Source organism: Bos taurus, chromosome 19, assembly GCF_002263795.3.
Source record: "Bos taurus isolate L1 Dominette 01449 registration number 42190680 breed Hereford chromosome 19, ARS-UCD2.0, whole genome shotgun sequence".
Taxonomy (NCBI): Eukaryota; Metazoa; Chordata; class Mammalia; order Artiodactyla; family Bovidae; genus Bos; species Bos taurus.
The window spans coordinates 41,211,522-41,353,774 of NC_037346.1; the positions used below are offsets into that span (position 1 = coordinate 41,211,522).

Here is a 142,253-nt window from a genome sequence, read left to right on the forward strand (position 1 = left end):
TCAATGATTCCACCATGAGAGCTCTCATTCTGCTGGGGTAAATCTTGGGCAGCATGATGAGCTGCTGTTCAAGTTTAGGTAGGCATTTCACTTTCTCTAAGAAGAAACACACGAACAAAAATTCACAAAGCGATATTTGCTAGGTAAGAATGAAGTTTATTGTTGAATAGTCAAAATGGTTCATTTCCAAAGAATAGTGATATAATCTAAAAGACAGAAAGAAGGTCTCCAATTCTATCCAAAAGAAGAAAGAATCAAGAAGTTGGGCAAATGCATGAAAACACTGCCCAGGCTATTGGGATTGATTTAATTTGATGTAGGTAGTAGTGGGTGTTGAAGGCCAGATGATGCATTTGGACTTGAGCAGCACATCACTGAACCTGTGCAAAGATGTGGCTGCTTAACAGCGGGGCTCGCAGACATTGTCACAGCCAGGCTGAACGAAGGTTGTCAGGTTGATCCCACTCAGTCCAGGAGTGGGGTGGGAAGAGTTGAGCAGCCAGCAAGTTGGCACATAGGTGTCAGGCACACAGCAGGGTGGGGGGCAGTTGTCACAGCAAGTGGGCTGGAGGAGGCTGATCTCGTGTGGGCAGGTGCTGGGCAGGCAGACTCCACACCGACAGAATTTGTCAGAGGAGCAGATGGTGGTGGCAGGACCAGTGGGGACGCTGCAGCAGTAGGGAGCACAGCAAGCCATGGTGTCAGGAGCTGGGTTTTTGTTGGGTTGATGAGAGAAGTCTCTTGGTGTCTCGATGCTTCTGTCTTCTCCACTGGCTCTTATATACCCACCTCCCAGGGCGTCAGCCTATTACAGAGATTTTTCCCCCATGTTTCAGTTTATAGTTATCTCCATAAAAGCATCTAATTACTTAAGTGTTTATTACTTAAGGCATACTTCTCATCTCATAAAAGGGGTTTAGATTGTTTTGTTGTCAAATCAGGACTCTTAACATTGGCTGTTTGTCACTGCATGGACATTTCATTTCAGTCTTCAAAGGTACTGAGTTATTATCTTCTAATCATTATACATCACTAATAATGACTTGCCATGCTAGGTATCTGCAGATTGTTTTCACATTTTCTTGTCTACTTTTCAGATGGAGAGAGAGCTAAGCTTTTCAATTGCTGTTCTACCAGAAACCAAAGATTCTTTATGATGATTAAGCCCTCTGGCTGAAAAAGTGATACTATTTTAAGATTTCACGTGGCTCCAAGAGACTGCGTGAACAGATGGAATCAACAGGGAAAGAGATTCTGGTTCTGTGTTAATGAGCACTTTTTTTTTTTAACAGAGCTGTAACAAATTATTTGCTCTCCATTCCCTTCATTTGTGCTTTGAATGAAAACTTGTCAGGGGTGTGTAGGTGAGAGTTCAGATCTCCACGGGCGACAGTGATGGAGGCCCTTTAAAATTCTATCCAAACATGTTATGAATTAATATTATTTATGGGGATTTCTTTGGAAGGAATGATGCTAAAGCTGAAACTCCAGTACTTTGGCCACCTCATGCGAAGAGTTGACTCATTGGAAAAGACTCTGATGCTGGGAGGGATTGGGGGCAGGAGGAGAAGGGGACGACAGAGGATGAGATGGCTGGATGGCATCACTGACTCGATGGACGTGAGTCTCAGTGAACTCCGGGGGTTGGTGATGGACAGGGAGGCCTGGCGTGCTGCGATTCATGGGGTCGCAAAGAGTCGGACACAACTGAGCGACTGATCTGATCTGATGGCCCCCAAACTAATCATATTAGGCCATTTAGAGGCTAAATGGTGCAGTAGTTCCTAAAATAAGTTTCATGAACACTTGTTTCAAAGAACACTAAAGTGTTCTCTGGTAAATAAGTTTGGGAAATACTGAATTCTTTGCTGTATTGACTTTTCAGAGCCTTTAATATGCTAAAGTGCTTTGTGACTTTTCTTTCCTGCTTTTATTTAAATTTATTTGGCTGTGCCAGGTTTTAGTTGTGGCATGTGGGATCTAGCTTCCTGACTAGAGTTGGAGCCAAGGCCCCCTGCATTGGAGGGCAGAGTCTTTACCACTGGGCCACCAGGGAAGTCCCATGGCTTTTCAATAAAGAGATATAGCATGTAGTTTTCTCCAAACTTATTTGATCATAGAATCATTTTTATTTGTTAGTTTTCATAGATTAGTGTTCTATGGAGTACACGTGGGGAGATCCCCCAGTTACATTTAAATCACTAGAATCTTAAAAATAAAATTATTTAAATAAGTAAAGGCATGAAACTTAGAATGATATTTTAGCATTCCTTTAAAGGAGGAAAAATATTAAAGTGGTAAATCTTTAGAAATATTTTCCTTTGAAATCTTTTTAAAAATATATTTTCTTGACTCATCTTCAAGCAAAATGACTCAGCCTCTAAAATGAAGTAGAAAATTGTACAACATAGAGGAGTCAGAAGCTTAAAGAGATGCAGATTAATACAATGAAGGATCCAAAAGCTACTCAACACGAAAACTACTTTTATTTTAGCCATCTTCTTACTAGAATGATTTTATGATTTTGGATCACTCTGCTAGAATTGTTTGCTGTCCACACGACTTCCGTAGGTATCAGTCAAATACTCATTGCTTGAGCACCTCTGCTGTAAGTCAGGGATTATGCAAAAAAGATGCAAATATTTTCCTGCCATTGAGGAGGCCATAGAAGAGGTCACAGAGAAGTAAACTGACAAAGGACAGACAACACAAGTTGTGCATCCGGGTTTTCTAGATAAGATGTGGGAGTTTAGAGGTTGGAGCCCCTGCCTTTCCCTGGAAGATCTGGGGAGCCTTTGGTGAAAATGGAGCATTTATGTGGGTCTTGAAGAATGAACAGGAACTTTACAAGTAAAAAGGAATAGGAAGAGAATTTCAGCAAGTAAAGTAGAGAAACAAAATGCCGTGGTGTTTTCTTGGGATGGCAAAAAGTGTTAGTTGGTTAAAGCACAGATTTTGAATCTCCTGTAGGGAGGCACTGGAGGGGAATAATGAGATATAAAGCTGCAAAGGTGGCTTATCACCACAGTAGGAAGAATTTGCACTGTGCTTAAGTGTCCTAAACTTAGGATTCTTAATTTCATCTTGTTGACAACGGACATTAAAAGTTTTTGAACATGTATATGGCATGATTGGATTTGTGTTTTAGAAGGATGAGTAGTTTCTGGTGTAGGCTTAATATCATCATCATCATCGTTGCTAAGTGTCAAGCTTTGTGGTTTACACATACTCGATGATTCTCACCAAAGCTTATGACACATGCAGTGTTACTCTCCTTGCCATTTGCAGATGAGGACTCCAGGGCATGGAGAGGCTAAGTAACTAGTAAGTGAGTAAGTGAAGGAGCTGGCCTTTGAAGCCAAGCAGTCTGGCTCTAATTGCCGTGCTCTTAATCACTATGCCATATTCCCTCTCACTGTGGGCGTCTTGTTCTAACGAGAGTGAAGAATGCCCTCAAGGTTAGTTGCGTGGAAGAACGGTGGGAGGACGGGACCAGGTTATTTCAGTTCTTGAGACCGTAAGATTTTAGAACCTATTTTCTTAACCAACATACTATGCTGTAGAAAGGAGACAATTTTGAAAGTAGAGATGGTAGGTCAAACTGATCAAGGATGGGTTTTTGATGAAGACAGTTTCACTAGGCGCCACAGAACATCCTTACTACTACTATCAGATTTTCGCGCCAGGTCGATGTTTTACAGTCTCAGGTTTTTCGTGCGTAGTGAGGAGGGCACTGAACTATAAAAGCTTGACAGTCTTCTAGTATAGAGGGAGGGTCTGTGTGGAATGAAACTACCGAGATAGTGGAACTTGCAGTAGTTGGAGTACAACTGCCGGGCCTAAAGTTTGGAAGCTCCAGTACAGAGATGAAATACGTGCTTGCCACCAACTTCCTGGACTGTGTTAAAAGATCAGTATTATGTGTGTTAGTCACAGTTTGTTGTGAGTCTGTGTGTACCTTACTAGCATCCACCTCCCAACAACCCGGTGCATTTCTGGGTTGCTGTCGGGAAACCCCTCCCAAGACAGTACCTCCTGTAGGCAGGGATGTCAGCGGTGGGAGGGTTCACACTTCATGGCAACCCGATTTTCTTGACGCCCAATGAAGTGCTTCATCCCTTCGCAAAAGCAAGATATAGATATCTTTCCAATTTGTCATCCTAATAAAAATGCTTGCAAGTAAAAACACTTGGTCTTTACTTCCTGAATTGCAAGATCTTGAAAATTTCTGGAAACTCCTTTATGACATGGCTTGGAAGAAAGAATGACTGGCATCAGGACTGCCGTTGATGTCAATCTTTTAAAACATTGCAGAAAGTGCACTGTAGGAAAAAAGCAGATTAGCCAAGATGGCACGGTCAGGCTCTCATGCCTCATGGCCTCTCGCTCTTGCCCTACATTTGGTAAATAATGATTGTGTAGGAGCTGAGCTCACTTGCAGCGCTGCGCATGCGCGTCATGAGGCTTGTGTAACAGCTGAGCTCACTTATAGGACTGCGCATGTACACCAGGTACTCGTTTCGACTTGGGTTACTTCGTGTGGGACACCTGGAGCCCTGGCTGCTGCTACACCGGGGCCACATTGGAGTGACACCACGATTATGTTAGATGAGGTTGTGTTAGAGCTCCGCTATGGCTGTGCTTAGTTGTTCAGTCGTGTCCAACTCTTGCGACCCCATAGACTGTAGCCTGCCAGGTTCCTCTGTCCATGGGATTCTCTAGGCAAGAATACTGGAGTGGGTTGTCATTTCCTTGGCCAGGAGATCTTCCCAACCCAGGAATCGAACCCAGGTCTCCTGTATCACAGGCAGATTCTTTACTGATTGAGCTACAGGGGAAGCCCCTCAGCCGTTATGGCTATGTTATGGTTATATTGTGGCTACTGCTATGGCTGCTGCATCAGCCAGGAGAGAGACTGTTATGGCTGCTGTGTCAGCCAGGGGAGATTAAACTGTGTCTGCAGTTCCTACGGCTCCTTGAGTCTCCTTCCAGCCTCTGAGCTGGCGCCTTGCCTACCCTGGGTTCAGCGAACAGTGCAGACAGTGTGAACAGCAAGACAATTGGCATAGTTGGCAGCATACCCAGCAGGTAGGGGAGCCTGAGGCTCCACCGGATGGAGGAAGCCAGTGGCTATGAAATAGCATGTGGTCCCATGTGGCTGCGATCCTCTCCATGTGGGCTCCAGTGTAAGACTGGGAGGTGGTAGGCAAGTCACCAGATAGCAGTGAAAAATCGTTAGAGGTGGTGAGTTCCCATTTGCCAAACAAGGTGACATGGACTGCTGCTGGAACCATGGGGTGGATTTCCCTGGCTGCCCTGAAGGTGAATATGGATAGTGCTCTCCATGATGCCATGCCGGTGCTCAATGTGCAGAGATGCTTGGAAGAACTAGAGCAACATATATTTGCATCAGAGCAGAACCCCGTGGCCCTGAAGAACCCAGCATCTCTGACAGTGAAGCAGTAACTGAAGGTGACAATGGACATTATGAGACTGTGGGTCCCTGCTTGGCAGTGAGGCCTGTTGTGCAGCAGAGAGTGAAGGATGAGCAGTCTATGGCCTAGGGGAGACATCCTCAAGAAACCCCCAATGTGACCGAGCATGACATATCAACCACATAGTCTGGCAGAGTTGGTAGACTTGGGTATGCAATTTTGGCAAAAGCAAGGGGAACCCTTGGCAGCATGGCTCTTGAAACTTTGGGACACAGAGGTGGACAGTATCATATGTGTTGGGAATGAAATAGAACGGTTGGCATATATAACCACTCACTCCTCATTGAGACAAAAGTTTCAGAATGCTAGGTGGCTCATGCAGGGTGTGCCTAAACCAAATGCACATCCTCATGGAATGGATCCCCTGGTGGCTCAAATGGTAAAGAATCTGCCTGAAATGTGGGAGGCCTGGGTTTGATCGCCGGGGTGGGAAAATATCCTAGAGGAGGGCAAGGCAACCCATTCCAGTATTCTTGCCTGGAGAATCCCTATGGACAGAGGATCCTGACAGGCTACAGTCCATAGTGTTGCAAAGAGTCAGACATGACTGAGAGACCGAGAACAGCAGATGGAATGGATTAACGCTGCCATCCATATCGTGTGGTCGAACACAAGAGAGCTCCTGGATATACTGTGAGTACGTGGCATACCTATGCCAAGTTGACCCAAGTGGTGAGAGAACTGGGCATGAAGCAGTAAATATTTAACCCAAATACCCGAGGCCCATATGACAAATGTTTTACTGGTGGCATTTGAGGCACTAATTTGAACAATGCCCTGTCTACCATTTTCAGATCCCTGACTGCTATTCTTGTGCCCTTTGTGGGGCACCCTATCTATAAAGTGACCTCGATGGTGGCTATCCTGGGAGAAATAGAGGGAAGGCAGTGGGCAAAGGGGATTAGATGTGTGAAGACCCCAAAGGGGGCCTGGACTGGTGGGGGCCCCACCTGGGTAATGAGAATGCAAACGGGCTGATTTGCTGGCAGCAGAAGTTGACAGAAGTAAAATGGGTAGATAGCCCAATGCTCTGCTTCTGGAGCTGTGGGGGCAACTGAGACCAGAGCAGCAGTTTGCTAAGTCTGAGAGGCACCCACAGTGGGAGATGTGGGTGGTTCGGCTGGAGGATTGAATGGCGCCCGAGGGTGTTCCTCTGGATGACACCCTTTTCTGCTTTGAGTGGAGCTTGGACCAGGGTGCCGTTCTCGGGGGCCCGAGCAGGGACCAGAGGCCCCATGTGGAGCTTTCAGTTCACTGGTTGCTGGGTAGTGTGTGGAGAGTGGTGGCCTGGTTTACACCGGTGCTGAATGCAGCCTTGTTTGTGGCAGGCCAGAGCAGTTTCCTGATCCTAGGGCGTGCACTGATGGCTGTGATGGCCAAATGGTCAAGATAAAGGCTGTGTCATGTGATACAGGTTTGGAGCAGGGTGCTGTGAGGGCTGTGTCCTGTGGTGTGCTGCCGACTTCTGGGTCTCTTGCAGATTTGGAGCGGTGTGAAGGCATTTGGAGTCTTGTGGGTAGGCTCTGAATGCCACAGGAATCCCCTTTTTTTGGGGGGTGGGCCCAGAACCTATGGGGCTGTTTTGCGGGTCCTTCGTGGAAACCTGCAGGAATAGAGTTGCCCCTGTGGAGGCTTTCCTGCGGTTTCACAAGGACAAACGGTGGACTGAACTTGCCATGGAAGATAAAGGCCCTCCAATGCACTGGGTGGCTCTTCTAGAGAGCCTGAAGAGGTGGAGTGTAGGGAAAAGAGCAAATTAACCAAGATGGCATGGTCAGGCTCTCTGGCCCCCTGGCCTCTCGCTCCTGCCCCATGCTCTGTAAATAATTATTGTGTGGCAGCTGAGATCACTTGTAAGACTACACATGTGCATCACAAGATGCTCGCTTGGACATGGGTTACTTTGTGCGGTGCGCCTGTATGAGCTTCACCATGAACCCCGGCTGCTGCTACATTGGGGCAGCACCATGATTATGTTATATGATGAGATTATGCTACGGCTCTGTTATGGCTATGTTTTGGTTATGTTGTGGCTGCTGCTACTGCTGCTGCATCAGTCAGGAGAGAGCTGTGTTATGGCTCCCATGTCAGCCAAGAGAGAATTAACGTGTCTGCAGTTCCTATGGTTCCTCAAGTCTCCTTCCAGCCTCTTAGCTGGCACCTTGCCTACCCTGAGTTCAGCGAACAGTGTGGACAGCGTAAACAGCGAGACAGTTGGCCCTATGAGCAGGATCAGCAAGACAGTCCACTTTGCTCTTTGATGAGCATGTAGGCAAAGAATTCTGGGTTTGGGTTAAATGGTGGGCTATAAGGGGCCTTTTTCAGTTGAATAAGAAGATAATTTTTAGCGTGTGACTATAGTCAATCTGGAGTGACTCAGATGGTTAAGTGTCTGCCTGCAATGCGGGGGACCTGGGTTAGATCCCTGGGTCGGGAAGATCCCTTGGAGAAAGAAATGGCGACCCACTCCAGTACTCTTGCCTGGAAAATCCCATGGATGGAGAAGCTTGTTAGACTACAGTTCCTGGGGTCGCAAAGAGTCGGACACGACTGAGCGACTTCCTTATTCTCTATAGTCAAGACTTGATAACTGTACTGAGAATTATCTCATTACATCTGACATATATCCAGCAGATGGTTGGAAATGATAGCTTCTCGTATTCTGCTACTTTTGTTTCCTCAGCATTAGATATATTCAGAAATACAAAGGAAAAACATCATTTTTATTTTAAAGGCCATGCATTATGCTAATTTCTAACTCTCCCTGTGGAAGAGGCAATCTGATAAGTAATTTTGTTATAGAAAAGGAAGAAAGTATATAAACAAGTCACACATTATGCAACCGTCAATCCCATAAATTATTTTGTATTATGTAATGATACACTGATTTTGTATAAAATTAAAGACAAGTAATGTTGTCAATAGCTTTACGATGAAAAGGATTGTCAAAGATTTTCACATTTACTTTCTGGGGAATCTGGGACACATTATAAAATGCATCTTCTATGGAGAGCTTTGGAAAAAAGAAAAGAAAAAGACTGGTATAATTCTTTCGAGATTTTTAACCTGCACTGAAAATTATTCTCAAATTGATTTCATTCAAATGGAAACAATGTGGTTTTGCCACTTGAAGACAGATGATATTGGCTATATTTGTGTATGTATATATGACCTAACCTGGAGGAGAGCATGGCAACCCATTCCAGTATTCTTGTCTGGAGAACCCCATGGACAGAGCAGCCTGGCAGGTTACAGTCTATAGGGTTGCACAGAGTTGGACATGACCAAAGTGACTTACCTCACATGCATATGACCTAAAGGAGGTGGATCTTCTGCCCTGTCTCACGTGGACACATAAGTTCCCATTGCAACATGCCAGAGTGGCTCTCACAGCACTCACCCAGCATGGGCCAGCTTCTGTTGGAAGTGTTGCCTATTTTTCTTGGGGATCTTAGGTTTTCAGTTTAATTCTCATGTATTACTGTAAGATGTGGTGTTGGAGAAGACTCTTGCAGGTCCCTTGGACTGCAAGGAGATCCAACCAGTCCATTCTAAAGGCGATCAGCCCTGGGATTTCTTTGGAAGGAATGATGCTGAAGCTGAAACTCCAGTACTTTGGCCACCTCATGCGAAGAGTTGACTCATTGGAAAAGACTCTGATGCTGGGAGGGATTGGGGGCAGGAGGAGAAGGGGACGACAAAGGATGAGATGGCTGGATGGCATCACTGACTCGATGGACGTGAGTCTGAGTGAACTCAGGGAGTTGTTGATGGACAGGGAGGCCTGGCGTGCTGCGATTCATGGGGTTTCAAAGAGTCAGACACGACTGAGCGACTGATCTGATCTGATCTGATCTGATAGTACGCAGGTAGTAACAAAGAATTGTATTTATTTAAGTAAAGCCTAAATATATTTGCTAACTAACATTAACCTCACAGTTAATGGGGTCACAAAGAGTCAGACATGACTGAGAGGCTGAACTGAACTGAACATTAACCTGACTCAGAAAAAGAATGTTCAATGAAACTTGAATGCCTAATATATGCCAGGCATTGGGAAAATAAAAATTCCATGCTACTGTGAACAAAACTTACTATAACAAACATAACAAAACTACTCTAACAAAAATTACTATGTCAGCTATTGAAATATTTAAACTTATAATCACTCTATAGTAAACCTTAGACTTTTTTTGCCCTTGGAATTATTTGCTAATAACAGTTGTATCTTATGATTTTATTTTGAATCAGAGATGTTTTTGTTCATTGGTTAGACAAATTTTAATACGGAATTGAATGAAATAACCACTCGTTTTCCAAAGAGCTCCTACAGTACTTGAAAAAAATTTTAATTAAGAGAATTAATTATGTATTTAAATATTAGTAGACATTATGACTTTAAAATATATTTTGAACCATTATCTGAGTTTGCTAAATATACAACTGGTTTTTATAATATCAGCAAACACTTAGGTAGCTTTACTATATAACAGATACAGTTCTAAGTGCTTTACATACATTATGTCACTTAATTCTTACGACAACCCTATGAGGTTGATATTAAAGCTATCCTCTGTTTTATAGATAAGTAAAACTGAGACAAAGAGAAGTTAAATTGCCTAAGTTTAATAAGTGGTCGGAGAAGACAATGGCACCCCACTCCAGTACTCTTGCCTGGAAAATCCCATGGACAGAGGAGCCTGGTAGGTTGCAGTCCATGGGGTCGCTAAGAGTCGGACACGACTGAAGTGACTTAGCAGCAGCAGCAATAAGTGGTAAATAGTGGAACTGGGATCTGAACCAAGGCTGTCTGGCTTCAAAGTCTGTATTCTTAATTGCCATACACTAATATACAGTCTCTCCATTATTGATTGTTATATTTTCAAGATTAAATTAATAATTTTATTTATTTCAGCCAATCATTGTTAAGCATCTGCTATTTGCCTTGCACTGTGCTAGGAGATTTGGGGCATTCAAGGTTGAGCAGGAGATAAGTGTACTCTCAGGTAATTTAGATTATATAGGGGTTTGTTGGAGAAGGCAATGGCACCCCACTTCACTACTTTTGCCTGGAGAATCCCATGGACAGAGGAGCCTGGTGGGCTGCAGTTCATGGGGTCGCTAGAGTCGGACACGACTGAGCAACTTCACTTTCACTTTTCCCTTTCATGCATTGGAGAAGGAAATGGCAACCCACTCCAGTGTTCTTGCCTGGAGAATCCCAGGGACGGGAAGCCTGGTTGGCTGCCATCTATGGGGTGGCACAGAGTCGGACACGACTGAAGTGACGCAGCAGCAGCAGCAGTTGGACACATAGGACTGGAACACAAGGCAGTGCGGTTATTCCATCTGTAGTGAATAGCAGCAGTAAATGCACAGAAATGGAAGAGAAAAAACTGAAAACAAGAGGCAATGAGTAGTACAGTGCTTCTAGAAAATAATTATGTGAAATAAAAGCTAAACACAGAAAGTCTTGACTCCTGGGATGAGGAGTTTGAACTTAATTAGGTAGATTATTGAAAGACACTGGTAATTGTTTTCTAAAGCAGGTAAGTAGTTTTATTAATCCCCTCATATGTAAAATATGGCCATCACATTAAAATATTTAACAGTGTCTGGAACATAGTAAGTGCTCCAATGGTTCTTATAGGTGTGGTACTTATTAAGTAAGCTGAGGGAAGCTGGAGCTCTTTTCTCATTTTAGGTATTCTCTCCATCCACTGGTGAAGTGATCTGGAGCTAAATCTGGAAATAGAGCTTTCTACTCTCTTATGTCTGAAAAATCTTCTGCCTGTTCATAGTCTTCACTATGATTTTGTAACAAGTAGCAACTCTACCACCACAAAGGAAGGACTAGTGGCTTGTTGTTATGGGACCGTAAGAAACTCTTGGGAGGCAGTGTCTGCTTCTCAAGTACCTTTTGCCATGTTGCCCTTCTGTGGATTCAATCATCCCAAATCCCTAGTAAGATTTACTACTTACAGTGACCAGTGCAAAATCTCTGTTAGCTTGAGTATCGAATTTGTCCCATTCTCTATTTCTCATTAATATCTGTGATTTTTGTGAAGGGGTGATATTCATATTTAAATCTGGTTAAACACTTTAGCTAGGGAATAAGATGTGTTGGGATAGCTTGTAATCATAGTTGGTCAGTGTTCTTCAGTAGAAATTTGGCTTTTTGATCAGTTGGGAAGAAGTGTTTGAAAAAAGAAAAGTACAGTTTTTACTTTGGAACAGATACAGTTCTAAGTGTTTTTTATATATTATGCCATTTAATTCTTATTACAATGCAGATTGCAGCCATGAAATTAAAAGACGCTTACTCCTTGGAAGGAAAGTTATGATCAACCTAAATAGCATATTCCAAAGCAGAGACATTACTTTGCCAACAAAGGTCCATCTAGTCAAGGCTATGGTTTTTCCAGTGGTCATATATGGATGTGAGAGTTGGACTGTGAAGGAAGCTGAGTGCAGAAGAATTGATGCTTTTGAACTGTGGTGTTGGAGAAGACTCTTGAGAGTCCCTTGGACTGCAAGGAGATCCAACCAGTCTGTTCTAAAGGAGATCAGTCCTGGGTGTTCTTTGGAAGGAATGATGCTAAAGCTGAAACTCCAGTACTTTGGCCACCTTATGCGAAGAGTTGACTCATTGGAAAAGACTCTGATGCTGGGAGGGATTGGGGGCAGGAGGAGAAGGGGACGACAGAGGATGAGATGGCTGGATGGCATCACCAATTTGATGGATCTGAGTTTGAGTGAACTCCGGGAGTTGGTGATGGACAGGGAGGCCTGGCGTGCTGCAATTCATGGGGTCGCAAAGAGTTGGACACGACTGAGTGACTGAACTGGACTGAACTGAACTGACAATGCAGATGAGTTGGATAAAGAAGGACCAACCAACCAAGTGGAGTAAAATATCATCCTGTAAAATCATTGAGTTTTCTCAGCCTTTTCCCCACACATGAGTATTTGGATATTGATGCTACAGTCCATGGGGTTGCAAAGAGTCCAACGTGACTGAACTGAACTGAATTGATCCTTCCAATAGTCAGTAGGATTTTTTTGTTTCTAAGGACGTACACTGAAATCAAGAAGAGGAAGAGGGAAAAAAAACCTCATTTCTTGAGCACTTGCCATGTGCCGGGCATATTACTATTGATAAACTTATTTGACACTCATAGGCACACTATGAGATATTAGAATGCTCATCTGGAAGACAAGATAAAACAGTACTTCTGAGAAGCTACAAGATATGTCTAAGGTCACAGTCAGTAAGTGGGTAGATTTGGGATTTTCAATTCCAGTCTTCTGATTCCTTTTCTCATCTTGCTCTCTGTCCTTCCCTACAGTTAAAAGTATCTTTATGCTATGCTAAGTCACTTCAGTCGTGTCCGACTCTGTACGACCCCATAGACGTCTGGCAGCCCACCAGGCTCCCCCGTCCCTAGGATTCTCCAGGCAAGAACACTAGAGTGGGTTTCCATTTCCTTCTCCAATGCATGCAAGTGAAAAGTGAAAGTGAAGTCACTCAATCGTGTCCGACTCTTCATGACCTCTTGGACTGCAGCCTACCAGGCTCCTCTGAACATGGGATTTTCCAGGCAAGAGTACTGGAGTGGGTTGCCATTGCCTTCTCCAAAAGTATCTTTAGAGTAATCAATATGTAGAAAATACACTTGAATAGCACAAGTTTTTTTTTTTTGGCTTAGTTCATGTTAACACACAAAACAACATATTGGTTAATATTACTCCTAGTCTCAGCAGCTGATTCACACCAACTTCTGTTCCCAACTTTGTGTGACTCTCCTTTTTGTCTTTCCTGTTCAGTAAAACAGTAAGTGATGGGGTGAAGTTTCAAAATACTAACCTCAGAGTTTCCTCAGCTCTCTCCTTAGGTGTCTTACATTGCCTCTCTCCTCTCCCCACTCACCACCCTGGAGGAGAACCATGAATTCCTCCTACTTTTAGCTCTTTTGTGACTAAATTTCTGTCATCTTTGACTCTTCTCACACTTCTTCAAGTTTCCTGATCTCAGTTTCTCTGAAAATCCTGAGTTCTTTCACCTTTTCTTCCCACAGTGTCATAAACATAGGATCCTTATTTTTTTCCTTCTAGATTTAGAGGCCTCATCTTTTGAAGAAATGAGTACTATCTTGCATGCATCCTCAGTCACTCAGTTGTGTCTGACTCTTTGCAACCCCAAGACTGTAGCCCACTGGTATCCTCTGTCCATGGGATTTCCCAGCCAATAATATTGGAGTGGGATGCGATTTCCTCCTCCAGGGGAATCTTCCCAACCCAGGGATCAAACCTATGTCTCCTACGTCTCCTGCATTGGCAGGCAGGTTCTTAACCACTGAGCCACCTGGGAAGCCTGAGTACTATCTTACAGATGACATAATTGAATTATTTTGCTCTGGCCATATCCAGACCAAGAAACCTCTTATCCTTCTGGTAAAAGATCTGATTTGTCTCCTTTACCTAAAATAAATACAATATTAAAAAACCAAGAGACCAAAGGTCTTGAAATGTTATGTATTAAATATTAGCCATTTAAAAGCCAGAAATTTTGATTTTTGGGATCAGGTAGTATATCAATCCTGTTTCTCAGTTTCATATTTATAGTGCAGAAACAAAGAAGGAAAAAAAGGAATGTGCTAGAAATGAGAAGATTCAATATGGACTAATACTTGGGGCTTTGAATGAGTCTCTCTCAACCTCACAAAAACTTACTTAACACTGAAATCCCCAGTCTTATCCAAATCTCATATGCTTCGGTTGATGTGATGATTCAACATTTTCTCCCTTGCAGCTTCTCAAAATCCCTTTCTGTCCTTGGGCTTTTAAAACCGATTTTGCTTATTGTCACTTAATAGGATAATCATGATGGAAAGCAGATTTCATAGGTCAGAGTTACGGTTTTGGAGATAAGTCTGTAATTAAAAAAGGGCAAAGTTTATTTTACATGAAGGATTTAGGTGAAACTTACTTATCTACAGAACTAACTGGCACTAAGTAATCTTTCTAGTTCCTCCACTGGATTCTCTCAGGCTTGAAATGCTGTAATTCTCTGGCTGTCACCTCCAAAGCTCAGAGACTAATTTTTTCCGTAAGTGTCTACTATGATTAAAGAAAGGGAGTAGGTGAAAAGTCTGAACAAATGGTTCACTAAATAATCTGAAAATTTAAAGGCATTATGAATATAACAGGGTCCAGTCTGGAGACAAGAACAAGATTTATTATTTGAATTGAGTGCATTTTGTATGAAAAGTTTCATTTTATTTTTAAAATTGTTATTGGAGTTTAGTTGATTTATGATGTGTTAGCTTAAGGTATACAGCAAAGTGAATCAGTTATATATATATATATCTCCACTCTTTTTCAGATTTTTTTCCCATATAGGTCCTTATTAGTTATCTATTTTATATATAGTAGTGTGTATATGTTGGTCTTAATCTTTCAATTTATCCCTTCTCTTCTTACCCTCTGATAACCCTAAGTTTTCTTAAACTAAGTTGTTAGGTAGCTAAAAGAATAAAACAGAGACATTGAGATAGTATAAATGTAAGAAATTCAGAAATCCGTAGGAATATTTTCTTTGAAAGGAAAAGGGAAGGAATTAAAACTTAGAAATTTAGAGAGGAGGTCATCCTGTAGAGCTGAAACAAGGCATTTTAGGGACCTGACTGGTGCTGATGATTCTAAACTGCAAACCAAATTTAGGTGCTGCAATGGAAAACATCTGTTGATACTGGAGTGAAGAGAAGTTACTGGGGTCATAATCCTCAGAACCACTAGCATAGAGGAAGCCCCAGTTAAGTAGAAGAAAGCAGAAAGAAAGGAATCATCCCCTCTTCCTCCAGCTTTGCAGTTTTCCTCTGTCACCCTCTAGTGGCAAAGCCTGACACAGAGCAGCTGGTGAAGTCATAATGAAACTGGCAGAGCCCTATCACAGCATGGCAAAGCTGAGTATTGAAGGGAGGGTGTGAAGCTGAGAGATAACAACTTCACAGCTGGCACAGAGAACCCCACAGCTCCCACAACAGCCATCTTTAAATCAGTTGAATCTCCCTACACCGGCTTCTTAATTTCATTGTCTCTTCATGAGCTTTAGAGTCAGAGTTTGGTTCATAGTTCAGATTTTATGTATGAGCTGTGTGACTATAAGTAAGCTATTTAAACCTCATTTATTTGTTCGATAAAAAACACTTTATTAAGATACAATTGACATACAAAAGCTATATATATCTAATATACATAGCAAAGCTATAAATATATCCATTCCAAAAATATCCTTCTGTACTTTTTTTGTGATAACAAAACTTAATATCTTTCCTTTCACTGAGTCTATAAGTATAGAGTACAGTATTGTTAACTATAGATCCTGTAGTGCACAGTGGGTCTCTAAGAATAAATGAAACTTCAAATAAAGAAGTTCATTCATTTTGCATAAGTGAAACTTTTGCCGCTTCACCATCATCTCCCCAATTCACCCACCACGACTGGTAACAAGCATTCTACTCTTTACTTCTATGAGTTTTGATTCATCGTATATGTGCAATCATCTGGTATTTGCTCTTCTATGTCTGGCTTATTTATCATAATGTCCTACAGGTTCATTCATGTTGTAAGTCACATGATTTCCTTCTTTTTAAAGGCTGGATAATATTCCATTGTATATAAACACCACATCTTCTTTCTCCATCTGTTGATGGACATTTACGTTATGTCCCTGTCATGGATACTGTGAATAATGCTACAAGGAAAGTGGGAAGTATAAATCTCTGAGATACTAAACCACATCTTAATAAAATAACCAGTAGGTCTCTGAAGACATCAAAGAGAAAGTAAAATTCACCTGGAGAAAAATGAAAATGGAAAGACAGTGATCCAAAATCTAAGTCACACAGCAAAAGCAGTACTAAAAGTGAAGTTTATAGTGATATAAACTGACCTCAGGAAACAGGAAAAAAATTCAAATAAACAACCTCCCCATATACTTAAAAGAACTAGAAAAAGAACAAACAAAACCCAAAGTTAGTAGAAGGAAAGGAAAAATAACTAGAGTGGAAAGAAATGAAATAGACACTAAGAGAAGAATAGAGAAGATCAATGAAACTAAGAGCTGATTCTTTGTAAAGATAAGCAAAATGGATAAATATTTAGCTAGACTCAGAAAAAAGAGGACTCTAATAAATAAAATCAGAAATGAAAGTTATTTCCTTCACCCCTCTTCATACAAAAGTTGTATATATAATAAGATAAAACAGCTTTCAGACTCCAACTATCAACCAGCCATCAGAAGACTTAGCTAAGGGTTGGTCCAGGTCCCCCCATGGCTGGCCGTATGGCCAAGGAGCTCTCAGGACTGGTGTCAGCACCCTGGTAGTCAGGTAAGCCCCTGTAGCTAGTTGGCTAGAGGGAGGATTTCAAAATTGCTCTTGGTAGTGATCTTGGTAGTGAGGATTTCAAAACCGCACTTGGTAGCATTCGGAGCAGTTCTCCAAAATGCTGCTGTCATAGTCTGTGTTTCCAGGGAGAGTCCCATTGCCTCCTGCCTCCCTAGGAGGCTCTCTGAGATCAGCAGGTAGATCTGAACCGTGCTTCTTTCAACTTAACTGCCTCTGTGCTGGGACTTGGATCATGTGAAGTTTTGTGTTCACCCTTTCAGAGCAGAGCCTCTGTTTCTGACTGTCCTCTGGCTCTCCTGTTCTTGAGCTTTGTTGGCCTTCAAAGCCAGACATTCTAGAGATTCATCTTCCTAGTAAAGGACCCCCTGGCTGGGGAGCCCACCTAGGGGCTCAGACCCTTTGCTCCTTGGGGAGAATTTCTGAATTGTGATTGTCCTCCCATTTGTGGGTCACTCACCTGGGGGTTTGGATCTTGACTCTACTACATCTCTGCCCTCCTACCCATCTCATTGTGGTTCCTTCTTAGTATATTTAGTTGTAGCAAATCTTTTCTAGTCTTCAGGTCTTTCTCACCTGAAAGTTATTCTATAAATAGTTGTAATTTTGGTATGCCCATTTGGGAGAGGTGAATTTGGTTTCACTGGTGGATCAGAATGACATTTTGGGTCTCTAGAATTTAGTGTCATCTCAGTGTCTAGTAATCCTTGTGGTGGGCAGAATTTTGATCTCCACGACCTCTGAACCATTGTTTTAGGCCCATGAATTTGTTACTTTATAGTACAAAAGGGACTTTGCAGATGTAGTTAAGGTGACTAATCAGTTGACTTTAAAATGTGGACAGTGCTCTGGATTATCCAGATGGGCTGAGAGACAATAACCTAACAACTGGCTCAAAGAAGGAACATATTCTGAAGCCCAGAGCTTCCAAAATAGCTGTCTTAAAAATCTACTGAGCCTCAGCATGCTTTTATTTACGTCTAATTCCTAACTTTAGTCTCTGTGAATTTTGGAGTCAGACAGAATTGAGTTCCGATTTCAGTTTTCTCGTTTTCTGTTTTGTTTTTACTTATAAGAATATATGACTTAAACAAGCTATTTAGCTTTCTTTATATGTACTTTTCTCAGCTACAAGACAGAATAACAATATCTACTTCACAGGATTGTAGTAAGTATTAAATGAAATAAAGTTCACATGACGTATAGTTAGCATGTGGCACCGCATGTGGTAATAAATAAGGTCACGTTGGTTCTCGTCTTTCTCCTGCATGTGTGTCTTCACCGTCATTCTTCCTCATCTTTTTCTTGCCCGTTGTCCCTGCATTTGTTATCTACCTACTCATATTATGGTCAATGAACATCAATAAAAACATTCCCCACTATTGCTTTAGCATCTATGATTGATGTCCTTTGGACATCACTCAACTTATGAATCTCAAGTACTCTTAGGTGTCATATATAGGAAGCTACCATTTTGAAAGCTTACTGCAGTCTATTGCTTAGTGTAACAGTAAGGAATGTTCTAGGTTTCCAGTTTTAGAAAAGCCAACAAACACTGGCTTAATCGAAGGACCTATTCTCACAGGGAGGCATTGGTTCAGAGGTTCAGCTGTCAGGATCAGTGCTTCTTCCATTCTCTTGGGATTTTGTAGCTCTAGGAATCATTTAAAGTACAAAGAGTCAGGGTGAAGAGCAAGTGGGAGCACCAGCAATATGTGTCTCTTATCAACAAAGAGAAGCTTTCTCAGAAGCTCACATCTGGCTTATGTTTGGATTTCATAGACCATTCCTGCATCTTTTTATTTCTGCAATTTTATTTTTTTAAATCCACAAGCTTGTATTTTGGGCTTCACAGGTGGCTCAGTGGTAAAGAATCTGCCTGACAATGCAGGAGATGCGGGAGACTTGAGTTTGATCCATGGGTCAGCAAGATCTCCTGGAGCAGGAAATGGCAAGCCACACCGAGTTTTCTTGCTTGGAGAATCCTATGGACAGAAGAGCCTGGTGGGCTATAGTCTGTGGGGTCACAAAGAGTCAGATACGACTTAGTGACTGAGCTGGCATGCAAACTTGTATTTCAGTGTTGGACTACAGGCATCTGCAGGGCATAGTAGGCAAGGACACTTTGACAGCTTTTTATCATCTCTATAGTTTTGTCTTTTTCAGAATGTCTTTTAGCTGGAATCACATAGTATGTAACCTTTTCAAATTGGCTACTCTCATTTAGCAATTTGAATTTAGGATTCTTCCATGTCGTTCTGTGGCTTGATAAGTCATTTTTTAAAATAAAGAAGTAGTATTTTATTGTATTCATATAAGACAATTTGTTTATCCATTTGTGTCTTGAAAAACATTTTGACTGCTTATAATTTTTGGAAATTACAAATAAACCTGTTATAAACGTTTATGTGTTAGGTCCATCATGTGCTTAAGTTTTTAGCTTATTGAGTAAATATTCAGGAGATAAATTACTTGATGGTATGTCAAGGATACAGTATTTATCTTTTTTTCTTTGATTCATTTCACTAAAGCTTAATATTCTCTGGGTCCATCCACTTTGCTGAGAGAGATGGACTGTGAAGAAGGCTGAGTGCCAAAGAATTGATGCTTTTGAACTGTGGTGTTGGAGAAGACTCTTGAGAGTCCCTTGGACTGCAAGGAGATCCAACCAGTCCATTCTGAAGGAGATCAGCCCTGGGATTTCTTTGGAAGGAATGATGCTGAGGCTGAAACTCCAGTACTTTGGCCACCTCATGCGAAGAGTTGACTCATTGGAAAAGACTCTGATGCTGGGAGGGATTAGGGGCAGGAGGAGAAGAAGATGACAGAGGATGAGATGGCTGGATGACATCACTGACTCGATGGATGTGAGTCTGAGTGAACTCTGGGAGTTGGTGATGGACAGGGAGGCCTGGCGTGCTGCGATTCATGGGGCTGCAAAGAGTCGGACACGACTGAGCAACTGATCTGATCTGATCTGATCTGATAGTCACTCTTGGTAAAAACTCTCATCAAAAAAAGTTTCCACAGAGGGAACATATCTCAATATAGTAAAGGCCATTTATGACAAATCCACACCTAACATCATACTCAACAGTGAAATGTTGAATATATTTCCTCTAAATTCAGGAACAAGACAAGGATGCCTGCTCTCACCGTTTTCTATTTAACACAGTACTGGAAGTCCTAGCCACAGCAATCAGATGAGAAAAAGAAACAAAAGGCATCCAAACTGGAAGAGAAGAAGTAAAGCTGTCACTATTTGTAGATGACATGATACCTGATACAGAAGACCCAAAAGTCTCCACTGATAAAGTAATAAAACTAATGAATGAATTCAATCAAGTTGCAGAATACAAGATTAATACACAGAAATCTGTTGTTTTTCTATATGCTAATAATAGTCTATCAGAAAGAGAACATTAAAAAAAACAATTTAAAATCATACAGGTTTAATGTGACCCTTATCGAAATACCCATGACACTTTTCATAGAACTAGAACAAATAATCCTAAAGTTTATATGGAACCACGAAAGACCCAGAATTGCCAAGGCAATCTTGAGAAAAAAGAACAAAGCTGAAAGTGTCACTCTTCCTGACTTCAGACAATACTACAAAGCTATAGGAATCAAAATGGCATGGCTATGGCACAGAAAAACAGATACATAGATCAAAGAAACAAAATAGAGAGCCCAGAAATAAGCCTATGAACCTATGATCAATTAATCTATCACAAAGGAGGCAAAAATATGCAGGGAAGAAATACTGTCTTTTTAATAAGTGGTGCTGGTAAAACTGAACAGGTTGGGTGGACATATTATATCATATCATGTAAAATATCATGTATTTTTTACATATCACATAAAAGAATGATATGAGAACATTTGCTCACACTATATACAAAAATAAACTCAAAATCACCTAAATGTAAGATCAGAAACTTTAAAATTTCTAGAAGAGAATATTGGCAGAACACTCTTTGGCATAAGCCAGTGTAATATTTTTTTTGGATCTGTGTCCTAAGGCAAAAGAAATAAAATCAAATACAAACCAATAAATAACTTAAATTTAAAAGATTTTGCACAACAAAGGAAAACATTGACAAAATGAAAAGACAACCTACCAAATGGAAAAAAAGTATTTGCTAGTGATACAACTGACAAGGTGTTTAACTCTTTTCCTTACATTTAGAATGACTTTCAAGGCCCACTTCAAAGATCACCTCCTTGTGAAGCCTTCTCTGATGCTTTCCCCCAGGATACTCCCTTCTTGTTCCAAAGTGATCACTTCCTTTTTGAAATCCTGTTGCTGGTTCTTCTGTTTTCTCTGAAGTCTACATAACCAAGATGTTACTTTCCACAGTAATGCCTATCAAAATCACCTCTACAATTTCTGAGAGTTCCTGAGGCATTACTTTCTTGTGGTCCCACTTTTTTGTCTGGCTCTTGGGCTGAACTCCATCTTCCCTTGAATCAATCCAGACAGAAATCTGACTTCCTTCACTGGTTTTCATAGGAAAGATGATCTATACATGAGAATTTTGTGAGTTTGGTAATTTAATGGGAAAGGACAAAAAATAGAGTAATGTTCATAACTTCCTGACTAGATCTCTCCTCTCTCTTTTTGTTCTCACTCCCTTTATGGAGTAAAAAATGTTCCTCTCTTTGTTTCATGTGTAATTTATTTTACATCCTTCTCTGGGCTTTTGGGGTTGCCAACACACTTCTTCCCATGTGGATGTACCTGTTGAAAGTTCACTGTCCAGGTTCAATGCATGATACAGGGTGCTCGGGGCTGGTGCACTGGGATGACCCAGAGGGATGGGATGGGGAGGGAGGTGGGAGGGGGGTTCAGGATGGGGAACACATGTAAACCCATGGCTGATTTGTGTCAATATATGGCAAAAACCACTACAATATTGTAAAGTAATTAGCCTGCCCCCAAAATAAAATAAATACATAAATAAAATAAAAAAATACAGCCAGGTTTGAAAAAAAAAAAAAGTTCACTGTCAAGGGATACTGGCCACAAAACTGTCTGCCCCTGAGACACAGGGAGTTTCTTCTATCAACTGCTAAGAGAATGCAGTTTATCTTGTCATATTGTATGTAACTACTTTCACACATATGCTTTTTTCTTGTTGGATAGTAAAGTCCTCAAGAATAAGAACTAATTTTCCATCTTTCTGATCTTCTTAGTTCCTGCTTTAGAAGTGGTGGTCAATAAATTTTTACTGAAGAAATGACTAAATGATTACACTGTATATGACTTCAGTCCCTTTCAGAAGGAAACAAATGTATTTCTTTAAAATAGGCATCTTTGAATCAGAAGAAATTAACCCATTTTATGTGTAAGTGGACACAAAGACCATGATTTCTTTGCCCAGTATGTAACATTTATTAAGAAATTACAGAAGATACTGAATCACAGATATAATTGAAATAGCCAACAGGCAAAGGGGAGGATGGAATCAGATGCTGAAATATGGAAAAGTCTCGTCTCCTTCTTAGAAGCTGAACATTGGGTGAAGAGCTTCTATTCTCATCAGTGACATCTGAAGATGTCACTTAGCTATACTCTGGTGCCTTTGATGTTGCAAAAATTTGGGGACAAACAGAAGCTAGAAATAGATCATAAAGCAGGAGAAATAGGCTTGTGGACAGTTCAAAAGGATGAATTCCACAATATGTCAGCAATATTCAACCTTGCATGAAAATGAGAAATAGTATAACCAAAGCAATTTGATGATGAGCAGGTGGTATGCCGCGTCTGCCGTGGAAAGTCAAGATATTCATTGTAGAATGAAATCAGATAGAATTCATATACTTGGTAGTGCCCGTAACAAAAACCCAAATGGGAGACTAAGAACTTGTTAGTTGTCCATGGATGGTTGAGGCGATAAATTGTTCAGAGATACTGTGTCCTGGGAAATTTTAAATGAGCAATGTGGCTTTTAGCAGGTGGGCTCACAGCAGATGGGCTCACAGATGGGCTCAATGCAGGTGGGCTGGCAGCAGCAGGCTGGGCGGCAGCAGGACTGTCCACAGTAGGATGGGCGGCAGCAGGAGGCCTGGGCATAGTACAGCTGGCAGCAGGAGGGGGGTGTGCAGCTCACCACACAGCAGGGAGGCAGGCTGGTGCCCTCCACACGGCAGTCAGGGCGGCACCACCTGGTACGGCTGCTCACAGCTCCGCTGCTACCCACCTGGCCATAGCCAATGCTGCCTCCAATGCTGCCACCAATGCCACAGCCGGTCTCACAGCCGCTGGTCTGGAGGCAGGTTGGCTGGCAGCAACTGGTCTGGCAGCAGGTTGGCTGGCAAAAGTTGGCACCACAGGTCCCACCAGTGGAGCAAGTGGGAAATCCACAGAAGCTGGTGGAGCAACAGGCCATGGTGTCAGGAGTTGGGCTGAGAATTGCAATGCTTGGAGGATTTTGGGTGGTGACTTCTGTGTCAGGCCTTTTATATATGTGGACCAGCAGCTATTTATAAAATTCTTAGCATATCTTCCTTGTTTTTGTATAAATTTGTTTTTCAGTGGTCCTCTGATTGGCTTACATTGAAATACCTATGATACATTATGGGCAGCAGTTTAGAAATTACTTCGTTTTATGGTTTTATTTGGACTCCTCATATTGGTCCTTTGCTCTTTGGAATAAGTTTGTGGTTTTCCATGTTCAAAGAGCCCTCCCATTTTCGTGCACGTCAACACCCTCATTTTGTAGAGGTAGTTATTCCGTGTGCTTCTCTGTCCAGGTCTCTAAGGATAAGAGTAATTGTGCTGTTTTTAGCTATTTTTTTTTTCCTCTTGAATATATAGACTCAATTCTCTTGAATTGAGAACATCAAGACATCCACTGAATTGAAAGGTACCTTTGGTCAGACATAATTAAAAGCTTCCAACTCATTTATTCCGACCTCAAATAAATAACCATCATTTTCCCTTTGATTTCAACCAATTTGAAATGTGTAAATATTACTTGTATTCCAGGCCAGAAATATTTCCTTGTGAACCAAATGATATAGTATATAGAAAGATAACCAACACAGTGCTTTGCTTCTGGTAGAACCTTAATAAATGTTTACTGAATCTGCTTTTCAATGGGTGGAGTAAAAGGCATGATTCATGGGTGTCTATACCACTTATAAATGATTAAATAGAACTTTTAAGTTGTAGTGCCTCTCATGAAGCAGTCCTTATTATTGTCAAAAGAGAACAGGAAAAGCTGACATCTTTTTGTATTTAATAGTTGAACTAAGTCTTAAGAAAAAGCATCGATAAGCTCTGACATTTTGTAGGGTGCACTGTATCTGCTTTATTCTTCTCTGAAATAAGTAATCTTGTGTGTGACCTATCACTGCCACCAACTGAAGGATAGAGGTGAGTGCTGGGAGCTTGTAATTGTCTCAAAAATATTGTTCTCAACGTGTTCTATGTTTTGTCCTATTGTGTTTTTTATATTGTGCTCACATACTTAAGAACTTAAAAATTAAATGGTAAGAGGTATTTTTTGTTCCAGATGTGTGTGCATTTATTGAGAACATTTTTTAGATTGGGTTGCAAAGTATACAATACATAGTTGTTTAAGATTTCTAATGAAAGTGTCTGACACATCCATTAGAATGGTGATGGCAGAACTCACTGGCTATCTCGGCAGCTATTTGTTCTATTCTCATCGAGACCATAGATACACCATAAAAATATAGTTAATGGCGGTTAGTGTTGGGTTTGAAACTTAGAGAACAATTTGGGAATCAGTGAATAGAATAGGCTAAGGTATAGGAACTGAACATAAATGATCTTGGAAAATAGATGGTATCTGATAGTATCTGGTTGATATTTTGAAATCTAGTTAATAGGTAATACAATTTCTTTAGATATGGGGCCTGCATGAAGGAGAACATCTAGTATATTAAGTAGAAGGAGATTAAAATATGATAGGATTACGTCTATAGCTTTGATCAATCTGAAAATGTTAGGTAAAAAGGGCTTGGTGGCTCAGAGGGTAAAGAGTCTGCCTACAATGTGGGAGACCCAGGTTTGATCTCTGGATTGGCAAGATCCCCTGGAGAAGGAAATGGCAACCCACTCCAGTATTCTTGCCTGGAGAATCCCCATGGATAGAGGACTCTGGTGGGCTACAGTCCATAGGGTTGCAAAGAGTCAGACACGACTGAGTGACTTCACTTTCTTTCTTTTCACAACAGATTACATCAGGTAAGTATTTGAACAACTACAAAGATTATTTAATGCATAGAGCATTTTGCTAAGCAATAGATTTAAGTATAATGTAATTTGTATTTAAACTCTCTGGCTTAGACTTTATGTTCATGCCTTAGCATTACTGTCAAATTCAATCTTCTTGAACTCCAGCTAAAGGTGGATAAACTTGAAGGTAGAAGGAAGAAAATAACTCAGTTTGCTTTGCAAGTTTAAATATTTTATTTGAAATTAACAGGGGATATTGAAGGATAAGGCAGGTCTGAAAATATGTGGGAATCAAGAGAGAGGAAAGAGATCAGAGATGTCACTGAAATGAAGAGCTACTCGAGTCTGGTACTCTGCCCAAGCAAGGCAGGAAATCCAGACACCGTGATTGAGGCGTTTTCAGTGCGCTATTGCAGAACATTCAAAAGTGTCCTAAGACTTTCATTTCTGAGCAGCTTAGAAACTTCGCGATACTTATAATCCAAGAAAAATTGAACGGTTCCTCAGAGATCAGCACAGGTTTGTTCTGCTTCCCCTTTCATTCTTAAGTAATCAGCAGCCTTGCTTTTAGCAGGTGCGCTCACAGCAGATGGGCTCACAGATGGGCTCAATGCAGGTGGGCTGGCAGCAGCAGGCTGGGCGGCAGCAGGACTGTCCACAGTAGGATGGGCGGCAGCAGGAGGCCTGGGCATAGTACAGCTGGCAGCAGGAGGGGGTTGTGCAGCTCACCACACAGCAGGGAGGCAGGCTGGTGCCTTCCACACGGCAGTCAGGGCGGCACCACCTGGTACGGCTGCTCACAGCTCCGCTGCTACCCACCTGGCCATAGCCAATGCTGCCTCCAATGCTGCCACCAATGCCACAGCCGGTCTCACAGCCGCTGGTCTGGAGGCAGGTTGGCTGGCAGCAGCTGGTCTGGATGGAGATTGGCTGGCAGCAACTGGTCTGGCAGCAGGTTGGCTGGCTGCAGCTGGAGCCACAGTTTCCACCAGTGGAACAGATGGGAAATCCACAGAAGCTAGTGGAACAGCAGGCCATGGTGTCAGGAGTTGAGAGAGGAGGGTTGTTAAAAGAAGTTTTTGAGTTTTGGCTGCACCTTCTACATCTGTCCTTTTATATATCCTGTAGAGCCATGTCATTTTCCTAACATTTAGCATTTTTCCTGGATACCATTGCAGAGTCAGTCTCTGATTGGCTAACGTTTGAGTTGTTAAGAAGGTTATAAATAGCATTTTGAATAGCCTGCTTTTGTCATTGTTCAATTAAATCTCATTATGTTTCTTCTTTGCCCTTTGGGTCAAGCCAAGGCTCATTATGGAAGTTGTGTGATAGATTAGACTTTGGCTAACCGTTGCCCTGGCTTGCTTTGTCATAAATGTCCTTCGATAACCTTTAGGCAGAGTTTGTCTAAACTGAACATCCCCTTCCTAAGTGGTCATTCAATTAAGGATCGTGATTTTGTAAACAATTTGTCCAGACTTGGAATGGCTACCTTTAGTGTCATCAAAACACAAACTATCACCTGAGTCATCAACATTGAAAGAAGTATGCCTTTCTATGCTCCATTTGTTTTTTGTTTTTTTTAGATATAAAAATTAAAAATTGGACATAAATACAGCTTCAATTCTTTCCTCCATATTAGTGAATTAGAATACAGGATCTATGCTCCATTTGTGTAAGCTACAGGATCCTCAGCTCTCTAGTATTTTTGTTATTAATGTACATATTCTCAACTGAAACCCTTCGTGACTTTTCCTGTAGATTGTTTTCTGACTCTGCTAATTTAAAAATAATAAGATAGTAATGAATACACATTTTAATAAGTCAAACAGTATGCAGACATATAAAGAAAAGTTAATGTTATTCTCCCTTTTCCCAAAACATAACACATCCCTCCCAAAACTAGTACTTCAGAGATAATCAATATTAACAGTTTTAGGGCACACTCTGTCACATTTCTCCCTGCTTCTGCAAACATAAACCAGAGTATGCACATATATATCATTTAACTTAGTAGAGTTGGAGTCTCTTATATCTATTTGTGCAATGCAAGAGACCTGCTTTTGATCCCTGGGCTGGGAAGATACCAACTCCAGTAATCTTGCCTGGAGAACTCCAAGGACAGAGGAGCCTGGCAGGCTACAGTCCATGGGGTTGCAAAGAGTTGATACGGCTGAACAACTAACACACTATACCTATTTATTATTAAAATTTTTAAATAAAATATACATAACATAAAATTTACCATCTTAACAAATTTTAGTAGTTCATTCTTCTAGTGTTCAGCATGTTCACATTGTTGTGCAGTCCATCTCCAGAACTCTTTTTGTCTTACAAAACGGAAACTCTGTATCCATTAAATACCCCTTCCCCATTCTCCCCTCCCCAAACTCTTGGCAGTCATTATCCTACTCTGTGTCTTGATGAATTTAACCACTCTTTGTACCTCATTTACGTTGAATCATACAGTATTTGTCCTTTTGTGGCTGGCTTATTTCACTAAGCATAATGTCCTCAAGATTGAGCCACCTTAAAGTGTGACAGAATTTCCTTCTTTTTTAAGGCTGAATAAGATTCCATTATATGCATATTCCACAATTTGTTTATCCATTCATCCATCAATGACACTTGGGCTGCTTCCATCTTTTAATTATTATAATTAATCATGCAGGAACATGAGTGTACAAATACCTCTTCAAGACCATGCTCTCAGTTTTTTTGGGTGTATACTTAGGAGTACAATTGCTAGATCATATGGTAATTCTATTTTTGATTTTTCCAGTAACTGCCATTTGCTTCCCATAGTGGGTATATCATTTACATTCCCACCAGCAGCGTACAAGGGTTCCAATTTTTCCATGTCTTGCCAATACTTTTTGAGTGTTTTAAGAATAGCCATTCAAATAGATGTGAGGTGGTATGTCATTGTGGTTTTGGTTTGCATTTTCCTGATTATCAATAATACTGGGCATCTTTTCATGTGTTTTTTTTTTTTTTTTTTTTGCTATTTGTATATCTTCTTTGGAGTTACATGGATTCATGTCCTTTGCCCAAATTTTGTTGTTGTTGTTTTAGAGTTGATGTTCCTTTTGTTGAGTTGTAGGGATTCTTTCTATATTCTGCAATCTATGATTTGCAAATATCTTCTCCCATTCTGTAGATTGCCCTTTCATTTTGCTAATTGCTATTGTTGTTCAGTCACTTAAGTTGTGTCTGACTCTTTGCATGTCCTTTGATGCAGAGAAGTTTTTAATTTTGATGTAGTTCAGTTTATTTTTAACTTTTGTTGCCTATTCTTTTGGTGTCATATGCAAGAAATCATCAAATGCAGTATCATGAAGTTTTTCCTCTGTGTTTTCTTTAGATAATTTTATAGTTTTAACTCTTATTTAAGTCTTTGATCCATTTTGAGTTAATTTTTGTAGAAGTTTTAAGATAAAGGTCCAACTTCATTCTTTTGCATGTTGACATCCAGTTTTCCCAACACCATTTGTGGAAAAGATTGTCCTTTCCTACTGAATGTTCTTGGCACCTCTCTTGCAAATCTTTTGACAATATAGATGAGGGTTATTTCTGGGCTCTCTGTTCTGTTTCATGTTTGTCTCTATGCCTGCTTTTGTGTCAGTACCACGCTGTTTTGACTACTCTAGCTTTGTAGTGTAGTTTGAAATCAGGGAGTAAGATGCCTCCAGCTTTGTTCTTCTTTCTCAAGATTGCTTTGGATATTCAGGGCCTTTTGTGGTTCCACACGGATTTTAGGATAGTTTGTTCTATCTCTGAGGAAAATGCCATTGACGTTCTAATAAGGATTGCATTGATCTATAGATTGCTTTGGGTAGTATGGACATTTAAGCAATATGAATTCTTCCAGCCATGAGCATGGACTACCTTTAATTTATTTGTATCTTCTTTAGTTCCTTTCATTCACGTCTTACACTTTTCAGTGTACAAACCTTTCACCTCCTGGATAAGTTTATTCATAAGTATTTTATTCTCTTTGATGGTATTGTAAATGGGATTGTTTCTTGAATTTTTCTTTCTGACAGAATGTTGTTAGTGTATAGAAGTGCAAGAAACTTTATGTATTGATTTCATATCCAAAAACTTAACTAAATTTGTAACATATTTTTTTTGGTAGAATCTAAGATTTTCTGTTTATAATATCACATCATTTGCAAATAGAGATAATTGTAAATCTTATGACTTTTATTTCTTTTTCTTGCCTAGTTGCTCTGGTTATGCCTTCTAGTACTATGATTAAATAGAATAAGTGAAAGTGGACATCCTTCTCTTGCCCCTGATCTAGAAGAAAGGTTTCAGTTTTTCACTGTTAAGTATGATATTCGTGTGGGATTCTCATGCATGGCTTTTGTTGTGCTGAGGCAGTTTCCTTCTAGTTCTAGTTTGTTGAGTGTTTTTTTTTTATTATTACAAAAGGGTATTGAATTACCTCAAATACTTTTTCTGCATCTATTGAGATAACCAAATGTTCCCTCACTTAATTCTGTTATGTGATGTATTACATTGATTGATTTTCATATATTAAACCATATTTGTATCCTAGGACAAAATCTCATTTGGTCATTGTGTATAGACTTTTTAAATGTGCTGTTGAATCCTGTTTGATAGTATTTCATTGAGATGTTTTGTGTCAGTATTCATCAGGGATATTGGTCTGTAACTTTCCTTTCTTGTATTTTCTTTGTCTGGCTTTCGTATTAGAATAATGCTGGTCTTGCAGAATGAATTCAGAAGAGTTCCTTTATCTTCAAGTTTTTGGAAGAATCTTAGGAGGACAAGTGCTTAATTTTTCCTTAAATGTTTTATAAAATTCACCAGTGAAAACTTCTGGTACCAGAATTTTCTTTGTTGAAAAATTTTATTATTGATTCCATCTCCTTATTAATCATACATCTGTTCAGATTTTCTATTTATTCATGATTAAGTTTCAGTGGGTTGTGTGCTTCTAGAAATTTATCCATTTCATCTTGATTGTACATATTATTCATTTAAGTAGCATGTAATATTCCAGAGTAGGATCATACAACACTTTATTCAATCATCCCCCTATTGCTAAACCCTCAATTTTTTTTAGTTTGTGCTTTTTATGGGGATTAACCTCTCCTGGATTTGATCATATTTCCTAACATGGTATAAGAAGAATAGCATGGAATATCACAGTCAGATTAGAATCTTTTGTGCAACACTCAATGAAGAAAAAGAGATAAGTTTGCTGTATCAAATATATATATTTTATTAGATCTTGGTATATTATTCCCTTTTCATAAGAAGTGCAATTTGCAAAATGGTGGAGTTTAGGAGGTGAATGTATCTGAGAAGGAGAGATGGTTCTTCCTCAGCCTTGGCAGCAATGAGCTGTGAAGAGGAGGCTTGCTGAAGGTCAATCCTGACTCAAACTGGTTTTCCCATTTATTGGGTCATATTTGTATTTTGGTCAGCTTAGAGGAGAAATCAACATCTTTCTAGTATTGAATGGAATCAGATAAGTCTATGAAGCCCAAATATTTGGTAACCCCTCATAAAATTTTGATTAAAGTTCAAGAACTTGTTAATGATTCAAGAATGGTGGAAGAGATAATTACTTCATGGACTGAGTTGGAAGTTGAACTTTCAAGTTGAAAATCAGCAACCTGGCTTTTAGCAGGTGGGCTCACAGCAGATGGGCTCACAGATGGGCTCAATGCAGGTGGGCTGGCAGCAGCAGGCTGGGCGGCAGCAGGACTGTCCACAGTAGGATGGGCGGCAGCAGGAGGCCTGGGCATAGTACAGCTGGCAGCAGGAGGGGGGTGTGCAGCTCACCACACAGCAGGGAGGCAGGCTGGTGCCTTCCACACGGCAGTCAGGGCGGCACCACCTGGTACGGCTGCTCACAGCTCCGCTGCTACCCACCTGGCCGTAGCCAATGCTGCCGCCAATGCTGCCACCAATGCCACAGCCGGTCTCACAGCCGCTGGTCTGGAGGCAGGTTGGCTGGCAGCAGCTGGTCTGGATGGAGATTGGTTGGCAGCAGCTGGTTTGGATGGAAGTTGGCTGGCAGCAGCTGGTCTGGCAGCAGGTTGGCTGGCTGCAGCTGGAGCCACAGGTCCCAGCAGTGGAACAGATGGGAAATCCACAGAAACTGGTGGAACAGCAAGCCATGGTGTCAGAGGTTAGGTTGAGAGGAGGGTTGTTAAGAGAAGTTTTGAGTTTTGATGGACACTCCCACAGTGGGCCTTTTATAAGCCTCGGCCAGCTGCTATTTGCATAATTCTTAATGTCCCTTCCTTGTTTGTTTTAAAACAACTTGTCTCTGAATGGTAATTGGCCTGTCCCTGAGTTATTTGTTCTTCTCTGAAAGCTTTGAAAGTTAGTTTTATTTGGTCTTCAATTAGAATTTTTCACCATGGTCAAGTAGTCATTAGCATTCACTGAGTACATAACCCATAATTCCACATATTTGTTAAAATATGCTCATTGCCCAAAGAATAATTGAGTGATGCTTCACCTTTAAAGGAAGTGTCAATATTACTCAGTGTTGATCCTTATAATTGAGCTCTTGGGTCTCATATGACAGTTTAATTCCCAGCCAAGTGGCCTCCAATCTTCATCTTGGCAGTGAAGTTGGTCAGAAAGAAAAAGATTCTGTCTTTAAGACTAGAAAATGTGGATGATTTACCACTGATAATATTTTTGGAGCATTTATTATATGCCCAAGTGGTTCTGAAACTGCATGTATCAGTTCATTCATTCTTCATAGCAATTCTATAGTGGAGGTACCGTTGCTATTCCCATCATCAATGTGATAAAACCAAGTCACAGAGTAAGTAATTTGTCCAAGTTCACACTAAGAAGTGCTTAATCTGAAATTTGAATCCACACCATGGGCTTCCAGACTAAACTAATTTTTAAAAATATTTTGGCCATACCATGCAGCAAGTGGGATCTTAGTTCCCCAACCAGGGATAAAACCCATTCTTTCTATAATGGAAGCACAGTCTTAACCAGTGGACTGCCAGGGAAGTCCCCACACTAAACTCTTTTTACCACTATAGTCAATTTGTTCTTTCCTAGCTAAGCCATTGTCCTAGGGAAAATCAAAGAGTGAGTGACAAGATGTGACAGTTTGACCACTTTCTTAGGCATTTTTTAGGGTGAAGGGAAGAAAGAGAAACCGTAGGGTAAGTAGTAATGCTCTTCAGTAGAGACTTTTCTGGAGATTTTATTTTTTAACTATACAAAAGCACACTTCAAGGAAATAACAACTGCTAAAAAGTTAACTTACTTGATTTGTGACTTGAATCTTTGATTTTAGGATTTTCTATAGATTTCAATGTTCTTAACTGCATAAAATCATACTCTTAAAAAATTTTTTTAATTTAAATTTTGTATCAGAGTATAGTTGACTTACAATGTTGTATATCAGAGTATAGTTGACTTACTATATATATATATATATAAAGATTCTTTTCCCATTTAGGTTATTATTGAGTATTGAGCAGAGTTCCCTGTGCTATACAGCAGGTCCTTGGTTTTTTTAAGTAAACCTTTTATTTTGTATTGGAGTATAGCCATTTAACAATGGTGTGATAGTTTCAGACGGACAGTAAAGGGACTCAACCATACATATACATGTATCCATTCTCCCACAAACTCCTTCCCATCCAGGCTTCTACAAAACATCGAGAAGTTCTCTGTGCTATACAGCAGGTCCTTGTTGATTATTCTGTAATGTGTATATATGTTAATCCCAAACTCCTAATTTATACATCTCCCCCACCTTTCCCCTTTGGTAACCATAAGAAAAACCACACTCAATACATTAATCCTGGAGTATGTAGCATACTATAATGCATTAGAGCTTCAGTGTGTAGTTTATTTCAGATGTTAGAGAGTAATCCAGTTAGCTATACAGTTTGTATAACTGTACAATTTGAATGAGGCAATTGATAAGGTAAAGATAAAGGTTTTGTTTAGGGACAGTGAAAGGTAATCTGGACTTACGAGGCTTAAACCAGAACAATAAATGTTTGTTGTGCCTCTCCAGGAATGACGGCTTTGAGTTTATGCCTTAACTCTTCCTTAGTCTGAATTAAGTATTTTCAAATCCCACATTGAATTTGATATATTTCTTTGTGACTATTTTGCCTTTTTTCCTTGCTGCTGCTAAGTCGCTTCAGTTGTGTCCGACTCTGTGTGACCCCAGAGACGGCAGCCCACCAGGCTCCCCCGTCCCTGGGATTCTCTAAGCAAGAACACTGGAGTGGGTTGCCATTTCCTTCTCTAATGCACGAAAGTGAAAAGTGAAAGTGAAGTCGCTCAGTTGTGTTGGACTCTTAGAGACTCCATGGACTGAAGCCTGCCAGGCTCCTCCGTCCATGGGATTTTCCAGGCAAAAGAGTACTGGAGTTTTCTCCTTAAGCAGATCTATATAACATAGACTCTTTGATTAGCTGTTTTTTTCACCTTGGATGTTTGTAATATGCTAATTGTAATAATTGTCATTATTATGATCTCACCAGCTATTTAACTCAGCAGAATCTTTGATACTAAAAGTATTTCTCTCCCCTTGCAAAAAGTTTAGATGTTTGAAGAGCTGAAATGCAGGGCGCTGGAGACAGTAGCATTGCATATCAGCCTTCCATTTCTGTACTTTTCTACTGTGGCACTATTTGCAACATCTCTCTCAGTGCAAAATTTAGCTCAATTTTCATGTTTCTGTCTTTAGTTACCTTTACAGAATTAAGAGTAAGATGTATTAGTCAGTGTTTACTAGAGAAACAAAAGTGGTTAGATAGATATAAATATGTAGAAAGGGATTTATTAGGCAATTTTGGGAGCTGAGAAGTCTTATGATCTGCTGTCTACAAGCTGAAGACCCAGGAAAGTCAGTATTATAATTTCAGTTCAAACTTGAAGGCCTGAGAACCAGGGGAGCCAATGGTATAAGTTCCAGTTCAAGTCCAAAGCCTGCAGAGTCAGGGCCCCATGCCCAAGGGCTGGAGAAGATGGGTGTGTGCAGGCAAGAGAGAGTACCCTTCTTGGTCTATTCAGGCCTTCAACAAATGGGACAGTGCCTACTGATATTGGTGATAGGCAATCTTTACTCAATCCATCAATTCAAATGCCAATCTCTTCAGAAATACCCACCATATAGACATACCCAGAAATGTTTTATCAGCTATTTAGGGATTCCTTAGCTGTCAAAGTTGCTACATAAGATTAACCATTGCAAGATATGGCACTTAAATTTGAGAATTCTACTGTTCTGCTACAGAATGAAAACTAATCTGACCATTTCTTCACCCCCTCTAAATAAATCAAGAAAATAAAGTTTAATCAGAATCTTTCTTCCTACCACTTAAACCCATTTCTTCCTGATTAGTTTTTATAGAAATAGACTAAGAAGTTATAATCATTTGTGATGCTTCCCTATGTAAATTTTCTGTCCTGGGTACCCCTATCTGTAGTCTTCTTTGGGAAAAAAAATCCCAGGTCCTTTATCATTAACACTTTTTTATTGCTGTGCTTATTCTCTTTGGTTCTGATTACTTCACTGAAGCTATGGGGCCCAGACAATACCAGAATCATAAATGTGTGATCATTACGCATAAAATGTGTTTGTCTGTTATGCTTCAATGTTGGCCTTTGTTCACAGATATTAAAGTTTTGAGTTGTTATTCTTTAAGATGTTAGGGTTCCAGTTTTCTAGTTAAAGTTTAAGGGGTTCTTTCCAATTTCTTAAACTCAGTTTTTAAATTCAGTTACATCTACCTTTCTTAGACTCCTCAGACATAAGACATGGTTGAAGTACCAGCCAAATGAACAGTCAGTCCTGCCTGGGATTCTGGGTTTCTAGCCTCCCATTCCAGTGACCAAGACTAGATAACACATAAACTTCAAGGACCTTGTCTCATCCCCAACTTGTGGCTCAGCCAGTAAAGAATCTGCTTGCAATGTGGTAGACCTGGGTTTGACCCCCGTGTTGAGAAAATGCAATGGAGAACAAAATGGCTACCCAAGCCAGTATTCTTCCCTGGAGAATTCCATGGACAGAGGAGCATGATGGACTATAGTCCATGATGTCACAAAGAGTAGGACAAGACCAAGTGACTAACACACACAAACAAGACCCTTCTCTTCTCTCCTCAGTGCCAACGAGCTCTTTTTTGTGCTTTGAAGCTGAAAGTGAAAGTGAAGTCGCTCAGTCGTATCCAACTCTTTGCGATCCCATGGATTGTAGCCTATCATGCTCCTCCGTCCATGGGATTTTCCAGGCAAGAGTGCTGGAATGGATTGCCATTTCCTTCTCCAGGGGATCTTCCCGACCCAGAAATCTAGCCCGGGTCTCCTGCATCACAGGCAGACGCTTTACCATCTGAGCCACCAGGGAAGCTGAGGTCCTTCTAAATGAAAGGTGAATTCAACCTAAATCTTACCAACCTGATGGGAGACAAGAGAGTGGTATTTGAGTGGGTAGAGTGATGACCACATTTTGGAGCCACTGTGTCTGAGTGTGTAGGTTGTGTCCAGATGAAGGACTTTGCCTACTCAGAGGAAGTAGATACTTTACACAGAACTGTGTCTCAACAACATGTGTATTCCTCATTGTGTCTACCTCAAGGTGGTGCCTTTTTCTAATTCTTGAAATATGCACTAATGGAGACCCCATCTCTTTGATTAATTGAGGTGAAATTCACATAATATACAATGAAGTGTTTTAAAGTGTACAAATGAGTGGTATTTAGTGCATTCATAATGTTGTGTAACCACCACATCTCTCTCCAGTTTCAAAACTTCTTCATCCCCCAGAAGAACATCTAATAACCCTTAGGTAAACATTCCTAAAGTTTGGTGCTGGGGAAGACTCTTGAGAGTTCCATGGACTACAAGGATATCAAACCAGTCAATCCTAAAGGAAATCAACCCTGAATATTCATTGGAAGGACAGATGCTGAAGCTGAAGCCCCAATACTTTGGCCACCTGATGCAAAGAACTGACTCATTAGAAAAGACCCTGATGCTGGGAAAGATTGAGGGCAAGAGGAGAAGGGGGCAACAGAGGATGAAATGTTGGATGGCATCACTGACTCAATGGACGTGAATTTGAACAAGCTCAGGAAGATAGTGAAGGACAGAGAAGCCTGGCCTGCTTCAGTTTATGGGTCACAAAGAGTCCGACACGACTTAGTGACTGAACAACAACAGCAACAAATCATTCCCATTCTCCTCTGCCTCCAGCTATTGACTCACCACTTTGATTTTATGACCAAAGATTTCATCCTTTAGCACAGAAGTTCCATTAAGTGTCTTTTATTTCATCTTTGCTTCATTCTGGAACGCTCCTTAGAGGTTAGCATGAGGATGGTGGATACCAACTTCGTGTTCATATAAACCCAGCCCTGCAATGGACATTTATTTTCTGCTTCACAATACAGGAGGGAATTGAGTAGGTATTATAAAACACATCAGTTGTAATTCCCTTTCCTCACTTTCCAAAGAATATTTTGAGGAGTACTAGAATTAACTGATAACAGGATGTTCAAGAGTCAGTCAGTTCAGTCGCCCAGTTGTGTCCAACTCTTTTCGACCCCATGGATGGCAGCACACCAGGCTTTCCTGTCCATAATCAACTCCTGGAGCTTGCCTAAACTCATGTCTATCAAGTCGGTGATTCCATCCAACCATCTCATCCTCTGTTATCCCCTTCTTCTCCTGCCTTCAATCTTTCCCTGCATCAGGGTCTTTTCCAGTGAGTCAGTTCTTCGCATCAGGTGGCCAAAGTATTGGAACTTCAGCTTCAACAGTTGGTAATAAATGACTCAAGGATTCTCCGGGAACCACAGAGTGATGGTTATAGAGATTCCTTTATTATAGGACATCTCAGTCTTTTTAATTTTCTAAGGTGCTGTATATACCTTCCATATGTTGATAACACATGCAACACTATTTGACCATTGAATATTTTTTCCCCTTTGGGCATCTGAAGGGACTAATTATCAACGTGTCACTTATTTAGGAAATGATCTAATATCCTATGCCAGTAAGGGACATTGCAAGAAATAAAATTCAATTATATCATTCTCCAGGTTAGAAACAGGGCCTTGGACTTGTTCAAGAGCTCATGGATTGTGGGTTACAAAGTGGGGACTGGAGTTCAGGATGCCTTACACCTTATGATGTGCTGTGCTGTGCTGTGCTTAGTTGCTCTGTCATGTCCAACTCTTTGCAACCCCGTGGACTCTAGCCCACCAGGCTCCTGTGTCCATGGGGATTCTCCAGGCAAGAATACTGGAGTGGTTGCCATGCCCTCCTCCAGGGGATCTTCCCAACCCAGGGATCAAACCCAGGTCTTTCACAATGCAGGCAGATTTTTTATTGTCAGAGCCACCACAAAAGCTTAATAATACTGGAGAGGATAACCTGTCCCTTCTCCAGGGGATCCTCCTGACCCAGGAATCAGACCCAGGGGTCTTCTGCATTGCAAGCAGATTCTATACCAGCTGAGCTACCAGGGAAGCCCACACCTTATGCTAATAACTGTCTTTCCAATTATGTATTGCTTTTATATCCTTGATGATTTAAAGAATTGTCCACAGAATCATATACGAATGAACTGAATATTTTTGGTGACACCTCAAGAAGCCAAATGACATAAAATTGGTATTCTGGGATACCTAACCCATTAATTGGCATACTTGAGGACTTAAGGGAATAGTGTCTAAATACTGATTTATTCTTTTAATCATATATTTTGACTGTAGATAGACAAGGAAAACCACCTTTTAAAGGCCACTGCTAAAAGCACAATAATAAAGAAAAACCACAGCGCTACACTACATTTATTGACATTTTGAGAAATCCCAGTACCCCAATATCAATAACAGATACCAAAGAAAAGAAAGCTGCAACAATGACTTCATCACTGAAGAATGAAAAATTTTATTAAATCCAAAGGCCGATGAGTTGTTGAAACATTTCAGAAGATATTTATAGTAAAGTATTACACATTTCTTTTCACACTGTAGGACTTCTGTTCATATCCAGATCTATGAAATATTTTTGTTTTTTTATTATAAATCAATTTCCATGTTAGGAAAATTATGTAGCTTTTGACATGAGGTGGTAGACTGGGTTATGGGTGCTAGTGGTTAGAAGTTTGTTGGGACTCTACACTGGCTAACTTTGAAGTGCCATTGTCTTAGGATTTCCATCAGAAGATTTTTAACAGGTGGGTTGGCAGCAGGTGGGCTCACAGATGGGCTCAATGCAGGTGGGCTGGCAGCAGCAGGCTGGGCGGCAGCAGGACTGTCCACAGTAGGATGGGCGGCAGCAGGAGGCCTGGGCATAGTACAGCTGGCAGCAGGAGGGGGGTGTGCAGCTCACCACACAGCAGGGAGGCAGGCTGGTGCCCTCCACACGGCAGTCAGGGCGGCACCACCTGGTGCGGCTGCTCACAGCTCCGCTGCTACCCACCTGGCCATAGCCAATGCTGCCACCAATGCCACAGCCGGTCTCACAGCCACTGGTCTGGAGGCAGGTTGGCTGGCAGCAGCTGGTCTGACTGCAGGTTGATCGGCAGCAGCTGGAGCCACAGGTCCCAGCAGTGGAACAGATGGGAAAGCCACAGAAGCTAGTAGAACAGCAGGCCATGGTGTCAGGGGTTAGGCTGAGAGCTGGGATGCTTGGAGAAGTTTCTGAGTTTGGTCTGCTTGTTCCACTCAGGCCTTTTATAGAGTTTTGCCACTTCCTGTTTTTGTGATGGACAGCATTTTTATCTTATTACTCTTTCAAACAATCTTTTCCAGGGCCCTCTGATTGTGGAAATAATGAGTTATTTTAAATATATCTCCAAAATGGATTTTCCTTATTGCTCAGCTAATACTCACCAAACGTGTTTGTCTTTGGTAAAAATACTGATGTTTTGTTTTCAAATAATGCTGTAATTTCTCTTCAAGTCTCAGCCTTTGTTTTATGCTTATGATTACATCACTGTCACTCATAAGACAATGTGACTATGGGATCATATTTTCCAAACCTTCAGTCTCCAGAATAAAATTATTAACCATTGATTGTCCTGTGTCTAAGCCTTCCTACTTCTTTTAGGTAATTGAAATTATAGTTTCTACAAGCAGTCAGATAGAAACTGATAAACTCCACATTCATAGGAATTCATAGATCTTTCCAGAAACTGGATCTCTCCAATTTCTATGATCTCTCTTGAACTTCACACATTCAGACTTGATGAAACACTTATCACTGAGGAGAGTATGAAATCTCCATCCCAATTTACTGTATTTTGTTGTTAATATTAATAACACAAATTTAAAAGAAGGACTAAAATTCATACCCACTAATTAGGGAAAAAAGTCACAAAAATTTTATGTGTAACTGACATTTCTCTCTGAAGGATAAGAATCACTTCTCTATGGATTATCTGAGCAGTATTTATTTCTCAAAAGTGGGATTCATTTTCAATTTATGTCATTTTTTATGTAACTACAACTTGTTTCCTATGAAAGGATGATATTAGACCAAAGAGCATGAGGATTGAATTTAGGAAAGAGAACCAATAAAATAAGAAGCAGAAGCTAGGGAACACTTTTTTTGGATCACAGTCTTATAAGGCAGATTAGAGTTGGACACTACTTAATGACTGAACAACTGCAACAAAGGGAATGGATGATCAAGTGTCATTCAGTAGATACAAGTGCAAAGAGATCAAGATAAATTTCAGCAAAACAAAGGTCAAAACAATTCTTGGTGGTTTCCAAAAGTACGTGATTTTCCATTAGAATTTTGGAGTTATATAGGAAAAAATGAAAAAAGTGGTGGTCAAAAGCATACGTTATTGCTACTTGTGGTAGGTTTGTTCTTGCCTTCCAACCCTGAGTAGAAGCACATAGTTAGCTTTTATGAGGTGGAGGTTTGGTTTGTACAGCGATAGAATTACAGTAAAGAGTGATTCATGGCAGCGTCAATAAAGATGTCCTCATCATGGTAACCATGACTGCAGGTGTGATGTTAAAGGATGGTTAGGGGAATCACTGAATGTTAGAGATCAAAAACTTAATATATCATTTTGTCCAACCATTTAATTTTATAGGTTTGGAAACTGACATCATTCTTTTTATAAATAGCACGTGTTTATTGAATACTATTATGCCTGGGGCACTGAAGGATTATGTAGAAGGGAAGACCCAATCTGCTGCCTCATATCTTATTCTAGTGCACAAATTGGCATAGTACCAATAAGCCAGAGTTGAACATAGGAACAGGATGTTCCTATGGAGATGCAGACCAGAGAACAGACTTGTGGACCCAGTGGGCAAAGGAGAGGTTTGGACAAATAGAGAGAGTAGCGCTGAAACATATATATTACCATATGTAAAACAGATAGCCAGTGGGAATATGCTGTATGTCACAGGGAGCTCAAACTTGGTGCTCTGGGACTGTCTAGAGAGGAGGGATGGGGTGGGAAGTGAGAAGGAGGTTAAAGAGGGAGAGGACATACATGGGCCTATGGCTGATTCATGTTGATGTATGGCAGAAACCAACACAATATTGCAAAGAAATTATCCTCCAATTAAAAATAAATAAATCTGAAAAAAGATTGATGTTGTGAAACAGAAAAAAAGAAGGAAACATTCAGCCTCAAGGTTCTAAATTGAAATATTAATGTTGTGGTGTGAACTGTTTCTAATTTCCTCTCAGCATCAGTTGATATTAGAATGCTATGGAGTTTAGGATTGACTGCACTTTGGAGAGGCTGAGAGCTTGCTCCATTCACACAGCCAGTACACAGCCAGAAGAGATAGGTATAAAACTTCTATTCCTCATTCCTAGATCAGTTCATTTTATTTTAAACTGTGTTGTTTTCCAGGATCAATTAAAGTTAGTAAAACTCACTGTCTTCTCTGTTTTCTTCTAACATTTCTGTGTGGTTTTAAACACACAGCAAGTAAGTATAAATATTTAAAAATTGTTTTAAGCATCTTCTGACCAGAAGAGTTTCCCATAGATCTGCAATTTCTAAGTATTTTATTCCCAGTTGTTTCTTGTTTCCTAAATTCAGATTGGTTCATTCTCCACCTGGGTTTCTATGTCTGCCATATTCTTTGTGTCTTTTTTATTCCATGGTAATATCTCAGTTAACTCTTACTGTGTATCACTTAGACCATGGCAGTGGTCTCTTGATTGCTTCTGTATAGTCATTATTATGTCTAGCCTTTGGCCCCTTGTTTTTATAAACATCTACCACAGAAATCATCCTTATGCCCAACTCCTGCCATCCATTCCCCTGCCCTAAGGCTTTCAACAGTTCTTTGTGTTTGTTGAATAAATGGCATATTCCTTTGGCTAGTTCTAAAAGCACACAAACTTTCTAAAATGAGTTTCCATTATTACTTTACCTATATCCCACTCTAATCATCTCTGAACAACTTCTCTATACCTTTGTCAATACTGTTTGCATTATTGAAAATGCCATCTTCCCTGAGATCTGGACACCTAAATCTTAACTCATATGAAATGTTAGCTTCTTTTTCAATCTTTCTTGTTCTCCCCAATCGATAGCAACTTCTCTGTTGACAGTGTGTTGTACATTTTCATATTCTAATCATTGGTTAATTACTGTGAGTTTGTTTCATCTCCTGGAAATTCCTTGAATAGGGTGACATTAACCCAACTTTAATACAGTCTATGGTTTGCAGACAGTAGGCAATCAGTCTATTTTTGTTATGCTTACATTTAATGCAAAAAATAGAATAAGTAAAACCAAAGTTGAGTTTGCTGGGCCAAAAAAGAGAAGTTTATTAGAAAACAAACATGCTGCAAGACTTAAGATCTAAGAAGGGGAGAAGGAAGTTGTTACTATTACTTGAGAACAGCCCAAGCCTTAATAGATGAACCTGCATCTCCAGTTCCTAGTTGATGTGAGGTCTTAAGGGCTCAGGGCAAGAGGTTTGTTAGGTAGAGAAATGGGGGCAGAACTTTTTCAGACGGCTGGTTGCTTGCTCTGCGCAGGCAGTGCACTGCTCAGCAGGTGCGGCAGGTGGTGCGGCAGGGGGCGGGCCGGCAGCAGGTGGGCCGGCAGCACGGGGACTGCACAGAGATGGGCTGGCAGCACGTGGTGGCCCAGCAGCAGGGGCGGCAGACCACGGCCTGGCAGGACGTGGGGCAGCAGGTGATGGGGCGGCAGCAGCCCTCCTGCAGGCTGCAGGGGTCGCAGCAGACCGGGCGGCGGCAGGGCTCGCAGATGGGGCGCGTGCAGCGGGGCACGCAGGTCACGGGGCGGCTCACAGTGGTCTGGCAGGACACTGGGCGGCAGCAGCAGGGGTCGCGGTAGCAGCAGGGCTGGAGGCAGCCTCTACCACAGCTGAAGGAGGAGAAGGTGGGGCCGCAGCAGGAGACGGTCATGGTGGTGTGTGGGGCCGAGTGGGGTTGAGGTGGTGAGAGGAGTTGAGTGTTCTCAGGTGTGAGTGTCTTCCTCCTGCTCTGGGCCCTTTATATACCCTGGCCAGGAGATGATGACGCCTCTTGTTTATTGTTTGCTCAATTAAATAGAAATTTGTTTTGACTAATGGTTGCATTGTTGGTGACATACTCATAATCTCATTAAAGAACATCTGTTGCGTCCCTAAATATGGATGTATTCATGCTGTTCATCATCAAAATCTAAATACTCTGAAACATTGGAGGTGAAGCAGCTCTTGATGCTTATTTTGAGTAGATGGCATCTGACAAAACCTGGGCAAAATGGTGCTGAAGGGGCTACAATTTTTAAAGACATTAAAGGCATAAGAGTTTCTAGACCACTGACTAGATCCTACCCTTGACCCCCAAGAGATTCCCAGAAAAGCCTGCATGTGAATCAGACAGGTGTTAGACATGGTCTTTGGTGTGGATTCCTTGGGAAAACGTTTGTGTTTCGCTTGATATAGAGTTGGACTGCTGAGCACAGAAGAACTGATGCTTTTGAACTGTGGTGTTGGATGGCATTGCCGAGTCAATAGACATTAGTTTGAGCAAGCTCTGGGAGATGGTGAAGGACAGAGAAACCTGGCATGTTGCAGTCCATGGGATCATAAAGAATTGGACACAACTGAGCGACTGAACAGCATAGTGAAATGTACATGCCTTGAATAGTACTGCAGCTCATGTATTTGTATTGAAAAGGTTAAAGTTGACTTTCATACACTGAGTATTAGAATAAAATACCCAAGACTGACATCTATTTTTTTCCCCTTTTTTCCAGCTCACGTTGTGGCAACTCTGATTTTTCTGGTTTTTCTTAATATTGGTTTTCCCTGAGATATATTTTTTATACTTGTCTTTCTTGTGTATGTGATATGGAATTGTGTAATAAAATTTTTCTTACTATACTTTGACATGGTTGCTACAACTATGAAGTAATAAGGCAGAGGTTTTTTCCCTATATAATAGATGTAGAAAACAAACTTGTTTGCCAGGGGGAAGTGGAGGAGGAATAAATTTGAAGATTGGGATTGACATAAACACACCACTATGATCTGATCTGATCTGATATATAAAATAGATAACTAATAAGGACCTACTGTATAGCACAGGGAACTCTTCTCAATACTCTGTAATGACCTATATGAAAAAAGAATCTAAAAAAGAATGGATAGTGCTTGCTTTGGCAGTACATATTCTAAAAAGCAAAGACTTCACTTTGTCGACCAAGGTCCATATAGTCAAAGCAATGATCTTTCCAGTAGTCATGTACAAATATGAGAGCTGGACAATAAAGAAGGCAGAGCTCCAAAGAATTGATGCTTTCAAACTTTGGTGCTGGAGAAAACTCTTGAGAGTCCCTTGGAAAGCAAAGAGATCAAACCAGTGAGTCTTAAAGGATATCAACCCTGAATACTCTTTGGAAGGACTGATGCTGAAGCTGAAGCTTCAATATTTTAGCTACCCAATGTGAACACCTGACTCATTGGAAAAGACCCTGATACTGGGAATTATTGAAGACAGAAGGAGAAGAGGGTGACAGAAGATGAGATAGTTGGATGGCATCCCCGATTCTATGGACATGAACCTCGGCAAACTCTGGGAGATGGTGAGGGATAGGAAAGCCTGGCTTGCTACAGTCCATGGGGTCACGAAGAATCAGACGTGACTTGGTGACTGAACAACAATATTCCATTGTATATATGTACTACAGCTTCTTTATCCGTTCATCTGTCAATGGACATCTAGGTTGCTTCCATGTCCTAGCTATTGTAAACAGTGCCTCAGTGAACACTGTGGTACATGTGTCTTTTTCCTCAGCTATGGTTTCCTCAGGGTATTTGCCCAGTAGTGAGATTGTTGAGCCATATGGTAGTTTTATTCCTTCTTATTGAAGGAATCTTCATACTGTCTTCTGTAACGGTTGTATCAATTTACATTCCCACCAACAGTGTGAGAGGGTTCCCTTTTCTCCAAACCCTTTTCAGCATTTATGTTCGTAGATTTTTTGATAATGGCCATTCTGACTGGTATGCACTCTCACCACTTTCATTCAACATAGTTTTAGAAGTCCTAGCCATGGCAAACAGAGAAGAAAAAGAAATACGAGAAATTCAAACTGGAAAAGAAGTAAAACTGTCACTGTTTGTTGATGACACGATACTATCCATAAAAAATCCTTAAGACGCCACCAGAAAACTACTAGAGCTAATCAAGCAGCTTGGTAAAGTTGCATGATACAAAATTAATACACAGAAATCTCTTCCATTCCCATACACTAACAATGAAAGATCAAAAGAGAAATTAAGGAAACAATCTCATTTACCATTGTAGCTAAAAGAATAAAATCCTAGGAATTAACCTACCCCAGGAGGCAAAAGGCCTGTACACAGAAAACAATAAGACTGATGAACGCAAGTGAAGACACAGAGGGAGAGACACACCATGTTCTTGGCTTGGAAGAAGTCAATGTGAAAATGACTGTACTGCCCAAAGCAACCTACAAATTCAGTACAATCCCCATCAAATTACCAAGGGCATTTTTCACAGAATTCAGTTCAGTTCAGTTCAGTCACTCAGTCGTGTCCGACTCTTTGCAACCCCATGAATCTCAGCACGCCAGGCCTCCCTGTCCATCACCAACTCCCGGAGTTCACTCAGACTCATGTCCATCGAGTCAGTGATGCCATCCAGCCATCTCATCCTTTGTCGTCCCCTTCTCCTCCTGTCCCCAATCCCTCCCAGCATCAGAGTCTTTTCCAATGAGTCAACTCTTCACATGAGGTGGCCAAAGTACTGGAGTTTCAGCTTCAGCATCAGTCCCTCCAAAGAAATCCCAGGGCCGATCTCCTTCAGAATGGACTGGTTGGATCTCCTTGCAGTCCAAGGGACTCTCAAGAGTCTTCTCCAACACCACAGTTCAAAAGCATCAAGTCTTTGGGGCTCAGCTTTCTTCACAGTCCAACTCTCATATCCATACATGACCACTGGAAAAACCATAGCCTTGACTAGATGGACCTTTGTTGGCAAAGTAATGTCTCTGCTTTTGAATATGCTATCTAAGTTGGTCATAACTTTTCTTCCAAGGAGTAAGCATCTTTTAATTTCATGGCTGCAATCACCATCTGCAGTGATTTTGGAGCCCAAAAAATAAAGTCTGACACTGTTTCCACTGTTTCCCATCTATTTCCCATGAAGTGATGGGACCAGATGTCATGATCTTTGTTTTCTGAATGTTGAGCTTGAAGCCAACTTTTTCACTCTCCACTTTCACTTTCATCAAGAGGCTTTTGAGTTCCTCTTCACTTTCTGCCATAAGGGTGGTGTCATCTGCATATCTGAGGTTATTGATATTTCTCCCGGCAATCTTGATTCCAGCTTGTGCTTCTTCCAGTCCAGCGTTTCTCATGATGTACTCTGCATAGAAGTTAAGTAAGCAGGGTGACAATATACAGCCTTGACGTACTCCTTTTCCTATTTGGAACCAGTCTGTTGTTCCATGTCCAGTTCTAACTGTTGCTTCCTGACCTGCATATAGGTTTCTCAAGAGGCAGGTCAGGTGGTCTGGTATTCCCATCTCTTTCAGAATTTTCTACAGTTTATGTGATCCACACAGTCAAAGGCTTTGGCATAGTCAATAAAGCAGAAATAGATGTTTTTCTGGAACTCTCTTGCTTTTTCCATGATCCAGTGGATGTTGGGAATTTGATCTCTGGTTCCTCTGCCTTTTCTAAAACCAGCTTGAACATCAGGAAGTTCATGTTTCACCTACTGCTGAAGCCTGGCTTGGAGAATTTTGAGCATTACTTTACTAGTGTGTGAGATGAGTGTAATTGTGCTGTAGTTTGAGCATTCTTTGGCATTGCCTTTCTTTGGGATTGGAATGAAAACTGACCTTTTCCAGTCCTGTGGCCACTACTGAGTTTTCCAAATTTGCTGGCATATTGAGTGCAGCACTTTCACAGCATCATCTTTCAGGATTTGAAATAGCTCAACTGGAATTCCATCACCTGCACTAGCTTTGTTCGTAGTGATGCTTTCTAAGGTCCACTTGACTTCACATTCCAGGATGTCTGGCTCTAGGTTAGTGATCATACCATTGTGATTATCTTGGTCGTGAAGATATTTTTTGTACAGTTCTTCTGTGTATTCTTACCACATGTTCTTAATATTTTCTGCTTCTGTTAAGTCCATACCATTTCTGTTCTTTATCGAGCCCATCTTTGCATGAAATGTTCCCTTGGTATCTCTAATTTTCTTGAAGAGATCTCTAGTCTTTCCCATTCTGTTGTTTTCCTCTATTTCTTTGCATTGATCGCTGAGGAGGGCTTTCTTATCTCTCTTTGCTACTCTTTGGAACTCTGCATTCAGATGCTTATATCTTTCCTTTTCTCCTTTGCTTTTCACTTCTCTTCTTTTCACAGCTATTTGTAAGGCCTCTTCAGACAGCCATTTTGCTTTTTTGCATTTCTTTTCCATGGGGATGGTCTTGATCCCTGTCTCCTGTACAATGTCACGAACCTCCATCCATAGTTCATCAGGCACTCTATCAGATCTAGTCCCTTAAATCTATCTCTCACTTCCACTGTATAATCATAAGGGATTTGATTTAGGTCATACCTGAATGGTCTAGTGGTTTTGCCTACTTTCTTCAAATTTACGTCTGAATTTGGTAATAAGGAGTTCATGATCTGAGCCACAGTCAGCTCCTGGTCTTGTTTTTGTTGACTGTATAGAGCTTCTCCATCTTTGGCTGCAAAGAATATAATCAATCTGATTTCGGTGTTGACCATCTGGTGATGTGCATGTGTAGAGTCTTCTCTTGTGTTGTTGGAAGAGGGTATTTGCTATGACCAGTGCATTCTCTTGGCAAAACTCTATTAGTCTTTGCCCCGCTTAATTCCGTATTCCAAGGCCAAATTTGCCTGTTACTCCAGGTGTTTCTTGACCTCCTACTTTTGTATTCCAGTCCCCTATAATGAAAGGACATCTTTTTTGGGTGTTAGTTCTAAAAGGTCTTGTAAGTCTTCATAGAACCATTCAACTTCAGCTTCTTCAGCGTTACTGGTTGGGGCATAGACTTGGATTACTGTGATACTGAATGGTTTGCCTTGGAAACGAACAGAGATCATTCTGTCATTTTTGAGATTGCATCCAAGTACTGCATTTTGGACTCTCTTGTTGACCATGATGGCTACTCCATTTCTTCTAAGGGATTCCTGCCCACAGTAGTAGATATAATGGTTATCTGAGTTAAACTCACCCATTCCAGTCCATTTCAGTTCGGTGATTCCTAGAATGTCGATGTTCACTCTTGCCATCTCCTGTTTGACCACTTCCAATTTGCCTTGATTCATGGACCTAACATTCCAGGTTCCTATGCAATATTGCTCTTTACAGCATCGGACCTTGCTTCTATCACCAGTCACATCCCCAACTGGGTATTGTTTTTGCTTTGGCTCCATCCCTTCATTCTTTCTGGAGTTATTTCTCCACTGATCTCCAGTAGCATATTGGGTACCTAGTGACCTGGGGAGTTCCTTTTTCAGTATCCTATCATTTTGCCTTTTCATACTGTTAATGGGTTTCTCAAGGCAAGAATACTGAAGTGGTTTGCCATTCTCTTCTCCAGTGGACCGCATTCTGTCAGACCTCTCCACCACGACCCGTCTGTCTTGGGTGGCCCCACACGGCATGGCTTAGTTTCATTGAGTTAGACAAGGCTGTGGTCCTAGTGTGATTAGAATGACTAGTTTTCTGTGAGTATGGTTTCAGTGCGTCTGCCCTCTGATGCCCTCTTGCAACACCTACCGTCTTACTTGGGTTTCTCTTACCTTGGATGAGGGGTATCTCCTCACCACCGCCCCTCCTGACCTTGAACGTGGAATAGCTCCTCTAGGCCCTCCTGCACCTGCGCAGCCACTGCTCCTTGGACGTGGGGTAGCTCCTCCCAGTCGCTGCCCCTGGCCTCGGGCCGGGGTTGCGGGCGTCGTGTATCTCCTCCCAGATGCCACCCCTGACCTCAGACATGGGGTAGCTCCTCTCAGCTGCCACCCCTGACCTTGGACATGGGGTAGCTCCTCTCGGCCGTTCCTACACCGCCGCAGCCTGGCATTCTCGGCCGCTGCCCCTGACCTCGGATGTGGGGTACCTCCTCCTGGCCACCACCCCTCGGGTATGGGGTCCTCCCGGCTTCTGCCTCTGACCTCGGACGTAGGGTAGCTCCTCTCGGCCGCGCTTGTGTGTGGTCGCAGCCGCCTGCGCTTTCATTTCATGCAAAGATGGGCACAATAATGGACAGAAACAGAAGCAGAAGATATTAAGAAGAGGTGATAAGAATACACAGAAAGACTATACAAAAAAGATCTTAATGACCCAGATAACCATGATGGTGCAAACACTCACCTAGAGCCAGACATCCTGGAATGTGAAGTCAAGTGGGCCTTAGAAGCATCACTACAAACAAAGCTAAGTGAGGGTGATGGAATTTCAGCTGAGCTATTTCAAGTCCCCAAAGTGCTGCACTCAGTATGTCAGCAAATTTGGAAAACTCAGCAGTGGTCACAGGATTGGAAAAGGTCAGTTTTCATTCCAATCCCAAAGAAGGGCAATGCCAAAGAATGTTCAAATTACAGCAGAATTGCACTCATCTCACACGCTAGCAAAGTAATGCTGAAAATCCTCCAAGCTATGCTTCAATAGTAGATGAACTGAGAACTTCCAGATGTTCAAGCTGGTTTTAGAAAAGGCTTAGGAACCAGAGATCAAATTGCCGACATCCACTGGATCATAGAAAAGATAAGAGAATTCCAGAAAAACATCTACTTCTGTTTCATTGACTGTTTAGGTTTGATTTTGACTGTGTGGATCAAAACAAACTGTGGGAAAATCTTAAAGAGATGGGAATACCAGACCACCTACCTGACTCCTGAGAAATCTTTATGCAGGTCAAAAACCTAGAGGGGTGGGATGGGTAGGGAGATGGGAAGGAGTTTCAAAAGGGAGGGAATATATGTATCCCTATGGCTGATTCTTGTTGAGGTTTGACAGAAAAGAGCAAAATTCTGTAAAGCAATTATCCTTCCAAAAAAAAAAGTAAAAAAGAAACAGAACCAGGCATGAGACAATGGACTGGTTCAAAATTGGAAAAGAAATTCATCAACACAATATATTGTCACCCTGCCTATTTAACTTATATGCAGAGTACATCATGTGAAATGTTGGAGTGAATGAAGTATAAGCTGGAATCAAGATTGCCAGGAGAAATATCAATAACAGATGATGCCCCCCTTATGGCAGAAAGTGAAGAGGAATTAAAGAACCTCTTGATGAAAGTAAAAGAGAAGAGTGAAAAACCTGGTTTAAAACTCAACATTCAATAAACAAAGATCCGGCATCTGGTCCCATCAATTCATGGCAAATAGATGGGGACACAATGGAAATAGTGAGAAACTTCATTTTCTTGGGCTCCAAAATCACTGCAGATGGTGATTACAGTCATGAAATTAAAAGACACTTGCTCCTTGGAAGAAAAGCCATGATCCACCTAGACAGCAGAGACATTACTTTGCCAATAAAGGTCCATCTAGTCAAAGCTATGGTTTTTCCAGTAGTCATGTATGGATGTGGGATTTGGACCATAAAGAAAGCTGAATGCTGAAGAATTGATGGTTTTGGACTGTGGTGTTGGAGAAGACTCTTGAGAGTCCCTTGGACTGCAGGGAGATCAAACCACTCAATCCTAAAGGAAATCAGTCCTGAATATTCATTGGAAGGACTGTTGATGAAGCTGAAGCTCCAATACTTTGGCTACCTGATGCAAAGAACCAGCTCTTTGGAAAAGACCCTGATGCTGGGAAAGATTGAAGGCAGGAGGAGATGGACACAACAGAGGGTGAGATGGTTGGATGGAATCACCAACTGGATGGACATGAGTTTGAGTAAGCTCTGGGAGTTGGTGATGGACAGGGAAGCCTGGTGTGTTGCAGTCCATGGGGTCACAAAGAGTCAGACATGACTGAGCAACAGAACTTAACTGACATATAGCTGTGTAATTTTAAGGTGCATGTTGTGATGATTTGATATATGTCTATATTGCAAAACGTTTACCACAGTAAGGCTAGTTAACACATTCTTTCCCTTACCTAATTGTCATTTCATTATTGTTGTTATGATGAGGATATTAAAGCTGTACTCTCAGAGTACCTTTCAAGTATACAGTATGCAGTTGACTCTTGAACAACACAGGTTTAGACTGCATGGGTCTACTTATATGGAAATCGTTTTCAGTCATAAATGCTATAGTGACACATGACCTGTGGTTGGTTTCATCATGGATATGGAGGAACTGAAAGTACAGAGGAACCATAGATATGAAGTCTTGGATATGGAGGGCAGAATATAAATTGTACTTGGATTTTGACTGTGCAGAGTGTCAGTGCCCCTAACCCCAGAGTAGTTCAAGGGTCAGTCATAGTATTGTTAACTATAGTCACCATGCTGTACATTAGATCCTTGGAATTATTCATCTCATAACTGAAAGTTTGTGCCTTTGGACCCAAATCTCATTTCTTCTACCCCTCAGCCCTTGGTAACTACTTTTCTACTCTATGTTTCTTTGAGTCTGATGGTTTTAATTCCATGTATAAGTGAAATCATTGCAATATATGCTTTTCTCATGTCCAACTTATTTCATTCAGCATTATGCCTTCAAGTTTCACCCCTGTTATCACAAAAGGCAGGATTTCCTTATTTTTGTGACTATTTTATATATATACGTGTGTGTGTGTGTATGTGTATGTATATATATATATATATATATATATATAATATAGCCTAATTAACAACTAATTTTATTTAGTCATTCATCTGTTGGACATTTAGGTTGTCTCAGTGTCTTAGCTATTGTAAATTACTGTTGTGAACATGAGAATGTGGAAATCTCTTTGAGATAGTGATTTCATCTTCTTTGGATGTATACCAAGAAGTGGAATTGCTGGATCATAGAGTAGTTCTATTTTCAGTTTTTTGAAGAACCTCCGAACTGTTTTCCATAGTAGCTGTAGCAATTTACACACCCCCCCCCCAAATAACAGGGTGCCAAAGTTCCCTTTTCTCCATATCATCACACTAGCATTTGTTATCTCTTGTCTTTTTGAGAATATCCATTCTAACAGGTGTGAGGTGATATCACACTGTGGTTTTGATTGGCATTGCCCTGGTGATTAGCAATGTTGAACATCTTTTCAACATGTACTTGTTGACCATCTATATGCCTTCTTTGAAAAAATGTTTACAAATCCTCTGCTTATTTTTTAAGTGAATTGGTTTTCTTCTGTCTTTTGTTTTAGTCTGTTGCTATTTACTTGTCGGAGTTCCTTGTGTTCTGTGGATACTAACTGCTTATCAGATACACAGTTTGCAAATAGTTCCTCCCATTTAGTGGTTGCCTTTTCATTTGTAGATGGTTTCTTCTGCTCCATAGAAACTTTTTAGTTTGATGTAGTCCCATCTGCTAATTTTTGCTTTTATTGCTTGTGCTTTATTCTTCTCAAGGCACATTGTCTAATAATCAAATTTTCCTGTTGCTGGGGGTGAGGTGTCTTCATAATCATCACATTTTGGGCAAGGAGAACCTCTTCAGAGGATAATCTCAGGTAAGAAGACTCATTTCTCTACTCTAAACACTTCTGATCCAAAACTGTTCTAAGATGACTTTTTTCTTTCTTTTATAAAGATATACAAAGAATGAGAGGCCATGACCCCTTCAGTAAATAATTCCAGTGTTTTCAGCCGAGGATACTCATCCTACCCCACACCCAAGTTTCATTTCCTGGCAGAGAAAAAATGGGTCATGTGTGAATAATTCATACCACTGAGCTCTGTGATTTGACACTGGTGGCAAGTCATGTGCTATTTTTTGATGCCACTTATTCTAAAACCAGACAACACTCATCGAAAACTTTGCAACTTACCGACTATGTGTCTTTGGGCCATATGGGATAATAACAGATGTGTAATCAAGGTTGTTGTGAAGGTTAAATGAGCTAATAATTTTGTCAAGCACTAAGAACAGTGCCTGGCACTTAGTGTCTTATATTTATTGAGTTAGTAAATATATTTTAATAGGTATTGTTTCAGTGGTGCTTTATAAGCTCTAAATTTTGAATTTAGAACAAAGATGAATGGTGTTTGATATGGTAAGTAGCCAGTTCTCTGCTCCATCACCAAAAAATACATATTAAATAGGATTATTCAGTGGGGGATTTCATCAATCATGTAAAATAAAAATATCTTGAAGGAAGATATTAGAATTCCCTCTATTTGAGCACCAACCCTATGTAAAGCGGAGTCAGGCTACTGTAGAACAGATGAGAAGAACATGTGTCAGAATTGTGGATAGTGACACTAACCCTATAGAGAGTCCCACAGCCCATGCAACAGAGGGAGGTCTTAAAAAACAACCATAAAAGAAAAGGCTTAAAATTTAGACAGGTTCTTAGTGATGATGGACAACACATTTTGCATAATGAATGCTAGGGCTTTATTTAACAGTATCATTCAACAACCACATTATGAGCAAATTTTAACATGAAAAATACCATCTTGTGTTCTCAATTCTCAGTTGCTATACAAAAGGAGAAAAGCAATTGCACATGTAATCAAAAACAGCCAGCAATTTTTAACAATTTTTATTGGTACATATTGAAAGTGGACCTTACTTTATGCCATTGGGATGATCCTAAAAAGTTAAAATATGATTTCAATGTTTAATAATTTGATCACATTTTAAAGACCTCAGAGAAGTCCACTATTTACAACATAATGGCATACTCTTCTATATATAATAAAAGACTTCTTTAGGAGTACAAACAGATGCTCTCTAACTTATCTGCTTTAAATTCATTTAGACTTTGATAAATATGTTTTTAAAAAGCCTAGCATAATCATAAGAAAGTTTTAAATAATTTCCCCCAGAATAGATATGTTTTAATAGTCCATTTCATTAAAAGTAAAATGTGTGTTCATTTTTTAAAATAATTAAGAAACATATGAAGAAGAAAATATTAATTCCCAGTGACTGTTAGATTTTTGTTGCATAATGTTCCAGGTATATTTTTAGGTATAAAAACACACAGACACAGACATACAGAACACACTTTTTCTTCATAAGATAGTTTAATATTTTATAGCTTACTTATTTTTTACTTAAAAGTGACAGGACAATTGTATGCAGTTTCCTAATAGGTTTACAGTCTTCAACTATTTTTGGTAATGCTGATATTACGTATTATTTGACTTTTTTCTTATTTATATCTCATCTCCCTAAGTAGATTATAACCTCTTTGAAGCAGGAACTCTGTTTTATTCCTTTATCTTCCTTCAGGGCAAGTCAACTCAGTGCCCTATTCATAGTAGATATTCAATAAATACCTGTAGATAGGCAGTGATTTATTTGACTGGAAGATGCCATAAATGGCCAATTCCTGAGCATCAAAATAAGCAACTCTCAAAAGCCAGTGTGGATTTAATATCCACACTAGTTGACATTGTGAATAATAGTCTAAATAATAATCAGATCTGTAATATATAGAAGGGAGTGTATTACATGAAGAAGTAGTCATACTTGGTCACAAAATACAAAACAGTTCCCTTGGGCAGAGGAACGTGTTTCTGATCATACTAAGGTGAAATGTTTGGCCTAAAGGCTTAATATCAGGGACCTTACATTCTCTTGGGTCTTTTCTGAACATCAGTAGTTATAATTACATTAAGAAACATAGGGAGCTTCCCTGGTGGTCCAGCGGTTAAGAATCTGCCTTGCAATGCAGGGAACATGGGTTCAATCTCTGGGCAGGGAACTAAGATCGATGTACAGCGGAGCATCTAAGCCTGTGTGCCCCAACTATTGAGCCCACAGACTACAGCTAGAGAGTCTGTGGTCCACAAAGAAAGATCCTGCACGCGGCAACTAAGACCCATGCAGCCAAATACATAAATAAATATTAAAAAAGAAAGAAACTTATTTGATCTTTCATTACTCATTGCTCTTTAACTTGAGGAAATTCTTTTTTAAAAAATTTTTATTTTTAACTTTACAATATTGTATTTGTTTGCCATATAGCTCTTTAACTTCAAAAATGGACAATTGGCCAGATGCTGCTCAAAGTTTCTTCTGCCTCTTTCTATGATGTGCTGCTACTGCTGCTGCTAAGTTGCTTCAGTCATGTCTGACTCTGTGCGACCCCATAGATGGCAGCCGACCAGGCTCCTTCATCCCTGGGATTCTCCAGGCAAGAACACTGGAGTGGGTTGCCATTTCCTTCTCCAATGTATGAAAGTGAAAAGTGAAAGTGAAGTCATTCAGCCGTGTCCAACTCGTAGTGACCCCATGAACTGCAGGCTACCAGGCTCCTCTGTCCATGGGATTTTCCAGGCAAGAGTACTGGAGTGGGGTGCCATTGCCTTCTCCCTATGCTGTGCTAACAGGTGTCATTTCCGTGAATGAATACTCAGACTGGGAATATAAGTGGTAACCCGATGTAGACTCCTTACTGGTCACTACTGAAGACCATTTCTCAGGTGTTTGGTACCTACCCGTCTGAACTGTAGGCATTGGTGACTTGGAGACGTAGCTGTTCCTATCTTCGTAATCAGCTACTGTGTCTTATAAATGCCATTTACAATGATAATGAGGAAACTACCCAGATTTTGGCTATTTTAGAGAAGAACAAGAGGATTATTTCCTATCTTGCTTTGGATATCTCTGGAAAATAGAGACAGAATCTAATGAAAGGAAATATCACAGACACCATGATTTCTATGCCGAAAGTGTTAAGTTTATTAGAGAACCAACAACACAATATAGGAGTGAGCAGGGGTCGTGGGAGGACAGGATATTTTTCATCATTTGAAAAGGGTGCCGCCTAGTTTGAAGAGAGGAGGAATGGGCTTCTCAAGAAATGAGGTGGTTCTGCTGTGAAGCTGTGGGACAGCAGGATAGACCCCGCCATCTCCCTAATGATGATGCGCGCCTAGGAAGCTCTGCTCAGCAGCAGGGGGAGGTCCTGAAGGTGCGGCAGGTGGTGCGGCAGGGGGCGGGCCGGCAGCAGGTGGGCCGGCAGCACGGGGACTGCACAGAGATGGGCTGGCAGCACGTGGTGGCCCAGCAGCAGGGGCGGCAGACCACGGCCTGGCAGGACGTGGGGCAGCAGGTGATGGGGCGGCAGCAGCCCTCCTGCAGGCTGCAGGGGTCGCAGCAGACCGGGCGGCGGCAGGGCTCGCAGATGGGGCGCGTGCAGCGGGGCACGCAGGTCACGGGGCGGCTCACAGTGGTCTGGCAGGACACTGGGCGGCAGCAGCAGGGGTCGCGGTAGCAGCAGGGCTGGAGGCAGCCTCTGCCACAGCTGAAGGACGAGAAGGTGGGGCCGCAGCAGGAGACGGTCATGGTGGTGTGTGGGGCTGAGTGGGGTTGAAGTGGTGAGAGGAGTTGAGTGTTCTCAGGTGTGAGTGTCTTCCTCCTGCTCTGGGCCCTTTATATACCCTGGCCAGGAGATGATGGCCCCCACGACACATAATCATTTCCTTGTATTTGTTTATTCCTTCTGAAATAGCCTTGGCAAGGTTAGTAAGTTCCCTAGACATTTTTTCCAGATGCTCAAGTACTCATAAAAGACTGTTTTCCTTATTTAATGAAGACTCATTATATTTTTCTATTTATGGTTCAAATATGAATTTAATGACCCTGACTTCAAAGTGTCCAATTATCTTCATAATTCAGTGATGCCTTTGCCAATTGATGTTTTGATAACATGAGACTGGTTGTCATGTTCTTACTAATAGTGGAAGTGAATTCCCCAACTTATGAGTATCCTTTAACACTGTTAAGCTTCATGGGCAAAGCAAGTTCAGAAAAATACTATAGAGATATTTTGTTTGTCAGCAAAAGAAGAAGTTTTCTGTCTACTTTTTGCAGCTACAGGAATGCATCTTAGGTAAACTATCATCAGTAGCTTTCCCCCCAAGTTTTTTAGTGCTAAAATACACATAACATAAAATTTACTGTTGTAATCATTTTTTGTGTGTACAGTTCAGTGGCATTAAGTACACCCACATCGCTGTGCCACCATCAGCACTCTTCATCACCAGAACTCTTTCATCTTGCAAAACTGAAATCCTGTACCCATTAAACAATGGCTCCCCATGACCCTCTCTCCCCAGCCCCTGGACATCTTCAGTGTAACTTTAAAAAAATCTCCCCTTTCCCCCCTGACATCCCATAAATATTGTTTCCAACACAAATATTGGTCCTAGCTAAAGGACCATAGTCAAGTCAATTATCTGGTATCTTACGTGTAAAATGTGGAATATAAACCCAGCTTCTGGAAAGCACCATTCTACTGTTACTATGTGTTTAGCTTTTTTTGGTCTTAGGTACATGCTTATTAATTTCCATTAGTTGTATCTTTCCAAATCATGGTAAATTTTATGTAATTTTCATGATAGCCAGAATCATTGCGTTCTAACCAAATTCTAAGCATTATACTAAAAGAAATAAATGGATTAATTTATTCTTCAAAAAATCTTATGACACTAGAGAACAAACTTATGGTTACCAAAGGGGATAGCGGGTGCTGTGTTGTACTGTGCTAAGTTGCTTCAGTCGTGTCTGACTTTTTGTGACCCTATGGACCATGGGATTTCCCAGGCAAGAATACTGGAGTAGGTTACCAGGCCCTCCTTGGGGATCTTCCCCAATCCAGGGATTGAACCTGCCTATCTTATGTCCCCTGCATTGGCAGGTGGGTTCTTTACCACTAGCGCCATCTGGGGAAGCCTGGCTAGCAGGCAGAGGAGGACAAATTAGGAGTTTGCGATTGACATATACACAATACTCTATGTAAAATATGTAAACAGCAAGGACCTACTGTATAGCACAGGGAACTATGCTTAATATCTTTTTTTTAAATTTTATTTTATTTTTAAACTTTACAATATTGTATTAGTTTTGCCAAATATCGAAATGAATCCGCCACAGGTATACCTGTGTTCCCCATCCTGAACCCTCCTCCCTCCTCCCTCCCCATACCCTCCCTCTGGGTCGTCCCAGTGCACCAGCCCCAAGCATCCAGTATCGTGCATCGAACCCGGACTGGTGACTAGTTTCATACATGATATTATACATGTTTCAATGCCATTCTCCCAAATCATCCCACCCTCTCCCTCTCCCACAGAGTCCATAAGACTGATCTATACATCAGTGTCTCTTTTGCTGTCTTGTACACAGGGTTATTGTTACCATCTTTCTAAATTCCATATATATGCATTAGTATACTGTATTGGTGTTTTTCCTTCTGGCTTACTTCACTCTGTATAATAGGCTCCAGTTTCATCCATCTCATTAGAACTGATTCAAATGTATTCTTTTTAATGGCTGAGTAATACTCCATTGTGTATATGTACCACAGCTTTCTTATCCATTCATCTGCTGATGGGCATCTAGGTTGCTTCCATGTCCTGGCTATTATAAACAGTGCTGCAATGAACATTGGGGTACACGTGTCTCTTTCCCTTCTGGTTTCCTCAGTGTGTATGCCCAGCAGTGGGATTGCTGGATCATAAGGCAGTTCTATTTCCAGTTTTTTAAGGAATCTCCACACTGTTCTCCATAGTGGCTGTACTAGTTTGCATTCCCACCAACAGTGTAAGAGAGTTCCCTTTTCTCCACACCCTCTCCAGCATTTATTGCTTGTAGACTTATGGATCACAGCCATTCTGACTGGTGTGAAATGGTACCTCATAGTGGTTTTGATTTGCATTTCTCTGATAATGAGTGATGTTGAGCATCTTTTCATGTGTTTGTTAGCCATCTGTATGTCTTCTTTGGAGAAATGTCTATTTAGATCTTTGGCCCATTTTTTGATTGGGTCATTTATTTTTCTGGAGTTGAGCTGTAGGAGTTGCTTGTATATTTTTGAGATTAGTTGTTTGTCAGTTGCTTCATTTGCTATTATTTTCTCCCATTCTGAAGGCTGCCTTTTCACCTTGCTAATTGTTTCCTTTGTTGTGCAGATGCTTTTAATGTTAATTAGGTCCCATTTGTTTATTTTTGCTTCTATTTCCAATATTCTGGGAGGTGGGTCATAGAGGATCCTGCTGTGATGTATGTCGGAGAGTGTTTTGCCTATGTTCTCCTCTACGAGTTTTATAGTTTCTGGTCTTACGTTGAGATCTTTAATCCATTTTGAGTTTATTTTTGTGTATGGTGTTAGAAAGTGTTCTAGTTTCATTCTTTTACAAGTGGTTGACCAGTATTCCCAGCACCACTTGTTAAAGAGATTGTCTTTAATCCATTGTATAGTCTAGCCTCCTTTGTCAAAGATAAGGTGTCCATAGGTGCGTGGATTTATCTCTGGGCTTTCTATTTTGTTCCATTGATCTATATTTCTGTCTTTGTGTCAGTACCATACAGTCTTGATAACTGTGGCTTTGTAACAGAGCCTGAAGTCAGGTAGGTTGATTCCTCCAGTTCCATTCTTCTTTCTCAAGATCGCTTTGGCTATTCGAGGTTTTTTGTATTTCCATACAAATTGTGAAATTATTTGTTCTAGCTCTGTGAAGAATACCGTTGGTAGCTTGACAGGGATTGCATTGAATCTATAAATTGCTTTGGGTAGTATACTCATTTTCACTATATTGATTCTTCCAATCCATGAACATGGTATATTTCTCCATCTATTAGTGTCCTTTTTGATTTCTTTCACTAGTGTTTTATAGTTTTCTATATATAGGTCTTTAGTTTCTTTAGGTAGATATATTCCTAAGTATTTTATTCTTTCCGTTGCAATGGTGAATGGAATTGTTTCCTTAATTTCTTTCAGTTTTCTCATTATTAGTGTATAGGAATGCAAAGGATTTCTGTGTGTTGATTTTATATCCTGCAACTTTACTATAATCATTGATTAGTTCTAGTAATTTTCTGGTGGAGTCTTTAGGGTTTTCTATGTAGAGGATCATGTCATCTGCAAATAGTGAGAGTTTTACTTCTTCTTTTCCAATTTGGATTCCTATTATTTCTTTTTCTGCTCTGATTGCTGTGGCCAAAACTTCCAAAACTATGTTGAATAGTAATGGTGAAAGTGGGCACCCTTGTCTTGTTCCTGACTTTAGAGGAAATGCTTTCAATTTTTCACCATTGAGGATAATGTTTGCTGTGGGTTTGTCATATATAGCTTTTATTATGTTGAGGTATGTTCCTTCTATTCCTGCTTTCTGGAGAGTTTTTATCATAAATGGATGTTGAATTTTGTCAAAGGCTTTCTCTGCATCTATTGAGATAATCATATGGTTTTTATTTTTCAATTTGTTAATGTGGTGTATAACTTTGATTGATTTGTGGATATTGAAGAATCCTTGCATCCCTGGGATAAAGCCCACTTGGTCATGGTGTATGATGTTTTTAATGTGTTGCTGGATTCTGATTGTTAGAATTTTGTTAAGGATTTTTGCATCTATGTTCATCAGTGATATTGGCCTGTAGTTTTCTTTTTTTGTGGGATCTTTGTCAGGTTTTGGTATTAGGGTGATGGTGGCCTCATAGAATGAGTTTGGAAGTTTACCTTCCTCTGCAATTTTCTGGAAGAGTTTGAGCAGGATAGGTGTTAGCTCTTCTCTAAATTTTTGGTAGAATTCAGCTGTGAAGCCGTCTGGACCTGGGCTTTTGTTTGCTGGAAGATTTTTGATTACAGTTTCAATTTCCGTGCTTGTGATGGGTCTGTTAAGATTTTCTGTTTCTTCCTGGTCCAGTTTTGGAAAGTTGTACTTTTCTAAGAATTTGTCCATTTCTTCCACGTTGTCCATTTTATTGGCATATAATTGTTGATAGTAGTCTCTTATGATCCTTTGTATTTCTGTGTTGTCTGTTGTGACCTCTCCATTTTCTTTCTTTTTTTTTTTTGTGTGTGTGTGTGTGTTTTATTTATTTATTTATTTATTTTTAGGCTATTCAGGTATGATTTTTTTTTAATTTCCTGACTTTTATTTTTTTAATTTTTTTTTAATTTTTATTTAATTAGTATACATGTGTTCCCCATTCTGAACCCTCCTCCCTCCTCCCTCCCCACACCATCCCTCTGGGTCGTCCCAGTGCACCAGCCCCAAGCATCCAGCATCGTGCATTGAACCTGGACTGGCATCTCGTTTCATACATGACGTTTCACATGTTTCAATGCCATTCTCCCAAATCATCCCACCCTCTCCCTCTCCCACAGAGTCCATAAGACTGTTCTATACATCAGTGTCTCTTTTGCTGTCTCGTATACAGGGTTATCGTTACCATCTTTCTAAATTCCATATATATGCGTTAGTATACTGTATTGGTGTTTTTCCTTCTGGCTTACTTCACTCTGTATAATAGGCTCCAGTTTCATCCACCTCATTAGAACTGATTCAAATGTATTCTTTTTAATGGCTGAGTAATACTCCATTGTGTATATGTACCACAGCTTTCTTATCCATTCATCTGCTGATGGACATCTAGGTTGCTTCCATGTCCTGGCTATTATAAACAGTGCTGCGATAAACATTGGGGTACACGTATCTCTTTCCCTTCTGGTTTCCTCAGTGTGTATGCCCAGCAGTGGGATTGCTGGATCATAAGGCAGTTCTATTTCCAGTTTTTTAAGGAATCTCCACACTGTTCTCCATAGTGGCTGTACTAGTTTGCATTCCCACCAACAGTGTAAGAGGGTTCCCTTTTCTCCACACCCTCTCCAGCATTTATTATTTGTAGACTTATGGATCGCAGCCATTCTGACTGGTGTGAAATGGTACCTCATAGTGGTTTTGATTTGCATTTCTCTGATAATGAGTGATGTTGAGCATCTTTTCATGTGTTTGTTAGCCATCTGTATGTCTTCTTTGGAGAAATGTCTATTTAGATCTTTGGCCCATTTTTTGATTGGGTCATTTATTTTTCTGGAGTTGAGCTGTAGGAGTTGCTTGTATATTTTTGAGATTAGTTGTTTGTCGGTTGCTTCATTTGCTATTATTTTCTCCCATTCTGAAGGCTGTCTTTTCACCTTGCTAATAGTTTCCTTTGATGTGCAGAAGCTTTTAAGTTTAATTAGGTCCCATTTGTTTATTTTTGCTTTTATTTCCAATATTCTGGGAGGTCGGTCATAGAGGATCCTGCTGTGATGTATGTCAGAGAGTGTTTTGCCTATGTTCTCCTCTAGGAGTTTTATAGTTTCTGGTCTTACGTTGAGATCTTTAATCCATTTTGAGTTTATTTTTGTATATGGTGTTAGAAAGTGTTCTAGTTTCATTCTTTTACAAGTGGTTGACCAGATTTCCCAGCACCACTTGTTAAAGAGATTGTCTTTAATCCATTGTATATTCTTGCCTCCTTTGTCAAAGATAAGGTGTCCATATGTGCGTGGATTTATCTCTGGGCTTTCTATTTTGTTCCATTGATCTATATTTCTGTCTTTGTGCCAGTACCATACTGTCTTGATAACTGTGGCTTTGTAGTAGAGCCTGAAGTCAGGTAGGTTGATTCCTCCAGTTCCATTTTTCTTTGTCAAGATCGCTTTGGCTATTCGAGGTTTTTTGTATTTCCATACAAATTGTGAAATTATTTGTTCTAGCTCTGTGAAGAATACTGTTGGTAGCTTGATAGGGATTGCATTGAATCTATCCATTTTCATTTCTAATTTTATTGATTTGATTTTTCTCCCTTTGTTTCTTGATGAGTCTGGCTAATGGTTTGTCAATTTTATTTATCCTTTCAAAGAACCAGCTTTTGGTTTTGTTGATTTTTGCTATGGTCTCTTTTGTTTCTTTTGCATTTATTTCTGCCCTAATTTTTAAGATTTCTTTCCTTCTACTAACCCTGGGGTTCTTCATTTCTTCCTTTTCTAGTTGCTTTAGGTGTAGGGTTAGGTTATTTATTTGACTTTTTTCTTGTTTCTTGAGGTATGCCTGTATTGCTACGAACTTTCCCCTTAGGACTGCTTTTAAAGTGTCCCACAGGTTTTGAGTTGTTGTGTTTTCATTTTCATTAGTTTCTATGCAAATTTTGATTTCTTTTTTGGTTTCTCCTGTGATTTGTTGGTTATTCAGCAGCGTGTTGTTCATCCTCCATATGTTGGAATTTTTTATAGTTTTTCTCCTGTAATTGAGATCTAATCTTACTGCATTGTGGTCAGAAAAGATGCTTGGAATGATTTCTATTTTTTTGAATTTACCAAGGCTAGCTTTATGGCCCAGGATGTGATCTATCCTGGAGAAGGTTCCATGTGTGCTTGAGAAAAAGGTGAAATTCATTGTTTTGGGATGAAATGTCCTATAGATATCAATTAGGTCTAACTGGTCTATTGTATCGTTTAACGTTTGTGTTTCCTTGTTAATTTTCTGTTTAGTTGATCTATCCATAGGTGTGAGTGGGGTATTAAAGTCTCCCACTATTATTGTGTTATTGTTAATTTCTCCTTTCATACTTGTTAGCATTTGTCTTACATATTGTGGCGCTCCTGTGTTGGGTGCATATATATTTATAATTGTTATATCTTCTTCTTGGATTGATCCTTTGATCAGTATGTAGTGACCTTCTTTGTCTCTTTTCACAGCCTTTGTTTTAAAGTCTATTTTATCTGATATGAGTATTGCTACTCCTGCTTTCTTTTGGTCCCTATTTGCATGGAAAATCTTTTTCCAGCCCTTCACTTTCAGTCTGTATGTGTCCCCTGTTTTGAGGTGGGTCTCTTGTAGACAACATATGTAGGGGTCTTGTTTTTGTATCCATTTGGCCAGTCTTTGTCTTTTGGTTGGGGCATTCAACCCATTTACGTTTAAGGTAATTGCTGATAAGTATGATCCCGTTGCCATTTACTTTATTGTTTTGGGTTCGAGTTTATACACCATTTTTGTGTTTCCTGTCTAGAGAATATCCTTTAGTATTTGTTGGAGAGCTGGTTTGGTGGTGCAGAATTCTCTCAGCTTTTGCTTGTCTGAGAAGCTTTTGATTTCTCCTTCATATTTGAATGAGATCCTTGCTGGGTACAATAATCTGGGCTGTAGGTTATTTTCTTTCATCACTTTAAGTATGTCTTGCCATTCCCTCCTGGCTTGAAGAGTTTCTATTGAAAGATCAGCTGTTATCCTTATGGGAATTCCCTTGTGTGTTATTTGTTGTTTTTCCCTTGCTGCTTTTAATATTTATTCTTTGTGTTTGGTCTTTGTTAATTTGATTAATATGTGTCTTGGGGTGTTTCACCTTGGGTTTATCCTGTTTGGGACTCTCTGGGTTTCTTGGACTTGGGTGATTATTTCCTTCCCCATTTTAGGGAAGTTTTCAACTATTATCTCCTCAAGTATTTTCTCATGGTCTTTCTTTTTGTCTTCTTCTTCTGGGATCCCTATGATTCGAATGTTGTAGCGTTTAATATTGTCCTGGAGGTCTCTGAGATTGTCCTCATTTCTTTTAATTTGTTTTTCTTTTGTCCTCTCTGATTCATTTATTTCTACCATTCTATCTTCTAATTCACTAATCCTATCTTCTGCCTCTGTTATTCTACTATTTGTTGCCTCCAGAGTGTTTTTAATTTCATTTATTGCATTATTCATTATATATTGACTCTCTTTTATTTCTTCTAGGTCCTTGTTAAACCTTTCTTGCATCTTCTCAATCTTTGTCTCCAAGCTATTTATCTGTGATTCCATTTTGATTTCAAGATTTTGGATCAATTTCACTATCATTATTTGGAATTCTTTATCAGGTAGATTCCCTATCTCTTCCTCTTTTGTTTGGTTTGGTGGGCATTTATCCTGTTCCTTTATCTGCTGGGTATTCCTCTGTCTCTTCATCTTGTTTAGATTGCTGAGTTTGGGGTGTCCTTTCTGTATTCTGGCAGTTTGTGGAGTTCTCTTTATTGTGGCGTTTCCTTGCTCTGTGTGGGTTTGTACAGGTGGCTTGTCAAGGTTTCTTGGTTAGGGAAGCTGTGTCGGTGTTCTGGTGGGTGAAACTGTATTTCTTCACTCTCCTTTCGAAGACTTGGGTTGCTTTTCTGGGTGCCTGATGTCCTCTGCCGGCATTCAGAAGTTGTTTTGTGGAATTGACTTGGCGTTTAAATGTTCTTTTGATGAATTTGTGGGGGAGAAAGTGTTCTCCCCATCCTACTCCTCCACCATCTTAGCTCCTCCCCCTGCTTAATATCTTATAATAACTTATAAAGGAAAGTAATCTGAAAAAGAATATATATATATATATATATGTGTGTGTGTGTGTGTGTAATTGGACTGCTTTGCTGTACTCTTGAAAATGATAGAACATTGTAAATTAATACTTCAAAAAAAAAGAAATCCTATGAGGCAGTTATTGTTATATCTCTTATTTCACGCACAAAGCCAGATAAGTGACTTGCCTAAAGCCATCTGCTAGTGTTGGAGCCAGTAGTTATTCCAGCAGTTATTAGTTATTCCAATCTATGGCAACATTGTAAGCCTGAGGAGTTGAAGAATGAAATTGTGGAAACCTCATTTCCTGTCAATAAGGAATTTCTGCTTTATTTAGGAATTTTAATGACAAATTATTTTTAAAATTGTTGTGTGTGAAATGGCTAATTTTGAGAGTTATCTGGAAGAACTCTATGTCTTAATTAGTATCCTCAGGAATGTGAGGAATTATCTCCCACAGAGCCTTCTCAGAATTCCAAAACACACTTTAAGGAAAAAGTATTAAAGTTGGACATAGTTGAGTGATCTTGAGGCACTATCAACAGAACCACCATCTAGATGAAGGTAGCAGCCTGCCAGCATGATGAACCCCCCAGGTATAGGTCCCACAGCCCTAGGTGGTCTCAAGCCTGCCTTGCCTTTACCCCGCTGTCTCTTGCTTCAGTGTCCCCTCATGTACCAGGCTTCCTTCTGCTTACAGACCCCTTGTGATGTTCAATTATTTCAAATTGTCAGGGTCTGCAGGAAAATCATGTCACTCAGCAGTTTTTTTTTTTTTTTCCCCTCTGCCTCTGGATTTGCTTGGTTCTGACCCGTGCTTTACAATCAAGTCTGTTCTAGATCTGTGACTGAAGGCTGCAATTTAAGCCTTCTTTTCAAGCATTCTGCCCACAGAATCCCTTGCAGGCTTATCCAGACCTGCACCAGCCACTGTGGCTGGCCAGGGTGTGGTGTTACAGTGCAACAAACATGATCCAATAATAATGATGAGCTTGGGATCAAACAGGACATTCTACATCTGAGAAAACACTACAAGATGAGCAAGTCTCTAGAAGGTTAAGGAGGAAAATTCTGAAAAAAGGAAAACAAAGTGTAGTGAGAGAATTTATTAATTTTTAAAATTATTAATAAAAAACAACCATCAAGAATATATAGATAGAAACTGGAGTTTTGAACTGTCAACCAGTAAATTGTCAGATACTTTGACCACCTGATACGAACAGCTGACTCATTAGAAAAGACCCTGATGCTAGGGAAAGATTGGAAGCAAAAGAAGAGGGAGAAGAGGGAGGCAGAGGACGAGACAGTTAAGTAGCATCACTGACTCAATGGACATGCATTTGAGCAAGGACAGGGAAGTCTAGTGTGCTGTAATCCATGGGGTCACAAAGAGTCGGACATGACTTAGCGACTGAACAACAAAAGCGTCAAACTTAATTAAGAGGAAATTCCATTGTACATACTGACAATGTAAAGGTTTTAAAAATAATGAGCTACTTGTTGAGAAAACTTTATTCCAAGAAAACTACTTCTCTTCAAGCTGTGGCTTCTTGTTTTACTGTAAGAATGCACATGTCCAGCCTGAGAAGAGAACTGGGGTGTAATGAAATCTTTCTGTCTTCCAACCCTTATAATTTATTCATTCAATTATGTAGTAACTAATTTCTGATGATATACTATGTGTCAAGTATTGTGCTGATCAATGGGAATCCAGCAGTGAACAAAGTCAGTCAAGATCTGGGTCTTCACAAAGATTTCCTTGCCTGATTCCTGTAGCTGGGCAGGTAGATGAGACCAGGTGTATAAACAGCATATTCCAAAAACTCTTTCAGATCAAATGTCAGGAAGTCAATACATTATTTCTCAGGATAACAATAGTGGCTAGTTTCCTGACCAGCTTACAAGTATTTAAAAGCCACAAAAACAGATCTACTGTGGATTAATGTTATTATTTCAAATACATTGGCATGGTTTGTATAGTAAAGTTGTTTAGAGTTCTAAATTAGAAATGGTTCTAGCCAAGCTACATTTCTCCTTCCTTGGCTGGAGGGATTCTGGAAAATATGGCATACTGGTTCTTTAGGACAGGCATTTCAGTGGTTAGGAATTCCAGGTACCAATTGATATTAATTACAGCACAGTTTTCTAGGTCAGGGAACAAATGGGATTCTGACTTAGGCTGTTGTTGTTCAGTCGCCAAGTTGTGTCTCACTCTTTGTGAACCCATGGACTGCAGCATGCCAGGCTACTCTGTCCTTTACTATTTCTTTGAGTCAGTGATGCTACCTAACTGCTCATCTTCTGCTGCTTTTTTCTCCTTTTGCCTTCAGTCTCTCTCAGCATCAGGATCTTTTCCAATGAATCTGCTCTTCGCATCAGGTAGTCAAAACACTGGAGCTTCAGTTTCAGCATCAGTCCTTCCAATGAATATTTAGGACTTAGGTTTCCTCCCCCTTATCACAGATGTGAGAATGATTCATTAGTCAAGTTTGGGATCAGAGAGACTTCCTATCAACTCTCCACTTCCTCAGCATGAATGAAAACTTTGACTTGAAATATGAAGGTGGTTCATGTAAGAGGTTCTGAATTATCTGGATTGCTATTAAAACTAGAGACCTTGTGCATGAATTGTTCCTAAAATTAAAAAATAATGGCCCTTGGAAAATCTTTCTTCACTTGTTTCTTCTGACCCCCCGTATTATAACATCAGCTAAAAAAATGAACTTTTGAAGATTAATAAACAATAAAGAAACACATTTGCATCTGAGAAACAAAAATTTATTATTTTACCATGCACAGCCCCCGGATAAATGTAATATTATCCTAGAAAAATATCTCATCTTGAAATAGTAGAGAAGTGATGATGAGTCAGTGGACTAGGGCTCTATTCAAGAGCAATTTTAATCTTTGTTTATTCATTTTGTAAAGCCAAGAATTCAAATCCTGAAAGCTGGAATTTTTCTAAAGACCGTCAAAGAAGGCCAGATTTAGGTACATATTTGTGGGGGAAAAGGGATCAAGAGTTACTGCTCAGTTAATTGTTGCAGGCAGATAGGTTTCAAAAGTAGTATCTCTCATCTGATCCATCAGGGTCGGAAGGGCTGGCACATGTTTCTGAATACCTGGGGTGATTTCCTGCAGGGCTACTCAGCAGCAGGGGGAGGTCCTGAAGGTGCGGCAGGTGGTGCGGCAGGGGGCGGGCCGGCAGCAGGTGGGGCGGCAGCACGGGGACTGCACAGAGATGGGCTGGCAGCACGTGGTGGCCCAGCAGCAGGGGCGGCAGACCACGGCCTGGCAGGACGTGGGGCAGCAGGTGATGGGGCGGCAGCAGCCCTCCTGCAGGCTGCAGGGGTCGCAGCAGACTGGGCGGCGGCAGGGCTCGCAGATGGGGCGCGTGCAGCGGGGCACGCAGGTCACGGGGCGGCTCACGGTGGTCTGGCAGGACACTGGGCGGCAGCAGCAGGGGTCGCGGTAGCAGCAGGGCTGGAGGCAGCCTCTGCCACAGCTGAAGGAGGAGAAGGTGGGGCCGCAGCAGGAGACGGTCATGGTGGTGTGTGGGGCTGAGTGGGGTTGAGGTGGTGAGAGGAGTTGAGTGTTCTCAGGTGTGAGTGTCTTCCTCCTGCTCTGGGCCCTTTATATACCCTGGCCAGGAGCTGATGATCCCCATGACAAGCTGTTTCCTGGAGTTGTGGTTGCCCATTGAAATGAGAACCCCAGATTGGTGGATTCAACTGCTGAGGCAGCAATACCAGCATTGCTGATAGGTGCTTTTGTTTCTTCCTGTCTGCTTTTCCCCTTGAAATGAATACTTAATGATTTACATCATCTGAAAAATTACTCATTGAATAGCTAATCCTTCCAGACCATGTCATGTGACAGACGAGTTGAAAGTTTGAGGAATCCAGTGTTGCCACCATCACACTTTCCTCTGTTCATCATCCATGACTAAGCGTGGGACTATAAGGTTCATGAGTCGTAAGCCTGGTTTCTGATTGACGCTGAAATGAAGGATGAGTTTCTGGAAAACCAAAATGGCTTGTAAAAGGTGATGTGTACTGCTTCTGCAATGGAACAAATGGCCCAGTGCTTCTGTAAAATAATGTGTTATTTCACCTTGTTTATCAGGAAATAACCACCTAAGTCACTCAAGTAATGCTGTTTAGTGGCCTGAACTGGCCTATCACTTCATAGCAACATATGGGACCCTTACTAAGTAAATAGTGCTATACTGTAGTTTCTTATCACAGAGTAACTACAATTTTTAGAAAGGTAAGACAAAGGCAGGGAAGCCAGTTAAAGGAGACAAACTTTTCATGCAACAGTAAGGCCAAACGAAGTAAAGATTTTATTCATATTATGCCTTTCTGAGTATTCCTTCTTGAGTCTTAGGAATAACACTGAAATTGGAATATTTCTTGCTTCCTAGGTGTGACATAAGCACTTGTACTGAGTTCTTCTACACACATTAAAATATTTATAAAGGGACTAATTATCTTGCTGTTGTAGATGCTTTGGTTTGTTGGCTGAGGATTTTGCTTGCTTACATATCAAGTGTGAAGGTAGGCTTCTAAGAAAGACAAGGGGAGGGACTTCCCTGGTGGTCCAGTGGTTAAGACTCTGTGCTTCCACTGCAGGGGGCATGGGTTCCATCCCTGGTTGGTGAAAGAAAAGCCCAGATGACACATGGTACAGCCAAAAAAAATAATAAAAATTTAAAAAATGACAAAGGGAAGTAAGTGAACTGGTAATTGATAAGATTATTTTGTCTTTTTCAGTCTCAGCTAAGAAAAATAGGGGTACAGAAAATAAATGTAAATTGGAAAAAAGGTTAAAAATAACAGTGTACTCTTTTCTATTGGCATAACATTGTAAACCAACTATACTTCAAAAAATGTGACATTAAATAAATAAATGCTAGGTAAGCGGCCTGAGGTGACCCCTAAAAATGGTGCGCTATTCACTTGACCCAGAAAACCCCACAAAATCATGCAAATCAAGAGGTTCAAATCTTCGTGTTCACTTTAAGAACACTCGTGAAACTGCCCAGGCCATAAAGGGTATGCATATCCGAAAAGCCACCAAGTATCTGAAGGATGTCACTTTAAAGAAGCAATGTGTGCCATTCCATCGTTACAATGGTGGAGTTGGTAAGTGTGCACAGGCCAAACAGTGGGGCTGGACGCAGGGTCGGTGGCCAAAAAAGAGTGCTGAATTTTTACTGCACATGCGCAGAAATGCAGAGAGTAATGCTGAACTTAAGGGCTTAGATGTAGATTCTCTGGTCATTGAGCACATCCAGGTGAACAAAGCCCCCAAGATGCGGCGCAGGACTTACAGAGCTCACGGTTGGATCAACCCCTACATGAGCTCTCCATGCCACATTGAGATGATCCTTACTGAAAAAGAACAGATTGTTCCTAAACCAGAAGAGGAGGTTGCACAGAAGAAAAAGATATCCCAGAAGAAACTGAAGAAACAAAAACTTATGGCCCGGGAATAAATGCCGCAAAAAATAAATGCAAATAAAAGTAAAAAATAAATAAATAAATAAATAAATGCCAAAAAAAGATAACATTGAACAAAGGTTGCTGAGGTAGTTGACACACTTCTGTCCACCATAATTCTGGTCCTTAAAGGCCTTTGAGTTTCTGATCCATGATAGTCTATCCCAATTTGTGGAAGGCCAAATTGGTGAAGTGATTTCTCCAGAGATGTACAGGTAAAAGAGTGGCAAAGCTTCAGCAATACTGCACACCATCTTTTGAGTACAAACACTGATGCATAACTCCTGGTCTTTTTCCAACTCTGAGTCACTTTAAAAGAGTGAACAGGTAGTAGTAGTAATCAAAAATTCTGTCTCATATAGGGAAAATAAAATAAGAACTCGCTTAATTTATGGATTATTTTAGCATATTGTTATTCGGCTTAGAATATATTGTTGTTTGTTTAGTCACTAAATTGTGTTCAACTCTTTTGCGATGCTATGAACTGTAGCCCAGCAGGCCTCTTCTGTCCATGGGATTTCCCAGGGAAGACTAGTAGAATGGGTTGCTATTTCCTCCTCCGGGGAATCTTCCCCACCCAAGAATCAAACCTGAGTCTCCCGCACCTACTGCATTGGCAGGCAGATTCTTTACCTAATGATTATATACAGAGATTCAAACATTAGGAATAGGAATACATCTGTAAACTCGTTGCTTATTTTAACTGACAAACGGACATAGTCCTCCGAAATCTTGTGTTCTGTGATCATGGACTGTCAGAAACTTTGCTATTTGAAGTAACAATAGTAATAAGTGCTGTGCTATGCTTAGTCGTGTCTGACTCTTTGTGGCCCCATGGACTGTAGCTTGTCAGGCTCCTCTGTCCGTGGAGTTTTACAGGCAAGAATACTGAAGTGGGTTGCCATTCCCTACTCCAGGAGATCTTCCTGACTCACGGCTGGAACCTGTGTCTCTTGCATCTTCTGCATTGGCAGGCGAATTGTTTACCACTGAGCCACCTGGGAATCCCAAGTAATAAGGGGACGTCCCACTATTGCTTGGATAGGACCGTAATCACCTTAACACAAAAGCAGTCTCAATATCCAATCCAGGGGGCAGAGAATCAGATACGAGATTTTCAGATACCACATGCCGCAGTTATCTTAACTGTGGTTTCCAGAGAAAGGAGACAGTAAGTCCACTTCACTGCCCAGCGCTGCTGGGACGACCCGGAGGGAGGGTATGGGGAGGGAGGAGGGTTCAGGATGGGGAACACAGGTATACCTGTGGCGGATTCATTTCGATATTTGGCAAAACTAATACAATATTGTAAAGTTTAAAAATAAAATTTAAAAAAATGAGAGAAAAAAAAAAAAAAACAAAGCCTCATTTGGCTTTGAACCTACCATTTCACGTAATTTTACCTGAATTTTCCCATTCCTCAAAATCCTATAAAAACCTTTACCTTCACTTGGTGGGATGTCCTGTGTTTCTAATGCTGTGTGCTCTCCCTTGCTATAGCACACTAATGGACCTAAGTTTGTTAGAAAAGGGATGTGTCCCTGGCCTTTATCTCATGGGCTTTTTTAGTTACATTGTGCAAATTCCAGATGTTCTGCATGAGCATAATTGTTAGAGTAGAAGAAAGTAAACATTATCTAAGGTGGTGATAAATTATGGGATTTTTTAGTTGGATTGAAGAAGCATGTAGTGATGATGACTCTTTCTGATGGCCAGAAAAAGCCATGCCCTTACCTTAATAGTTTCATGAGTTGTGTTTTGTTATGAGTGTCATGAGTTATGTTTTTTTAGAAACTAGTTTGGGCGCCCTGGATGGTAGGACATTTTGCAAGTTCTGAAAATAGAAAATGCATTCTGTGTTCTCCAAAATGATCCTTAAAATAGCCTCCATTCATAAGTGTCAGAGATGGGAGTGGGGAAGATTGAAGGAAAAAGGGCAGGAGGAGGATGGGGAAGACAGAGAAATAAGTCAGACAGAGAAAGAGAGATATCAGAACCTAAAAAGAAATAATACAAGTGAACTTATTTACAAAACTGAAACAGACTCACAGACTTAGAGAATGGAATACTTATGGATACCAGGAGGGAAGGAGCGCAGGGAGAGATAGGGAGAATGGGATCGAAATGTACACACTGCTTTATTTAAAAGGGATAACCAACGAGGACCTACTGTATACCAAAGGGCACTCTGCTCAGTGTTATGTGGCAGTCTGGATGGGAGGGGAGTTTGGGAGAGAAAGGATACGTATATATGTATGGCTGAGTCCCTTAGCCATCCACCTGAAGCTATCGCCACATTATTAATTGCCTATACTCCAATATAAAATGAAAAGTTAAAAAATAAATTCTTTCTCCACCACCTGTCAATTTTGTAATTTAGAGCAAATACTTTAACACTAGCAGCCCCAGTTTCCTCATCTGTAATAACAGTCTCTGATGTTCTTCATAATCCAAATTTATTATAAAATCCACAAAATGTAGACGACAGAAGATACGGGTATTATTAGTTGAAAAGAGAAAATATTTTAGTTGGAAAAGACAAAAGGCCTGTGTGATCAGGGAACTACTGGGATTTATTTCTCGAATTAAAAAAAATAAATATCTCTTCTAAGTGGTTTAAGTATTTATCTCCTTAAATCTAAGGAAGACTAAACAAGTAATCCTTTGGAGTCTCCTACAGCTTTGTGTTTAATTCCTTTGGGTTAGGGTGAAAGGGAAAGTGTAACTATCAAATGCATATATATCCCCAGTTCTTATTACCCCTGATGATAAACCCCTATTCATATTCATAAATCCTGCCATCAAGGACTCTTTCCTGCATACTGTAAATCAGCCTTTAAAGAGCCCTTTCATCCTGAAATAGCCTGGACCTAATCATGAATTTTTTTGTGCCGTCTTTATTGTATTTATTAGGAAATTAGTCTCTGGCAGTGGTTATGGATTATCCTGAAAAAAGTCTTCCCCTGAATGCCTTCCAACTTAAAATAACATGATGTGTAATAAGTAGCACATCTTTTGAGCCTGTTTGTTATAGCGATGATCAAATGTTCAACAAATATGAATGGTATTGAAACAGGCCAGGACGCTGTGGGGCCTTCCCAGGAACAAATTCCTCCTTGTCCCCGTCTGCTTTTTGTTTGCAGAAAAGCTTTAGCTTCCTAAGCCTCCCCCAAGTTCCAAAGAGCAAATTTAATAGAAGAAATGAGAAATACAGAAACAAAGAAAGACAGTCAAGCAAGACAAAATCATGATAGTTCAGCCATAAAACAAAGTCAAGGACTTTCAGTTCCTTGTCAAGGATACTATTCTGAGCCATACCCTTCAGTTGTTTTGCAGACACTAAACCCCGCATCAAGCAGAAGAAATTAATTGCATGCTGATCACACACACAGAGACCCCAGACCAATTAGAATCAGAAGGTTGAAGGCAGATTCCTGAAATATCACCCTGTTAACCTCACTATCAACCAATCAGAAAACTGAGTGTGAGCTGATCCTGGACCCAAGACCCTCCTCTTCACCTTGCCTTTAAAACACTTCCCTGAGAGCCACTGGGGAGTTCAGGTCTTCTGAGCCCAAGCTGCCCATTCTCCTTGCTTGGTTCCATGTTGGTTGCCTTGCAATCAACTCTGCACTTTTCTTCACCACAATGCAGTGTCAAAAGATTTGTTTTACTGTGCATGAGTGAGCAGATCAAAATTGGTTTGGTAACAGTAGGGGTGCTTCCTATGTGCCAGGCACTTTATAAATATTAAGTTGCTTAACTTATCCAGAAATCTACATTTATAAATATTAATTTTCTCATTTTGTAGACAGGGAAAACTGGAGGTCAGAAAATTTAAGTTAAACTGATGAATTTTTTGCTTTAAGTAAATATATAGCTTTTAGAATTCTTTTCATAAAGACAATTCCCTTCTAATGTATTTTGATTCAATAAATAGAAATTGACTACCAGCTATATTCTAAACATCAACCTCAGTAATGGGAACCAGGCAAATTGTGGCCCCTTCATTTGAGGTAGAGAAGTAGATAATCTCAATACTATGCCTTGTGAAGAGGGAAGGAAGTATAGGATGTTATTGGCACAACTTAGGGGCACCTAACCTAGCTTGTGGGTGTGTGCATGTGTGTTCGTGCATGTTATGCATGTGTGTTTGTGTGATGGAGGGCTTCAGTTCAGTTCAGTTCAGTTGCTCAGTCATGTCCAACTCTTTGCAACCCCATGAATTGCAGCACGCCAGGCCTTCCTGTCCATCACCAACTCCTGGAGTTCACTCAAACTCACGTCCATCAAGTCCATGATGCCATCCAGCCATCTCATCCTCCGTCATCCCCTTTTTCTCCTGCCCCCAATCCCTCCCAGCATCAGAGTCTTTTCCAATGAGTCAACTTTTCACATGAGATGGCCAAAGTACTGGAGTTTCAGCACTTTAGCATCATTCCTTCCAAAAAACACCCAGGACTGATCTCCTTTAGAATGGACTGGTTGGATCTCCTTGCAGTCCATGGGACTCTCAAGAGTCTTCTCCAACACCACAGTTCAAAAGCATCAATTCTCCGGCACTCAGCTTTCTTCACAGTCCAACTCTCACATCCATACATGATGGAGGGCTTAGAACAGAAAAATTGGAGAGGACTGAGCTGAATCTTGGAAATGACTCAGGGTTAGGTAGATGGAGAGGGTGGAGGGAAGGGGTAGATGAAAAAATATTCCAGATTAAATGAAGAACATGACAAAAGCAAAGACATGGAACTTCATGACTTGTGTCAGTTACTGTGAGAAGTTCAGAGTTGTTTAGAGTGAAATACAGTTGGGGAGTGTTGAGACATGAACCTGGAGATGTGGGCAAAGGACAAGCCACGGAGGACCTAGTGTGCTCAGACTTCCTACGCACGTGGGCAGTCTGAGGACTGTCTCACAGTCCTGTACCACTTGCTAAGACTCATACCTGGATCCCTGTACCTCTTCTTTCCCTCTCCTGTCTCCTTCATCCTCTCCATCTCTCTTCCTTTTCATTGTTTGCTCATCTGTGTACACTCATAAACATGCACTAATGAATGAATCAGGAAGCGGGGGTGTTACAGGAAAAAATTAGTTTATTGAAAAATAAGCAGGCAATACATTCAAAAGATGGAGGGGAGAGTTTAAACAGCCTCTGGAATTCAGAATGGCTTTGCAACACCCACTCTGGGGACTTTTAAAGATGGATTTAGCATCCATTGTGACTTCTGCTGATGGAGACACCTGCACGTTTGACTGGACATCTGCTTATATATCCAAATGGTAAAATATAAAAATGACTATTGTCACCTTATGAAAAAATGTCTATTTTTCTTTCAGCGTAATTAAAATGCAGAGTGGATGCTTAGGCTCCAGGATGTTGCTTTATAAGAAAGTGGGGTCTCAGCAGCAGGGGGAGGTCCTGAAGGTGCGGCAGGTGGTGCGGCAGGGGGCGGGCCGGCAGCAGGTGGGCCGGCAGCACGGGGACTGCACAGAGATGGGCTGGCAGCACGTGGTGGCCCAGCAGCAGGGGCGGCAGACCACGGCCTGGCAGGACGTGGGGCAGCAGGTGATGGGGCGGCAGCAGCCCTCCTGCAGGCTGCAGGGGTCGCAGCAGACTGGGCGGCGGCAGGGCTCGCAGATGGGGCGCGTGCAGCGGGGCACGCAGGTCACGGGGCGGCTCACGGTGGTCTGGCAGGACACTGGGCGGCAGCAGCAGGGGTCGCGGTAGCAGCAGGGCTGGAGGCAGCCTCCGCCACAGCTGGAGGAGGAGAAGGTGGGGCCGCAGCAGGAGACGGTCATGGTGGTGTGTGGGGCTGAGTGGGGTTGAAGTGGTGAGAGGAGTTGAGTGTTCTCAGGTGTGAGTGTCTTCCCCGTGCTCGGGGCCTTTTATATACCCTGGCCAGGAGCTGATGATCCCCAGAGACTCATGCCATTCCTTGTTAATATTCTGGCCAATCAAGTGAGGATTTAGCATTGACTAATACCAGTTTTGGTAACCCTCTACCCCTGTACCCACGCACACACCCCACAGATATTTTCTGTTTTCTTGTTTTGTTTATAGTCACCAAATCAAGCCACATGATTTGAAGCTAGTGAAATTTCCTTTGAAATATGCAATCCATATAAAAAAGAATGTGTTTTCCAAATTATGCTAGTATCTAATTACTTTATCCTTTGGCCCTGTAGTTAGCATTTTATTTCTGGACTTCAAAGACTCCCATAATTGCCACCCAAACAGTGACCTGGTATTTGCAACCATGCACATGAAGCTAACAGGCTCACAGTAGCACTCCAGCCAGCCCAGTGTCACCTGTTTCCCGGGTGTCTCCTCCATGACTCACTGAAAGGCAGGTTTGTGGTTCTCCATATGAGGAGGGCTACATGGCACCCAGGATGGCTGCCACATGGTTTAATCACTCCTCCCCAGGAGGGCCTGGGTGGTCCTAGTGGATTCTGTACCCTCCTCACCTTCCAAACCAAACTCAACCTCTACCTTAATGATAAAACCCTCATCAAGCATCCATTGCAATTTTTATCTGTGTAATTTCTTGGGGTTGTCATTGCATGTGTAGATTCTGCGAAGAGATGGCAGAGAACTTATACATATATCTCCTCATTTTATGAAAAGGGTCATGTGGTTTCACCATGGTCACCTCATGGGGTCCCAGTCTCCTCATTCCTCAGTAAACAACATCTACTGTGACTTTTCTGTTTATCAGGCTTTGCAGATGATACAGTTGTCAGACAGGAGAGAGAATATCTTAAGTATTTTTTCCTTCCCCAGTTTTACTGGAATATAATTGACAATCTCAAGTAGGGATCACTTAGAGTGATTGTTGCCATTGTTTAGTCGCTAAGTTGTGACCTCATGGACTGGAGTCCTTGCCAGGCTCCTCTGTCTATGGGATTCTGGAGTGGATTGCCATTTCCTTCCCCAGGGCATCTTCTCGACCCAGATTCTTTACCCCTGAACCACCGGGGAAGTCCCCAACTAAAAATGAATTAGGAAACAATTTACCCCAATGACAGATAATCCAAAAGGGCCTCAGGGCTTGCAAGCTAGGCCAGATCTGTGCACGAGCACAGAGAATCAATAGAGGTTGACTTATTAGAGCTGGGATGGGGTGGGGGGACCGCTTTTTCCCAGGTCTTAAAGTATAGTCTTGCCTGGAGAATCCCAGGGACGGGGGAGCCTGGCGGGCTGCCGTCTATGGCGTCGCTCAGAGTCGGACACGACTGAAGCGACCTAGCAGCAGCAGCAGCAGCAAAGTATAGTCTGGCTTCCCTTGGTAGCACATTGTGGCTCTGTGACATATGCACTTGTCTAATTCCTCTTACTGTTTTTTAATTGTACCTTCACCCTATACTTTACCCTTTATGATGAGTTCTATAAATTTGAATCTTATGTATGAAGTACATTTACACTTTATCTTTGAATTAAAAAAAAAAAAAAAGAATCCTGTCCTGTCAGCCATGTGCTAAATGGAAAAAAAAGGGCCAAGAGCTTGCAAATCACTAATCAAATGCTTTTAAAATGTCATTTGTCCTAAAATTACCCCCTTGAGCTACAAAGAGGAGGCTTTTTGTTGTTGTCATGAGGGTATCAGTTTTATGTTTCCTTCAATGATATCATGAAAGATATCACGAATGTGAATTATATCAAGTTCATTCTCTATATTCCTCATGCCAAGATACTCTCTTGGCTCCTTTTATAATATTAGTTGATTTTTACTGTACAGACTAAATGTTCTCTGACATAATGTGGCTAGAATTACGTAAAATATTGTGGGCAAAGTCACATTTTAATTTGATATAAGGGTAATATATTCTGATTTGCTTACAAATAACATTTTTATTTATGACTTACATTCTGTGGAAATTTTTGGCCTCAACAGTCCTTCAAATTAATGTATCACAGTTTTACAAGGAATTTCTTAACTAGGCCCTTACTGGAAGCTTATACGCATTTTCCCCTAAGAACTGTTTATAATAGTTCCCTCTGGATGTATCGTTTTGTTTGCTGATGCTGTGAGCACTGGTTTTTCTTCTCAGTATGTAAGAGCTTTAAGTTACTATATGTATCGAGTACTAGGAGACACAGAAGAGGTGTGTTTGATCCCTGGTTCAGAAAAATCCCCTGGAGTAGGAAATGGCAACCCACTCCAGTATTCTTACGTGGAAAATTCCATGGACAGCAGAGGCTGGTGGACTAAGTCTGTGGGTTTTCAAAGAGTCAGACGCAAGTGAGCATGTGCGTGCACACACACGCACACACATGTACATTCCAGGGACTATAATAGGTATCTTTACCTGTCTTATTAGTCATCATAGCAATCAAATGAGTTACATATTATTACTTCTGTAGATAAAGAATTGAACCTCAGCGAGTTTAAGTAGTTTGCCCAAGGTTATACAGTTCTTAAATAATTGGAATAACACAGCTCTCAAGAGTCTGGGTTCATCCCAAGTATGTCTGACCCTTAAACTTACGTTTTAACAAACATGCTTACAAAATCCAATGGGATTTTTCTTCACTTTAAGATGAATAATTTCACTTTTTACTATTCTTAAGTGCTTTTAAAAATATTTGCATTTATTTTTAAATAAACTATTGAGATATCTTGCATGTCCTTCGATTTCAGCCTCATGCACAAAGTGGTCTGTGATGGTCCTGTTCCTGAAAGCGCTATGTCTATCAGGGACTAGTGGGGTTACCATGAACTGGGGAGAAGCCCATCCTAGCATTTCAAAATAAAATTAGGGGTAGGGATCAAGGGGCTTCCCTGGTAGCTTAGGCAATAAAGAATCTGCCTACAATAAAGGAGACCTAGGTTCGATTCCTGGGTCAGGAAGATCCCCTGGAGAAGGAAATGGCAACTCACTCCCAGTATTCTTGCCTAGGAAATCCCATGGATGGAGGAGCCTGGCAGGCTTACAGTCCATAGAGTCACAAAGAGTCAGACATGACTGAGCTACTAACACTTTCCCTTTCAGGGGATTAAGAGATACTAACTGTTTTGTATAAAATAGATAAGCAACAAGGATATATCATACAACACAGAGGACCATAACCAATAACCTGTAATGGAGTATAATCTATAAAAATATTGAATCACCATGCTGATCCAATATAATATTGCAAGTCAACTAAACTTCAATAAAAAATAAAACAAAATTTCAAAATAGAGACTGCATCTCATATGGCATATCATAAATGTCTTAAAGCTTATTTTGCAGGGTTTTTCTTTTTTTTCCAGGCATTATACACCCAGTCCATTAAGTAGTTAAGATACTCTTCAACTGTGAGGCTTGATACCTTTCATGTTCTTCAGAAAGAGGGACAGTCCAAACCTGTGCTCCTGCAATTGGCTTGGGGTTGAAGATGCCCTGTGGATTGTGTTTGGAGTCTCCACAGCTATGGAAGGAAAACCTGTCCTCACTAGTGCATGATGAGGGAAATGAATATCTGGCTCTGCTTACACATTAGCGTGTGCTTTTCCCACTACACAAACTGCACGTTCTCCATAAAGTAAGACTGGGTCTGTGGTGCCAAAGATGAAGCAAAGTTGGGGCCCCTCCTCTTTGCTCCATGTGCTGGGGTGATGGTTGGTCTCCAGGGGGTTATCCTGACTCTCCCCCTCTGTCTGGTCAGCAGCCTTTCCTTGCAGTCCACGTTGGGGCTGTTGTGCTGGAGTTTTGTGGGCAGGAACTTTCTCTTGTTGACCGGGTCCCCCAAAGCCTGCTTCCCAGCTCTTCTCTTCTGGGCCGTGGAGCACTGCTGGTCCTGGAGTGTCTCCTGGGGAGGTAGGGTGTGCCTGTGGCTCTCCCTGGTTATGGGGACACCAGTAGTGGGGCTCTCAAACAGTGTTCAGCCACAGGAACTCACAGAGGCAGACATCCTGCCTGGGCCATCAGCGACAAATCATAAGAACTTAGTTTTATCTATAAACCTGGAGATTATTATTAATCTAGTCTTCCAGAAAGTTGAGATAAAATCAAGTCCAGCAAAACACTTGGGCATTCCCCTATTGTTATTTCATTTATGGAAAACTATCTGGTTAATCTTTTCATACCAATTGATATATTTACTAGTTTCTCATTGCCACCACAGTTGAATTAGTCAACTCTTGCTGCATAACAAATAACCACAAACTCTTATAACATACAACAGCAAGTATTTATTTCTTGGCCACTTGTCCGCAGTTCAGTTGAGTTTGGCTGATTTTTAAGGCTGGTCTTGGTTTCTGGCCATGGATTAGTTTTGGACTTCCTTCTGAATTCATGTTTCCAGAATCAGCAAATAAAAATACACATCCCTCAGTTAAATTTGAATTTCAAATAAGCAACAAATAATATTTTACTGTAAGTATATAATATTTTAGTGTAAGTATATGTAAGTATGCATAGGGCATCCTTACATAAAAATTATTTGTTGTTTATCTGAAATTCCAGTTTAATGAGGAATCCTGCATTTTACCTAGTAACCCTATTTCTGACAGCACAAGGGAGGAATTCCCATCATGCAAACACATTCCAAATCTTGGCTAGGGTTGTGTCTTCTAGTATCCCATTGGCCAAAGCAAGTCACATGGTGAAGTCCAAATCATGGCTAGGAAATGGGGAGAGGACACGTCTCCCAAAGACGCAAGAGAGGCAGACAGTAAATATTAGTGAAGAGTGATCTAATCTGCCAGAGTGCAAATTAGTTACTTTATAACCTTTGTTATGAAGCTTGAATAAAGACTTTTAGAAAGTCCAACTGGATTTCATCCTCTGGATCTCCATTCATGTGGGTGACTTTCGTTTTACTTACTCTTTTCATCCTGATCAACCAAGAAATGTCATTGATTAAACAGGGGCTGCTTGGTTTCTCCATAAGAAATTCATGTTATCTGTCTCCTAATAGTTTGTCTTTGATTAGGTATTCAACAGGCAAAAGTATGGGAATGGCACTGATTTTATGAAAGCAGCTATTGATTTAATCAAATATTTCATTAGAAATCCTATTTCATTGTGTACCAATTATTTCAATGACTAGCAGACAAAATTTTCTCTTGGGAAAGTTAATTGAAGGACTTCAGCAGCACGGATACCAAATTGATATGAAATCTCCCCCCTGACTATATATATATGTATATATATGGATTCTGGATATAATTTTTTGTTTTATTTATTTATTTGTTGACCATACTGAGTGACTTGCAGGATCTAACCTAAGTCCATGGCAGTGAAAGCACTGAGTCCTAATCACTGGACTGCAAAAGAATTCCCATTCTCCACATCACTTTCATTTTTTGGCTGTGCCATGGCATGCAGGATCTTAGTTTCCCAACCAGGGATTTTTTTTCTTTTTTTTTTTAAATATAAATTTATTTATTTTAGTTGGAGGTTAATTACTTTACAATATTGTATTGGTTTTGCCATACATCAACATGAATCCACCACAGGTATACATGTGTTCCCCATCCTGAACCCTCTTCCCTCCTCCCTCCCCATACCATCCCTCTGGGTCGTCTCAGTGCACCAGCCCCAAGCATCCAGTATCATGCATCAAACTTGGACTGGCGATTTATTTCATATATTAAACTGTGTCCCCTGCAGTGGAAGCGCAGTCTTAAACTGAACCACCAAGGAAGTCCCTGGATATAATTTTTAAAATAATAAATTTCTTGTATTGTTTTGGGGATGTAAACTGATACAGCCACTATGGAGAACAGTATGGCTATTCCTTAAAAAACTAGAAATAAAACTACCATATGACCCAACAATCCCACCACTAGGCATATACTCTGAGGAAATTGTAATTCAAAAAGACGCATGTACTCCAATGTTCATTGCAGCACTACTTACAAAAGCTAGGACATGGAATCAACCTAGATACCCATCGACAGAAGAATGGATAAAGAAACTATGGTGCATATATACAATGGAATACTGCTGCTGCTGCTGCTAAGTCGCTTCAGTCGTGTCCGACTCTGTGCGACGCCATAGACGGCAGCCCACCAGGCTCCCCCGTCCCTGGGATTCTCCAGGCAAGAACACTGGAGTGGGTTGCCATTTCCTTCTCCAACAGTGGAATATTACTCAGCCATAAAAAGAACACATTTGAGTCAGTTTTAATGAGGTGGATGAACCTACAGCTTATTACACAGAGTGAAGTGAGTCGAAGAGAAAAACAAATATCATATACTAACACATATATATGGAACCTAGAAAGATGGTACTCATGAACCTATTTGCAGGGTAGCAGTGGAAATGCATATATAGATAACAGACTTGTGGACACAGTTGGGGGAGGAAAAGGTGGGATGAATAGAGAGAACAGCACTGAAACATATACACTGCCATATGTAATAGAGATAGTTGGTGAAAATTTGCTGTGTGATGCAGGGAGCTCAAACCCAGTGCTCTGTGACAACCTAGAGGAGTGGGATGGGGTGGGAAGTGACAGGGAGTTTCAAGAGGGAGGGGACATTTGTATGCCTATGGCTGACTTATGCTGATATATGGCAGAAACCAACACAATATTGTAAAGAAATTTTGAAAATGTTAGTTGTTCAGTCGTGTCCAACTTTTTGTGGCAAGGAAATTATCCTCCAATTAAAAGTATAGAAATTAATAAAACTTAAAAAAGAAAGAAAACAAAAATTTCCAGATTCCAAAATGAAGCTGGAACTTCAGACCAAATTTTTCAATCTGTGAACTGATGCTGAAGCTTCTTCAGGATATGAACCAATGACTCTGGGCTAGGGTTTTAACTCCCTTACTGGGCCCAAAAGATTACAAAAGAGTCTGGAAGGATCTCTCATCTGAGATAGCCAGAACTGGAAATTCTTAGCAAGAGAAGCCCAGTGAATCTTATTCTATGTGAATGTTGATAGAAGGAAAACAAAATCTATATGTAGAACTGTTTGCAATATAAATGAGTTTAAAATCCAATTTTACTCTTTGCTATGGTGTAGGAATACCAGGCTGAGAAAATCATCTGTCTTGGGCCAGAGAAATCCCTGGGACTCCCAGCAACAGCAAGGTCTAAACCATTATGAGGGTGAACCAGTGGAGATCCATTTCCTCTTGTGACGCGTCATTATTTATCATGAGTTAATGTTCTTCAGGAATTGTTTTTGCCTTAGAACTTTCGCGTTCCTTGGGTGTGGAAGCACTCTATGACTGTATTTTTTATTTACTAACCAACTATTGGTCTTGGTTGCCCCTGAATACTGGGGGTTCTACTCTTGTCAGTTTGATGTTATGATGACAAATAATACTTTCCTCCACTCCTTCAACCATGTGGTTACCTAACACCAGAAACCACACAGTTCATCTGTATAATGGTGAAAATGGTGGCTTCCAAAGTCTTTTAGGGACTTTCCTTCGGTGAAATTGCTTTTTCAGCTGGGATGGGGGATGGGGGATGGAGGGCACTGGAGAGTAAATATTCCATTAATCCATAGTAAATATTAGCTTTAGCAGGAGATGACTGGAGAATTTGTCCAACTGCCATACCTCCTCCTAAATCAAGAAGATGTTCTGGGTTCTATGTCTTTTGAGATCAAGCCAATAACAATGAACTCTTTTGCGTCAGAGTCTCTTTCCATGTCTTCTGCAAAGCTTCAATAGTCTTAGTCTCTTGATAGAAGAAGTGAGAGAGATGGCACTCTCTGCCACTTGACCTTTATTTTTTTGGCTGGTAGTTTGTAGTTTTGTTAGTTATTATTATTTTTATTGGACTATAATTGCTTTACAGTGTTGTGTCCGTTTCTGCTGTACAACAAAGTGAGTCAGCTCTATGTACACATATATCCTCTCCCTCCTGAATCTCCCTCCCCACCATCTCAGCCCTCTAGGTCCTCACAGAACATGGAGCTGAGTTCCCTGTGCTATACAGCAGCTTCCCACTAACTACCTATTTTACACATGGTAGTGTATATATGTCAATGCTATTGTCTCTTTGCAGGGAAGGAATAGAGATGCAGACATAGAGAATGGACTTGCGGGCACAGTGGGAGAAGGAGAAGGTGGGACAGATTGCAAGAGCAGCATTCCCTCTTGACATTTTCACTTTTGCTTTTTTAAGTAAAAAATCTCTTTTGGCTTTTTCCATCATATCAAATCTCAAGTGTATAGGGGTCATACAGTCTCTTTTGTTACTCAGTCAGTCAGTTCAGTCGCTCAGTCGTGTCCGACTCTTTGTGACCCAATGAATCGCAGCACGATAGGCCTTCCTGTCCATCACCAACTCCCGGAGTTCACCCAGACTGACATCCATCGAGTCAGTGATGCCATCCAGCCATCTCATCCTCTGTCGTCCCCTTCTCCTGCCCCCAATCCCTCCCAGCATCAGAGTCTTTTCCAATAAGTCAACTCTTTGCATCAGGTGTCCAAAGTACTGGAGTTTCAGCTTTAGCATCATTCCTTCCAAAGAAATCCCAGGGCTGATCTCCTTCAGAATGGACTGGTTGGATCTCCTTGCAGTCCAAGGGACTCTCAAGAGTCTTCTCCAACACCACAGTTCAAAAGCATCAATTCTTCGGTGCTCAGCCTTCTTCACAGTCCAACTCTCACATCCATACATGACCACAGGAAAAACCATAGCCTTGACTAGACAGACCTTTGTTGGCAAAGTAATGTCCCTGCTTTGAATATGCTATCTAGGTTGGTCATAACTTTTCTTCCAAGGAGTAAGCGTCTTTTAATTTCATGGCTGCAGTCACCATCTGCAGTGATTTTGTTACTAGGAAGGTGACAAATTTTCACAACCCGTGAGCAACTAATGTCAGGTGCACACTTGGGGCCCTTCTGCAGTCTGGAAGTTCTAATTTTCCTTATTTCTCTTCTCTTAAATATGAAGAGCTGTCATTACATGGAGCCCCATCTCTGCCAATAATTGCAGCCAAAACTTTCTCATTGTAATTCATAGAGGTGGGAATCCATATCACCTACATGAATCAATGTTCTTATTTATATTCAAATAAGTGGAAGACAGGAAGGAAGGGATCCTCAGGACTGACATTGACTTAGTAGAGCTTCCGCATTCTGCCTCAGCCCTGAACTGGCCAGCATGTCTTGCAATTCTTCCCATCAAGAGGTAGATTTTGTTTCCTTACTCTTTGTGTCTAGTTTGGCCTTAGGACTTGCTTTGACCAATAGCATACAGTGGAAATAGTGTTATATGAGTTCTGGAATCTAAGCCTTAAGAAGTCTTCAAGCATTTTCCTTTCCTTCCTGGAAGAGTCAACTACCAGACATGTAAATCTTGGAACTTTGAATCCCAGTTAAATTTTGAGATCAGCACAGTGGTATGAGTGAGAACAGGAAAGATCATCAGAATGCCCAGTCAATGCACAGAATTGTGAGAAATAAAAAATTGTTGCTGTGTTTGGCTATTAAACTTTGGCATGGATTGTAATATAGCAACTGGCAACTGAGACGATATATATTCAGTTTATTTCTAGTGATAATTACCCTTGTGAAGAAGGTGGTCTGTGTGTTTCCTTCAGATGAGCTCCCCTTACTTTCCTCATCCTGGAAGTAGCCAGCATAGAAAGTGTTTTAGTAGTTGAGAATGTTTGATGCTATAATGATGCTTTAACTTTTAGTTCAATTTTAAAATATTTTTATAGACAAGTCATAGAACATTATTTTGGAAAGTAATTTCTGACACTATCCAAATGTGAAAGTGAAAGTCACTTAGTCGTGTCCCACTCTTTGCGACCCCATGGACTCTACAGTCCATGGAATTCTCCAGACCAGCATACTAGAGTTGGGGGCTGTTCCCTTCTCCGGGGGATCTTCCCAACCCAGGAATCAAACCCAGGTCTCCCACATTGCAGGCGGGTTCTTCACCAGCTGAGCCACAAGGAAACCCAAAAATACTGGAGTGGACATTATCCAAAGGTGTTGCTATTTCAAATTCTAAATCAGGGGTTTGGAAATCTTGCCATTACTTACTCATTGGGCAGGTTTCAATCTTCTTTGTAGAATTCAGTATCAATGTGCCCCCCACCCTGAGTCAGTGTGTACCCCAACTGAGAACTACTCAAAACTACAAATTAGCATCAATTAAAAGAATCGTTAAAAAGTGAACTCTGAAATTCCAACCTCCTAGGAGGAGATATTTAAGTTATGTTAAGTGAGTGAGGAGGAGGAGACATTTGAATTGTTAAGTGAGGAGACATTTGTTAAGTGAAGAGACATTTGTTAAGTGAGGAGACATTTGAATTACAAGGAAAACTCTGAGAGATATACTCAGAAACACAGCACACCATCCAGATCTGGCATATTTTCTAAAAAATATCAAACTACCAATGGTATTTTTCACAGAGCTAGAACAAATAATTTCACAATTTGTATGGAAATATAAAAAACTTTGAATAGCCAAAGCAATCTTGAGAAAGAAGAATGGAACTGGAGGAATCAACCTGCCTGACTTCAGGCTCTACTACAAAACCACAGTCATCAAGACAGTATGGTACTGGCACAAAGACAGAAATATAGATCAATGGAACAAAATAGAAAGCCCAGAGATAAATCCATGCACCTGTGGACACCTATCTTTGACAAAGGAGGTAAGAATATACAATGGAGAAAAGAAAATCTCTTTAATAAGTGGTGCTGGGAAATCTGGTCAACCACTTGTAAAAGAATGAAACTAGAACACTTTCTAACACCATATACAAAAATAAACTCAAAATGGATTAAAGATCTCAACGTAAGACCAGAAACTATAAAACTCCTAGAGGAGAACATAGGCAAAACACTCTCTGACATACATCACAGCAGGATCCTCTATGACCCACCTCCCAGAATATTGGAAATAAAAGCAAAAATAAACAAATGGGACCTAATTAAACTTAAAAGCTTCTGCACAACAAAGGAAACTATAAACAAGGTGAAAAGACAGCCTTCAGAATGGGAGAAAATAATAGCAAATGAAGCAAATGACAAACAACTAATCTCAAAAATATACAAGCAACTCCTACAGCTCAATTACAGGAAAATAAACGACCCAATCAAAAAATGGGCCAAAGAACTAAATAGACATTTCTCCAAAGAAGACTTACAGATGGCTAACAAACACATGAAAAGATGCTCAACATCACTCATTATCAGAGAAATGCAAATCAAAACCACAATGGGGTACCATTTCACGCCAGTCAGAATGGCTGTGATCCAAAAGTCTACAAGCAATAAATGCTGGAGAGGATGTTGAGAAAAGGGAACCCTCTCACACTGTTGGTGGGAATGCAAACTAGTACAGCCACTATGGAGAACAGTGTGGAGATTCCTTAAAAAACTGGAAATAGACCTGCCTTATGACCCAGCAATCCCACTGCTGGGCATACACACCAAGGAAACCAGAATTGAAAAAGACACATGTACCCCAATGTTCATTGCAGCGCTGTTTATAATAGCCAGGACATGGAAGCAACCTAGATGTCCATCAGCAGATGAATGGATAAGAAAGCTGTGGTACATATACACAATGGAGTATTAGCCATTAAAAAGAATACATTTGAATCAGTTCTAATGAGGTGGGTGAAACTGGAGCCTATTATACAGAGTGAAGTAAGCCAGAAAGAAAAACACCAATACAGTATACTAACGCATATTATGGAATTTAGAAAGATGGTAACACAAAACCAATACAATATTGTAAAGTTTAAAAATAAAAAAAATAAAAAAGAAAGATGGTAACGATAACCCTGTAGGAGAGAAAGCAAAAGAGACACAGATGTATAGAACAGTCTTTTGGACTCTGGGAGAGGAAGAGGGTGGGATGATTTGGGAGAATGGCATTGAAACATGTATAATATCATATTAAGAAATGAATCGCCAGTCCAGGTTTGATGCAAGATACAGGATGCTGGTGCACTGGGGTGACCCAGAGGGATGGTACGGGGAGGGAGGTGGGAGGGGAGTTCAGGATGGGGAATACGTGTACACCCGTGGCGGATTCATGTTGATGTATGGCAAAACCAATACAATATTATAAGGTAATTAGCCTCCAATTAAAATAAATAAATTTAAATTTTAAAAAATAAAATAAAAGCTGAAAAATATACAGTAATATATAACTCATTGAGTTGTATTCATTAAACATATATAACTTTTTAATACAGCAATCAGACCTTAATAAAATGTTTTTTTTTTTTTAATACAATGAAACATGGTATCTCCTCAACTGAACTCAATGGAACATATAACCCATCTATGATTATAACTTGGAAATGTTGTTTATTAAGTGAAAGGAATTGAATACATTAAATTCTTTACAGGCAATTTTTAAAAATTTCTTTGACATGTACTCCACACTCAGAAATTTTATCCTTTTTTCCCAAAAGGGAGCTAGTGCTATTAAAGGGTATAATGTGGTTTGATTTACTCTGCCCTAATTTAGTATATTAAGCCACATGCACATGCACATATACATACATGCCAGTTTTGCTCTAAAATCTTAAATCATCTATATCTGATGTAGCATCTATTGTCAAAGTGATTTCAACATGGGTTATTCTTCCTGTATCTTCATATACAATATAAATTGTCTAGTTAGTAAGTAAAATGATCATGAAAATAATAGGAAAAAATACCAGTGAATTTTTATGTGCAGAGAAGTTTATTAGAAAGCAGAGACATGACAAAACAAAAGAAATTCACTTGAGGAGAAAATAAAGGGTAAATTGGACCCCCCCACCCCTGATCTCAGGGTGTCAAGTCAGTGCCACTCAGCGGCTGCAGATAATAGCCACCTGGTGGACCACCTGCAGATCATGACCAAAATATCAGGAAGAATGAAACATTGAGAGGACTGAGATAATTTCTTATCTGATGGATTGCAAATTAATTCTTACTTGGTGCTGATATAGAAAGGAAAATATGACAAGGAAGAATTATAAATGAGCCAGAATATGTTCACAGAGTCAGAAGAACAGTGGTGGACCCACTGTAATCATGAGATTCAACTAACTGAGTGATGTCAGCTAGACTCCATGAGTCCTATGGGTCAGCACAAAAAAGGATCTACATATGTGGGACAGAGGTAAGTGGAGAGAGTGGTCACAAGACAGCGGGTTCAGCAGCAAGAGGACGGACAGCACACGGGGCGGGGGCAGGTGGAGATGACACAGGTGGGGCGATAGCAAGTGGTGTGGCAGGAGACCCGGCCACACACTGGGCGCAGGCAGCAGCTGGAGCCACAGCAAGAGGGGCGGCAGCAGCTGGAGATGCGGGAGCAGGTGGGCTGGCAGCACACAGACTGGCAACACCGGGGCCTGCAGCAGCTGGAGATGCAGCAAGCAGGCCTGCAGCAGTTGGACCCACAGCTGGACCCACAGCAGGAGGGGCGGCAGCAGCTAGAGATGCAGCAGGTGGGGCGAGGGCAGGTGGGCTGGCAGCACACAGGCTGGCAGCACTGGGGCCTGCAGCAGCTGGAGATGCAGCAGGTAGGCCTGCAGGAGCTGGAACCACAGCTGGAAACACAGCAGGAGGGGCGGTAGCAGCTAGAGATGCAGCAGGTGGGGCGAGGGCAGGTGGGCTGGCAGCAGACCGGGCGGCAGCAGCTGGACACACCACAGCTGGGGCGGCAGCAGGTGGTCCTGCAGCAGGTGGTCCTGCAGCAGGTGGGGCGGCAGCAGGTCTCCAGGCAGAGACTTCGGCCACAGCTCTGGTCAGAGCAGACGGAGCCACAACAGGAGCTGACCATGGTGTCAGAGGGTGGAGGTTCTAGGTGAGTTTCCAGGAAAGTGAGTTTCTTGAGTATGAGAGTTGCCTTGGTCCCCAGCCCCCTTTATATCCTGCTGAAGAGCTGCTATCATGACATCATTATTTCCTGGTTATTGTTTACCCTCCTAGGAAACTTGATCATTTAATTACATAATTGTGTGTTTCTCAGTTAGTATTCCAAAATGGAGAAAATAACACTATTCCTTTTCCTAGTATGCTCCTGTGTGTCCAATTGAAAGCCCAGTCCCAGTTCTTCCTTAGTGGGTGTCACCTTTGCTCCTGGTGGGTTCAATGTCTTATGAAACATTAGTCATATGACACTAACATTTTTTTTTTTTTTGGAATGTGATATTCTCTCCTATCACTGCTCTTTGAACTTCAGAGAGGAAATGTTTCTTATAAGGCTCATGTGTATTTTGTTGTCAAAGGTGAGGGGAACATGGCTTGTCAGATGAAACACTGAAAAGGAATTAGACAGAAAGATATTTGGGGGGAGGATGTCCCACAAATAATATGGATGAATGTGATCCTACCTGGGCATCTTGGATGAGCAGGAAGATAGTTAGACCACAAGGAAGTTTCAAATTCTGTGTCTGATTTCACTCCACTGTCTCAAGCACTTAGCAATACTCATAGCTTTTAAAGAGAAGAAACACATTTTTGCTGTATGTCTCCCAGGCTAGGCAATCAGAATGAGATGTTGTGATTTATCTTTTAGTTGTCAAGCTTGTATACAGGATATTTTATTATAAAAGCATTCGTTGTATATAAACATGTTTGGAATGATTAAGCCTTCAAAAATATGTATCCAAGATATTCGGTTGGGTAGTAAGAGAACCTGACAGATAACTCCTCATCTGTTTCCTGTAGATACTTGACTAAGACACATGCATAAGAAACAGATTCAGTCAGTTCAGTTCAGTCACTCAGTCATGTCTGACACTTTGCAGCCCCATGGACTGCAGCATGCCAGGCCTCCCTGTCCATCACCAACTCCTGGAGCTTACTCAGACTCATGCCCATTGAGTCGGTGATGCCATCCAACCATCTCATCCTCTGTCATCCCCTTCTTCTCCCGACTTCAATCTTTCCCAGCATCAGGGTCTTTTCAAATGAGTCAGTTCTTCGCATCAGGGGGCCAAAGTATTGGAGTTTCAGCTTCAGCATCAGTGCTTCCAATGAATATTTAGGACTGATTTCCTTTAGGATGGACTGGTTGGATCTCTTTGCTGTCCAAGGGACTCTCAAGAGTCTTCTGCAACACCAGAGTTCAAAAGCATCAATTCTTTGGCACGCAGCAGCTCCAGCAAGTCCGTAAGCCCTGGAGCATTGGCTATGTGGTGCTGGGGTGACTGTGAGGAGATACCCCATATCCAAGGACAGAGAAGCACCTGCAAGATGGTAGCTGATGCTGTAGTGGTGGCTGTGTGGCACTGGAACGACTTTAAGGAGATACCTCAAGTCCAAGGGCAAAGGAAAAGTCCCAGAAAGATGGTAGAAGGGGCAAAATTGCATTTAGAATCACTGTCCATACATGCTAGAGATGCTTAGAAGGCTCAAACATACCTTGTTCACACCAGGACCTAAAGACCCCACAGAGACTGAGACAGAACTGTGTTTGAGTGTCTCCTGAGCAGTTACAGTTCAGCAGTGGACTGCTGAAGGGGCAGGAGCTCTGGGTACAGAAGACCTGGCATAGCCCCCTTGGAGGAAGTATGGCATAGTCTCCTTGGAGGAAGTCGCCATTAACCCCACCACAGAGCCACCAGAACTTACACAAGACTGGGGAAACAGACTCTTGGAGGGCACAAACAAAACCTTGTGTGCACCAGGACCCAGAAGAAACAAGCAGTGATACTACAAGAGACTGACCCAGACTTGCCTGTGAGTGTCCAGGAGTCTCTGGCAGAGGTGTGGGTTGGCGGTGGCCTGCTGCAGACTTGGGGGCATTGAGTGTAACAGTGTGTGCATGGGACCTTTTGAAGGAGGAAGCCATTATCTTCATTACCTCCATCATAGTTTGGCCCCAGGTAAATAGCACAGAGGGAACATAGCCTTGCCAATCAACAGAAAATTGTATGGCTCCACCCATCAGAACAAGACCAGTTTTCCCCTCAGTCAGTCTCTCCCATCAAGAAGCTTCCATAAGCCTCTTATCTTTCTCCATCAGAGGGCACACAGACTGAAAACCAAACACAGAAAACTAACCAATCTCATCACATGGACCACAGCCTTGTCTAACTCAATGAAACTATGAGCCATGCTGTGTAGGGCCACCCAAGACAGACAGGTAATGGTAGAGAGTTCTGACAAATCATGGGCCACTGGAGAAGTGAATGGCAAACTACCTCAGTATTCTTACCTTGAGAACCCCATGAATGGTATGAAAACAAACAGTTTGGCAATAGTTAAAACAAGGGCTTCCCTGATAGCTCAGCTGGAAAAGAATCTGCCTGCAATGTGGGAGACCTGGGTTCAATCCCTGGGTTGGGAAGTTCCCCTGGAGAAGGGAATGGCTACCTATTCCAGTATTCTGACCTGGAGAATTCCATGGACTGTATAGTCCATGGGGTCACAAAGAGCTGGACACGACTGAATGACTTTCATTTTCAAAAGAATGACAGTTATTTAAGTCTTTATTTTTTAATTGGAAGATAATTCCTTTACCAGGTTGTGTAGGTTTCTGCAGTACAACAATGTGATTGACCCATAATTATATATATGTCCCCTCCCTTTGAGCTGCCCTCCTACCCCAATCCCATCCCACCCCTCTAGGTTGTCATAGAGCACTGAACTGAGCTTCCTATGTTATTTTAAATGAAGAACTGAGATCAACATATATAGTATGTGGATAAGTTCCATACATTTTCAATAAAAGGTGAGGAATGATGACATTTATCATTTGTGCAGTACTCACTATTCATTATGCTAAATTCACTAGGCATTGTGCTGTATTCACTAAGCATTGTGCTGAATATCTTATATTTGTTTTGAATCTGTAATGCAGCATATAATATAGAGTGTATTCTTACTACTTCTTTAAGCAATAGGCCAAAGAAGCATAGAAATGTTAAAAGGAAAAAAAGAAAGCTTGTGTGTAAGATTAAACAGAAGTTAAGCTATATTAGGACAACTGAGAAGGGGTGAAAAATAAAGCTTGCAAGCCTTTGCTGAAGCTGCTTCATCTTCCTGGAATGTTTCATCTTTGTCATTATCTTTGCAAACTACTATTCCTCTGTCAAAACCCTAGCTTTCCCCTGAATGCTTCCTACAAATGATTAACTACCCTGTTCAAATACAATTTGTCCCTGCATTGTGCTCCGAATTTTGCATTCTCTGTGATGCAGACACCCTGAGGGCATGAACTATAAAATTTAATTTCGTTACTGGGACAGAGCACATTAGTGACAAATGTTTGTCGAGTGAATGAAGGTTTTTGGATAAATTAAGGGTATGTAATGGTCCTTTAAAAAATATGTCTGTTTTGCCTGGTTGAGAAAAGTGGGAGAAACATTCCAAACAAAGGGATCATAGTTATACTTGAGGAAAACCACATTTGTTTAAGTGGCAAGCAACGTGTAACCTGATGAAACACATTTGAGGAAGTTCAAATTTGATCTATAGAATGAAACTTATTTACAGGTAATCATGGATAAAGATACTGTATTAACACAGAAACAGATATAATAGAAAGGAGGTGAGTACAAATGTTGATACTGGTTCTCTTCACTTCCAGACATCCCAGTTTAGCTCTCTTTTCTGAGAAATAACCACCATCACTGGTTTAATGTCAATCAGCTAAAAATATTTGCTGAACATCTACTGTCTTTGTTTGAATTGCAGCCAAAGTAGATACTGAAACAAAGATGTGAGTGCAAGTAGTTCACCTGGGGCAGCAATTCTCGGAAGTACACGTGAAGAAGTGGGAAAGGAAGACAGGAAAGAAAGAAAAAGCCAAAAGTCTGAGTCAATGATGCAGTTGCCATGGTGGGTAACTGAGGAATGAATCTGGGGCCTACCTGAGGCTGGGAGCTATTAGCTGCCACAGTTATATGCCTAGAAAATCCCACAGAATCAACTGAATATTATTGTTAACAGTGAAGCTGGCTATCTTAGAAAATTGATAGATTTCTTATGCACTTTTATATTTCTTCATAAAATGTAATGGCAAAATGAATTCATAGATCTGAGCAATAAATATAAAAAGATATGTAAACAAATCTGTCAAATAGTACACTTATCTGGTATTGGAGGAATGTATTAACATTGCCTGAAGGCCAAAAAATAATATTTGATTAAACATCAGAAAAAAAATGTACAAAAAAGGTGAGTTTGTGAATAAAGACATAAATGTCATACAAAAGGATTCAATAAGAATGTATATCAATTTGTAAAATTGGTTTTGAATGGGATTGGCAAAGACAAATGATGGGCAACTCACTTATGATCACATTCTTTTGTGTTATTCAATTTTTTTTTGAAAAAAGCATGTGTTTGTGTATAAGTGACATAAAATCCTTAGAAAAGAATAAAAGTACTTCAGATAAAATTCACAGTTCTCTCTACAAATTCAGTTCCATAAGTTTTATATGTTTATGTTTAAGTTTGTACTTATATATTATCGCTCAGTCTTGTCTGACTCTTTGCAACCCCATGGACTGTAGCCTAACAAGCTCCTCCGTCCATGGGATTTTCCAGGCAAGAATATTGGAGTGGGTTGCCATTTACTTCTCCAAGAGATCTTCCCAAACCAGGGATTGAACCCGGGTCTCCTGCATTGTAGACAGATGATTTACCATCTGAGCCACCAGGGAAGTCTTATTATATACTAAAAGATGATGACTACGTTGCAGTCAGTCTTTCCAGCTCTCAAATTAACTGTTGTGAATTACAAATTGCTTTTCGGGACTGTTTGAGTTCCCTAGGAAGAAGACCCAGAGATGAAAATTAGCAAACAGGGTGTTTATTGAGAAGTGATCTTGGGATTAGTACTGCTAGGCGGAAAGGGAAGGAAGTGAGCAGAAGTGGACAGTTGGAGAAATCAGGCTAGGATAGAGTTTCAGTGGACATCTAAGCATGGCACTGGAAAGGTCCCCTTTTACTCTTGGACGTAAAATCAGAGTCACCAGCAATACCAAGAAACTGTCACTAGGTCTGTTTCATTCATTTATATCACCTGCCTGGCACTGAAGGTAGCCCTACTATAAGACAGAATAAACTGAATATTCTGAATAGTAATAATAATAATAATAATAATAAACCAAATCTACTGAAGCTCTGGCTACCAGAATAAAGAAGAACTCCACTGTATGTACAGGGGATTCTATGGTGGCTTAGAAGATAAAGAATCTTCCCACAATGCAGGAGACCTGGGTTTGAACCCTGGGGCAGAAAGATCCCCTGGAGAATGGAATGGCAACCCACTACAGTATTCTTACCTGCAGAATCCGTGGACAGAGGAGCCTCGTGGGATACAATCCACAGGGTCGCATAGAGTTGGACACGGCTGAGTGACTAACATATCAACTGTGTACGTGGACGAAAGACTCATTGTATGTGACCCGAAACAGAAATTAGATAGACTTTACTAACCTATCTATCTGCCGCTTTTGTAGGTGAAAAAACCCTGAAAGGTAGTGTTGTTAAAAATCATGAATTGTGCTCAATCTTTCCAAATCTTTTCTCATGTTATTATCTTCATAGATGCTCTATCACTTCAGTTTCACCTCCTTTCCCCATAAAGACTAGAAAATGATTAATTTATTTTCTAGACGTAACTAGTAGTGATCAGTATCATTTGACCTCTCTTGAAGGTTGATTAATTTGTGCTGTTTGGCAGGTGCAGGCAAAATTCAATTACTTTGGGTTGAAATGTAAATCCTTTTTAAAAAAGAAAGAGACTAACAATCAGATTCAAATTTCAGTGCCAATAGGGAGACATTTATTTAGGTTCATGGAAATAACAAGACATAAGAAAATCTTTACCAAAGAGTACACCAAAAAATCTTCATTGTATTTCCATATCAGAGGTAAAAATCAGTGGACCCACAAGTGATGGAGACAAATTCCTTAAGCATGATTAAGAGATATCCTGAAGAAAAAGGGAGGAGTGTTTAGAAATTGTAATTTCCTGGGAGATTCTGAGTGATCTCATTTGTATGGGAGGGACTGTGGAGAGAAGATAGAACGTGGGCTCATTATGTCTGGTGTTTGCTTATCAATTCAAGGGACCAGTTCTCTTGAATCCTCCACATTTAAAAAAGAAGCTCTGCAACTGTGGTGAGGGAGGAAATGAGGAAGCAGTATGTTCAAAGCAGAGATTCAGCAGCAAGAGGAGGGACAGCACACGGGGCGGGGGCAGGTGGAGATGACACAGGTGGGGCGATAGCAAGTGGTGTGGCAGGAGACCCGGCCACACACTGGGCGCAGGCAGCAGCTGGAGCCACAGCAAGAGGGGCGGCAGCAGCTGGAGATGCGGGAGCAGGTGGGCTGGCAGCACACAGACTGGCAGCACCGGGGCCTGCAGCAGCTGGAACCACAGCTGGAAACACAGCAGGAGGGGCGGCAGCAGCTAGAGATGCAGCAGGTGGGGCGAGAGCAGGTGGGCTGGCAGCACACAGGCTGGCAGCACTGGGGCCTGCAGCAGCTGGAGATGCAGCAGGTAGGCCTGCAGCAGGTGGAACCACAGCTGGAAACACAGCAGGAGGGGCGGTAGCAGCTAGAGATGCAGCAGGTGGGGCGAGGGCAGGTGGGCTGGCAGCAGACCGGGCGGCAGCAGCTGGACACACCACAGCTGGGGCGGCAGCAGGTGGTCCTGCAGCAGGTGGTCCTGCAGCAGCTGGGCTGGCAGCAGGTCTCCAGGCAGAGACTTCGGCCACAGCTCTGGTCAGAGCAGACGGAGCCACAACAGGAGCTGACCATGGTGTCAGAGGGTGGAGGATCTGGGTGAGTTTCCAGGAAAGTGAGTTTCTTGAGTCTGAGAGTCTTCTTGGTCCCCAGCCCCCTTTATATCCTGCTGAAGAGCTGCTACGATTACATCATTTCCTTGTTATTGTTTAACCCCCTAGGAAAATTGATCATTTAATTACATAATTGTGTGTGTCTCATGCAGTAGTCCAAATGGAGAAAATAATACCTTTCCTTTTCCTGGTAAGTGCCTGTGTGTCCAATTGAAAGCCCTGTCCCAGTTCTTTCTTTTGGGTGTCACCTTTTCTACTGGTTGGTTCATTGTCCTATACAGCTTTTATCATCTGACTCTAGCATCTTTTTTTGGAATGTGGTATTCCCTCCTATCACTGCTCTCTGAAGTTCAGAGAGAAAAATTTCTTATATGGCTCATGTATATTTTGTTGTCAAGGGTGAGGGGAACAAGTGCTGGTCAGGTGAAACACTGGAAAGGAATTAGAAAGAAAGACGTTTGGGGGAGGATGTCCAGAAATAATATGGATGAATGTGATCCTAAGTGTGCATCTTGGATGGTCAGGAAGATAGGTAGACCACAAGAAAGTTTCACATTCTGTGTCTGATTTCACTCCACTGTCTCAAGCCCTTAGCAGTACTCACAGCTTTTAAATAGAAGAAACACACTTTTGCTGTATGTCTCCCAGGCTAGGCAACCAGAATGGGATGTTTTGATTTATCTTTAAGTTGTCAAACTTGTACACAGGATATTTCATTTTAAAAGCATTCACTGTATATAAACATGTTTGGAATGATTAAACGTTCAAAACTATGGATCCAAGAATTCTGTTGTGTAGTAAGAGAACTTGACAGATAACTCCTCATCCTTTTCCTGTAGATACTTGAATGAGACACATGCATAAGAAACAGCATGACAATAGTTTAAAAAAGGGCTTCCCTGATAAGTCAGCTGGTAAAGGATTTGCCTTCAATGTGGGAGACCTTGGTTCGATCTCTGGGTTGGTAAGATCCCCTGGAGAAGGGAATGGCTACCAATTCCAGTATTCTGACCTGGAGAATTCCATGGACTATATAGTCTATGGGGTCACAAAGAGCTGGACATGACTGAGCAACTTTCATTTTCAAAAGAATGACAGTTATTTTTTTAAGTCTTTATTTTTTAATTGGAGGATAATTCCTTTACAAGGTTGTGTAGCTTTATGCAGTACAACAATGTGATTCAGGCATAAGTATATATATGTCCCCTCCCTCTGATCTGCCCTCCACCCCAATCCCATCCCACCCCTCTAGGTTGTCAGAGAACACCGGACTGAGCTTCCTATATTATTTTTAAATGAAGAACTAAAATCAACATATATCCATACCTCTTCAATAAAAGGTGAGGAATAATGATATTTATCATTTGTATTTACTATGCATTATGCTAAATTTACCAGGCATTGTGCTGAGTTCACTGAGCATTGTGCTGAATATCTTATATTTGTTTTGAATCTTTAAAGCAAAATATAGTACAGTGTGTATTATTACTACTTCTTTAAGCAATAGTCCGAAGAAGCATAGAAACGTTAAGAGCAAAAAAAAATTTGTGTAAGATTAAACAGAACTCCTGTACTCTTGCCTGGAAAATCCCATGGATGGAGGAGCCTGGTGGGCTACAGTCCATGTGGTCACTAAGAGTCGGACACGACTTCACTTTTCACTTTCATGCATTGGAGAAGGAAATGGCAACCCACTCCAGTGTTCTTGCCTGGAGAATTCCAGGGACGGGGGAGCCTGGTGGGCTGCCATCTATGGGGTCACACAGAATCGGACACGACTGAAGTGACTTAGCAGTAGCAGTAAGCTGTTTAGGACAGCTGAGGAAGAGGTAAAAAATAAAGCTTGCAAACCTTTTCTGAAGCCATGTCATCTTCCTGGAATGTTTCATCTTTGTCATTACCTTTGCAAACTCCTATTCCTCTCTCAAAACCCCAGGTTTACGCTACTTGCTTCCTCCCAATGATTAACTACCCTGTTCAAATGCAATTTGTCTCTGCATTGTGCTCTGTTTTTTTGCACTCTGATGCACCACAGTTACTTTCTGTCATTCCACTATTGTTATGCAGACACCCTGAAGGCATGAACTATAAATTTTATTTTTGTTAACTGGGACAGAGCACATGAGTGACAAATGTTTGTCGAGTGAATGAAGGCTTTTGGATGACTTACAGGTATATAATGGTCCTTTAAAAAATATGTCTTTTTTCCTGGTAGAGAAAAGTGGGAGAAACATTCCATCAATGGGGTCATGGTTACACCTGAGGAAAACCACATTTGTTTATGTGGCAAGCCACATGTCACCTGATAAAACACACTTGTGGAAGTTCAACTTTGATCCGTAGAATCGTACATACTTATAGGACACCATGGATACATATACTGCATTAACAAAGAAACAGATATGATAGAAAGGAGGAGAACACAAGTGTTGACACTGGTTCTCTTCACTTGCAGACATCCCAATTTAGCTCTCTTTTGGGAGAACTAACCACCACCACTGGTTTAGTATCAATCAACAAAAAATATTTGCTGAACGTCTATTGTCTTTGTTTCAATTGCACCCAAAATAGATATTGAAACATAAATGTGAGTGCAAGTAGTTCACTTGGCGGAGGCGGGGGGAAGAGGTGGATTCTGGGATGTACACATGAGGAAATGAGAAAGCAAGGCAGGAACGAAAGAAAAACCCGTAAGTCTGGGTTAATAATGAGGTTGCCACTGTGGGTAACTGAGGAATGTATCCGGGGACATACCTGAGGCTGGGGGCTATTCACCACCATGATTATACGTCTAGAAAATCCCAAAGAATCACCTGAATATTATTGTTAACAGTGAAGTTGACTGGCTTAGAACACTGATAGATTTCTTATGCACTTAGCAATATTTCTTCATAAAATCTAACAGGAAACATGTATTCACAGTTCTCAACAATAAATATAAAAAATATGTAAACAAATCTGTCAAATGATATACTTACCAGGTATTGGAGGAATGTATTAACATTGCCTGAAGGCTAAAAAATAATATTTGAATAAATATCAGAACAAAAAAAATGTACAAGTAAAGCTGGGTTTCTGAATAAAGACATAAATGTCATACAAAAGCGTTCAATAAGAATGTATCTCCATTTGTAAAAATTGGTTTTGAGTGGTATTGGCAAAGACAAATGATGGGTAACTATTTTGATCACTCTTTTGTGTTATTCAAAATTTTTATTTTATTATTTTTTTTAATTTAAATTTATTTATTTTAATTGGAGACTAATTACAATATTGTATTGGTTTTGCCATACATGATCAACATGAATCTGCCATGAGTGTACACGTGTTCCCCATCCTGAACCAAACCATCACTCTGGGTCATCCCAGTGCACCAGCCCCAAGCATCCTGTATCCTGCATTGAACCTGGACTGGCGATTCATATCTTATATGATATTATACATGTTTCAATGCCATTCTCCAAAATCATCCCACCCTCTCCCTCTCCTTACTGTCTCAAATGTCATACAAAAAGATTCAATAAGAATGTATCTCCATTTGTAAAAATTGGTTTTGAATGGGATTGGCAAAGACAAATGATGGGCAACTATTTTGATCATTCTTTTGTGTTATTCAAAATTTTAAAAAAAAGCATGTGTGTGTATAGGTGACATAAAATCCTTATAAAAAAATAAAAGTACTTTAAATAAAATTCACAGTTCTCTCTACAGATTCATTTCCATAAGTTTTCTTGGATTATGATTAAGCTTCTACTTACTATACACTAAAAGATGAAAACTACATTTCAGGCAGTCTTTCCAGCTCTCAGATTAACTGTTGTGAATTACAAATTGCTTTTCGGGACTGTTTGAGTTCCCTAGGAAGCAGACACAGAGGTGAAAATTAGCAAACAGAGTATTTATCGAGAAGTGCTCTTGGGACTAGTAGTTCTAGGAGGAAAGAGATGGGAAGTGAGCAGAAGTGGACAGTTGGAGAAATCAAGCTGGGATAGAGTTTCAGTGGACATCTAAGCATGGTACTGGAAAGGTCCCTTTTTTTGTCTTGGACATAAAATCACAGTCACCAGCAATACCAAGGAACTGTCACCAGGTCTGTTTCATTCATTTATATCACCTGCCTGGCACTGAAGGTAGCCCTACTGTAAGTCAGAATAAACTGAATATTCTGAATAGTAATAATAATAATAAACCAAATCTACTGAAGCTCTGGCTACCAGAATAAAGCAGAATTCCACTGTATACCTGTAGGGGCTTCCATGTTGGCTCATAAGATAAAGAATCTGCCCGCAATGCAAGAGACATGGGTTTGATCCCTGGGGCAGAAAGATCCCCAGAGGAATGGAATGGCAACCCACTACAGTATTCTTGCCTGCAGAATTTCATGGACAGAGGAGCCTGCTGAGCTACAATCCACGGGGTCGCATAGAGTTGGACCCAGCTGAGTGACTAACATTTTCACTGTATATGTGGACGAAGGTCTCACTGTATGTGACTCAAAGTAGAAAATACATAGACTTTACTAATCTATCTATCTGCCGCTTTTGTAGGTGAAAAAACCCTGAAAGGTGGTGTTGTTAAAAATCATGAATTGTGCTCAATCTTTCCAAATCTTTTCTCATGTTATTATCTTCATAGATGCTCTATCACTTCAGTTTCACCTCCTTTCCCCATAAAGACTAGAAAATGATTAATTTATTTTCTAGACGTAACTAGTAGTGATCAGTATCATTTGACCTCTCTTGAAGGTTGATTAATTTGTGCTGTTTGGCAGGTGCAGGCAAAATTCAATTACTTTGGGTTGAAATGTAAATTCTTTTTAAAAAAGAAAGAGACTAACAATCAGATTCAAATTTCAGTGCCAATAGGGAGACATTTATTTAGGTTCATGGAAATAACAAGACATAAGAAAATCTTTACCAAAGAGTACACCAAAAAATCTTCATTGTATTTCCATATCAGAGGTAAAAATCAGTGGACCCACAAGTGATGGAGACAAATTCCTTAAGCATGATTAAGAGATATCCTGAAGAAAAAGGGAGGAGTGTTTAGAAATTGTAATTTCCTGGGAGATTCTGAGTGATCTCATTTGTATGGGAGGGACTGTGGAGAGAAGATAGAACATGGGCTCATTATGTCTGGTGTTTGCTTATCAATTCAAGGGACCAGTTCTCTTGAATCCTCCACATTTAAAAAAGAAGCTCTGCAACTGTGGTGAGGGAGGAAATGAGGAAGCAGTATGTTCAAAGCAGAGATTCAGCAGCAAGAGGAGGGACAGCACACGGGGCGGGGGCAGGTGGAGATAACACAGGTGGGGCGATAGCAAGTGGTGTGGCAGGAGACCCGGCCACACACTGGGCGCAGGCAGCAGCTGGAGCCACAGCAAGAGGGGCGGCAGCAGCTGGAGATGCGGGAGCAGGTGGGCTGGCAGCACACAGACTGGCAGCACCGGGGCCTGCAGCAGCTGGAGATGCAGCAGGTAGGCCTGCAGCAGCTGGAACCGCAGCTGGACCCACAGCAGGAGGGGCGGCAGCAGCTAGAGATGCAGCAGGCGGGGCGAGAGCAGGTGGGCTGGCAGCACACAGGCTGGCAGCACTGGGGCCTGCAGCAGGTGGAACCACAGCTGGAAACACAGCAGGAGGGGCGGTAGCAGCTAGAGATGCAGCAGGTGGGGCGAGGGCAGGTGGGCTGGCAGCAGACCGGGCGGCAGCAGCTGGACACACCACAGCTGGGACGGCAGCAGGTGGTCCTGCAGCAGGTGGTCCTGCAGCAGGTGGGGCGGCAGCAGGTCTCCAGGCAGAGACTTCGGCCACAGCTCTGGTCAGAGCAGACGGAGCCACAACAGGAGCTGACCATGGTGTTAGAGGGTGGAAGTTCTGGGTGAGTTTCCAGGAAAGTGAGTTTCTTGAGTCTGAGAGTCTTCTCGGTCCCCAGCCCCCTTTATATCCTGCTGAAGAGCTGCTCTCATGACATCATTATTTCCTTGTTATTGTTTACCCTCTTAGGAAAATTGATCATTTAATTACATAATTGTGTGTTTCTTATCCAGTATTCGAAAATGGAAAAAATAATACCATTCCTTTTCCTGGTAAGCACCTGTGTATCCAATTGAAAGCCCTGTCCTAGCCTTCCCTAGTGGGTGTCACCTTTATTCCTGGTTGGTTCAATGCTTAGAAAGCATTAGTCGTATGACTCTCTAACACTTTTTTTTTAAATGTGATCTTCTCTCCTATCACTGCTCTCTGAACTTCAGAGAGAAAAAATTTCTTATATGACTCATGCATATTTTGTTGTCAAGGCTGTGGGGAATAAGTGCTGGTGAGGTTAAACATGAAAAGGAATTAGAAAGAAAGATGTTTGGGGGGAGGGTGTTCCACATATTATATGAATGAATGTGATCCTATGTGGGCATCTTGGATGGTGAGGAAGATAGTTACACTACAAGGAAGTTTCAAATTCTGTGTCTGATTTCATTCCACTGTCTCAAGCACTGCTAGCAGTACTCACAGCTTTTAAATAGAAGAAACACATTTTTGCTGTATGTCTCTCAGGCTAGGCAACCAGAAGGGGATATTTTGGTTTATCTTTTAGTTGTCAGACTTGTATACAGGATATTTCATTACAAAAGCATTCATTATATATAAACATGTTTGGAATTATTAAGTCTTCAATAATACGGATCCAAGACATTCTGTTGGGTAGTAAGAGAACTTGACAGATAACTCCTCATCTTTTTCCTGTATATGCTTGAATGAGACATACGCATAAGAAAGAGTTTGGCAATAGTTAAAAGAAGGGCTTTCTAATAGCTCAGCTGGGAAAAAATCCGCCTGCAATGTGGGAGACCTGGGTTCGATCCCTGGGTTGGGAAAATCCCCTGGAGAAGCGAACAACTACCCATTCCTGTATTCTGGCCAGGATAATTCCATGCACTGTATAGTCCATGGGGTTACAAAGAGCTGGACATGACTGAGTGACTTTCATTTTCAAAAGAATGACAGTTATTTTTTTAAGTCTTTATTTTTTTAATTGGAGGATAATTCCTTTACAAGGTTTTGTAGCTTTCTGCAGTACAACAATGTGATTCAGCCATAAGTATATATATATATCCCCTCCCTCTGATCTGCCCTCCCACTCCAATCACATCCCACCCCTCTAGGTTGTGATAGAGCATAGGACTGAGCTTCCTATGTTATTTTTAACTGAAGAACTAAAATTGACATATATAGTACATGGAAAAGTTCCACACATCTTCAATAAAAGGTGAAGAATAATAATATTTATCATCTGTAGAATATTTACTATTCATTATGCTAAACTCACTAGACTCTGTGCTGAGTTCACTGAGCATTGTGCTGAATACCTTATATTTGTTTTGAATCTGTAATGCTGCATATAATATAATGTGTTTTCTTACTACTTCTTTAAGCAACAGGCCAAAGAAGCATAGAAACGTTAAAAGGAAAAGAAAAAAAAAAAAACTTCTGTAAGATTAAACAGAAGTTAAGCTGTTTTAGGACAGCTGAAGAAGGGGTGAAAAATAAAGCTTGCAACCCTTTGCTGAAGCTGCTTCATTCCATGTTTCATCTTTATCGTTATCTCTGCAAACTCCTATTCCTCTCTCAAAACCCAGGTTTCCCCTGTATGCTTCCTCCAAATGATTACCTACCCTGTTCAAATATAATTTGTCACAGCATTGTGCTCTGAATTTAGCACTCTCTGCAATGCAGACACCCTGAGGGCATGAACTATAAAATTTAATTTTGTTCCTGGGACAGAGCATATTAGTGACAAATGTTTGTCGAGTGAATGAAGGCTTTTGGATAAATTAAGGGTATGTAATGGTCCTTTAAAAAATATGTCTGTTTTGCCTGGTTGAGAAAAGTGGGAGAAACATTCCAAACAAAGGGATCATGGTTATACTTGAGGAAAACCACATTTGTTTAAGTGGCAAGCAACGTGTCATCTGATAAAACACATTTGTGGAAGTTCAAATTTGATGCACAGAATCCAACTTACTTATAGGACACCATACATACATATACTGTATTAACACAGAAGCAGATATGATAGAAAGGAGGTGAATACATATGTTGACACTGGTTCTCTTCACTTCTGGACATTCCAATTTAGCTCTCTTTTGTGAGAATTAGCGACCATCCCTGGTTTAAAAGTATATATTGAGACAAAGATGTGAGTGCAAGTAGTTTACTTTGGGGGGCGATTCTGGGAAGTACACCTGAGGAAGTGGGAAAGCAAGACAGGAATGAAAGGAAAGCCCATACGTCTATAATAATGCGGTTACACTGTCGGTAACTGCGGAATGAATCTGGCGACCTACCTGAGGCTGGGGGCTATTAGCCGCCATGACTGTGTGTCTAGAAAATCCCACAGAATCAACTGAATATTATTGTCAGCAGTGAAGTTGGCTGATATAGAAAACTGATGGATTTCCTATGCATTTAGCACGATTTCTTCATAAAATATAATGGGAAAATGAATTCACAGATCTGTGCTAAAATATAAAAATATGTAAACAAATCTGTAAAATAATACACTTACCTGGTATTGGAGGAATGTATTAACATTTCCTGAAGGCCAAAAAATAATATTTGAGTAAACATCAGAACAAAAAAATGTACAGCTAAAGCTGGGTTAGTGAATAAAGACATAAATGTCATACACATGCATTCAATAAGAATGTATCTCCATTTGTAAAACTAGGTTTTGAATGGGATTGCCAAAGCCTAATGATAGGAAACTAAATTTTGATCACATTCTTCTGTGCTATTTAAATTTTTTAAAAAGCCATGTGTTTATGTATAAGTGACATAAGACCTTTAGAAAAGAATATATGTAATTTAGATAAAATTCACAGTTCTCGCTACAGATTCAGTTTCATAAGCTTTCTATATTTATGTTTAAGCTCGTACATATTATATACTAAAAGATGAAAACTACATTTCAGGCAGTCTTTCCAGCTCTCAGATTAATTATTATGAATTACCAATTGCTTTGGGGGACTGTTTGAGTTCCCTAGGAAGCAGACCCAGAGATTGAAATATGTAAACAGGATATTTATTGAGAAGTGCTTGTGAGATTAGCAGTTGTAGAAGGAAAGAGAAGGGAAGTGAGCAGAAGTGGACAGTTGGAGAAATCAGTCTAAGAAAAAGTTTCAGTGGACATCTAAGCATGGCACTAGAAAGTTCCCTTTTTTCTCTTGAACATAAAATCACACATTCCAGCAATACCTAGGAACTGTCATAAAGTCTGTTTCAATCATTTATATTACCTTCCGGGCACTGAAAGTAGCCCCTCTATAAAGCAGAATAAACGGAATAGTCTGAATAATAATAATAAATCAAATCTATTGAAGCTCTGGCTACAAAAATAAAGCAGAACTCCACTGTATATGTAGGGGCTTCCACTGTGGCTCAGAAGATAAAGAATCTGTTGGCAATGCAGGAGACCTGGGTTCGACCCCTCGGGCAGGAAGATCCCCTGGAGAACAGAATGGCAATCTACTCCAGTATTCTTGCCTGCAGAATTTCATGGACAGAGGACCTGCTGGGCTACAATCCACGGGGTCACATAGAGCTGGACCCGGCTGAGTGACTAGCATTTTCACTGTGTATGTGGACGAAGCACTCGTGGCATGTGACCCAAAGCAGAAAATACATCTATCCGTTGCTTTAATAAGTGCAAAAAACCCTGAAAGGTGGTGGTGTTAAAACTCATGAATTGTGTTCAATCTTTCCAAAACTTTCCTCCTGTTATTATATTCATAGATGCTTTATCACTACAGTTTCACCCTTTTGCCCCATAAAGACTAGAAAGTGATTATTTATCTATTTTCTGAACATAACTAATAGTGACCAGTGTTATTTGACCTCTCTTGAAGGTTGATTAATTTGTGCTGTTTGGCAGTGCAGGCAAATACAATTACTTTGGAATGAAATGTAAATACTTTAAAAAAAGAAAGAGAGTAACAATCAAATTCAATTTTCAGTGTCACTAGGAGGACGTTTATTTAGGTTCATGGAAATAACAAGACATAAGAAAATCTTTAACAGAGAGTACACCAAAAAACCTTCATTGGATTTCCCTGTCAGAGAGATAAAAATCAGTGGCCCCACAAGTGATGGAGACAATTCCTAAGGCATGAAAAACATATGTCCTAAAAAAATAGGGAAGAGTGTTGGGAGAATGTAATTTCCTTGAACATTCTGAGTGTTCTTACTTAGAAGGGAGGGAGTTTGGACAGAAGTTAGAATGTGGGCTCAGTATGTCTGGTGTTTGTTTATGAAATTCAAGGGACCAGTTCTCTTGACTCCTCCACATTTTAAAAAGAAGCTCTGCACTTGTGGGGAGGGAGGAAATGAGGAAGCAGTATGCTCAAAGCAGAGATTCAGCAGCAAGAGGAGGGACAGCACACGGGGCGGGGGCAGGTGGAGATGACACAGGTGGGGCGATAGCAAGTGGTGTGGCAGGAGACCCGGCCACACACTGGGCGCAGGCAGCAGCTGGAGCCACAGCAAGAGGGGCGGCAGCAGCTGGAGATGTGGGAGCAGGTGGGCTGGCAGCACACAGACTGGCAGCACCGGGGCCTGCAGCAGCTGGAGATGCAGCAAGCAGGCCTGCAGCAGCTGGACCCACAGCTGGAAACACAGCAGGAGGGGCGGCAGCAGCTAGAGATGCAGCAGGCGGGGCGAGAGCAGGTGGGCTGGCAGCACACAGGCTGGCAGCACTGGGGCCTGCAGCAGCTGGAGATGCAGCAGGTAGGCCTGCAGCAGCTGGAACCACAGCTGGAAACACAGCAGGAGGGGCGGTAGCAGCTAGAGATGCAGCAGGTGGGGCGAGGGCAGGTGGGCTGGCAGCAGACTGGGCGGCAGCAGCTGGACACACCACAGCTGGGGCGGCAGCAGGTGGTCCTGCAGCAGGTGGTCTGGCAGCAGCTGGGCTGGCAGCAGGTCTCCTGGCAGAGACTTCGGCCACAGCTCTGGTCAGAGCAGACGGAGCCACAACAGGAGCTGACCATGGTGTCAGAGGGTGGAGGATCTGGGTGAGTTTCCAGGAAAGTGAGCTTCTTGAGTCTGAGAGTCTTCTTGGTCCCCAGCCCCCTTTATATCCTGCTGAAGAGCTGCTACCATTACATCATTTCCTTGTTATTGTTTAACCCCCTAGGAAAATTGATCATTTAATTACATAATTGTGTGTGTCTCATGCAGTAGTCCAAAATGGAGAAAATAATACCTTTCCTTTTCCTGGTAAGTGCCTGTGTGTCCAATTGAAAGCCCTGTCCCAGTTCTTTCTTTTGGGTGTCACCTTTTCTACTGGTTGGTTCATTGTCCTATACAGCTTTTATCATCTGACTCTAGCATCTTTTTTTGGAATGTGATATTCCCTCCTATCACTGCTCTCTGAACTTCAGAGAGAAAAATTTCTTATATGGCTCATGTATATTTTGTTGTCAAGGGTGAGGGGAACAAGTGCTGGTCAGGTGAAACACTGGAAAGGAATTAGAAAGAAAGATGTTTGGGGGAGGATGTCCCAGAAATAATATGGATGAATGTGATCTTAAGTGTGCATCTTGGATGGTCAGGAAGATAGGTAGACTACAAGGAATTTTCAAATTCTGTGTCTGATTTCACACCATCTCAAGCCCTTAGCAGTACTCACAGCTTTTAAATAGAAGAAACACATTTTTGCTGTATGCCTCCCAGGCTAAGCAACTAGAATGGGCTGTTTTGATTTATCTTTTAGTTGTCAGACATGTACACAGATATTTCATTATAAAAGCATTCATTAATTACAAAGAAGTTTGGCATTATTAAGCCTTCAAAAATATGGATCCAAGAATTCTGTTGGGTAGTAAGAGAACTTGACAGATAACTCCTCATCTTTTTCCTGTTGATGCTTGTATGAAACACATCCATAAGAAACAGTTTGGCAGTAGTTAAATGAAGGGCTTTCCTGATAGCTCAGCTGGAAAAGAATCCACCTGCAATGTGGGAGATCTGGGTTCAACCCTGGGTTGGGAAGATCCCCTGGAGAAGGGAAAGGACCCCCATTCCAGTATTCTGACCTGGAGAATTCCATGGACTGGGTATTCCATTGGGTTGCAAAGACCTGGACTCGAGTGAGCGACTTTCATTTTCAAAAGAATGACAGTTATTTTTTTAAGTCTTTATTTTTTAAATGGAGGATAATTCCTTTATAATATTGAGTAGGTTTCTGCAGTACAACAATGTGATTCAGCCATAAGTATATATATATGTCCCCTCCATCAGAGCCGCCCTCAAACCGCAATCCCATCCCACCCGCTAGGTTGTCATAGAGCACCGGACTGAGCTTCCTATGTTATTTTTAAATGAAGAACTAAAATCAACATATATAGTAAGTGGATAAGTTTCATATATCTTCAATAAGGTGAGGAATAATATCTATCATTTGTAGAGTATTTACTATGCATTATGCTAAATTTCTTGAAGAGAAATTTTTTTTCTTCAAGAAAATTAGAGATACCAGTGGAACATTTCATGCAAAGATGGGCTCGATATAGGACAGAAATGGACCTAACAGAAGCAGAAGATATTAAGAAGAGGTGGCAAGAATACACAGAAGAACTGTACAAAAAAAATCTTTACCACCAAGATAATCACGATGGTATGATCACTAACCTAGAGCCAGACAACCTGGAATGTGAAGTCAAGTGGGCCTTAGAAAGCATCACTACGAACAAAGCTAGTGCAGGTGATGGAATTCCAGTTGAGCTATTTAAAATCCTGAAAGATGATGCTGTGAAAGTGCTGCACTCAATATGCCAGCAAATTTGGAAAACTCAGCAGTTGCCACAGGACTGGAAAAGGTCGGTGTTCATTCCAATCCCAAAGAAGGGCAATGCCAAAGAATGCTCAAACTACTGCACAATTGCACTCATCTCACATGCTAGTAAAGTAATGCTCAGAATTCTCCAAGCCAGGCTTCAACAATACGTGAACCGTGAACTTCAGATGTTCAAGCTGGTTTTAGAAAAGGCAGAGGAACCAGAGATCAAATTGCCAACATCCACTGGATCATTGAAAAAGCAAGAGAGTTCCAGAAAAACGTCTATTTCTGCTTTATTGACTATGCCAAAGCCTTTGACTGTGTGGATCACAATAAACTGTGGAAAATTCTGAAAGAGATGGGAATGCCAGACCACCTGACCTGCCTCTTGAGAAACCTATATGCAGGTTAGAACTGGACAACAACAGTTAGAACTGGACATGGAACAACAGACTGGTTCCAGATAGGAAAAGGAGTACGTCAAGGCTGTATATTGTCACCCTGTTTATTTAACTTCTATGCAGAGTACATCATGAGAAACGCTGGGCTGGAAGAAGCACAAGCTGGAATCAAGATTGCCAGGAGAAATAGCGATAACCTCAGATATGCAGATGACACCACCCTTACGGCAGAAAGTGAAGAGGAACTAAAAAGCCTCTTGATGAAAGTGAAAGTGGAGAGTGAAAAAGTTGGCTTAAAGCTCGACATTCAGAAAATGAAAATCATGGCATCTGGTCCCATCACTTCATGGGAAATAGATGGGGAAACAGTGGAAACAGTGTCAGACTTTATTTTTTTGGGCTCCAAAATCACTGCAGATGGTGACTGCAGCCATGAAATTAAAAGACTTTTACTCTTTGGAAGAAAAGTTATGACCAACCTAGATAGCATATTGAAAAGCAGAGACGTTACTTTGCCCACAAAGGTCAGTCTAGTCAAGGCTATGGTTTTTCCAGTGGTCATGTATGGATGTGAGAGTTGGACTGTGAAGAAAGCTGAGCACCAAAGAATTGATGCTTTTGAACTGTGGTGTTGGAGAAGACTCTTGAGAGTCCCTTGGACTGCAAGGAGATCCAACCAGTCCATTCTGAAGCAGATCAGCCCTGGGTATTCTTTGGAGGGACTGATGCTGAAGCTGAAACTCCAGTACTCTGGCCACCTCATGCGAAGAGTTGAGTCATTGGAAAAGACTCTGATACTGGGAGGGATTGGGGGCAGGAGGAAAAGGGGACGACAGAGGATGAGATGGCTGGATGGCATCACCGACTCGATGGACGTGAGTTTGAATGAACTCCGGGAGTTGGTGATGGACAGGGAGGCCTGGCGTGCTGCGATTCATGGGGTCGCAGAGTCGGACACGACTGAGCGACTGAACTGAACTGAACTGAACTGATGCTAAATTTACCAGGCATTGTGCTGAGCTCACTGAGCATTGTGCTGAATATCTTATATTTGTTTTGAATCTTTACTACAGCATATAATGTAGTGTATATTCTTACTCCTTCTTTAAGCAATAGTCCAAAGAAGCATAGAAACATTAAGAGGACCAAAAAAAAAAAAAAAATCTGTAAGATTAAACAGAAGTTAAGCTGTTTTAGGACAGCTGAGGAAGAGGTGGAAAATAAAGCTTGAAAGCCTTTGCTGAAGCCATTTCATCTTCTTGGAATGTTTTATAATTGTGGTTATCTTTGCAAACTACTATTTCTCTGTCCATACCCCAGGTTTCCGTGAATGCTTCCTCCCAATGATTAACTACCCTGTTCAAATACAATTTGTCCCTGCACTGTGCTCCGAATTTTGCACTCTCTGCTGTCCCACAGTTACTTTCTGTCATTCCACTACTGCTATGCAGACACCCTGAAGGCATGAACTATAAAATTTAATTTGGTTACTGGGATACAGCATGTTAGCGACAAATGTTTGTCAAGTAAATGAAGGCTTTTGGATGACTTACGGGTAGATAATGGAACTTTAAAAATTATTACTCATTTGCCTGGTAGTGAAAAGTGGGAGAAACATTCCAAACAAAGGGGTCATGGTTACACTTGAGGAAAACCACATTTGTTTATGTGGCAAACAGCGAGTCACCTGATAAAACACATTTGTGGAAGTTCAACTTTGATCCATAAAATGGAACTTACTTGTAGGATACCATGGATACATATACTGTATTAACACAGAAACAGATATGATAGAAAGGAGGTGAACACAAATGCTGAAACTAGTTCTCTTCACTTCCAGACAGCCCAGTTTAGCTCTCTTTTTTGAGAAGTCACCACCACCACTGGTTTAATATCAATCAACAAAAAAATTTGCTGAACATCCATTGTCTCTGTTTCAATTGCACCCAAAATAGATATTGAAACACAAATGTGAGTGCAAGTAGTTCACTCGGGGGGTGGGGGTTGGGGATTCTGGGAAGTACACGTGAGGAAATGAGAAAGCAAGGCGGGAGTGAAAGAGAAACCCATAAGTCTGGGTGAATAATGCGGTTACCACTGTGGGTAACTGAGGAATGAATCCAGGGACGTACCTGAGGCTGGGGGCTATTCACTGCCATGACTATATGTCTAGAAAATCCCAAAGAATCACCTGAATATTATTGTTAACAGTGAAGTTAACTGACTTAGAACACTGATAGATTTCGTATGCACTTAGGAATATTTCTTCATAAAATCTAGTGGGAAACATGTATTCACAGTTCTCAAAAATAAATATAAAATATATGTTAACAAGTCTGTCAAATAATATAATTTAATAATATAGGACCAGGTATTGGAGGAATGTATTAACATTTCCTGAAGGCAAAACAATAATATTTGAATAAACATCAGAAAAAGAATGTACAACTAAAGCTGGCTTTGTGAATAAAGACATAGATGTTATACAAATGCGTTCAGTAAGAATGTATCTCCATTTGTAAAAATTGGTTTTGAATCGGATTGGCAAAGACTAAATGATGGGCAACTCATTTTGATCACATTCTTTTGTGTTATTCAGTTTTTTTTAGAAGCATGTGTTTGTGTATAAGTGACATAAAATCCTTAGAAAAGAATAAATGTACTTTAGATAGAATTCACAGTCCTCTCTACAGATTCATTTCCATAAGGTTTCTCAGATTGTGATTAAGCTTCTACTTAGTGTAAACCTAAAGATGAAAACTACATTTCAGTCAGTCTTTCCAAGTCTTAAATTAACTATTGTGAATTACGAATTGCTTTTGGGGACTGTTTGAGTTTCCTAGGAAGCAGACGCAGATATGAAAATTAGCAAACAAGATATTTATCGAGAAGTATATTTGGGATTAGTACTTCTAGGAGGAAAGGGAAGGGAAGTGAGCAAAAGTGGACAGTTGGAGAAATCAAGCTGGGATAGAGTTTCAGTGGACATCTAAGCATGGCACTGGAAAGGTCCTTTTTACTGTTCGACATAAACTCACAGTCACCTAGGAACTGTCACCAGGTCTGTTTCACTCATTTATATCACCTGCCTGGCACTGAAGGTAGCCCCACCGTAAGGCAGACTTAACTGAATATTCTGAATAATAATAATAATAAACCAAATCTACTGAAGCTCTGGCTACCAGAATAAAGGAACTCCACTGTATACATGTAGGGGCTTCCATGGTGGCTCAGAAGATTAAGAATCTGCCCACAGTGCAGGAGACCTGGGTTCGATTCCTGGGGCAGAAAGATCCCCTGGAGAACGGAATGGCAACCCACTCCAGTATTCTTGCCTGCAGAATTCCGTGGACAGAGGAGCCTGGTGGGCTACAATCCACGGAGTCACATAGAGTTGGACCCAGCTGAGTGACTAACATTTTCACTGTGTATGTGGAGGAAGGACTCATTGCATGTGACCCGAAGTAGAAAATGCATAGACTTAACTAAACTATCTATGCTATGCTTTTATAGGTGAAAAACCCCTGAAAGTGTTGTTAAAAATCATGAATTGTGTTCAATCTTTCCAAATCTTTCCTCCTGTTATTATATTCATAGATGCTCTATCACTTCAGTTTCACCCCTTTCCCCCATAAGGACTAGAAAATGACTGATATACCTACTTCCTTGACATGACTAGGCAGCGGTCAATGTCATTTGACCTCTCTTGAAGGTTGATTATTTATGCTGTTTGGCAGGTGCAAGCAAAATTCAATTACTTTGGATCAATATGTAAATGCTTTAAAAAACGAAAGAGCGCAACAATCAGATTCAATTTTCAGTGCCAGTAGGAAGACGTTTATTTAGGTTCATGGAAATAACAAGACACAAGAAAATCTTTGCCAAAGAGTACAGCAAAAAAATCTTCATTGGATTTCATATCAGAGAGATAAAAATCAAGTGGCCTCATTAGTGATGGAGACAAATTCCCTAAGCATGAAAGAACAGATGTCCTGAAGAAATAGGGAAGAGTGTTGGGAGATTGCAATTTTTGGGTAGATCCTGAGTGATTTCATTTAGAAGTGGGGGAGTTTGGAGAGAAGTTAGATCGAGGGCTCAGTCTGTCTGGTGTTTGCTTATGAAATTCAATGGACCGATTCTCTTGAACCCTCCACATTTTAAAAAGAAGCTCTGCAACTGTGGGGAGGGAGGAAATGAGGAAGCAGTATGTTCAAAGCAGATTCAGCAGCAAGAGGAGGGACAGCACACGGGGCGGGGGCAGGTGGAGATGACACAGGTGAGGCGATAGCAAGTGGTGTGGCAGGAGACCCGGCCACACACTGGGCGCAGGCAGCAGCTCGGGCGGCAGCAGCTGGAGCCACAGGAGCTGGAGCCACAGCATGAGGGGCGGCAGCAGCTGGAGATGTGGGAGCAGGTGGGCTGGCAGCACACAGGCTGGCAGCACTGGGGCCTGCAGCTGGAGATGCAGCATGTAGGCCTGCAGCAGCTGGAACCACAGCTGGAAACACAGCAGGAGGGGCGGTAGCAGCTAGAGATGCAGCAGGTGGGGCGAGGGCAGGTGGGCTGGCAGCAGACCGGGCGGCAGCAGCTGGACACACCACAGCTGGGGCGGCAGCAGGTGGTCCTGCAGCAGGTGGTCTGGCAGCAGCTGGGCTGGCAGCAGGTCTCCTGGCAGAGACTTTGGCCATAGCTCTGGTCAGAGCAGACGGAGCCGCAACAGGAGCTGACCATGGTGTCAGAGGGTGGAGGTCTGGGTGAGTTTCCAGGAAAGTGAGCTTCTTGAGTCTGAGAGTCTTCTCAGCCCACAGCCCCCTTTATATGCTGCAGAAGAGCTGCTATCATTATATCATTATTTCCTTTTATTGTTTACCCTCTTAGGAAAATTGATCATTTAATTACATAATTATGTGTTTCTTATTCAGTATTCGAAAATGGAGAAAATAATACCTTTCCTTTTCCTGGTAAGCGCCTGTGTGTCCAATTGAAAGCCCTGTCCTAGTTCTTCCGCTGTGGGTGTCATCTTTACTCCTGGTGGGTTCAGTGCTTACAAAGCATTAGTCATATGACTCCAACACTTATTTTTTGAGTGTGATCTTCTCTCCTATCACTGCTCTCTGAACTTCAGAGAGAAAAAGTTTCTTATATGGCTCATGTATATTTTTTTCTCAAAGGTGAGGGGAACAAGTGCTGGTGAGATTAAACACTGGAAATGAATTAGAAAACAAGCTGTTTGGAGGGAGGATGTCCCACAAATAATATGGATGAATGTGATCCTCTGTGGGCCTCTTGGATGGTCAGGAAGATAGACCATGAGGAAGTTAACGAATTCTGCCTCTGATTTCACTCCAGGTTCTCAAGCACTTAGCAGTACTCACAGCTTTTAAATAGAAGAAACACATTTTTGCTCTATGCCTCCCAAGTTAGGTAACCAGAATGGGATATTTTGGTTTATCTTTTAGTTGTCAGTCATGTACACAGGAGATTTCATTACAAAAGCATTCGTTATATATAAAAATGTTTGGAATTAATAAGGCTTCAACTGAGCGAAGACATTCTGTTGGGTAGTAAGAGAACTTGACATGTAACTCCTCATCTTCCTCCTGTAGATGCTTGAATGAGACACATGCCTAAGAAACAGTTTGGAAATAGGTAAAAGAAGGGCTTCCCTGATAGCTCAGCTGGGAAAGAATCCACCTGCAATGTGGGAGATCTGGGTTCGATCCCTAGGTTGGGAAGATCCCTGGGAGAAGGGAATGGCCACCCATTCCAGTATTTTGACCTGGAGAATTCCATGGACTGTATAGTCCATTGGGTCGCAACAAGCTAGACACAAATGTGCAAGTTTCATTTTCAAAAGAATGGCAGTTATTTTTTAAGTCTTATTTTTTAGATGGAGGATAATTCCTTTACAAGGTTGTGTAGCTTTCTGCAGTACAACAATGTGATTCAGCCTCAACTGTATATAATCCTTTCCCTCTGATCTGCCCTCCCACCCCAATCCTGTTTCACCCCTCTAGGTTGTCTTAGAGCACCAGACTGAGCTTCCTATGCTATTTTTAAATGAAAAACTAAAATCAACATATATAGTATGTGGATAAGTTTCATACATCTTCAATAAAAGGTGAGGAATAATGATATTTATCATTTGCAGAGTATTTACTGTGCATTATGCTAAATTTCAGAGGAGGCAATGGCACCCCACTCCAGTACTCTTGCCTGGAAAGATCCCATGGATGGAGAAGCCTGGTAGGCTGCAGTCCATGGGGTAGCGAAGAGTCGGACACAACTGAGCGACTTCCCTTTCACTTTTCACTTTCATACATTGGAGAAGGAAATGGCAACCCACTCCAGTGTTCTTGCCTGGAGAATCCCAGGGACAGGGGAGCCTGGTGGGCTGCCGTCTATGGGGTCGCACAGAGTCGGACAAGACTGAAGCAACTTAGCAGCAGCAGCAGCAGCAGCATGCTAAATTTACCAGGCATTGTGCTGAGTTCACTGAGCATTGTGATGAATATCTTTTATTTGTATTGAATCTTTAATGCAGCTATAATGTAGTATGTATTCTTACTACTTCTTTAAGCAATAGGCCAAAGAAGCATAGAAACATTAAGACGAAAAAAATATTCTGTAAGATTAAACAGAAGTTAAGCTGTTTTAAGACAGCTGAGGAAGAGGTGGAAAATAAAGCTTGCAAGCCTTTGCTGAAGCCATTTCATCTTCTTGGACTGTTTTATATTTGTGGTTATCTTTGCAAACTACTATTCCTCTCTCAAAACCCCGGGTTTCCCCTGAATGCTTCCTCCCAATGATTAACTACCCTGTTTAAATATAATTTGTCCCTGCACTGTGCTCTGAATTTTGCACTCTCTGCTGTCCCACAGTTACTTTCTGTCATTCCACTATTGCGATGCAGACACCCTGAAGGCACGAACTATAAAATTTAATTTTGTTACTGAGACGAGCACATTAGTGACAAATGTGTGTCGAGTGAATGAAGGCTTTGGGGTGACTTAAGGGTATGTCATGTTCCTTTAAAAAATATGTCTGTTTGCCTGGTCGAGAAAAGTGGGAGAAACATTCCAAACAAAGGGATCATGGTTACACTTGAGGAAAACCACCTTTGTTTATGTGAAAAGCAACATGTCACTTGATAAAACACATTTATGGAAGTTCAAACTTGATGCATAGAATGGAACTTACTTATAGGACACCATGGATACATGTGGTATAGTAACACAGAAACAGATATGATAGAAAGAAGGTGAACACAAGTGTTGACACTTCTCTGCACTTCCAGATATCACAATTTAGATCTCTTTTGTGAGAATTAACCACCATCACTGATTTAATATCAATCAGCTAAAAATATTTGCTGAACATCTATTGTTTTTATTTGAATTTCACCCAAAGTTGATATTGAGGCAAAGATGTGAGTGCAGGTAGTTCACTTTGCGGAGCGATTCTGGGAAGTACAGATGAGGAAGTGGAAACGAAGGCAGGAAAGAAAGAAAAACCTAAACGTCTGAGTTAATGATGCGGTTACCACTGTGGGCAACTGGGGAATGAATCTGGGGACATCCTGAGGCTGGGGCTCTTAGTTGCCGTGATTGTACATCAGGAAATCCCACAGAATCAACTGAATATTATTGTTAACAGTGAATTTGGCTGATATAGAAAACTGATGGATTTCCCATGCATTTAGCAAGATTTCTTCATAACATGTAGTGGAAAAAATGAATTCACAGATCTGTGCAATAAGTATAAAAAATATGTAGAGAAATCTGTGAAATAATATACTTATCTCGTATTGGAGGAATGTGTTCACATTTCCTGAAGGCCAAAAAATAATATTGAACAAACATCAGAACAAAAAAATGTACAGCTAAAGCTGGGTTAATGAATAAAGACATAAATGTCATACAAATGCATCCAATAAGAATGTATGTTTGTGAAAATAGGTTTTGAATGGGATTGGCAAAGACCAACAACAGGAAACTCACTTTTGAACACATTCTTTTATGTTATTTAAATTTTTTTAACTAAAGCTGATATTGGTGTATAAGTGACATAAAATCCTTAGAAAAGAATATGTGTACTTTAGATAAAGTTCACAATTCTCTCTACAGATTCAGTTCCATAAGTTTTCCAAGTTTATGTTTAAGCTCCAACTTATTATACACTAAAAAATGAAAACTACATTTCAGTCAGGCTATCCAGCTCTCAGATTAACTGTTGTGAATTACAAATTGCTTTTGGGAACTGTATGAGTTCCCTAGGAAGCAGACCCAGAGATGAAAAATAGCAAACAGGATGTTTATTGAGAAGTGTTCTTGGATTAGCACTTCTAGAAGGAAAGGGGGAGGGAAATGAGCAGAAGTGGACAGCTGGAGAAATCAAGCTGGGATAGAGTTTCAGTGGACATCTAAGCATGGCACTGGAAGGGTCCCTTCTTTGTCTTGGACCTAAACTCACAGTCACCAGCAATACCTAGGACTGTCACCAGGTCTGTTTCATGGTTTTATATCACCTGCCTGGCACTGAAGGTAGCCCCCCTATAAGGCAGAATAAACTGAATATTCTGAATAATTATAATAACACAAATCTACTGAAGCTCTGGCTACAAAAACAAAACAGAACTCTAGTGAATATGCAGGGGCTTCCATGGGGACTCAGAAGATAAAGAATCTGCCCGCAATGCAGGAGACCGGGGTTTGGTCCCTGGGGCAGAAATATCCACGGAGAACGGAATGGCAACCCACTCCAGTATTCTTGCCTGCAGAATTCCGTGGACAGAGCAAGCTGGTGGGCTACAATCTTTGGGGTCGCATAGAGTTGGACACAGCTGAGTGACTAACATTTTCACTGTGTGAGTGGATGAAGGACTCATTGCATGCGACCCTAAGTAGAAAATGCATAGACTTTTACTAAACTATCTATGTGATGCTTTTATAGGTGAAAAAACCCTGAAAGGTGGTGTTGTTAAAAATCATGAATTGTGTTCAATCTCCAAATCTTTTCTCCTGTAATTATGTTCATAGATGCCCTATCACTTCAATTTCACCCCTTTCCCCCATGAAGACTAGAAAATGATTAATTTATCTACTTTGTAGACATAACTAAGAAGTGATCAGTGTCTTTTGACCTCTCTTGAAGGTCAATTAATGTGTGTTGTTTGGAAGGTGCAGGCAAAATACAATTATTTGGATCAAAATATGAATCCTTACAAAAAAGAAAGAGAGTAACAATCAGATTCAATTCTCAGTACTGGTAGGAGGAGGTTTATTTTGGTTCATGGAAATAAGAAGACATAAGAAAGTCTTTAACAAAGAGTACTCAAAGAAATCTTTATTGGAATTCCATGTTAAATAAAAATCAGTGGCCCCAAAAGTGATGGAGACAAATTCCTTAAGTATGAAAAATAGATGTGCTGAAGAAAAAGGGAGGAGTGTTGGGAGATTGTAATTTCCTACGAGATTCCGAGTGATCTAATTTAGAAAGGAAGGGAGTTTGGACAGAAGTTAGAACGTGGGCTTGGTATGTCTGGTGTTTGCCAATGAAATTCAAGGGACCAGTTCTCTTGAACCCTCCACATTTTAAAAAGAAGCTCTGCAACTGTGGGGAGGGAGGAAATGAGGAAGCAGTATGTTCAAAGCAGAGATTCAGCAGCAAGAGGAGGGACAGCACACGGGGCGGGGGCAGGTGGAGATGACACAGGTGGGGCGATAGCAAGTGGTGTGGCAGGAGACCCGGCCACACACTGGGCGCAGGCAGCAGCTGGAGCCACAGCAAGAGGGGCGGCAGCAGCTGGAGATGTGGGAGCAGGTGGGCTGGCAGCACACAGACTGGCAGCACCGGGGCCTGCAGCAGCTGGAGATGCAGCAGGTAGGCCTGCAGCAGCTGGACCCACAGCTGGAACCACAGCAGGAGGGGCGGCAGCAGCTAGAGATGCAGCAGGCGGGGCGAGAGCAGGTGGGCTGGCAGCACACAGGCTGGCAGCACCGGGGCCTGCAGCAGCTGGAGATGCAGCAGGTAGGCCTGCAGGAGCTGGAACCACAGCTGGAAACACAGCAGGAGGGGCGGCAGCAGCTAGAAATGCAGCAAGTGGGGCGAGGGCAGGTGGGCTGGCAGCAGACCGGGCGGCAGCAGCTGGACACACCACAGCTGGGGCGGCAGCAGGTGGTCCTGCAGCAGGTGGTCTGGCAGCAGCTGGGCTGGCAGCAGGTCTCCTGGCAGAGACTTCGGCCACAGCTCTGGTCAGAGCAGACGGAGCCACAACAGGAGCTGACCATGGTGTCAGAGGGTGGAAGTTCTGGGTGAGTTTCCAGGAAAGTGAGCTTCTTGAGTCTGAGTCGCCTTGGCCCACAGCCCCCTTTATATCCTGCTGAAGAGCTGCTCTCATGACATCATTATTTCCTGGTTATTGTTTACCCTCTTAGGAAAATTGATCATTTGATTACATAATTTGTGTTTATCCTGCAGTATTCCAATTTGGAGAAAATAACAGTTTTCCTTTTTCTGATATGTTCTTGTGTGTCCGATTTAAAGATCTATCCCAATACTTCCTTAGTGGGTGTCAGTTGTGCTCCTGGTGTGTTCAATGTCTTAACAAAGCATTAGTCATGTGGCTCTGAAATTTTTTTTGAGTGTGATATTTTCTCATATCACTGCTGTCTGAACATCAGAGAGAAAAAGTTTCTTATATGGCTCATGTATATTTTATTGTCAAGGGTGAGGGGGAAATGTGCTGATAAGGTGAAGCACTGGAAAGGAAATAGAAAGAAAGATGTTTGTGGAGACTTGTCCTGCAAATAATAGGGATGATTGTGATACTCTGTAGGCATTTTGATGGTCAGGAAGATAGCTAGACCACAAGGAAGTTTCAAATTCTGTATCTGTTTGGGCTCTACTGTCAGAAGCACTTAGCTATAGTCACAGCTTTTAAGTAGAAGAAACACATTTTTACTGTGTCTCCCAGGCTAGGCAACATGAATGGGATGTTTTGATTTATCTTTAATTTGTTAGACTTGTACACAGGATATTTCATTACAAAAGCATTCATTATATATAAACATGCTTGGAATTATTAAGTCTTCAAAAATATGGATCCAAGACATTCTATTGGGTAGTAAGAGAACTTGACAGGTAACGCCTCATCTTTTTCCTGTAGATACTTGAATGAGTCACATGCATAAGAAACAGTTTGGCAATTGCTAAAAGAAGGGCTTCCCCGATAGCTCAGCTGGGAAAGAATCTGCCTACAATGTCACAGACCTGGGTTCGATCCCTGGCTTGGGAAGATCCCCTGAAGAAGGGAACAGCTACCCATTGCAGTATTCTGATGTAGAGAATTCCATGGACTGTACTGTCAATGGGGTTACAAAGAGCTGGACACGACTGAGTGACTTTCATTTTCAAAAGAATGACAGTTATTATTTTAAGTCTCTTTTTTAAATTGGAGGATAATTCTCTTACAAGTTTGTGTAGCTTTCTGCAGTACAACAATATGATTCAGCCATAAGTATATATATGTCCCCTCCCTCTGATCTGCCCTCCACCCCAATCACATCCCACCAATAGAATGACGTCTATTAGGTTGTCATAGAGCACCAGACTGAGCTTCCTGTGTTATTTTGACTAAAGAACTAAAATCAGCATATATAGTATGGGATATGTTCCATACATCTTCAATAAAATCTGAGGAATAATGATATTTATCATTCGTATTTACTATGCATTATGCTAAATTCACTAGGCATTATGCTGAGTTCACTAAGCATTGTGCTGAATATCTTATATTTGTTTTGAATCTTAATACAGCATATAACACAGTGCATATTCTTAATACTTCTTTAAGCAATAAGCCAAAGAAGCATAGAACTGTTGAGGGAAAAAAAAAGAAAACTTACATAAGATTAAACAGAAGTTAAGCTGTTTTAGGACAGCTGAGGAAGAGGTGGAAATAAAGCTCGCATGCCTTTGCTGAAGCTGTTTCATCTTCCTGGAATGTTTCATTTTTGTCATTATCTTTGCAAACTACTATTCCTCTATCAATACCCCAGGTTTCCCCTGAATGTTTCCTCTCAATGATTAACTACCCTGTTCAAATACAATTTGTCCCTGCATTGTGCTCTGAATTTTGCACTCTGCTGTACTACATTTACTTTCTGTCATTTCACTTCTGTGATGCAGACACCCTGAAGGCATGAACTAATAAAATTTAATTTTGTTACTGAGACAGAGCACATTAGTGACAAATGTTTGTCGAGTGAATGAAGGCTCTTGGATGACTTATGGATATGTAATGGTCCTTTAAAAATATGTCTGCTTGCCTGGTTGAGAAAAGTGGGAGAAACATTCCAAACAAAGGGATCATGGTTACACTTGAGGAATACCACATTTGTTTAAGTGGCAAGCAACGTGTCACCTGATAAAACACATTTGTGGAAGTTCAAATTTGATCCTTTGAGTGGAACTTACCTATAGGACACCATGGATACATATGCTGTATTAACACAGAAACAGGTACAATAGAAAGGAGGTGAGCACATATGTTGACACTGTTTCTCTTCTCTTCCAGACATCCCAATTTAGCCCTCTTTTGTGAGAAGTAACTATCATCACTGGTTTAATATCAATCAGCTAAAAATATTAGCTGAACATCTATTGTTGTTGTTTGAATTGCACCCAAAGCAGATACTGAGACAAAGATGTGAGTGCAGGTAGTTCACTTGGGGGTGGGGGGAATGCTGGGAAGTACACATGAGGAAGTGGGAGAGCAAGGCAGGAACGAAAGAAAACCCATAAGTCTGACTTAATAATGCGGTTACCACCTGGGTAACTGGGGAATGAATCTGGGGCATACCTGAGCCTGGGGACTATTCTCAGCCATGACGATATGTCTAGAAAATCCCAAGAATCACTTGAATATTATTGTTAACAGTGAAGTTGGCTGACCTAGAAAAGTGATAGATTTCTTATGCACTTAGCAAGATTTCTTCATAAAAACTGATAGGAAGCATGTATTTACAGTTCTCAACAATAAATATAAAAAATATGTAAGCAAATCTGTCAAATAATATACTTACCTGGTATTGGAGGGATGTATTAACATTGCCTGAAGGCCAAAAAATAATATTTGAATAAACATCAGAACAAAAAAATGTACAGCTAAAGCTGGATTTGTGAATAAAGACATAAATGTGATACAAATGTATTCAATAAGAATATATCTCTCTTTGTATAAACAGGTTTTCAATGGGATCGGCAAAGACTAATAATAGGAAACTCACTTCTGAACACATTCTTTTGTGTTATTTAAATTTTTAAATAAAGCAGATATTGATGTATAAGTGACATAAAATCCTTAGCAAAGAATAAATGTACTTTAGATAAAATTCACGGTTCTCTCTACATATTCATTTCCATAAGTTTTCTATGTTTATGTTTAAGCTCCTACTTATTATACACTAAAGATGAAAAATAAATTTCAGTCAATCTTTCCAGCTCTCAGATTAACTGTTGTGAGTTACAAATTGCTTTTCGAGACTGTTTGAGTTCCCTAAAAAGCAGACCCAAAGATAAAAATTAGCAAACAGGATGTTTATTTAGAAGTTTTTTGGGGATTAGCACTTCTAGAAGGGAAGGGACAGGAAGTGAGCAGAAGTGGCACTGGAAAGGTCCCCTTTTTGTCTTGAACATAAAATCACAGTCTCCAGGAATACCTAGGAACTGTCACCAAGCTGTTTCATTCATTTATGTCACCTCCCTGGCACTGAAGGTAGCCCCTCTAGAAGGCAGAATACACTGAATATTCTGAATAATAATAATAAACCAAATGTACTGAAACTCTGGCTCCTTGAATAAAGTAGAACTCCACTGTATATGTAGGGACTTCCATGGTGGCTCAGAACATAAAGAATCTGCCCGCGCAGTGCAGAAGACCTGGGTTTGATCCCTGGGGCAGAAAGATCCCCTGGAGAATGGAATGGCAATCCACTCCAGTATTACAACAGACTGGTTCCAAGTAGGAAAAGGAGTATGTCAAGGTTGTATATCATCACCTTGCTTATTTAACTTATGTGCAGAGTACATCGTGAGAAACGCTGGGCTGGATGAAGCACAAGCTGGAATCAAGATTGCCAGGAGAATATCAATAACCTCAGATATGCAGATGACACCATCAGAAAGTGAAGAAAGAACTAAAGAACCTCTTGATGAAAGTGAAAGTGGAGAACGAAAAAGTTGGCTTAAAACTCAGATGCCAGTCCAGGTTCAGTGCACGATACTGGATGCTTGGGGCTAGTCCACTGGGACGACCCAGAGGGATGGTATGGGGAGGGAGGAGGGAGGAGGGTTCAGCATGGGGAACACATGTATACCTGTGGTGGATTCATTTTGATATTTGGCAAAACTAATACAATTATGTAAAGTTTAAAAATAAAATAAAATTAAAAAAAAAACAACAATAACTCAACATTCAGAAAACTAAGATCATGGCATCTGGTCCCATCACTTCATGGCAAATAGATGGGGAAGCAGTGGAAACAGTGTCAGACTTTATTTGTTTGGGTTCCAAAATCACTGCAGATGGTGACTGCAGCCATGAAATTAAGACACTTACTCCTTGGAAGGAAAGTTATGATCAACCTAGACTGCATATTAAGAAGCAGAAAATTACTTTCTCAACAAAGTTCCATCTAGTCAAAGCTATGGTTTTACCAGTAGTCATGTATGGATGTGAGAGTTGGACTATAAAGAAAGCTGAGTGCTAAAGAATTGATGCTTTTGAACTGTGGTGTTGGAGAAGAGTCTCAAGAGTCCCTTGGACTGCAAGGAGATCCATGCAGTCCATCCTAAAGGAAATCAGTCCTGAAAATTCATAGGAAGAACTGATGTTGAAGTTGAAACTCCAATCCTTTGGCCATCTGATGCGAAAAACTGACTGACTCATTTCAAAAGACTCTGATGCTGGGAAAGATTGAGGGTGGGAGGAGAAGGGGACGACAGAGGATGAGATGGCTGGATGGCATCACCGACTCAATGAACATGAGTTTGGGTAAATTCCAGGAGTTGGTGATGGACAGGAAGGCCTGGCGTGCTGCAGTCCATGGTGTCACAAAGATGTGGACACGACTGAGAGACTTAACTGAACTGAATTGAACTGAAGGTTGATTAATTTGTGCTCTTTGGCAGGTGAAGGCAAAATACAATTACTTTGGATCAAAATGTAAATACTTAAAACAAAGAAAGAGAGTAACAATCAGATTCAATTTTCAGTGCCAGTAGGAGGACATTTATTTAGGTTCATGGAAATAAAAAGACATAAGAAAATCACCAAAAAATCTTCACTGGATTTCCATATCAGAGAGATAAATTCAGTGGCCTCACAAGTGATTTGACAAGTTCCTTAAGCATGAAAAATAGATGTGCTGAAGAAAAAGGGAGGAGTGTTGGGAGAATATAATTTCCTGGGAGATTCTGAGTGATTACATTTAGAAGTGGGGGAGTTTGGAGAGAAGTTAGAACGTGGGCTCAGTATGCCTGATGTTTGCTTATGAAATTCAAGAGACCAGTTCTCTTGAACCCTCCATATTTTAAAAAGAAGCTCTGCAACTGTGGGGAGGGAGGAAATGAGGAAGCAGTATGTTCAAAGCAGAGATTCAGCAGCAAGAGGAGGGACAGCACACGGGGCGGGGGCAGGTGGAGATGACACAGGTGGGGCGATAGCAAGTGGTGTGGCAGGAGACCCGGCCACACACTGGGCGCAGGCAGCAGCTGGAGCCACAGCAAGAGGGGCGGCAGCAGCTGGAGATGCGGGAGCAGGTGGGCTGGCAGCACACAGACTGGCAGCACCGGGGCCTGCAGCAGCTGGAGATGCAGCAGGTAGGCCTGCAGCAGCTGGAGATGCAGCAGGTAGGCCTGCAGCAGCTGGACCCACAGCTGGACCCACAGCAGGAGGGGCGGCAGCAGCTAGAGATGCAGCAGGTGGGGCGAGGGCAGGTGGGCTGGCAGCACACAGGCTGGCAGCACTGGGGCCTGCAGCAGCTGGAGATGCAGCAGGTAGGCCTGCAGCAGCTGGAACCACAGCTGGAAACACAGCAGGAGGGGCGGTAGCAGCTAGAGATGCAGCAGGTGGGGCGAGGGCAGGTGGGCTGGCAGCAGACCGGGCGGCAGCAGCTGGACACACCACAGCTGGGGCGGCAGCAGGTGGTCCTGCAGCAGGTGGTCTGGCAGCAGCTGGGCTGGCAGCAGGTCTCCTGGCAGAGACTTCGGCCACAGCTCTGGTCAGAGCAGACGGAGCCACAACAGGAGCTGACCATGGTGTCAGAGGGTGGAGGTTCTGTTGTTAATAGGAGAGTGAGGTTCTTGAGTCTGATCTTTCCTTGCCATCTGTCACTTTTATACCCTGCTGAGAACTACTTTGAGCATGTGCAGGATTATTGTTGTTATTTTTATCTCACTAGAAAATCAGTTCATTTTTAGCAAATTATATAATTGTGTTTATCTGGTAAATATTCCTACATTTAAAAATGGCACATTTCCTTTTCCTCTTGTATTCTGAGCTATCTAATTTGGTTAAAGCCAAGTGAATCAGCACCCATATTTCTTCCCTTATCTGATGTGTCCTTCAAGTAGACTCATTATAAGACATTGTTTTACTGGATTTCACAAGTTTTTATTTATGTATTTAACTCCAGGATAATATGCTGAGAGTGAGGACTAAATCTCCTCTGCTGTCAAAGAGGTTAAGAGCAATCATATGAAATGCTGGTGGGAAAATAGGATTAAAGACCCATCTTAGATTAGGAGAGAGAACCACTCATGTACAATGAAGAATACTCTGATTCCTTTGGACTACTGGATGTTCATTAAGGTGTTCAGTTCAGTTCAGTTGCACAGTCAGTCCAACTCTTTGCAACCACACAAATTGCAGCACGCCAGGCCTCCCTGTCCATCACCAGCTCCTGGAATTTACCCAAACTCATGTTCATCAAGTCGGTGATGCCAAGCAACCATCTCATCCTCTGTCATCCCCTTCTCCTGCCCCCAATCCCTCCCAGCATCAGGGTTCTTTTCAATGAGTCAACTCTTCACATGAGGTGGCCAAAATATGGGAGTTTCAGCTTTAGCATCAGTCCTTCCAATGAACACCCAGACCTGATCTCCTTTAGGATGGACTGGTTGGATCTCCTTGCAGTTCAAGGGACTCTCAAGAGTCTTCTCCAACACCACAGTTCAAAAGCATCAATTCGGCGCTCAGCTTTCTTTATAGTCCAACTCTCACATCCACATACGACTACTGGAAAAACCATAGCCTTGACTAGACGGACCTTTGTTGGCAAAGTAATGTCTCAGTTTTTTAAAAGATCCCAAAGGAAGTGCCTGTTTTCTTTATTGTGCTGTACTGGAGTGGGTTGCCCTGCCCTCCTACAGGGGATCTTCCTGGTCCAGGAATGAATCCATGTCTCTTACGTCTCCTGCACTGGCAGGCAGGTTCTTTACCACTGGCGCCACTTTCTTTATTAGTTCTATCTATAAAGTGTTTTCTTTATTGGATCTATTCAACTTGAAAGAGTTGTAGTGCAGTGATTCACTACTTCTAAATAGTAAAAACACCTTGGCATGATGGGTCCTTTTTAACATTATTAAATTATTATTGACATGTTCCTCAAAGATTACATATTATAAGTTTTTTTTTTAATCTATATTTTAGTATGTCAACATACGCAATGGGCTATGTATAACTGAGTATTATTGAAGTATATTTTTTTGTATTATGAGGTATTGTCTCTTAGCAAGATATATTTGAGATTTTTCCTTGATACAAATGAAAGATTAAGGGATTAAGGCTTAATTTATTTCCCACATACACTCGAATAAGACAAATAAGACACACACATGAGGTTTGCAGCTATTTAGAGTGTGATTACTAAACAAAATACCAATTATATATTTAAATTCATATACTTTTATGAAATATAACACTAATAGTTACTATTTTTGAGTGCCTACTACATGTTAGGAATTTTCTGAGTCTTCTATAATTGTTATCTTGTTTACACTTCACAAGGACTTTGTGAGGTAAACACAATTTTCTTAATTCTTCTGACATGAAGTAATATGGCTCAGATAGATTGAAGTCACACAGTAAGCAGGGAAGGTAGTTCTCCCATAGAACATTCAAAGAAGTTAAGAATATTATACTCCTAAGTCATTTTCTTTCTGTCTCTTTTGTGTAAATATGCTTTCTCCCTTGTCAACACAGCAAACTCTTGCTTGTACTTAAATGTCCAGCCAAGACACAAAATCATCTCTAATGTCTTTCTTGGTTTCTACCACATTCAAAATGAGTCCTTCCCTCCTTTTGTTTTAAGATATGCCTCTGATCTAGAGTATCACACTTGATTGTAGCTAGTTTGTATGTCTATTTCCAGTCCTTCTGTTTGCCCCTATGAGGTCAGGCACTGTCTTATTCAGTTTTATAGATATGATACCCAGCAATTGCCCTGAGTGAATGTTAGTTGAATGACCATGGGATTTATTGAAAACACAGGGCATTTACTTATCCTTTAACATGCTACAGATGATCTAGATGGATGGAGAAGAGCAGAGCAGACAATGGGGACATTATTGAATGAGGGCGTAGGTTGACTTATGATGAAGTAAATGACTTGTCTGGCTGGTAAGTGTAGAAGAATAGAAAAAAAAATAATGTTCACTGATAGAGTGAGAGAATTTAAAGATAATCTTCAATTTATACAAAGGAAAGTGGATATCATCATACAGTTGGGAGAAAGTTGTGAACCAATATCTCAGCTTTGTAAATATTACTTAGCTAGAGGTGGGTGGAGAGACAGGAAGTGGGAAGACAGGTGGTGGTTGCAGTCTAGGGGTGGGAGGTGAATGCCTTTCTGGGTTGGTTACAATGAGTGTGGTAAGGAAGATATTTATGCAATAGATGTTTCTAAGAGAGTCAACTAGTCACTTACAAGATGAGAATGGAAGCACTAGAAGATCTCATCATTAAAGAGGACTCTGTTTAATAGTTTTCAATTGTATACACATACATTTGGCAATTACGTTCTAATAGTGAAAAGACAATTAATTGTAATGAAAAAGAAATACAAAGGAATCCCCCATAAACAAAGTAAAAAAAAAAAGATGCATAATGAACTGATGAATTGAAAATAAAATTACTTGCAATGTATGGCAAAGACAAAGAGTTAATGGCTTTAATATATAAAGTGCTTATAAAATTAGATTCAGTTGGATAAAAGGCCTAAAATCTGATGGAAAATAAAATGCAACTGTTTTTTCAACATATAAAGATGCCCAAACTCACTCATAATAATAGGAATGAAATTATACAGGATACCACTTCTCACCTTGAGACTGTCAAAAATTCAAGATCTGACAACATTCTCTGATCATAGGACTATGGAAATAAGTTTGTTTATCATTTTCTTGTGATGATTTGATAATAATTAGCAGCATTATTCTTTGATTCAGCTATTCCAAGTCTATAAATTATCCAAAAAATACTCAGGAAAAAATATGAAAACATGCAAGATTATTCATAACAGTGCTATTTGTAAAAACAAAGCAACGATAAATCTGATGTCCTTCAATGTGGTACTGGTGAATAAACTATAGTTGCCGGGGTCCAGCCCCGGTGGATCCAGGGAATTCGAAGCGGGACGGCGTCGGCGAGGATCAGGAAACAATTGCTTAATTAAACGTTAATTAAGGATATAAAGAGTAATGGAATAAGGATAGCTCAGTGAGGAAATTCAGTGGAGAAAAGAGGCTGAAATAAGGATAGCTCAGTGAGGAAATTCAGTGGAGAAAAGAGGCTGAAATAAGGATAGCTCAGTGAGGAAATTCAGTGGAGAAAAGAGGCTGAATAATTCAGCCAGAAGGTAAGAGAAAGAACGACATGGTGAGACCAAGTTTCGGTGAACAAGGCCCGCACTTTATTTTCCAAAGTAGTTTTTATACCTTAAGTTATGCATAGAGGATAATGGGGGAAGGGGTAGAGTCATGCAGTAAGCCAGGCTTTCTTCCTGCAAACTTATCATACGCAAAAGCTTAGGTGATCTGCATCATCTTCTGGCCCGGAGGCCTGTTAACATTTTAAGACCCTTTCTTCAGAAAACTTATTTTTCTCTAAAGGTGATAAGTCAAGCGCCACCCTCCAAAAGCATTAGATAAAGTTGCATTCCTACAGAGCAAAGGTGTGATGGGCTATAACGAGAAAAAGAATTAACTCAAGGGTCCCAGGTTACAAACATTAAAGCTACTATTTACACCAATTATATTAATCAATACACTGCCAGGGACACAGCAGGTAAGGGATATGGAAACTTAGCAGCAAACATTGGCCCAAAAAGTGAAAATCCTTCACCAATACAATTTCTAATCAATCTTTTAACTGCTCAAAGGAATCTGTATTTAGACAGTTTAGAACATCTCACGCCTCTCACAGTTGGGAGGCTCTGAGCAATCACATGTGGCCAGAAAAACCTATTCAGGCAGGCTAGAGGATTTCCAAAGGAGTTTGTAGGTTGAAACACTGTCACACCCAGGAATTATTAACTGGAGCTGTAAGCTAACTCTTTTTTCAGAGAGGTAGTGGGGGACAGCCCCCTGTTAAGTCAGAGGTGTAGGTGAAAGCACAAAGCAGAAAGTAGGCAGACTCTGGTTTTGGGTGTAAATGCTCGAGAATTTCCAGGGGGACTCCTGAGGCTCGATCCCGCCTTTGCGTATGCCGAGGCTCCTTCCTCATGACCTTTGTCATGGGTGGAGCTCCTCACGCTGGCTCCCGGCAGTGATAGAATTCCAGTTGAGCTATTCCAGATCCTGAAAGATGATGCTGTGGAAAGTGCTGCACTCAATATGCAATATGCACTCAGTATGCAATATGCCGGCTCCCGGCATATAGTGTGTTCCCATTATGGAATAATATTAAGGTTGGTACAAAAGTAATTGCAGTTTTGCATTGTTGAAATTTTCTGTTTGATATTGGAATACATTCTTAAATACATGTGGTTATGTTATGCATCATTTTAATGCACATTTATCACTTAGATTTTTGCTAATGACATTACTTGCTGTTTGTTTTATATTTATTTTAGACTATAGAAATGATGTTAGACAAAAAATAAATTTAAGCGATATTTTTATTCGAATTTAAATGGGGTGTAAAGCAGCAGAGACACCTCACAACATCAACAATGCATTTGGCTCAGGAACTGCTAACAAACATACAGTGCAGTGGTGATTCAAGAAGTTCTGCAAAGGAGATGAGAGCCTTGGAGATGAGAGCCTTGAAGGTGAGGAACATGGTTGCCGGCCATCAGAAGTTGACAACGACCAACTGAGAGCAATCACTGAAGCTGATCCCCTTACAACTACACAAAAAATTGCCAAAGAACTCAACATTAACCATTCTACAGTCATTTGGCATTTGAAACAAATTGTAAAGATGAAAAAGCTCCTTGAGTGGGTACCTCATGAGCTGACTGAAAATCAAAAAAATCATTTTGTCTTCTCTTACTGTATACAACAACAATGAACCATTTTCAATCAGATTGTGACGTGTGATGAAAAACGGACTTTATATGACAACCACTGATGACCAGCTCAGCGGTTGGACTGAGAAGTCCCAATGCACTTCCCAAAGCAAAATTTGCAACCAAAAAAAGGTCATGGTCACTGTTTGGTGGTCTGCTGCCCAACTGATCCACTGCATTTTTCTAAATCCTGGCAAAACCATTACATCTGAGAAGTATACTCAGCAAATCAATAAGATACACTGAAAACTACAATGCTTGCAGCTGGTATTGATTAACAGAAAGGGCCCAATTCTCCAAGACAATTATTGACTGCAAGTCACACAACCAACACTCGAAAAACGGACAAATTGGGCTACGAAGTTTTGCCTCATCTGCCATATTCATCTGACGTCTAGCCAACCAACTACCACTTCAAGCATCTCAACAAGTTTTTGCAGGGAAAATGCTTCCACAACTTTCAGGAGGCAGAAAATGCTTTCCAAGAATTCAATGAACCCTGAAGCATGGATTTTTATGCTACGGGAATAAACAAACATTTCTCATTAGCAAAAATGAGTTGATTGTAATGGTTCCTGATAAAGATGTATTTGAGCGTAGTTATAATGATTTAAAATTCACAGAAACCGTAATTACTTTTGAACCAACCTGATATTCAGTGGTAAAAAGTGATGAGAATCTGTACATGCTACTATGAAGTGATGTCAAGGATATATTGCTAAGATATGGTCAAGCCAATGGATAAAATATCTGTAGTGTTCTACAATATCTCTAAAAAGCAAGAAAATAAATATAGAAAATATTTGCTTACATCATTTTATAAAATAATGGAAGAATAAAGAAAGAGAAAATAAGAAAGAGGGACTTACACTTCCAGCTAAGAGGGAGTGATGGGGATTGGCTTGGCAATCAAGAGAGCGCACTGGTGCCTTAGAGAGGGGAAACAACAAAGGTGGTCCTAGGACTGCCCCAGTTTATCTCTTGAAGAGAGTTTCTGGGATGCCGCTCCAAGAGGGAGAATCAGATAGAGCCTGGTAATTATGCTGACTTGAGATGGAGCTGGGATGAAGGAGGAAAGACAGCTAGAATTTGCAGGGCAGGATACTAGAGAGGAGAGAGCTGCATAGAGAACCCCAGAGATCCGCAGAAAGTCCACCTAGAGTGTTGAGCTAATTACCCATCAGTGCATGCATGCGAAGAAACTAGTCAAGGGCAGAGAACCCCACCCCTAGTCATCCCAGTAAAAGGCAGAGGGAGCAATCCTTAGAGCTGACACTGGGCCAGAAATAGTCCCATGTTTCCAATGGTTCAGAGTGAAGAGTCTCATAAATTAGGGTTATAATACTCTGAAAGGTGATTGACTCAAGAGTGGGGCAAATTTTTCTGGAGTAAAGCTGCTCTGGTACTATTTCACACAGCTTACAAGTAAGTCTTGAGAGGATCAAACTATTAAGTAACTTAATTTCATCCCAGAACAATCAATTAATTGGACTCTATCAAAATGAACGGAGAAGGCAATGGCAAGCCACTCCAGTACTCTTGCCTGGAAAATCCCATGGATGGAGGAGCCTGGTGGGCTGCATTCCATGGGGTTGCTATGAGTTGGTCTCGACTGAGCAACTTCACTTTCACTTTCATGCAGTGGAGAAGGAAATGGCAACCCACTCCAGTGTTCTTGCCTGGAGAATCCCAGGGACAGAGGAGCCTGGTGGGCTGCCGTCTATGGGGTCGCACAGAGTTGGACACGACTGAAGCAACTTAGCAGCAGCAGCAGCATCAAAATGAAATTTTTTTTTTCTCTTCAAAGGATACTGATTGGGCAATAAAAGGGTAAGCCGAATACTTGGAGAAAATACAGAACATAATCTAACAAATAATCTGTTTATAGAACATATAAAGAACTCGAACTCTTACCATTCAATAATAAGAAAATGAATAACCCTCTACCTCCAAATGAACAAAAGATTTGAAATTCACCAATGAAAATACACAGAAGGCAAGGAAACCCAGGAAAAGATGTACAACAACATTAACCATTAGGAAAATACAAGTTAAAATCACAATAACACTATACACACTCTGCATACAAAGTCTCTTCAGTCATGTTCAACTCTTTATAACCCTATGGACTGTAGCCCACCAGGTTTCTCTGTCCATGGAATTTTCCGGGCAAGAATACTGGAGTGGGTTGCCATGCCCTCCTCCAGGAGATCTTCACGACCCAGGCATTGAACCCTCTTCTTTTCTGTCTCCGGCACTGGCAGGTGGGCTCTTCACCACTAGTGCTATCTGGGAAGCCCACACACACCTACAATGGTTAAAATTAACAAGACTGATCTTAGCAAACATTGATGTTAATGTGAAGTTATTGAAGCTGTTGTACAACGAAGGGACATCAAATGGCACAATCACTTTGTGAAACAGTTTGACACTTTCTTAAAGAGTTAAAGATACACCTACCATATGACCTAACCCTTCCACTTCAAAGTATTTACCCAAGAGAAATTTAAAGTATAGATCTGTACAAAGACTTGTTCACAAACGTTCATGGTGACTTTATTTGTGATAGAAAAAATAATCCAGAAACAACCCAAGTGTCCATCAACAAGCGAGTGGATAAAAAAATGTTACAAGTCCTTATTTCTCAGCAATAAAAAGAAATGAACTAGTAATACAGACAACTACATGAATCTCAGTCTAATTGGGCTGAGTGAACAGCCAGGCAAGATAGAGTACAGAGTGAAGAATTTCATTTACATGAAATTCCAGAAAATGCAAATAAATTTATAGTGACCAGAATGGCAGTTGCCCATGGGCAGGGGATGGGAGAGAAGCACACCCACAAAAGAGGGTATGGGTGTGCTTTATCTTGATGGTAGTGTTGATTTCATGAGTATGCACATATAAAACAGCAAATTGTACATTTTAAGTATATGTAGGTTTTGTATGTCAATTGTATGTTAACAAGGCTGAAAAAAAGTAATGGCAGTATTACTCATAATTTTAAAAAATCTTGACCCAGAGGGATGGTATGGGGAGGGAGGTGAGAAGGGGGTTCAGGATGGGGAACATGTGTACACCTGTGGCGGATTCATGCTGATGTATGGCAAAACCAATACAATATTGTAAAGTAAAAAAAAAATAAAAATAAAAATACTTATGTTAAAAAAAAATCTTGACCATGAAGGGTGGAGGGAATAGGGTAGAGAAGACAAAGGATAAAAGCTAAATCTCATTGAATACATCCTGTTCTGTAGCTTTGACTTTGAACCTATGCAAATATTTTGCAAAATTATAAAAAACAAATTTTCAAAAATTTCTCAGAATTGTTAAAATAACAACAACAGCAACAAAGGAACATAACTATATATTGAGGTATAACTTCAGGGACAGGAACAGTTCAAAGATTGTTTTAAAAGCTAAAAAGCAATCTTAAGTTTATTTTCAGTAACAATTAAAAACATTGGTTTTAATGTTGGTGATATTATTCTGAACTGGTATGCAAACATTGAGGAATAAACAAAGTGAGTTATTACACTGGTGTCACTGAGGTATTTGGAGCACTGGTAGAAATGAGATTTGTAGGTAAAGGTATCTGAAGTTAAGTAAAAACCCCGTAGTTCTCAGTAGAAACTCATAACATGGTCTGCCTTTATATTTATGCCTTCTAGTTGTAAACACTGAAAAGGCTGATAGAAAATGCTTTAGGGGTAATGAGCATTCTCATATTTCAATTTATGGTCTCAAACAGTGTTTCCCTCTGAAAGAAATAGGACTCCTTGGAGAAAGGAGTGATTAAAAGTCTAGGGAAAGAAATATACAAATGAATTTGGAATATCTTGTTATATTAAAAAGCAAGGAAGTCCTTGAGGACTACCAGATTCATTCACAAAAACCCAAGGCCAATTGGAAGTTGCTTATTTGAACATCACTTGGCATGTGAGCTGGAATGGATTGATACACCGTCAAGTGTATTGAAATCCATAAGTCCATATTGGTGGGAATTTTAAAAAACTCTTTGGTTTCTTTTGAAGGAGGTACTCTGCTAAATAAAGAGAAAGACTCAAGCATTTATTTTGCCTTTTCTGCAGATACTATTCCTCAAGATAACCAAACACTGATGAGGGGAATTTTCTCTTTATGGAATTATTCTAGGTAATACATGGCAGAGGAATAATGGAACTGCAAAATGATGTTTTTGCTGTGGCTAATGAAGCAGGGGTTCTAGGCAATAATCACCCACAGCAGCTAATATCACAAAAAGAAAGACAACCAGACAATATGTGCTTCCTGATGGAAAAAGAACACCGCTAACTATGAAGCAGTCAGAGTCCTGCGTATCTTTTGGGAATATAGTCTCTCATTAGCAAGTTCAGCCATTTTCTGGACAAATTATGTTGTAGCAACTCTAGTCATACTGTTCATTGGGTTCTCAAGGCAAGAATACTGAAGTGGTTTGCCATTCCCTTCTCCAGTGGACCACATTCTGTCAGACCTCTCCTCCATGACCCGTCCATCTTGGGTGGCCCCACACGACATGGCTTAGTTTCATTGAGTTAGACAAGGCTGTGGTCCATGTGGTCAGATTCACCAGTTTTCTGTAATTGTGATTTCAGTTTGTCTGCCCTCTGTCTGCTTATTTAACTTATATGCAGAGTACATCATGAGAAATGCTGGGCTGGAAGAAGCACAAGCTGGAATCAAGATCCCCAGGAGAAATATCAATAACCTCAGATGTGCAGATGACACCACCTTTATGGCAGAAAGTGAAGAAGAACTAAAGAGCCTCTTGATGAAAGTGAAAGAGGAGAGTCAAAAAGTTGGCTTAAAGCTCAGCATTCAGAAAATGAAGATCATGGCATCCAGTCCCATCACTTTATGGTAAATAGATAGGGAAACAATGGAAACAGTGACAGACTTTAGTTTTGGGGCTCCAAAATCACTACAGATGGTGACTGCAGCCAGGAAATTAAATGACGCTTGCTTCTTGGAAGAAAAGTTATGACCAAACTAGACAGCATATTAAAAAGCAGAGACATTACTTTGCCAACTAAAGTCCATCTAGTCAAGGCTATGGTTTTTCCAGTACTACAGGAGATGCAACCAGTCCATCCTAAAGGAAATCAGTCCTGAATTTTCATTGGAAGGACTGATGCTGAAGTTGAAACTTCAATATTTGGCCACCTGATGTGAAGAACTGACTCATCTGAAAAGACCCTGGTGCTGGGGAGAGAAGGGGATGACAGAGGATGAGATGGTTGGATGGCATCACCAACTCGATGGACATGAGTTTGAGTAAGCTACGGAGTTGGTGATGGAAAGGGAAGACTGGCGTGCTGCAGTCCATGGGGTCGCAAAGAGTTGGGCGTGCCTGAGAGACTGAACTGAACTGAACTAGGCTTGATCCTTAGCTTGATCTACCCTCTAGCTGCAGGAGATGAGAGTCGATTTCTATGCTGCCAATGAAAGTTTCCTTTGGGCTTGAAAATCAATGCCAAAGAATGCTTAAACTACCGCACAAACTACCACACTCATCTCACACGCTAGTAAAGTAATGCTCAAAATTCTCCAAGCCAGGCTTCAGCAATACGTGAACCGTGAACTTCCTGATGTTCAAGCTGGTTTTAGAAAACGCAGAGGAACCAGAGATCAAATTGCCAACATCCGCTGGATCATGGAAAAAGCAAGAGAGTTCCAGAACAACGTCTATTTCTGCTTTATTGACTATGCCAAAGCCTTTGACTGTGTGGATCACAATAAGCTGTGGAAAATTCTGAAAGAGATGGGAATACTAGACCACCTGATCTGCCTCTTGAGAAATTTGTGTGCAGGTCAGGAAGCAACAGTTAGAACTGGACATGGAACAACAGACTGGTTCCAAATAGGAAAAGGAGTTCATCAAGGCTGTATATTGTCACCCTGTTTATTTAACTTATATGCAGAGTACATCATGAGGAACGCTGGACTGGAAGAAACACAAGCTGGAATCAAGATTGCCGGGAGAAATATCAATAACCTCAGATATGCAGATGACACCACCCTTATGGCAGAAAGTGAAGAGGAACTAAAAAGCATGTTGATGAAGGTGAAAGTGGAGAGTGAAAAAGTTGGCTTAAAGCTCAACATTCAGAAAACGAAGATCATGGCATCTGGTCGCATCGCTTCATGGGAAATAGATGGGGAAACAGTGGAAACAGTGTCAGACTTTATTTTTGGGGGCTCCAAAATCACTGCAGATGGTGATTGCAGCCATGAAATTAAAAGACGCTTACTCCTTGGAAGGAAAGTTATGACCAACCTAGATAGCATATTCAAAAGCAGAGACATTACTTTGCCAACAAAGGTCCATCTAGTCAAGGCTATGATTTTTCCAGTGGTCATGTATGGATGTGAGAGTTGGACTGTGAAGAAGGCTGAGCACCGAAGAATTGATGCTTTTGAACTGTGGTGTTGGAGAAGACTCTTGAGAGTCCCTTGGACTGCAAGGAGATCCAACCAGTCCATTCTGAAGGAGATCAGCCCTGGGATTTCTTTGGAAGGAATGATGCTAAAGCTGAAACTCCAGTACGAAGAGCTGACTCATTGGAAAAGACCCTGATGCTGGGAGGGATTGGGGGCAGGAGGAGAAGGGGACGACAGAGGATGAGATGGCTGGATGGCATCACCGACTCGATGGACATGAGTTTGAGTGAACTCCGGGAGTTGGTGATGGACAGGGAGGCCTGGCGTGCTGCAGTTCATGGGGTCGCAAAGAGTCGGACATGACTGAGTGACTGAACTGAACTGAACTGAACTGTGGCTCAGGTGGTAAAAAATCTGCCAGCAAAGCGGGAGACCAGGTTTCCGTCACTGGGTAAGAAGATCCCCTGGAGAAGGGAATGGCAACCCACTCCAGTATTCTTGCCTGGAGAATTCCATGGACTAATAGAAGGCAGGCAGGCTACAGTCCATGGGGTTGCACAGAGACAGACACGGCTTAGCGACTAACACTTTGACTTCAACTTTACTGAAACTTCTGGCTTTTACATCTGTCCTTTCTTTTAATTTCTAACATATCACCTTTAATCTTTCATTGTGTTTTCTCCCAGCTACAAACATTCAGTTCCATTATTCTTACAATTATTAACTGATTTCACAGGCAGACAGTATGAAAAAGAGGTCCCATAGAGCATTAATTATTTCCAGATTTTGCAGAAGGTATCATTTCTTTGATTTTTATTCATGAATTCCTGAGAATATCTATTTTGTCTAAGAACTAATGAGACCTGAGCTGTGACTAGGAAGCTTAACCTCTATTGTGAAATTAACAAAGCCATGTTATCTCTTCTACAAGTGTAGGTAAAATACAGTTGTCCAGAATGCATAAAAAATCTCAAAGAAGTGTATCATCACACTACATGTTTCATATAGGAAAGTGATAGTTTATTTTCGGCATAGAGTTACAACTTAGGAAAATTTGGGGAATAAAAATGATAAAGGAAAATTTTCACTGGAGCCATTAAGAGAGCAACTATAAAAATTCATAATGCAGAAATATTGAAATTGAATTTTAGCTGCTTGATGACTTGAAGGCCAAAAGTTAAGAAGGAGAATTTGAAGCGAATTGATGAACACAAGAGTTGGTATGTTACTAATACAAACAAATTCACACTTGGATAAAGGGGAGAGATCCAAACAAGTAGAATTTGGACTGACGCCAGAATGTGCTCACAGAGATAGTGGACCTGTGGTGGGCTCATTAAAATCATGAGACCCAAATCAGTTCAGCAACATCAACCCCAGCCCCTGTCCTAATGATCAGCACAAAAGAAGGGTCTGCATTAGTGGGGACAGAGGTAAACAGAGACAGTGGTCACAGGGTGGCGGGCTTAGCAGCAAGAAGAAGGACAGCACACGGGGCGGGGGCAGGTGGAGATGACACAGGTGGGGCGATAGCAAGTGGTGTGGCAGGAGACCCGGCCACACACTGGGCGCAGGCAGCAGCTGGAGCCACAGCAAGAGGGGCGGCAGCAGCTGGAGATGCGGGAGCAGGTGGGCTGGCAGCACACAGACTGGCAGCACCGGGGCCTGCAGCAGCTGGAGATGCAGCAGGTAGGCCTGCAGCAGCTGGAACCACAGCTGGACCCACAGCAGGAGGGGCGGTAGCAGCTAGAGATGCAGCAGGTGGGGCGAGGGCAGGTGGGCTGGCAGCACACAGGCTGGCAGCACTGGGGCCTGCAGCAGCTGGAGATGCAGCAGGTAGGCCTGCAGCAGCTGGAACCACAGCTGGAAACACAGCAGGAGGGGCGGTAGCAGCTAGAGATACAGCAGGTGGGGCGAGGGCAGATGGGCTGGCAGCAGACCGGGCGGCAGCAGCTGGACACACCACAGCTGGGGCGGCAGCAGGTGGTCCTGCAGCAGGTGGTCTGGCAGCAGCTGGGCGGGCAGCAGGTCTCCTGGCAGAGACTTCGGCCACAGCTCTGGTCAGAGCAGACGGAGCCACAACAGGAGCTGACCATGGTGTCAATGGAAGGAGTGGAGTTCCACGAGTGGGCTTGCAAGAGGGTGGCTTCTTGTTTTTGACTATTTCCTTACTCCTGTCTCTTTTTATACTCATGGTCTTACCATGAGCAATGCTTTTTCCTTGTTATTTTTCCTTCTGGATAATCAATTAACATTACTACTAAGTTCATAGTTGTGTTTATGAGGTTAATTATGCGAAAGCATCAATATCTAAGGCATCATTTCCTTTTTTCTATTGTTATGATTCACTGAATCTTGTTAAGCCGTGTGTAACCACTTTGTTTTTCTTCCTCTAATGTGTCTTCTAAGTTGGAAATATCATGTGATATTCTATTACTGAAATTTTATGTGTCACTTTTTTCCTTCTTTGTGTATAACTCCACGATACTACTTTGAGAATGGCCCTGTCTCTTTTCATGTCAAAGTGGAAATAATGCATGCTGCTGTCAGGCAGAGTGCTGATAAGGAAATAAGAGGAAAGACTCTTGTTGGGGTTTTGTGTATAGTGTGGGGAGACTGTGGTGGGGAGGTAGGCTTATTGACACACTTTTGTACAAGGAGAGAAGACTCGGTTGTGTTTCCTGGCTGATTAGAGAGTCAGGGGGTTACAAAAGACTTCCAGTCTCATTGTAATGACTACCCCAAGAGTTAGCTTTTAATTTTTCCTTTTCAGTGCTAAGAACTTTTCCCTATAGTGTGCTAAAAATGAGTGGGTTTGACCTATCTTCATAAACCAACATATGCAATGAATTCTGCATTATATAGAAGGTTTCATTTAAAGCATCTTTTTCTTGTACTCTTTTAAAAATTTGAATTCAAGTCATTCTGCTTAAAGAGGCTATAAATAGGCAAGCCTTGCTTTTTATCCTCCTGCTCAAGCTTAGTCGCTCAGTCATGTTCAACTCTTTGTGACCCTTCAGACTGTAGCCCTCCAGGCTCCTCTGTCCATAGGATTTTTCAGGAAAGAATACTGGAGTAGGTTGCCATTTTCTTCTCCATGCTCATTATCCTACAGACAGTCAAATATGTTAAAAGGCAAGATTTTGACAAGTACTCAAAACACCAAAGCATGAGTTTCCAAAACAAGCATTATGTGTTTAAAACAAGGATAAATTGGGAAATTGGGATTGTTGTATATACACTACTGTATATAGATAACTAACATAAAGAGAACCTACTGAATGGAAGGACTGATGCTGAAGCTGAAACTCCAGTACTTTAGCCACCTCATTCGAAGAGTTGACTCATTGGAAAAGACTCGGATGCTGGGAGGGATTGGGGGCAGGAGGAGAAGGGGACAACAGAGGATGAGATGGCTGGATGGCATCACTGACTCGATGGACGTGGGTCTGAGTGAACTCTGGGAGTTGGTGATGGACAGGGAGGCCTGGTGTGCTGCGATTCATGGGGTTGCAAAGAGTCGAGCACGACTCAGCAACTGAAAACTGAACTGAACTGAACTGAACTGAATAGGACAGGAAACTTTACTCAATACTCTGTAGTACCTGTAAGGAAACAGCATCTAAAAAAGAGTGGATATGCTTGTATGTGTGGGCTTCCCCGATAGCTCAGTTGGTAAAGAATCCACCTGCAATGCAGGAGACCCTGGTTCGATACCTGGGTCAGGAAGATTAGCTGGAGAAGAGACAGGCTACCCACTCCAGTATTCTTGGTCTTCCCTACTGGCTCAGCTGGTAAAGAAACCACCTGCAATGCAGGAGACATGGGTTCAATCCCTGGGTTGGGAAGATCCCCTGGTGAAGGGAATGGCTACCCACTCCTGTATTCTGGCCTGGGGAATTCCATGGACTGTATAGTCCAAGGGGTCACAAAGAGTTGGACACAACTGAGTGAATTTTACTTTCACTTTCATAAGTGTATGTGTAACTGGCTTACTTTGCTGTACAATAGAAACTAACATAACGTAAATCAACCATACTCC

At 41.1% G+C, this 142,253-nt stretch overlaps 17 protein-coding genes and 1 pseudogene across 17 annotated transcripts; 1 reads left to right on the plus strand and 17 right to left on the minus strand.

Moving 5' to 3' along the window:
- Positions 1-135: 135 nt before the first annotated feature.
- KRTAP3-1 (keratin associated protein 3-1) lies at positions 136-742 on the minus strand. The gene is given in 1 exon segment (NM_001077104.1): positions 136-742. A coding segment is annotated over 1 exon segment (297 nt). The 5' UTR covers positions 698-742; the 3' UTR covers positions 136-400.
- Positions 743-22,276: 21,534 nt separating this feature from the next.
- Positions 22,277-23,351, minus strand: LOC540285 (keratin, high-sulfur matrix protein, B2A). Its single transcript, XM_002695973.6, has one exon. It carries the CDS (start codon positions 23,296-23,298, stop codon positions 22,858-22,860), a length of 441 nt encoding a protein of 146 aa, XP_002696019.1. The 5' UTR covers positions 23,299-23,351; the 3' UTR covers positions 22,277-22,857.
- A 1,974-nt stretch (positions 23,352-25,325) lies between these two features.
- On the minus strand, positions 25,326-26,209 carry LOC618495 (keratin, high-sulfur matrix protein, B2C). The gene has a single exon (XM_002695972.6). It carries the CDS (start codon positions 26,151-26,153, stop codon positions 25,683-25,685), a length of 471 nt encoding a protein of 156 aa, XP_002696018.1. The 5' UTR covers positions 26,154-26,209; the 3' UTR covers positions 25,326-25,682.
- Positions 26,210-30,344: 4,135 nt separating this feature from the next.
- On the minus strand, positions 30,345-31,300 carry KRTAP1-1 (keratin associated protein 1-1). Its single transcript, NM_001105369.1, has one exon. The coding sequence runs from the start codon at positions 31,272-31,274 to the stop codon at positions 30,774-30,776; it is 501 nt and encodes a 166-aa protein (NP_001098839.1). The 5' UTR covers positions 31,275-31,300; the 3' UTR covers positions 30,345-30,773.
- A 6,738-nt stretch (positions 31,301-38,038) lies between these two features.
- On the minus strand, positions 38,039-38,823 carry LOC788284 (keratin, high-sulfur matrix protein, B2C). The gene has a single exon (XM_024980561.2). The coding sequence runs from the start codon at positions 38,763-38,765 to the stop codon at positions 38,337-38,339; it is 429 nt and encodes a 142-aa protein (XP_024836329.1). The 5' UTR covers positions 38,766-38,823; the 3' UTR covers positions 38,039-38,336.
- Positions 38,824-41,899: 3,076 nt separating this feature from the next.
- Positions 41,900-42,577, minus strand: KRTAP2-1 (keratin associated protein 2-1). The gene has a single exon (NM_001099398.1). It carries the CDS (start codon positions 42,528-42,530, stop codon positions 42,150-42,152), a length of 381 nt encoding a protein of 126 aa, NP_001092868.1. The 5' UTR covers positions 42,531-42,577; the 3' UTR covers positions 41,900-42,149.
- A 12,827-nt stretch (positions 42,578-55,404) lies between these two features.
- On the minus strand, positions 55,405-56,114 carry LOC100295015 (keratin, high-sulfur matrix protein, IIIA3). The gene has a single exon (XM_002695974.5). It carries the CDS (start codon positions 56,032-56,034, stop codon positions 55,636-55,638), a length of 399 nt encoding a protein of 132 aa, XP_002696020.1. The 5' UTR covers positions 56,035-56,114; the 3' UTR covers positions 55,405-55,635.
- An 11,593-nt stretch (positions 56,115-67,707) lies between these two features.
- LOC618938 (keratin associated protein-like) lies at positions 67,708-68,418 on the minus strand. The gene has a single exon (NM_001099392.1). It carries the CDS (start codon positions 68,364-68,366, stop codon positions 67,968-67,970), a length of 399 nt encoding a protein of 132 aa, NP_001092862.1. The 5' UTR covers positions 68,367-68,418; the 3' UTR covers positions 67,708-67,967.
- A 1,322-nt stretch (positions 68,419-69,740) lies between these two features.
- Positions 69,741-70,349, plus strand: LOC790883 (60S ribosomal protein L17 pseudogene; annotated as a pseudogene).
- A 5,053-nt stretch (positions 70,350-75,402) lies between these two features.
- LOC777598 (keratin associated protein-like) lies at positions 75,403-76,178 on the minus strand. Its single transcript, NM_001078145.1, has one exon. It carries the CDS (start codon positions 76,124-76,126, stop codon positions 75,728-75,730), a length of 399 nt encoding a protein of 132 aa, NP_001071613.1. The 5' UTR covers positions 76,127-76,178; the 3' UTR covers positions 75,403-75,727.
- Positions 76,179-88,923: 12,745 nt separating this feature from the next.
- LOC100848572 (keratin-associated protein 4-7-like) lies at positions 88,924-90,097 on the minus strand. The gene has a single exon (XM_010816286.3). The coding sequence runs from the start codon at positions 90,030-90,032 to the stop codon at positions 89,403-89,405; it is 630 nt and encodes a 209-aa protein (XP_010814588.2). The 5' UTR covers positions 90,033-90,097; the 3' UTR covers positions 88,924-89,402.
- Positions 90,098-96,344: 6,247 nt separating this feature from the next.
- Positions 96,345-97,044, minus strand: LOC104968477 (keratin-associated protein 4-7-like). The gene has a single exon (XM_010816285.4). The coding sequence runs from the start codon at positions 96,971-96,973 to the stop codon at positions 96,374-96,376; it is 600 nt and encodes a 199-aa protein (XP_010814587.2). The 5' UTR covers positions 96,974-97,044; the 3' UTR covers positions 96,345-96,373.
- Positions 97,045-101,855: 4,811 nt separating this feature from the next.
- On the minus strand, positions 101,856-102,929 carry LOC100848612 (keratin-associated protein 4-9-like). The gene has a single exon (XM_005220786.4). It carries the CDS (start codon positions 102,862-102,864, stop codon positions 102,265-102,267), a length of 600 nt encoding a protein of 199 aa, XP_005220843.1. The 5' UTR covers positions 102,865-102,929; the 3' UTR covers positions 101,856-102,264.
- Positions 102,930-107,005: 4,076 nt separating this feature from the next.
- Positions 107,006-108,087, minus strand: KRTAP4-7 (keratin associated protein 4-7). The gene is given in 1 exon segment (NM_001101273.1): positions 107,006-108,087. A coding segment is annotated over 1 exon segment (630 nt). The 5' UTR covers positions 108,047-108,087; the 3' UTR covers positions 107,006-107,416.
- A 6,371-nt stretch (positions 108,088-114,458) lies between these two features.
- Positions 114,459-115,025, minus strand: LOC787051 (keratin-associated protein 4-7). Its single transcript, XM_002695981.4, has one exon. The coding sequence runs from the start codon at positions 114,966-114,968 to the stop codon at positions 114,459-114,461; it is 510 nt and encodes a 169-aa protein (XP_002696027.1). The 5' UTR covers positions 114,969-115,025.
- Positions 115,026-119,753: 4,728 nt separating this feature from the next.
- On the minus strand, positions 119,754-120,590 carry LOC100141108 (keratin-associated protein 4-7). The gene has a single exon (XM_005220787.5). It carries the CDS (start codon positions 120,524-120,526, stop codon positions 119,897-119,899), a length of 630 nt encoding a protein of 209 aa, XP_005220844.3. The 5' UTR covers positions 120,527-120,590; the 3' UTR covers positions 119,754-119,896.
- A 4,911-nt stretch (positions 120,591-125,501) lies between these two features.
- Positions 125,502-126,570, minus strand: LOC132343072 (keratin-associated protein 4-7-like). Its single transcript, XM_059878532.1, has one exon. It carries the CDS (start codon positions 126,554-126,556, stop codon positions 125,897-125,899), a length of 660 nt encoding a protein of 219 aa, XP_059734515.1. The 5' UTR covers positions 126,557-126,570; the 3' UTR covers positions 125,502-125,896.
- Positions 126,571-139,209: 12,639 nt separating this feature from the next.
- Positions 139,210-140,307, minus strand: LOC132343073 (keratin-associated protein 4-9-like). The gene has a single exon (XM_059878533.1). It carries the CDS (start codon positions 140,305-140,307, stop codon positions 139,678-139,680), a length of 630 nt encoding a protein of 209 aa, XP_059734516.1. The 3' UTR covers positions 139,210-139,677.
- Positions 140,308-142,253: the final 1,946 nt, after the last annotated feature.

Coding starts and splice junctions, on each gene's coding strand:
- LOC540285 (XM_002695973.6), bottom strand. CDS start 23,298: ATGGCCTGTTGCTCCACCAGCTTCTGTGGATTTCCCACTTGCTCCACT.
- LOC618495 (XM_002695972.6), bottom strand. CDS start 26,153: ATGGCCTGCTGTTCCACTAGCTTCTGTGGATTTCCCATCTGTTCCACT.
- KRTAP1-1 (NM_001105369.1), bottom strand. CDS start 31,274: ATGGCTTGCTGTTCCACCAGTTTCTGTGGATTTCCCATCTGTTCCACT.
- LOC788284 (XM_024980561.2), bottom strand. CDS start 38,765: ATGGCCTGCTGTTCTACTAGCTTCTGTGGCTTTCCCATCTGTTCCACT.
- KRTAP2-1 (NM_001099398.1), bottom strand. CDS start 42,530: ATGACCGTCTCCTGCTGCGGCCCCACCTTCTCCTCCTTCAGCTGTGGT.
- LOC100295015 (XM_002695974.5), bottom strand. CDS start 56,034: ATGACCGTCTCCTGCTGCGGCCCCACCTTCTCGTCCTTCAGCTGTGGC.
- LOC618938 (NM_001099392.1), bottom strand. CDS start 68,366: ATGACCGTCTCCTGCTGCGGCCCCACCTTCTCCTCCTTCAGCTGTGGC.
- LOC777598 (NM_001078145.1), bottom strand. CDS start 76,126: ATGACCGTCTCCTGCTGCGGCCCCACCTTCTCCTCCTCCAGCTGTGGC.
- LOC100848572 (XM_010816286.3), bottom strand. CDS start 90,032: ATGGTCAGCTCCTGTTGTGGCTCCGTCTGCTCTGACCAGAGCTGTGGC.
- LOC104968477 (XM_010816285.4), bottom strand. CDS start 96,973: ATGGTCAGCTCCTGTTGTGGCTCCGTCTGCTCTGACCAGAGCTGTGGC.
- LOC100848612 (XM_005220786.4), bottom strand. CDS start 102,864: ATGGTCAGCTCCTGTTGTGGCTCCGTCTGCTCTGACCAGAGCTGTGGC.
- LOC787051 (XM_002695981.4), bottom strand. CDS start 114,968: ATGGTCAGCTCCTGTTGCGGCTCCGTCTGCTCTGACCAGAGCTATGGC.
- LOC100141108 (XM_005220787.5), bottom strand. CDS start 120,526: ATGGTCAGCTCCTGTTGTGGCTCCGTCTGCTCTGACCAGAGCTGTGGC.
- LOC132343072 (XM_059878532.1), bottom strand. CDS start 126,556: ATGGTCAGCTCCTGTTGTGGCTCCGTCTGCTCTGACCAGAGCTGTGGC.
- LOC132343073 (XM_059878533.1), bottom strand. CDS start 140,307: ATGGTCAGCTCCTGTTGTGGCTCCGTCTGCTCTGACCAGAGCTGTGGC.